At 30.7% G+C, this 121,896-nt stretch overlaps 10 protein-coding genes across 26 annotated transcripts in view; 6 read left to right on the top strand and 4 right to left on the bottom strand.

Annotated features, from left to right (window-relative positions):
* Window positions 1–1,690: 1,690 nt before the first annotated feature.
* LOC137823753 (uncharacterized) lies at window positions 1,691–5,737 on the top strand. 2 transcript variants are annotated; one of them, XM_068629014.2, is made up of 9 exons: window positions 1,691–1,919; window positions 2,089–2,169; window positions 3,216–3,305; window positions 3,554–3,720; window positions 4,587–4,656; window positions 4,838–4,917; window positions 5,038–5,100; window positions 5,232–5,308; window positions 5,436–5,737. In XM_068629014.2, exons 1-9 carry the CDS (start codon window positions 1,842–1,844, stop codon window positions 5,534–5,536), a joined length of 807 nt encoding a protein of 268 aa, XP_068485115.1. In that variant the 5' UTR covers window positions 1,691–1,841; the 3' UTR covers window positions 5,537–5,737. The 2 variants fall into 2 exon arrangements, with proteins under 2 accessions (XP_068485115.1, XP_090149830.1); XM_090293704.1 differs by having other exon boundaries at window positions 1,788–1,919; window positions 3,202–3,305.
* Window positions 5,738–6,441: 704 nt separating this feature from the next.
* LOC137823752 (uncharacterized) lies at window positions 6,442–9,859 on the top strand. 4 transcript variants are annotated; one of them, XM_068629012.2, is made up of 9 exons: window positions 6,442–6,695; window positions 6,828–6,908; window positions 7,805–7,894; window positions 8,230–8,396; window positions 8,584–8,653; window positions 9,007–9,086; window positions 9,221–9,283; window positions 9,364–9,440; window positions 9,565–9,859. In XM_068629012.2, exons 1-9 carry the CDS (start codon window positions 6,618–6,620, stop codon window positions 9,663–9,665), a joined length of 807 nt encoding a protein of 268 aa, XP_068485113.1. In that variant the 5' UTR covers window positions 6,442–6,617; the 3' UTR covers window positions 9,666–9,859. The 4 variants fall into 4 exon arrangements, with proteins under 4 accessions (XP_068485113.1, XP_068485112.1, XP_090149829.1 ...); XM_090293703.1 differs by having other exon boundaries at window positions 6,595–6,695; window positions 8,218–8,396; XM_068629011.2 differs by having other exon boundaries at window positions 6,493–6,695; window positions 9,364–9,795.
* A 176-nt stretch (window positions 9,860–10,035) lies between these two features.
* LOC137823754 (LDL receptor wingless signaling/trafficking chaperone) lies at window positions 10,036–12,464 on the bottom strand. The gene is made up of 3 exons (XM_068629015.1): window positions 12,171–12,464; window positions 10,662–10,790; window positions 10,036–10,391 (listed from the first exon to the last, which is right to left on the bottom strand). The coding sequence occupies exons 1-3, from the start codon at window positions 12,462–12,464 to the stop codon at window positions 10,212–10,214; spliced, it is 603 nt and encodes a 200-aa protein (XP_068485116.1). The 3' UTR covers window positions 10,036–10,211.
* On the top strand, window positions 12,398–17,212 carry LOC137823755 (putative disease resistance protein At5g63020). The gene is made up of 2 exons (XM_090293700.1): window positions 12,398–12,536; window positions 13,527–17,212. Exon 2 carries the CDS (start codon window positions 14,314–14,316, stop codon window positions 17,002–17,004), a length of 2,691 nt encoding a protein of 896 aa, XP_090149826.1. The 5' UTR covers window positions 12,398–12,536; window positions 13,527–14,313; the 3' UTR covers window positions 17,005–17,212.
* Window positions 17,213–17,674: 462 nt separating this feature from the next.
* LOC137823750 (Small GTP-binding protein) lies at window positions 17,675–23,021 on the top strand. Of its 6 annotated transcripts, none has more exons than XR_016514700.1 (12): window positions 17,675–18,130; window positions 18,668–19,418; window positions 19,742–19,898; window positions 20,002–20,056; window positions 20,162–20,229; window positions 20,301–20,401; window positions 20,489–20,560; window positions 20,747–20,860; window positions 21,188–21,328; window positions 21,416–21,475; window positions 21,890–22,093; window positions 22,635–23,021. XR_016514700.1 is itself a non-coding variant. In XM_068629007.2 (12 exons), the coding sequence occupies exons 2-11, from the start codon at window positions 18,713–18,715 to the stop codon at window positions 22,053–22,055; spliced, it is 1,644 nt and encodes a 547-aa protein (XP_068485108.1). In that variant the 5' UTR covers window positions 17,675–18,130; window positions 18,648–18,712; the 3' UTR covers window positions 22,056–22,093; window positions 22,635–23,021. The 6 variants fall into 6 exon arrangements, 3 of the variants coding, with proteins under 3 accessions (XP_068485108.1, XP_068485107.1, XP_068485110.1); XR_016514701.1 differs by having other exon boundaries at window positions 18,648–19,418; XM_068629007.2 differs by having other exon boundaries at window positions 18,648–19,418; window positions 20,301–20,405.
* Window positions 23,022–27,129: 4,108 nt separating this feature from the next.
* On the top strand, window positions 27,130–30,891 carry CYSC1 (cysteine synthase C1). The gene is made up of 10 exons (XM_068629010.2): window positions 27,130–27,707; window positions 28,419–28,528; window positions 28,658–28,715; window positions 28,801–29,064; window positions 29,244–29,381; window positions 29,477–29,528; window positions 29,868–29,947; window positions 30,023–30,082; window positions 30,261–30,341; window positions 30,533–30,891. Exons 1-10 carry the CDS (start codon window positions 27,507–27,509, stop codon window positions 30,629–30,631), a joined length of 1,143 nt encoding a protein of 380 aa, XP_068485111.1. The 5' UTR covers window positions 27,130–27,506; the 3' UTR covers window positions 30,632–30,891.
* Window positions 30,892–47,525: 16,634 nt separating this feature from the next.
* LOC137826870 (chromatin remodeling ATPase BRAHMA) lies at window positions 47,526–60,054 on the top strand. The gene is made up of 15 exons (XM_068633020.2): window positions 47,526–48,021; window positions 48,110–48,303; window positions 50,436–51,737; window positions 51,881–53,200; window positions 53,390–53,502; window positions 53,732–53,819; window positions 53,908–53,994; window positions 54,192–54,284; window positions 54,372–54,455; window positions 54,531–54,734; window positions 55,849–56,091; window positions 56,168–57,694; window positions 57,793–58,332; window positions 58,664–58,915; window positions 59,145–60,054. The coding sequence occupies exons 2-15, from the start codon at window positions 48,133–48,135 to the stop codon at window positions 59,742–59,744; spliced, it is 6,624 nt and encodes a 2,207-aa protein (XP_068489121.2). The 5' UTR covers window positions 47,526–48,021; window positions 48,110–48,132; the 3' UTR covers window positions 59,745–60,054.
* Window positions 60,055–63,875: 3,821 nt separating this feature from the next.
* On the bottom strand, window positions 63,876–66,705 carry LOC137825646 (ubiquitin-conjugating enzyme E2-23 kDa). Its single transcript, XM_068631370.1, has 6 exons — window positions 66,501–66,705; window positions 66,312–66,391; window positions 65,664–65,778; window positions 65,497–65,549; window positions 65,254–65,382; window positions 63,876–64,312 (listed from the first exon to the last, which is right to left on the bottom strand). The coding sequence occupies exons 1-6, from the start codon at window positions 66,542–66,544 to the stop codon at window positions 64,182–64,184; spliced, it is 552 nt and encodes a 183-aa protein (XP_068487471.1). The 5' UTR covers window positions 66,545–66,705; the 3' UTR covers window positions 63,876–64,181.
* A 24,908-nt stretch (window positions 66,706–91,613) lies between these two features.
* LOC137825731 (AT-rich interactive domain-containing protein 1) lies at window positions 91,614–96,452 on the bottom strand. 8 transcript variants are annotated; one of them, XM_068631483.2, is made up of 4 exons: window positions 96,193–96,452; window positions 94,796–95,528; window positions 94,365–94,693; window positions 91,614–93,075 (listed from the first exon to the last, which is right to left on the bottom strand). In XM_068631483.2, the coding sequence occupies exons 2-4, from the start codon at window positions 95,451–95,453 to the stop codon at window positions 92,188–92,190; spliced, it is 1,875 nt and encodes a 624-aa protein (XP_068487584.1). In that variant the 5' UTR covers window positions 95,454–95,528; window positions 96,193–96,452; the 3' UTR covers window positions 91,614–92,187. The 8 variants fall into 8 exon arrangements, with proteins under 8 accessions (XP_068487584.1, XP_068487583.1, XP_068487582.1 ...); XM_068631482.2 differs by lacking the exon at window positions 96,193–96,452 and adding an exon at window positions 95,772–96,167; XM_068631481.2 differs by lacking the exon at window positions 96,193–96,452 and adding an exon at window positions 95,772–96,025 and having other exon boundaries at window positions 94,796–95,466.
* A 23,615-nt stretch (window positions 96,453–120,067) lies between these two features.
* LOC137827016 (protein DETOXIFICATION 35) overlaps window positions 120,068–121,896 on the bottom strand; it is a 7,229-nt gene continuing 5,400 nt past the window's right edge. The window contains exons 6-9 of the mRNA XM_068633206.2: window positions 121,838–121,896; window positions 120,430–120,516; window positions 120,244–120,305; window positions 120,068–120,146 (exon numbers count right to left, since the gene is read on the bottom strand). The exon at window positions 121,838–121,896 is cut by the window's right edge and continues 60 nt beyond it. Coding sequence (XP_068489307.2) covers window positions 120,131–120,146; window positions 120,244–120,305; window positions 120,430–120,516; window positions 121,838–121,896 — 224 coding nt within the window. The 3' untranslated portion in view covers window positions 120,068–120,130. The remainder of the gene's footprint in view (window positions 120,147–120,243; window positions 120,306–120,429; window positions 120,517–121,837) is intronic.

Raw genomic sequence — 121,896 nt, 5'->3', positions numbered from 1 at the left:
ATAATCTAAAATATTTTCATTCAAATTCAATCTATTTTCTTTAATTCGAACACCTTTACCACTTTCTCAAATCTTATTCCTAATTCAAAGAGATGAGGCCAGAGATTTAAAGAGAGAAAATTTTAATTGTAATGAAAAAAAAAACTCCTCATAGACCTAACCATTGAATGTCACATTTATCTTATTAAATAATTTAATAAAAATATGTTTATCATTAGAACAAATTTTGGCTAGAAAATATTTTATCCTTAAATAATTGTTAAATATCAAACTCATTATGTTATTATATTCTTATTCGATGGTAAAAATATTAAATATAGATATTTACAATGGATCCAATCTGCGAAAACGTAACAGAAAATTGATTATTCATAATAATAATAATAGTTTTTAATTTTCTCCATATAATTATTTGTTTCAAATTTTGATTTAAAAGTAATAATCAAATTAAATAGTTTATATTATTTAAATATAAAAATATATATTTTAGTTAACTAATAAATAAATAATATATTCGTATACCTAAATATAATTCCTGAATTTTGTTTTACTGATTGTAGTGATATATTTATGTTTATGAAACTATGATAGCTAATTTGTATGTAAGAGATTATTTAATTCACTTATGAATATAAAAAAGTTAAAATTGTGAATACAGCACTAGTTATAAAAAATTACTGTAACTATCTTTATTTCAGATTTTTTATTACAATTTTTTTAACAATTTTATAATAATTACTAAAAAAATATTTTTATATAATAAAATTGTAAAACCAATTAAAGCCAAAACCCTAATGTGGATTTATTTTAAGTCAAATTTTATATTAATTGAAATTAAATAAATTAAGTCGTATTTTAATTTTATTATTAGTTTGGATGAATTTGTAATAAAATAAAAGAATTAGATAAAATAAAAACACTCATACTTTTTCTTAAAATTCATATATATATATATGAACACGTGAATTTAGTTTTCTATAAAAGTAAAAGTATGCAAAATAATGTTATATTTTCGTACTTTCTTTTTTCATAATCTCTTGACACTTATAAAATTAATATTGTTGTTAAAAAACGTCGAGAACTCTTATTCAACCTGATAACACAATCTTCACAAGTTGACCTATCTGATGGTTCTTTCGGTCTCTCCTCTCTCGGTTGGGTTCTTCAAGTTGGGTTTTCGGCTTTTCCTCTCACAAATGGGTGTGTACCTACAAGGCGCTCTGATGCCAAAGTTAGAAATAGTTTTACATTCATAAGATCAAATTCACTCTTATTTACCTCTTGGGTTGATCCTCTATTCATAGGGTTTTCTTATTGGGCTTATACCTTGTTTGAGTCTTTTTTTTTCTGCACTCCATTATTATTTTAAACACACCCATTGATTTGGACTTTTATCGATTTGTGTCTTGCTACAACGATTATACATATATGTTTATTTTATCCTCTATATAAATAGTTCTCGGCATAACCTTTCGATATATACTCTCGATTATACCTCTCGGTCTTGGTAGTACAAATATTAAATAAAAATGTAATTATAGAAAAAAATATAAAAGTATATTTAACCATTTGGTGTAGCATAATGAAAAGTTTAAAATAATTCAAAATATTATGGCCCTAACACAATTAGATTTGAGTTTTGGATTTTGTACTTAACAAGTCCTAATAATTAAACCCGAGAGGTGTTTAAAAACGGTTCGGTTCGGTTTATTGAACCGGGTCATGCCCTACGTACGTGGACACGTGTTTCGATTTCCAACAAAGGAGGAATAAGGGACTGTTTGGATGGAAACGAAATATACGCAACATTTTGCAGTGAAACTGAACAGGGGAAGAGTGAAATGGGGGAACTTTACGCGTTGGACTTCGACGGAGTTATCTGTGATAGCTGCGGCGAAAGCTCTGTCTCTGCTGTCAAGGTTGGTTCCTCTCTTCATTCCACCCAAAACAATTTTTGTTTTTTATTTGAAAATCTTTTTAATTTTCAACGTTTTCTTAGTTTTTTCTTTCAATTGCTTTTTCCTCTGTGAATTCATGAGAATGCTAGTCCAACTCATCATAATTTATTCTGTGTTTGGAAATTTGCAGGCAGCCAAAGTGAGATGGCCTGGTTTGTTTGATGGGGTGGATTCGGTCACAGAAGATTGGATTGTTGACCAGATGCACACAGTATAATAAGTTCATTTCACTTAGTTTCACTTGTTATTGATTTCATGCAACTCTTCTTTGGTTTGGCTATGTTGGTGGTTTTGTAATTTGATTGGAAAGAATAGTAATCAGTGGAGGTATGACAGGAAGGGAGCAAAAAAAAGACTTAAATTTGCATGTAGCTTGACTTTGCTAATGAATTTTGGGGGAATTTGATTTTTGGATTTTTACTTTAGAGGTTTTTTATTTTGAATGAAGTGTCAAATATCTGTCATGTTCTAATTATGTAATTAATAAACTTCTCTTATAAGTTAAAATTAGGCTATGTATATCTTAGAAAGTAGAATTAGCAAGTATCACGATAGAGTTAACAAACATAACTTGGATAAACTTTGATACTATCCTAAAAAGTATATTTAAGTCTAATTTAAGCTTATAAAACCAACTTGAAAGGGAGTTTTGAATTCACTTATACATTATAATTTGGTCATTTTTCTAATCAAGTTAAAATTTGTAAGGTATGGGAGAAGGTTACTGTATGCAATCTTATCCTTGCTTATGCAAAGACTGATTCAAACTCAATCCCATGACCAACCCGTTATCAGACACAACTTTATAGACTACAGAATATGTTTCCATGTTTATGTAATAAGGCAGTTTGGAGTACTGGAAATATATTTTACAGTCAATAAACACGCACAGGGCACTTGACAAAAAGACCAGGAATCCAATATAGTTTGACAAGTGAATGTATATGTAAAGTAGACTTTTCCATTTTTATTTTTCTGTCCTATATATAGAGGGAATAAGAGGGAAAACCATTTTGTTTGTTTTCTTTTTATCGATTGATTACTATTGTTTCCTAATTTAGCTATCCTTTTTTGAGTGCAATAGATTATATTTGCTTCAATCATCGATTTCCATTGCAGATCATTAAACTATTTGATGTCCTGAATATCTTTTTATGTAACTTTTATGAGTTTTTTCAATTTGGACTATTTTTGTATGGAAGCATGTTGGACTTGTTTTCAGTTTAAAGATGAAATTCCGTAGTTTTTTTGTGTCAGGTGCGACCAGTGGTGGAAACTGGATATGAAAATCTTTTACTCGTGAGACTGTTGCTTGAGAGCAGAATACCTTCCATCCGGAAGTCTTCGGTGGGTAAAAATGCTTATTATTTTGATTTTTCTCATTAGTTATTTATTATTAGCAATCGAAAACCATGTCACTGAGATTATTCATCGGCCAACTCAGTGGATATTCCCTACGAATGATGTGATATAAAAAAAAAACCATGTCACTGGAACTAGGTTTATAATTTACGATGATGCCAGTGGGCTTGAATCTGCATTTGCTTTCAAATGAACTCTGGACCTGTTAACTGATGCCATTGTTCTTGTGCAAGGTTGCTGAGGGGCTCACGGTTGAGGCTATACTGGAGAAATGGTTCAAGTTGAAGCCTATTATTATGGAAGAGTGGGGTGAGAATAGGGATGCTCTGATAGATCTTTTTGGAAAGGTCAGAGATGAATGGTTGGAGCAAGATTTTGCTGCTTGGATTGGTGCAAACAGGTAACCAAATAAAAATCCTGACAGGGGATTAACTTCTTCTGATAGTTATATTTATACCATATGCATGGTAAGAAAACTAAAGCATTAGGAAGCGATAGCTGAAGCACGAGACCATTAACATTCAGTTTTTATGAAGGGAAATGCGGTAAACAATACACTCTCCAGCTTATTTTTTCAAGCACACTCTTGCTGTTGGCTTATATTTTTTCAAGCACACTAATATTTTACTGTGATTTCCAACATAATTTAATTAATAGTAAAGAGCGCATTGAATAAAGTTAGAGTGTGTGTTGCTAACGCTCCACTTCAATAAATTGCCAGTGTAATAATATTTAACATGCTATCCTTAGACAACTATTTGACTGACCTGAAAATGGATTGTCATTGACAGAATGTTGGAGAAGTAGGACATATGTGTCATTTTTTATTAACAATTTTTCAACAATTTCTGTTCAAGGAAATCCCTTTTTAGATAATACTCCTGAGGGAATCAGTTTGTGCAGGCTTTGAATTCAGGTTATCCTTTGATTAGACAATGTTGTTGCATTAATGGGATATTGGTGTGTTCCTGTTGATTGAATATTTTCTTCTAACTAATAATTTTATGCAGTAATATATATATATATATATATATATATATATATTCTGTTCAAGGAAATCCCTTTATAGATAATACTCCTGAGGGAATCAGTTTGTGCAGGCTTTGAATTCAGGTTATCCTTTAGACAATGTTGTTGCATTAATGGGATATTGGTGTGTTCCTGTTGATTGAATATTTTCTTCTAACTAATATTCTGTTCAAGGACATCTTTGCACATGTCATGAATGGTATTTCCTATTATTAATTGACAATGCTTTGTCTTTAGAATATATCCTGGTGTTTCTGATGCCTTAAAATTTGCAAGCTCGAGAGTGTACATTGTCACCACAAAACAGGTAACCTTTTTTTCCCTTTGACCAAGCAAGGGAATAATAATCCTAACAAATAACAATAGACTATTTTACTTTCAATATTAACCAAAATAAGAGGGGACAAAGATAACGGGTCATTGTCCCAATACCATGAAATCGCATCATAGATTCATATTAAGTTCTACACTTATTTCTCTAATTTCAGAGCCGTTTTGCTGATGCTTTACTCCGAGAGCTTGCCGGAGTGAGCATACCACCAGAAAGAATATATGGCCTTGGAACCGGGTTAGTATATTTTACCAAAGTAATGCTGTAAAATATTTATATTTAACTTGTCTCTCTTTTTTACTTGCTATATTTTGATGACCTGTTTTTTTACTGGATTATCTTTGACATCACTTACAGTCCTAAGGTAGAAGTTCTGAAGCAGCTTCAAAAAAAGCCAGAGCACCAAGGACTGACACTACAGTAAGATATTGTGCTTTGGCTGCAATGCAAATAATGGCATTTTTGGTTATGGCTATTATTATGTATAGAACTTTGTCTTACTTCTAAAGATGGTTCAAAAGAATTAACTCCAGTTAATCTGAACAACCCAGCTTTGTTGAAGACCGGCTAGCTACCTTAAAAAATGTCATCAAAGAGCCTGAGTTAGACAAATGGAAGTTGTATCTAGGTAGTTCTCTCCACCTGTTCATGATTTCTGCACCATCCCTCATCATGTCTCAGTTCCCATGTTGTGCATTATTGCTTTTCCCCCCGAAATGTTTAGTGTACTTGATAAACTTGATTGTTTGGATCAGGGAATTGGGGTTACAACACCCAAAAAGAAAGAGAGGATGCCGCAGCTATCCCCAGAATTCATGTTCTTGAGCTCTCTGACTTCAGCAAGAAGTTGAAATAGGGGTTTTCATTGAATTATCAGCTGTCAATAATTGAAGCAGATACAACTCATTTATTTATAAACAATAAAAAATTTCTACTGAACACAATTATCAACTCATTTATATTACCTAGTGAATCTCGAGCAATTATGCATTATCATATCACTATTGAGGAGAGATAAAAGTCAAATTTATAAAAGGTTACCGAGCTCGTTAATCAAGAGCAAGAGGTTTTGTTCAAAGTTTGACACATAAATTTTTTAATTTATGTGTTCTACTTTAAGTATGGAGTGAGTTTATTACTGTTTAATGCAATAATACGTGAATAAATTAGGGAGATATTTCTAGCATCCATGTTGCATATTTCATTATTCAGAAGTGGGGCTTTTCCTTATCTGATGGTGTAATTTTAACCACAAACGTGTCCCTCTTGTAGTGTTCTAGATGCTTTTTTTCAGATTACGAAGTGCGGTTTTGTGTGTGTTGCAACAGTTGAGCATTACTTTCAAAAAAATATCCGTGACAGTGTTCCATATGTTCATCTGAAACTTATTCAAATGCCAACAAGTACATCTTTCAATAATGGTTTTTCTTTTAGGCAATTAACATATCAACGAATATTTTTCCTTATAAAAATAAACTTTCATTGAACATTCATATGATCCACTGTAATTTTAACACAGCCAACACAAACCACATAATCATACCACGTTTCAATAATTTTATCTTGTCTCATACCAAATGACTTCAACCTCATATTTTTTAACAAGCAACTAAGCAAGTCAAATAGGCACCACGCACACATTAAAACAATTCAAACTTCATACAAATTGACTACTTGGTTCATATGGAAAAAAAAATCTTGGACCTGTTATAAAGAATAATCTATCTGTTTAAATATGAAGATAACAAGACTAACATTCTTAATAGATAAATAGAAAATAGAGGGGGAAAAAATGGTAGATTGGCACGTGTCCTGATTTCAGTGATAGTTGTTACCATAGAATTCAATCCTGTTTGGATGGCGGGTAATTGCATACCATGCAGTATAATATAATAATCTTCCGATAAGTTTAGCAATGTTGAAAGGAAGACAGGGAAATGGGTCATCTCTATGCTTTGGACTTTGATGGAGTTATATGTGATAGTTGTGGGGAGACAGCAATCTCTGCTCTCAAGGTTCATTCTCTCTCACCATCTATCTCAAATGGAAGAAGAAAACAACACAAAATAATTAAAGTTTCTGATGATCACGTATAGTCTACTGATGGTTTTGGTTTCAAAACTAAGCTGTGATTTGGTAATTTGTAGGCTGCCAAGTTGAGATGGCCTTCCTTGTTTGATGGTGTGGATTCAGCCATAGAAGATTGGATTGTTGATCAGATGATTACAGTAAATAATTTATGGCTGGCTTTGTTTTGTGCTGTTAGTTATTCTTTTTTTTTTTTAATTTTGAGAATGTTAGGATAAAGAACGTAATTAAGTACTTGATCATAATATCTTGTAATATGATAGTTTCTTCATAAGTTTGACTGTAAACATTTTCTGAAATAAGTTGAAAGGAACTAGTAGAAAGGTCTCTTTAAGTTCAGATACACTTTTCCAAACACACATTTTGATTATATAGGCACAGAAGACTAGTATGAAAAGGAAAACAAGAAACAAGAGGAAAACTATTAACATTCATGATAATGTTTATGCTTGAATTTGTCTTCTGAGGTATTTAGTTCAATTTATGCATAGATGTTCCAATAAAGTACTATCCATTTGTTAACTCCTACTTGGATGATTTAATGATGTTAACTCCAAACATGAAAAATGAAAATTCTAATCAAAAGATAGAAAATCTCATTACCTTGAGGACTAGTTGCAGACGTGAAATAGGATTTGGCTCCTTTTCATTATAATTAAAAAGATTGCGGAGCATTTGTTTTTCCTTGGTGATTAAGTACATTTGCATGTAGTTTCTCTTTGCTATTATTGTGGCTAATGTTCATTTCAGTTTTTGTTAGCAGTGAATTCTTTTCAATGATTACGTATTGGCACGACTACATACCATTTTAATATTTTTAGTTTTGTGCCTATCACTTGTTTTTAAGATAAGGATTATATTTGCCTCAATCTAAAGATTTGGATTTCAGTAATAAATAAATATTAATGTTTGTTAATGTATGAACTTGCATAATTGCATTTTCAAGACAACTACTGTGTATGAAATTCTAGTTTGTTTGTCTTTCTTTCTACATATGAGATGTTAAATATGGAATGAAAGTTTTTCATGACACCAGGTACGTCCAGTTGTTGAAACTGGATATGAAACTCTTCTACTTGTAAGGTTGTTGCTTGAGACTAGGGTTCCTTCCATCAGGAAGTCTTCGGTTAGTATATAAAGCCTACGATTTTATTTATGTTATTATTCCTTTAGCTTTGATTTTTGAGTTAAATTGATAGTGTAAAAAGTTTTGGTAATTAGCCAATCAGAAATAATGATAAATGTGGCTAAATAGTTTTTGTAAAAATCAGTAAATTTATCATGTAATAATTTTTTTTATTGAATAACAGTGTAATCTTTTTATATAATCAGTGTATAAACTATTTTCTCTTTACTTTTATCAAGTATTAACATGTGGAAGTCATATTATCAGATTCTAAGGAACTTCTGTCATTGTCTATGATGATTCCATTTTGACTGATGTCATAGTTCTTCTGAAAGGTTTCAGAGGGGCTTGCAGTTGAGGATATACTGGAGAATTGGTTCAAATTGAAGCCTATTATTATGGAAGAATGGAATGAGAATAGAGAAGATCTGATAGACCTTTTTGGGAAGGTCAGAGATGAATGGTTGGAGAGGGATTTCACTGGTTGGATTGGAGCAAACAGGTAGTCCAATTAAATGTCAAGAAATAGGATAACTTTTTTTAGTACTTACACCTTATGAGATGAATCAAGAGAAACTTAAAAGTAAAAAATGAGTTAGTGATAGCATTGAGTATAGATGTTCCAATTTTAGATTTCTGCAAGATGTGCTGAACTCTTCCTTGCTAATTTGTGGATGATTTACCTCTAGACTCTATCCTGGTGTTGCTGATGCATTAAGATTTGCAAGCTCAAAAGTGTACATTGTCACTACTAAACAGGTCCGATCTTTCTCTCTGCTTCTAGCTCGAAGACAAGAACCCTAACATTACACAGTTTCACTTTCAATACTATGGAAAATGGATGTGAGGGAAGAAAAATAAGGATTTGTTAGATTTGAGATGATTTTTTGCGTTTTCATTTCCTATTTTTATAAAAATTATAACATTGTCACCTTATTTTCACTTAGTTTCCTGATTCCAAGAAATTGTAAAAAGAATATTAAAACGACATCTCTCAAATTGATAGGCCCCTTAGTCATCGTTGTGAATCACCTGATTTATTACAATTTTATAATGCCATGCCTTGATCACTCATTCTCTACTTACTTCTCCTACCCCTGCTCTGGTTTCAGGGTCGCTTTGCTGATGCTTTACTTAGAGAGCTTGCTGGAGTCACTATACCACCAGAACGATTATATGGTTTAGGAACTGGGTTAGTATTTCATTTTGATATATTTGGTCCAATTGAGGCACTGTGTGGTGCATTATATCAATACTTCGTTATGTTTCTTTTCTATGAATTGCTTCATTCCATTGACAAATTTGTTTCTCCTAAACTAACTACAGTCCCAAGGTAAAAGTGTTAAAGAAGCTTCAGAATTTGCCAGAACACAAAGGATTGACACTACAGTTAAGATTTTGTGCTTCCAGGGGTTATTTTATTTATTAGTATGGTTCAGGGGAAATTAACTGAAGTTAATTTTAAACAGCTTTGTGGAAGATAGGCTTGCAACCCTTAAGAATGTCATCAAAGAACCCGAGTTGGATAACTGGAATTTGTATCTAGGTAGATCTCTTCCTCCATCCAATTGTAATTTATGCAATCTTTTTGTTTCTTTCAGTTTCTATGTTTTGCGTTATTTGTATTTCCTAGAGTTGTATATTTGCTATGTTTGAACTGTTTGGATTAGTGAATTGGGGGTTCAACACTCAAAAAGAGAGAGAAGAAGCAGCAGCCAACCCAAGGATTCAAGTTCTTGAGCTGTTTGACTTCAGTAGCAAGCTGATATAGTAATCTGTCTTCGTTATATTGTCAAACAGTGGATTAAATATTTACTGCCATCTCATTCATTTATGAGCAACGATAAATTGCTGTACTTGAAGAAGCACTGAGATATATATTTTTAAATAGTTTCCTGTTATTAAACTGCATTACTCGTTTCCTGCAAGAGAGTTTGGAAATAAAGATGTACAAATTCTTGGTAATGTCCAACCTTTCTTGTAAGTGGTTAGAAGTGCTAGGACTAGTGACTTTTAGGTCACAAGGCAACAACTAATCAGTGCCAAGACTTGCCTTAGCAATATATAAAATATTACAATTATTTCAATTTCTTTATCCTAAATTTCTACCATTAAAAAGTTGTTCTAATAGTCTTGCTAAATGCAGGAAAGGTGATTATTACTTCACTAGCATTGAGAAGCAGTTTATCACAGTAACTAAAAGAGAAGGAAGAAAAAGTTGTAAGGACTACAAAATTAAAAAGAATCATAAATGTTTGAAAATGAGTGACACAATTGCTTTATCTCAACTTCTAGAGAATTATGTCTATACCGATTGTTACAACTCCGTTTTATCATTTCGATCAATTTCCTCTGTATGAGTATTATCTGCTTTGGTTTTCTCACTGTTGAGCTTCTCAATAACTTCATCTAGAGGTGGATCTCCAGGTCTTCTAAAAAATTGATCCCCCATTTTAATCTCATAAGCCTCTGGTTGGTCTAAGACATATTCCTTCAACTGACAGCATGATACGAGTATGAGATCAAATCAACAGAAAGCATCATAGTAAAGAGAGAATCCAAAACTAGTTTTTCAATACAACAAGAGAGAAACAAAAGGTAAAGTTCATTGGTTGAATTTTAGCATAATTTACTTTTAAGTTGAAAAGGGAGGTTAAGAATATAACAGCAGATTGTGGGTTGTTAAAATTAAAAAGCCAGGTTGATTCTTCTATTTTTCATTCTTTATATTTAAAAGAAATTCAAACAGAAAAGTAAAGAGCAACACCTCCTCCAAGTCTTTGATGCTTTCCAAGTTGAACATGAGTGTATTCGGATCAACACCCATAAACCTTACTCCAACAGCTCCAGTTCTCAGAACATATGTCCATTTCATGGCAAATTCAGCTACCATGTCCTAAAAAAATCATGGCAAATGGTTATGGCAATAATATTCACACAAAAGTTCAAAGTAGATACCTCAATGCATCATCAAAGAAAATATTGAACATCAAGTCCAGATCAAAATCTAAAGACCCTCTCAGGCTGTTCTTTATATTGATCGAGCAGCACTTAAAGAGAGCCATGTTGACAATCTAACATCATATCATAAAACAAAGTTCCATTTACATACACAGTCAATGTAAAACATTTTCCCATAAACTTTCATCAAGTTTTTTTGACCACTTTATCACATCTAAACTATACATCAATATGATGTGATGATAAAATAAATTCCTATTGGATGTCTGTGTAAACTATTTTACTCTGATAGTATACATAAAGTAAATCCCCGCAAATAAACCATGGACAATAAGTAGAAACTATATCCGAAAAGTCCAATTTATTCACGCTCTCAAACTCTCAAAATGTGCAACGCCAGCCTAAACTTCAGAGTTCTATAATGGGATATTTCCAGGTAACATTCCCAAGTTCAATCAATTTTTCAAAAGTAAACCCCAATCCACAGTGACAATCCAAAATCCAACAAGCACAGACCAAAACCACATTTTAGTTGACATATACCAACAACAAAAGCCTTATCCCAAATTCATAACTGCGTGAATAGCAAGAAACCATTGGATTTGGTTAAAGACCAAATTCTAAGAGATATTATTTACACATAGTCTGTTGTGGGTGATCCGTGATTGGGATTTTGAAAGTTCTACTTTGAGCAGTTGACTACCTTGGATCTATCACACCCTCCTCCTTTACCGAACTTAAATTCCAGCTCAACTAAACTCTCACCAAAAACTCATTGACCACCATATTGATATTCATCACAACCAAAAACCACCACTTAAATTCAAACTCGAGCTCATCTTTCTTTCATTATACCTGTTTGGAAAAGTTTAATTATTCTATTATTGGTTGCAGAAACTCCCTATTTTAGTCTTTATACATAAAATCATTTTCTTTAATTCCCTACTCGTATTATTTTAGTCTCTTTTATTCCCTAGATATATCATTTTCATTTTTTTAGTCCCTAGGGATTAAAAATGTTATAAGTAGGAATTAAAAGAGAGTGTTTTTAAGTAAATGGATACACAACTATAGAGGCCTAAAATGGAAGATTTTTTAAAATATAGAAACTAAAAAAAAAGTAGATTTTTTTAAAAAAGACGAACTGGGCATGAGAAAAATCACTACTTCATCTCAACCCCATTATGCCACAATAAAAGGGTATCAGCAAAATCACAAAAGATCACAAATTTAACCAAAATTCGAAAACAAACAGCCACACTATCAAATGGGCACACACTAATCATAACAGAAAAAGCGTCAACAACGTTCTCACCGGAGTCCGGCGAACCCCAAACCGGAGCTTGACGAATCCGATGACTGGTCCCGTATGGCGCTTCATCATCTCCTCCTGCATCTGCGAGGGATCCATCTTGGTGATATCGGAGGGGGGAAAAGAGGGTTCGGGTTTCTTGCCCCATTCCTTCCACGCATCGTCCTCCTCGTTGTCGAACACGTCGTCCAAGTCATCGGTGATGTGGACCTTGCGCTTTCCGGCGAGGACAAAATGGGAAATTGAGGACGCAAGGAGGAGAAAGAGAAGGAGAGTGGGAAGGGGTTTGAAGGTCATGAGGAAGATGATGAAAGTGATCTCACTGTGAAAAGATTGGAAGGAAGCTTATTGGAGAAGAGTATGATGCGAGTGAGTGTTGTGTGAAATATTGTGAATCAAATGTGTTAGGATTTGAGTTGGTGATTTTGCAGCTTACTCTTTGCATGCTAATTGCCATATTTCATGATTTGGGAAAGAAGAATGAATAAATTTGCTATTAAATAATAGATTAGATTAATATAAATTAGAAAAACTATTTTTGTCATTGTATTTTTTAACCTTTTATATATTTAAGTATATAGTCAAAAATATTGAATTTCAATATTTTCTTAGAAAAATCTCTCTCTTTAACTTAGAATAATTATGTTAAGTGAAATTGTTTTTATTTGGTATGGAATTGAAAGTGTTTTTAACTATTATTTTCCATCAAAAGTGTGAACTAGATGAGGTACCAACAATGGCCAAGAGAGGTCTTTAAAGGTAGTATAGAAATGTCTCCATGAATAAGAAAGTTAAAAGACAAAATTAATTTTCATATTTCAAAAATTATTGTGTTAAAACAAAAATGTATGTACATAAAAGTTTCTAGTTTATTATTTAAAAAATGTTAGTTTTAATATTTAAAAATATTATCCATTTATGTGTTAAAATTAGAATTTATATACATATAAACTCCTTTTTATATTTTACTATGGATGCACAAAATGTTAATCTCCATAACTGTTGAAGTGGAGGTGAATCTTGAGGATACTATAGTGTTGCTGGGACAAGCAGATATCACAAACAAACACCAATGCTGATAATACCACATTCTCCAATCACTGACACTTTAATCTTGACCATTAAATAGACAGAGTTTTGGTACATTATACAATGTCTCCTTTGGGTAAACATAGGTATTTCCAACAGATAATTGAAGACCAATGTCTCAAAATACTGGAATTTATTCAGAAAGGTTGATATCTTTTAACAAATATTTTTCTGTACAACTTGAAAATCAAATCTCTGATATTTAAAGGTAAAATTATCTGTCAATCATGCTACACTGTATTTATTATACAATGTCTCTTCATGCTACAGGGGTTTTAAAGACAACAAATAGATGGAATGGAAGTGAAGATGTAGTTGCAGCATGCTCTAGGCTTGCAGGAGTGTTGTGTTAGCTGCATTTCATCTTAAGATGATATCTGCATGAGTGACAATTTATTATAGAAGAGAAAGTGTACTGGTGTAAAGGTATTTATATTGCTATTTAATTATTAATTTAAAATCATATTTTTGAATAATTTCTAATTAATTCAAATAAATGTTTTATTTCTCACTCCTCACACTTAAAAACTAGAAGCAAATCTGTGCGATGATTCTCTTGGTATCATGACATTATAGGTGGGAGAAACGATGAGAGTGAGGTGGCTTTATCAAGAGTTTTTTACTTCTTAAGCTATACTCATTGATAATAACAAGCACTAGAATTTGGTTGATGTGAACTATAACTTAAAGAGCTAATGAACTTCACGTACCGTTGAACCGTACCAAGCATGACAAAAATCAGGCGTCAGGGTATAACATAGCTTCTAGGAGAGATCGTCAAGTTAGGCTCTGGCCCCCTTTTTGAACCTATGAAAAAACATGACCAGGATTCCAAGAAATCCTAGACCACAACGATGGAGCACACTACAATGACATAGCGTTCTTCTATTGGTAACATGCCACAGGGTTGTTGTTGGCAGCATAGTTTTAGTTCGGATTGCATAGTATAAAGACCAAACAGGAGCAACCTGAACTACTTGTTCCACTTGTTTTGGTTTCACAAACAACTCTCTTTGTGTTCTTAGTCACTTTTCTTTTTCTTGAGTTCAATCTATCCATGCTGGATTTCGTAGGCCCAGTTCTGGACATCATAATTCGGTTGTGGGACTGTTGTGCCTTCGTCCGTGAGTATGAAGAGAACCTTTCTTGTTTGAGGGACATGGCATCTGATCTTCAGGGCCTTTGGGTTGATGTCACTGTGAAGGTTCAACTGGCTGAGGCACAACACTTGAGGCGTCTGAATGAGGTGAATGATTGGTTGGGTAAAGTTGAAGCCATGCAAAGAGAAGTCCAAGCTATTCAGCAGAGAGTTGCTCATGTTCAAGAAACACGTAGCAGATGCTTGGCAAATTTTCCAACAAGCTGCAGGATGGGAAGGATTGTAACTCAAAAAATAGGTGAGATTCGTAAACTTATTGATAAAGGGCACTTTGATGTAGTGGCTCAGGAAATGCCATATGCTTTGGTAGATGAAATCCCTCTAGAGGTCACAATTGGTCTAGAATCAACCTTTGATGAACTTGGTAAATGTTTTGATGATAATAATATGGGAATTATTGGCTTGTTTGGTATGGGGGGTGTAGGAAAGACAACTCTGCTAAAAAAGTTCAACAATGAGTTCCTTCCCCAAAAATTTTATGATGCAGTCATTTGGGTTGTGGTGTCTAAAGAAGCAGATGTAGGAAGTGTTCAACAAAGCATTGGTGACAAATTAAATGTTCCTGTTGGTAAATGGGGTGGTAAGACTATTAATGACAGAGCTATTGTTTTATACAACTTTTTGAAGAGGAAGAAGTTTGTGTTGATGCTAGATGATTTATGGGAGCGTATGGATCTTCTGAAGTTGGGGATTCCTATCCCTGATATGGAAAACGGATCTAAAGTGATATTCACAACAAGGTCCATGGAGGTTTGCAGGAACATGGAAGCCAACAGATGCATCAAAGTAGAGTGTTTGGCACAAGAGGAAGCATTTGAATTGTTCAGAGAGAAAGTGGGTGAAGAAACTCTCAACTCTCATCCTGAAATATTTCCTCTGGCTCAAATTTTGGCCAAGGAGTGTCAGGGGCTTCCTCTAGCGCTCATCACTGTCGGAAGATCTATGGCTCGAAAGACTCACCCTGAATGGAAACGAGCAGCACGAACCTTGAAGATTTATCCATCAAGATTTTCAGGTATGGTTGACTATGTCTATTGTTTGCTTGAGTTTAGCTATGACAGTTTACCAAGTGCCACACACAAGTCTTGTTTCTTGTACTGTTGCATCTTCCCTGAGGACTATGACATTAGAAAAGATGAACTAATTCAACTGTGGATTGGGGAAGGTCTTTTATCTGAATTTGGTGATGATGTCTATGAAGCGCGCATTCAAGGAGAAGAAATCATCGCAAGCTTGAAGTTTGCTTGTTTGTTGGAGGACAGTGAGAGAGAAAATAGGATTAAGATGCATGATGTGATCAGGGACATGGCTTTGTGGCTAGCCTGTGATCATGGATCCAACACCAGATTTTTGGTGAGAGATGGCGCAAGCAGCGGTTCACTTGAAACATATAATCAGGCAAAGTGGAAAGAAGTAGAGAAAGTATCAATGTGGAGGAACAGCTGTCAGAAACTCTCAGGAAAACCAGATTGCTCAAGTCTCTTGACTATGCTCGTTAGAAATACCGAGATCACCAACTTCCCAGATGAGATCTTTCTGACTGCAAACCATCTTAGAGTGTTAGACTTGTCAGGCAATAAAAGAGTAAGAGAATTACCTTCCAGTATTGGGGAGTTAGTTGAATTGCAGCATTTGGATCTATCAGGTACTGATATAGAAAAATTGCCAAGGGAGCTCCAGAACTTGAAAAAATTGAGATGCCTGCTGCTGAATTATATTTGCAATAGGCTTGTCTTCCCAAGGAGTTTGATATCAAGTTTGGTGTCATTGCAAGTGTTTAGCAAATTACCATGGGAAGATCAGTTTATTCTTCCTGATTTAGGGGAACCTGAGGAAACTGTCTTGTTGAAAGAACTGGAATGTTTGGAATACCTTCAAGACATAAGCATTGCTCTCTTTTGCTTTTCATCCATGCAGGTATTACTCGAATCTCCCAAATTGCAAAGATGCATTAGACATCTGAGAATAATTTCTCCTTTCAATTCAACACCACAAGTTATATTATTCTCATTTTTGACAAAAATGCAACATCTAGAGGTATTGTCCATGTCAATTTCTTCATCTTCAAGTTTAGACCATGTCAGGAAAAAGGAGTCTCCATCACAGGGTTCTATGATTGAGTCCATTCCTTTAAGTTCTAAGCTTACTGAGCATTGTTACCTTGTTGGCCTTCGTGAGTTATCCCTTGAAGGGTGTGGCATGTTCAACTTGAATTGGCTCACTCGTGCTCCAAGCCTTCAACTCCTTAGAATATACAATTGTCCCTCCTTGGAAGAAGTCATAGGTGAAGAATTTGGACATGCAGAAAATGTTTTTTCAAGTCTTGAAGTTATTGATCTAGATTCTTTGCCAAAGTTAAGGAGCATATGCTCACAGATTTTACAATTTCCTTGTCTTAAGGAGATCTGTGTAGCAAATTGTCCAAAGCTGATAAAGCTCCCTTTTGATTCCAATAGTGCAAGGAACAGTCTGAAGCACATAAATGGAGAGAAAAGGTGGTGGCGTAAATTGCAGTGGGAAGATGAAGCCACAAGGGATCACTTTGGTTCAAAATATGTAGCATTGCGTAAAATTCGCCAAATAAGTTGAATCTTGTGTGCCATTGATCACCAACTCAATAAAGCTCTGTATCTCCAACTCTTGAACGTTTGGTTTGATTGTACTTGTTTGTGAGAGTGATATTATTCTGAAAATGATAAACTATTGTTCAAGTTGTATGCATCTTCTTGTCATCAATCTTCTGTGTGCAATTTTTCTGACAGTGATATCAAATCAATAATGAAGCATAACAAAGTTGTGAAAATCATTGATGTTCTGAATCTCAATCTTTTCGTCAAAGTTTTGAAAATGACACCACTTTTGTTTGAAAAGCTTCAGAACAAAGCTAGTCAAAATTTAGTGTATATAAATAAAATGACCTAATATATTAACAAATAATTAAACTAAGTAAAAAGTGGTAGTTGAATGTAAAAACTACATTAAAAAGAATAGCAGTGTGAAGAGAAATTAGAGGAAGAAATATAAACTTATTTTTAAAATAAGTATTTTTGAAATAACTAATTTTTAGTATATCAAATTTAAAAGAGGTGTTATGTTATTGAAGTAAGTAAATTTTAAAAATAATTTATTTCAGATTTCTAATTTTATCAAAATAAATAGAAAACGTTTATTTTTATAACAAATAAATTAAATAAACCTATAAAAAGTAAAAGTTAACTTACTTTAAAATATATAAGCAATCTCCCTAGACCATTTTCTCACGAGAGCCCAGCCCAATACCTCTGGATCAAACGACGCCGTTTTCAATCAAAAGAAGCACATCTCTGTTCTCATTTCTCCTTCTGGTTAGCGCAGCTTCACACAAGACCCTGAAATGGGTTATCTGAGCAAAGCTTCCAAAACCCTAAGGCAATCGAATTACTTATCGTTGTTATGCAGTTTCAATTTCAATTTCAACCCATTAACCAACAGAATAACCCATGAACGCTTTTCTATGAGGCGTGAACTGTTCTGTTCACAGTCACGCCAATACAGCACCACCACGAGGGAGAAAAGCAACATAGATTTGAGCCAATACCCTCCAGATCTCATTAGAAACTTCTCAATCATTGCGCATGTGGATCATGGCAAGTCCACCCTCGCTGATCGGCTTTTAGAACTCACTGGAACCATTAAGAAAGGCCATGGCCAGCCCCAGTATCTTGATAAATTGCAGGTACTGTTTCTTGCTGGAAATTTTCAATTTTTTCATCTGGGTATGATTTGTTGCACTGTTAGGTAAAATGGGTATCGTCCAAAATTTAAAAATTGTTGGGTTAACTATTTGAAGTGGAATGAGACAATGGGTTGGTTGAAAAGATGGAAAAAATAATATATTCAATGTCATTGTAAACTGTCATTACTCACAAACTACCGTGAATAACCACAAGCCACGGCCTTCTTGGTGAAACTATAAAGTTTATACTGACTGTGTGCTTGTTGATTGAACGAAAATAATTAATTTGAATACACTGATGTTGTAAATAAAATGATTTTACGGCCTCATTACATAGTTGATTTCTGAGTAGGGAAAAATTGTTGACTTTTGTAATAATTTCTCTAAACTTATACATATGGTGATGTCTGATTGGTTGATAATGTAAAACATTTTTTACTAAACAATTTATAGAAATTAAAATTTTAGTGGGATGTGTTGTATTTCTTATTTTGTTTTGTCATGTGTGTTTTGTTAGTGAAGTTTAACATGTCTTAGGTGGAGAGAGAAAGAGGAATCACGGTTAAAGCCCAGACAGCAACAATGTTCTATAAGCACAGTGTAAATGGTGATGATTGCAGTGATGGAAAGGAGTCACCTAATTTTTTGCTGAATCTTATTGATACTCCTGGACATGTTGATTTTAGTTATGAAGTGTCCAGATCATTGGCAGCTTGTCAAGGTGTGCTTTTGGTTGTTGATGCTGCTCAGGGAGTCCAAGCACAAACTGTTGCTAACTTTTACCTTGCCTTTGAGTCTAACCTAACAATTGTGCCTGTAATAAACAAGATTGATCAGCCAACTGCTGATCCCGATCGTGTTAAAGCCCAATTGAAATCAATGTTTGATCTTGATCCAAATGATGCACTGCTAACATCTGCTAAAACTGGAGTGGGTCTTGAGCAAATCCTTCCGGCAGTCATAGAGCGTATACCTGCCCCTCCTGGGAGGAGTGAATCTCCTCTTCGCATGCTTTTACTTGATTCATATTATGATGAATACAGAGGGGTAATATGTCATGTCGCTGTTGTTGATGGTGTCCTGAGCAAGGGGGATAAGATTTCGTCTTCAGCTACTGGTCAGTCGTATGAAGCTTTAGATATAGGCATCATGCATCCTGAACTTACGCCTACTGGTATCTTGCTTACTGGACAAGTTGGTTATGTTGTAAGTGGCATGCGATCAACTAAAGAGGCCCGTGTTGGTGATACAATTTACCGTACTCGGACTGTCGTAAAGCCTCTTCCAGGTATAGTCAGACAACATAGATCCATGCATGTAGACTATTCATACTGCTCTTTGCTGCACAGAATCTTTTAATTCATGTATGCTGCCACATTCACACTTGCTGCACTTGTAGGTACTAAATGGACTTGCTGAAAATAAAATGACATTTCATTGCTTGACCATTATTATTTTTCCTGTAAAAATAATACCTAAATGATCATGTGGTATTGTATTTTTTTCTTTCTCCATCTGTATGAGAATGTTATTGTTTTATTTTAGTATTATGGGTGCATTTCTTGGTCCTAAGTGTGTTGTTTTTGAGTTATTTGATAATTTAAACTGTAGGATTCAAGCCAGCAAAACATATGGTGTTCTCTGGTCTTTATCCAGCAGATGGATCTGATTTTGAAGCTTTAAATCACGCAATAGAGAGGTTGACATGCAATGATGCCAGTGTCTCTATTGCTAAAGAAACTAGCACGGCTCTAGGTCTGGGGTTCAGGTCTGGTATCTATTACTAAAAGAAAGAAATGAGATTGGTTCCGGAAAAAATGAAACATTAGCTTCATCTGGAATAATTTATGTTTCCAATTATGTTTGCTCAGGTGTGGGTTTTTAGGCCTCCTGCACATGGATGTTTTTCATCAACGACTTGAACAGGTATCTGAAGTGAATGTGATTTTTCATGGAATGGACAGAACTTAAGTTTTTTACCCGTCTTCAAGCATGGTATGTTGGTGATCGATATTATGTTTCTGTAAACAGGAGTATGGAGCTCATATTATCTCAACTGTTCCTACTGTGCCTTACATATTTGAGTTTTCTGATGGAAGGTAGATAACAGACTTGCATTTATCAGGCTAATTCTGCTATGGTTTGCTAAGACTCTAGTTGTGCTTTTCAGCAAGTTAGAAGTTCAGAATCCTGCTTCATTACCCTCTAATCCCAAGCAAAAAGTGACAGCCTGTTGGGAACCAACAGTAATGGCTACTATAATCATTCCTAGTGAGTAAGCTCTTTACAACCCTGGGTATAATTTATTTACTGCACCAGAGCCTGATGCTTGCTATCTTAATTTATTGGTGATTTAAGGTATGTGGGACCTGTTATTACCCTTGTCTCTGAGCGTCGAGGTCAGCAGTTGGAGTATTCATTCATTGACAGGTAAAATTAGGAGAGTTTCCATTCCATTACTATATTCAATTATCCATCAAATGAAAAGTGTCTTGATTTTTTGGGATATTATGCTCATAATTCATGATCATCCACAAAAATTGACAAATTTTGCTACATTGGTTCATCAATTTATCTGTGGTTGAAGCAATAAATGTTTAACTTTCTCTTCTGCAGTCAACGGGTATTCATGAAGTACCGCCTGCCTCTGAGAGAAATTGTTATTGACTTTTACAATGAATTGAAGAGTATAACATCAGGCTATGCATCATTTGATTACGAGGATTCAGAGTATGTACCCTGCTCCCTCTCTCACCCTATAATTTTCTGCATGATTATTGTTGTGCACCCACTTTTATTTACCTAGGTGCATTAATGACATGTAGTGTTTGGAACAATTATGTGGTACATGTAAATGTAGATTTGTACAAAAATGGTGTGATACCTGATGGATATACTGTACCATGTGCATACTCATATAATTATGTTTGATAAATAATTTGTGGTTTATTTTGTACTTATTGGCTGTCATGTCATCAAGTTGGATAGGGAAATAACTTCATACTTTGGATTGGCTTACTTACTACCTTATAATGCATTCAATGGGTGTAATTACAGTTATCAACAAGCTGATCTGGTAAAACTTGATATTCTCTTGAATGCACAACCAGTTGATGCAATGGCAACCATAGTTCATAACACGAAAGCATATCGTGTTGGGCGGGAATTGACAGAGAAATTGAAAACTGTCATAGACAGGTCTTTTTCTTTAATTAACGATTGTGTATTTTTCATGCTGCTTCTTTAGTTTGCAATCACCCCAAAATAGCTCTTAATTTTGATCAGGCAAATGTTCGAGATAACCATACAAGCTGCCATTGGGTCAAAAATCATAGCAAGGGAGACGTAAGCTTCTTTCTTAAAGTATCATTTTGGGATGGTTGGTTTAAAACCTTTAGCTCCTGATATGAAAATAATAATCTTGATTAGTATTTGTTGTGTCTTATGTGAAAAGATGTTTAGGCAGTAAGCAATAATTATGGAATTACTTTTTTTTTATATAGAAAAGAAACAATGCATTGGTATTAAAGGAAAAACAAATCTATATTGTAGGGATTTCTTACAAACAAATCTATATTTATTATTCAATCAATCTATATTTGTTGAACAGTAAATGTGCAATATTTACATCCATATTTCAACATCTTCCAAAAGTTTTTTTATAGGTGGATTTTAGACCCTCTTGAGAGAAACAAAGGGCAATAAATTAAGCACCCTGATCATCTGTTGTCAAGCTTAAACTCTACATATTGATTGTAGGATTTCTGCAATGAGGAAAAATGTTCTTGCCAAGTGTTATGGTGGTGATATTACACGAAAAAGGAAGCTATTGGAGAAGCAAAAAGAAGGAAAGAAGAGAATGAAGCGTATTGGTTCTGTTGATATACCACAGGAAGCATTTCACCAACTATTGAAGGTTTCTTAGCAGACTATTTTTGAAGATATTTGTAGTATGACACAATGGTAAGGACTTGTTTGTTTCCCTTTTACTTTTCAATAATATTAAGGTGCATCAAAGAATTGCACACAGAATAACATGTCCAACCTTAGATTTAGATGAGGTCTAACCTGAATAAAGTAGAAGAAAACAATTAAATTACTTAAATTATAGGTGGACCTTTTAGTCTTATTTCCCTAAAGAGAATATTTAATGTGTCTTCTTTTGTGGTTGTACATTAAATTGAGAAATTATACATCTATTTGGATGACAGTTGCATCATGATTTGGTATCATTGGTCATCTAGCTTTCTGGTAAATCCAAATTGTCTTTGTTCACGTGGCTTATTATTTGTTTGAATTTTTTTCTTTGCACTCTACCCATAATTTAAAATCATAATGAGTTTCACCTGCCTAATCAATTAGCTCATACGTATCATCATGCACTAAAACATGCATTTGTCTGCTCAATTTCCTACATGTCCATAAAACATTCTTAGATTTATAATTTAATGTACCAAAATCTTCTGTTATTGATGATTTGAATTATTGCTTCTCTGAATCTCAGACTAGTCGTGGGAGTTTTGAAAACGAGATCTGCCATATAACGAGCTGTTCAAAGTGCTTCAGAATGCAGCTGAAAAGAACTCAGCCACTGCTGGTTGATCATTGCTTGCCAGGGACTCCTATATATTGAATTCTTTTTTTCATGGATCAACACTCAGCAGTCCTGTTGGCAGCATAAATTGATCTAATAAAATAAACCTTAGAATCATTTTGTAGCAGAAATTTTCAACTATAGATGTACCATCTTCTTGATACAGCTTACAATCATCTTGTGCTTTTAGTGATTTGATTTGTTTTTCATTTGAGAAGGTAATGTACATTGAACCATGAATTGCACTTGCTCAGATCTCCCATCTGGCATAAATAAAGGCAATTTGAGGATTTAGAATAGATTTTCTCTTAATGTATTTCCGGAATACATTTTCTTTTATTTGAAAAATGGATTAATCACGGTTATAACCATAGTTATGTTTATACAGCCAAAACAAACACCATGGAATTAATTGTTTCCATTTAAATTTACAGATAGAAAAAAGGTAACTTTTTATGATAATTCATCGACTTCATTTTATATTCTAAACTCTTAAAAAGTGATCAAACTTTTGTATATAATATTATATATTTGTGTATTTTTGTGGGTAGATATATAGTTATGTACAGAGTATAATATAAAGTAAATTGTACTAATATAATTAGTTGTTTTTTTACTCACTAAAAAACATTGTATTGACACTTGTATACTATTAATTTAAGAACTATGTCTGAAAATGTTAAATGTTAAAGACAAAGTAAAATGACATAAGAGACAAATAATTAACAGATACTTACAGACAAATGAAAGTGTCCAATCCCACAGATTCCTCTTAAATTAATTAAAGAAACAAAAAACTAAATAACAATGAGATAAGAGACAACTACATTTTTGTCATCCATTTCTTACTTCTTTGTTTTTGTCACCTAATGAGGTCTTTTAACACTACATTATATTCTAATATCATTCTTTCATTAGGGTTCAATTACATTCCAACAAATTCATAATAAAATATAGCTTTACTTAGCCATCTGATATATCATATCAAAAAATTTGAATTCATAAAACTTATCATTGCCGAATTAGGGTACAAACTTTTAAATTTGTGATAACTCAACCTTAACTAAACCAGTTTTTTATAAATGTTTTATTTTTCTAAAAAAAAAATACAATTTGTAGTTACAATTTTAATTACAAATTAAATAGATTTAAAATATCCTCCTTAGACCTGAAAAAAAAATGAAGATTAGAGAAAAAAAAAACTTTGTAAACGGTATTAGAGAAAGAAAAAACACTTTGTAAAAGGTGGTTGGATCCTCTGCCAGAAAACATAGTATAATAATTTGTAAAGTGTTGAAGATGCAGGACCACAGAATGCACAGGGAAGAAGAAATGGTGAATGGATGAAAAGAGAAATGTGGAGATGATGATGATGTGCAATATTAGGTCATATTTCTTAATTTGACTCTACCTCCAAACCAATGGTCACGTACATTCAACCACATATTAGGTTTAAAGGCTAAATAATATTAGCCACACTTTTCTTTGGGGTGGAAAATCAAATTATGAAGAAAATATAAATATATCTATTTTTCTTTTATTTCCAACTTTATACTTTTTAACCTATTATAAAATATATTAGAATGTATATTCATCTTTCTTTTATTTCTTAATTAAGTTTTAAATTTATTGTAAATTTGATTTTTTTTAATTGAGTTTTTATTAATTTTTTTGTGTATTGAGTATTCGTTATTTTTATATTTTTCAATTAAGTTTCTACCATTTAATTTATTTGTTATCAATGTGATGTTATTTACTTGTTGTCTTCGCGTGTTGAAAAATTTGATGATTTATACTTATAAAATAATATTATCGTTAATGTAAAATATAACTGTTTTTTATTATTTTTATTAAAAATGTATTGGATAATCATGTACGTCAAAGGTAGTGTCAAAAGAGTGTGACAATCAATAAATGACATTGTTATATTACATATTTTCAATAGCAATAAATTATTTATTATTTTATATTAACAATAATATTATTTTATGTTAATCATAAAATCTTATATCTTTTAACACGTGAAGGAAGATATGTAAGTAAGATGATGGATAATATCATTATAATGTCACTTAATTAATAGAGAAATTAAATGATAAACACTTAATTAAAAAATATTTTTTTAAATATTCAATAGAACAACAAAATTTATTATCAATTTAACTCTAAATATTTGATTAAAGACAAAAAAAACTTATATATTTTTTTATATTTGTGGCGGATAAAAATAACATTATTAATTAGTGAAATTGCTAATTTACGTAAGAAAAAAAATCTTAAACTACAATTATTTTAGAAGGAATTTGTAATATTAAGATGGAAAAAAAATTGTTAGCAACATATTCTTTAATATATTGTTTCTAACTTACATTCTATTATTAGTTAGGACTTATTATAAATCACACAAATAGTAATAGGTTATTAAACAAGATAGCAAGCATAAAAGTTTATAAATTTTAATACTTTTTCTCTTAATAACTTCTAAGAACATGTAAAGTAGGTTGGACTTTTATGCATTAAAGGAACTTAGATGAAAGAATCACAAATAGATATTTTAAAAGAAAATGACAGAAACATTAATGTAATATTTTCCACTCTATGATGTTCCAATGCCGTATCTAACTATAATAAGTTACTAAAAAAATTATAACATTTTTTTCTTGTCCAAAATACTATTTTAAGTGGAAGTTTTGAAGCATATAACTATACAAATAAGATTTTATCTCACTCTTCACAACACCACACATATTCTACAAACTTTTCAAACTATATTTATATTATCTTTAAAGATAATCGTAGTTATACATAAATTTCAGACAACAAAATATGTAATTTTGAGAGAAATAACAAAAAATAAGGGTTGTAAAAAAGGGGCAAATAATAAAAATAGAAAAGTAACTTACAAAACCTTATAAAATATTATAAGTATATTTTCTTTTTTTAATATGTAAATTAATATGCTCGATCTGGCTATTATAAAATAATTAAAATTTAGCTGAACAATGTAATAGAATTAAGGTCAACATTGAAATCGTTTTAATAAGGCTTAATCTGATTATTAATTTTAATTATCAAGAATTGTCATAACTGTACTTAGTCAAAAATAGTAAAATACATAGTTTTCCAAAAATATAAAAGTTGGAAAATTCTGCTTCTTATATTTGTTTTTAATCTTAAAAAAATAACATACCTACCAAACAAGAATTGTTAGAAATAGTTTTAATCCAAATTTTTTTCTTATGAAAACATTACGTGAATAAAGTGGGAAATTAATTTTCTCGAAATAAAATAAAATCTTACAATACAAAATTTACTAGAAAGAAATATTTTATCACTTTTATTAAACGTGTAATATTTTTTTATTAAAACAAGTCATTACTTTTATATTTCTAAATAAATTTAAATATTCTTAACTATATTTGTAGGACTCAAACATTAATTCAGTCATATAATTAATGAGCATGAAAAAAACTCATCTTAAACTTTACTTAAGGGTATTAGTTAATCAATTATACCAGAGACAAATATTAGTTGAAAAAGTTTATCTCTCATATTTAATTTACTTTCTTTTTAATCTGTTCTTTTAATTCCCTTTATTTATTACTGTATCTCTCTAATTCCATGTCTAGATCTCTTTTTTCTTGCATTTCATTATCTTTGTAATAGTTGAAATTTAGGAGAAGTTGAATTTAATATTTGTAATTTAAATAATATAATTTAATGTTTAAGGTGGTAAATATGTATTGTCAAAGTTTGAAACAAAAAAATGTATTTTAAAGATAAAAACAATCACTAACCGACATTTTTTGAAAAAAAAAACTAAAACAATCATTTTATTACAATTAAAACCATCATTTGACAATAACATTATAACAATATAAATTGATAATTGATAAATTAAAATAAATTATGATCTACTTCTTTGGTTAAATATAGTTGTTAATATATTATTACAAATCAATTAAAAAAATAAGAAAAAAATTGAAAACACTGCTAACCATTTTACTTTACTTACAAGCAAAAATATTAATCACACACTAAGTTATCTTTATATATAAATACTAGATACATCAATGACTATAAAGTCTCTATAATTTTTGTGTGTATACTTATTAATGCACTCTAACTAAAAATAAGTGTGAATTTATATCATTGAAGTGAATTTTCATAAAAAAGAATATTTGCCACTTATAACAAAAATTATCTATATATACACTTTTTATGTAACAAAAATGAGATAAAAAAAAAGCACTAGAATGTAAAACATAAATAACATAAACTGAATGTAAAAAAGTTTTGGAAGGTGTTTTTGATTTTATATTATTTTACTTCAAAAGGCTGAAACAGATCCCAAAAAGATTCCTTTCATACAATATTTATATTAATTAATCATTAGCAGCACAGTAGAGTGCATGTACTGAACTTAGCCATCATTCATTTCCTCACATGAGTCAAATTTGGCAGTTAAACCCAAATTGAACTCTTCCCAACAAAATACTCTTTCCCTTCCTTTTAAGATTTTTTTTTTTCAGTTTATATTAAAATTAATTATTGCTTTTGTCAAAGTTATAATTTTTTTTTATAAAAAATGAATTTTTTTTAAAAGGGTCTCATGCTGGTGTTCTAAACTTATATTTTTGAAATTAGTTATTGTTTGTATGTATAAAATAACCTTAAATTACAGTGTTGGAACTATTAGGAGTCTCCGAAGTTGTGAGCACAGAGAGACCATTTATAAATTGTGCTGAGGCTTGAGGATCTTCACCCTCAACTCAACTCAAAATGGCTTCTTCCTCTCTCATGAGCATCATCCTCAAGCAAAGGTCTTCTTCACATGCTGCTGTTGCTGCATGCTACCACCCCATCATGGGTAGGTTCTTCTCCACAACAGCAACCATAGTTGATTCTCCTTCTCTTGCTCAGAGAATCAGAGAGTTGCCTAAGGACCTCCCTGGAACCAATATCAAAAAGCATGTGTCTCAGGTAGTATTCTCTCTCTCTCTCTATCTCAGTTTTCATTGTGAGCTTGTATTAGTAGACAGGACAACTTGTGAACCAGAAACTGTTTGGTGTCTAACTCAGTCACCGTAGCTCTGCTCCAATGGTTATACTTGTACTTGCTTTGTTGTGGTTGTGTGTTTCTGTTCAATCCTGTCATGCCACGTGTATCACAATTTTGATTTTCCCGTCTTATCCAGTTTATTCATTTCATCATATACCAAGAGTGGTAGGAACTTTTGAATCGGATTTTTAAGGTTTTTTTCCAGTGGGGTTGGGTTGGAAAGCTTCCTGGACTTCCTGGTATGGATCTTGGGATAATTGCAGCTGGAAAATTGTGATTTTTGTCATCAAACTTATTTCTTCTGTTTTGAGCTTTGTTGAAGCCATTTTGTTATCAAGTTAGTATGATACTAATAGAATTGTAGATACTTTTAGGGCTTAAGTTTAGGGGAGGGTTTGATTTCCAACAGGCACATAATGTTGAGAAAACTATATCTGAGTTTTCACTAAAATTTTCTACCACTTGACTAAAATTTATATTTTTTTTCCTTTTTTCCCAGGCACACCAAAAATGAAATAAAACTTGAGGAAGAAACCATTTTACAGAATAACAGACATTTCTAATTTTGTTTTATTTTCTCCCCATTTTTTTTATTGGAGGATAGCTGAAGTAGAAATTTTTCATTTTTGTAGCTGATTGGGAGGACTCCACTGGTTTATCTTAACAAAGTCACTGAAGGATGTGGAGCATATGTTGCTGTCAAGCAAGAGATGATGCAACCTACTGCCAGCATCAAAGACAGGTCAATTCCTTTCTATATATTTATCTCTTTTTTTTTTACTTTGAATTTGATCAGATTGCATATTATTCTTACTGGTAATCAAAATTCCAATTGATACAGAACTACTGCAATTTTCTTTTGATTTTACAGACCAGCATTTGCAATGATCACAGATGCTGAGAAAAAGAATCTGATAAGTCCTGGAAAGGTTAGCTGATTTGATATATGACAGCAATTTTGCTCAGTTATCATTCACATATAGATGGTCATAATAACATTAATTGATGTTGTAGACAACTCTGATTGAGCCTACATCAGGAAATATGGGTATCAGCATGGCATTTATGGCTGCCATGAAGGGATACAAGATGGTTTTGACCATGCCCTCTTACACAAGCTTGGAAAGAAGGGTGACCATGAGAGCATTTGGAGCTGAATTAATCCTCACTGATCCAACCAAAGGAATGGGAGGAACAGTAAAGAAGGCGTATGAACTTTTGGAAAACACACCAAATGCTTTCATGCTGCAACAATTTTCAAACCCTGCAAATACTCAGGTTAGCTGAGCAACCTAAATTACTATTTATGTTTGAAATCATTTACTAAGAAAAAAATTCTGAAGAACTATGTTTTTCAAGGCTTGGTTGTGCTAAAGTTTAATATTAGATATAGTTTCGAAATCCTTGGCTCTTACAATGGTGAATTTATTTATATATTGACTCCAAATGCGATGCAGGTGCATTTTGAAACAACAGGTCCTGAAATATGGGAGGATACAAATGGAGAAGTTGACATATTTGTTATGGGAATAGGTAGTGGAGGCACAGTCTCTGGGGTTGGACAGTATCTTAAGTCCAAAAATCCTAATGTTAAGGTGATGTTCTTCAGATCACCAATTCAAATTACAAACAAACAGTGTTCTGTTAGATACACACTTATTAAACCCCTTGAACTTCTTTTGATTATTAGATATATGGAGTGGAGCCAAGTGAAAGCAATGTTCTGAATGGTGGTAAACCTGGTAAGGATCAGGGCCTTTTTTCCTTTGAATTTGAATATTCTTTTACTTTTTGTATGATACTTTTGTACATTGTTTATTCTTGAATGTTATGTTTCAGCCTTCCAAGCAACCTTAGGTAAAAGGTAAAATTGAAAAGGATGGGCCTACAAGCCTCTAAAATGTTTGCATTTAACAGTCATTTCTGGCATTGGTGAAGTGAATAAATAATATAAATGTTAAAGAAGCTTAAAATTTGGATCTAAAGTAACAAAAGTAATCACTATGGCCTTTCTGTGGTATTTGGAAGCTTGCTCTTCTATTTACAGATTGCAAACTCTGCTGTTGTCACTTTTTTTCTAGGTCCTCATCATATAACTGGCAATGGGGTTGGATTCAAACCAGACATATTGGACATGGATATAATGGAAAAAGTTCTTGAAGTAAGTAAGAATTTCACTTCCTTCTACATAGAGATTTAGTGGGGAAGTTTTACATTTTTATTTTTCTCCCATCAGGTTAGCAGTGAAGATGCAGTTAACATGGCTAGGGTGTTGGCCTTGAAGGAAGGACTCATGGTAATCTTCAAAGACAATTTTGTAAACAGTGAATATATGATCAACTTCAAGCTTCATTCATTTAACAATGGATTCCACTCTAAGACACATGATTCATTCGTAACTGACAAATAGTATCTATAAATTGCTAATGAATTTCTGAATTTGAAACTATGTTTTTCTTTGTAACTTTTTCCAGGTAGGGATATCATCTGGGGCTAACACAGTTGCAGCACTCAGATTGGCTCAGCTGCCTGAAAACAAAGGCAAACTTATTGTGGTAAGAACAGTTTCCTTAACACAACATCAAGCTAAAGGTTTAGTCTAATGTGCTCATGATTTGCACAATTTTTCTTTTCTTCAATTCATCACATGATTCTAGAAAAAATGCTTAGCACTAAAACTTTAGTCAGCAAACTTCTATGTCTATGATGCTGATTCTGTGATAACCATTGATGGCTTGAATCTCAGACTGTGCATCCCAGCTTTGGTGAACGATACCTGTCATCTGTACTGTTCCAAGAACTTCGTCAAGAAGCAGAAAACATGCAGCCAGTAGCAGTTGATTAGTGGCATGCATGAGCACTGATCCAAAGCTTTGATGAGGAGTCACATTACATGGATCAACCTAGTTGTTACAATCCTGTTGTAGCAAAATTTGTTAACACCATCCACAATTCTGCCACTGCAGAAATTGTCAGCAAAAGCTGTGTTGATTGGGAAAAGGTTTTGATACAGCTTAAAATAATTTTATCTTAATGTTTTGTATTTTGTTGGCTTCATTTTTAGTTGGAAAAAGTATAAAGTAACGGAAGAGTCCTTCAATCAAATGCTGTTTTGTTAAGTTTCCTTTTAAAACAAGAACAATCAAAGTTGTTGGCAATACCAAATTTGTATCTTTGCAAAAAGTAAAATTAGGTGCAAAGAGTTTTAGTTAATGCAGAATAACAATAATTAGTAATTCCTATTTTTAAAAAAAAAAGATATTAGTTACTATAGGATGTTAAAACTATTAAATTTAAAAGTTAGGGATTCAAACTAGATGAAACAATAAATTAGGAATTGAAAATAAAACGGCAAAAACTAAGATAAAAGAAATATGTTGCAAATAAGATTTGAGAAGTATATATATTGGTGAATTCTTGATAAAAAAAATATAATGGAGAACTCTAATATAGAAATATTCTCATTTTCATTGGAAATTTTTTTCTTAATTCTTAAATATTTTAATACAAGTTTAGTATTTGTATTATTTTTAAGTAAATAAAAAAATAAAATTAATATATAAAAAAATAAAGTTGATGGTTAAGTAAATATTTTCTAAACTTATGAGTTAAATTCTTAACCAAGACTTTTTCTTCTTCTGAGAATCATATTTAAAATTCACAAATTTAGGAGTAATAAAAAATTGTTTAAGCCTTAATTTGTTTTATTGGGTGGTAGAATATGGGGATAAAAGCATTTTTCATTCAATTTTAATACTAAGATAATACTTAGTTGAGTAAAATAAACAGTAGAAAAAATGTTCTTAGTGCATGAACATGAGGATTGCGATTGTGTGGAAAAACGGGGAAGCAACATGTCGTTTCAAGCATATTTTTATCTTTAAGACTTTGTGATTATTTTAAATAAATAAAAAACAAATTATGGATGTTTTGTCATATTAGTTATTATTATTATCATCATTATTATTTTCATGAATAAAAGATGTTACTTGTTATAATCTTTTAAGTTTAATTATTAAAAAAGAAGTCAGCCCAAGTACCCTTTTCACTTAGCTTAGATTGCTTAGTCATGCATCTTCATATGTCCTTATCTCATCCCATAAGTTTTTTTAAAATATTTTTTTTATATATTTTAAATTATACAAGTCTTTTTTTCAATTTGTAATTAACTTTCAAATTATCTAATTTGAAATTTTCGTTGTGATTAGTCGGGTGAAAGTAATTTTTATACATTAGACTAACTTTTAGATTATGTAATCCATAAACCTTTTTTTTTTTTATGTGTGATTAGCTTTCAGATTACATAATTCAGAAGTCTTTTCTGGATATGAGATTAGCTTTCAGATTATATAATTTGAAAGTCTTTTTTTCAATTCATGATTAACTTCTGAATTAGATAATCTGAAAGTCTTTTGTAGATAAGATAATAGCTTTAAGATTATGTAATCCATAACATATTTGTATTACATAATCCATAGGCTTATCTCAAATCCAAAAAGACTTCTAGATCCAAAAAATCCTCTAAATTATGTATGTAGGTGACATAAAAAGGATAAAAATGTATTTTCACATTTATTTAGTATAGTGATGACATAAGAAAGTATGGAGGTGCAGGAAGAAGGAGTCTTGAACTTAACTATGAGCCCAGCCCAATTTAAATGTCCATAAAACCCATGAACTCAACTTCAAATATCCATAAAAAAAAATGTATGACTCGCTGAGTAACTCAATAACTGATGACACTGACAATTGATTTTTGTAAAAAAGAACACAAATAAATAAAACAGAAATAGGCTAATTAAGATATAAAGAAATTAATCATCTCAGAAGCACAAAAAAGTAAAGAGAAATTATTGGACATAAGTTTTGTTTGTTCAGTCTACCCTTTGTTCTTAGTTTTTGTTTAGAATTGTTTAATCTATAATAATTAATTATGAAATTAAATATTGTAACTGATCTTTAGTTTATACACTTTCTTACTCTCTTTCTTTACCTTTTTTATCCTTGCATCTATTGATCAACTTGTTAGTTTCTATTATTTAAAAAACTATTTATAAAGATCAATTTTTTTATTGTATAATTATAAAAATAAATATTTTATAACTATATATATTTTATTATAATTTTAATTTTAATGGAAAATTATAAATATGTTTATTATATAATTATAACATTATAAAAAATTTATTTTAGTATTTATTTTTGTGTACACAATTTTTATAAGTTTAACGTAAATTTTAGTAATATTTTTTAATTATTTTTTTATAATCATTAATTTTATTATAATAATTATTTTTTAATTATATTTTCTATTTTTTATTATCATGCATTTTTCTCGTTTAAATATGTTTTGAGAGGATAAGTGGGTGGGCAATGTTCCTTTAATGCAAAAATTCCCTAGGCTATTCTCGATCTCCTTAGATATTGGTCGCACTCTGTCACAAGTTGTGGTTTGGAGCAATAATAGATGGTTGTGGAAGTTGAGTTGGAGAAGGGATCTCTTTGTGTGGGAATCTAGTCTGACTGAACTTTTATCGCAGGTGTTGGTTAACAAGAAGTTATCAAGAGAGGGTGAAGGTACGACCGATAAATGACTTTGGAGGGATGTAGAATCTACGAACTTCTTTGGGAAGGGAGCTTAAAATATTCTTTTGGGGGAGAAGTTTGTAGTGTATGGGAACTTATTCGCGGAGTTCTGGACATTAAAGACCTTACCCTTGACACAATTTACGACTTAGAGGGTGTTATCTAATGCGATTGCCACTAAGGACAATCTCTTGAGACGTGGTATTTCTATGGTGTGTGATAGGTGTCCTATATGTGGTGTGGAAGAAGAAATAGTAAGGCATCTCTTTTTTGAGTGTAGGGTCTCTTGGAGAATTTGGGGACTGTGTCTCAAGTGGTTGGGGATTTCTTTGGTTTTATATTGTGATGCACAAATGCACTCTATGATGTTTAAACTTATAGGTTTGAAACATGCTATTGTTAGGTACTGGGGGAATTTGGGTAGGTATTATAGGAGAAATTTGGAATCATGGGAATAGGGTTGTTTTTAAGAATGGGCGAGTACATCTAGTTGAGGTTTTTACTGTGGTATAAAAGAAGACTTGGTCTTGGGTTACGGTAAAAGAAAAATTGGTTGATTTCTCTTACTCAGACTAGTGTTTGGAACTTCTACGTTGTATGAGTTATTTGAGAGATTAATGTTTAGTGATTCATGTTTAACATTTTGTCCATATTTGAAAGTTGTGGTGTGTTTTGTGCAGGTTTTCATGACTTCTGTTTCTTCCTAACAGGGTTGGATTGATGTTTTTTTATCTTAGGTTACGGTAAAGGAAAGTTTGAATGATTTATCTTACCCGGATTGGTTTGGAATATTTATGTTGTATGAGTTTTGAGAGATTAATGTTTGGTGATTCATGTTTAACGATTTGTCCAGAATTGGAAGTCGTGGTGTGCTTTGTGCAGGTTTTTTTGGTTTTTGTATCCTCCTCACAGGGTCGGTTTCTTGGTTTTGGCATTTGGATGTTTGACATATTTTTGTTTGTTGGCAAAGATCTTGTTTAGTTGTTGGATTGTTGTATCCTGTTTCGAGAATGGATTCCTTTGGAGGGTTGATGTAATTATATTTGTTGGACTCTTGTATCTTTATCTGGTATGTTAATATGGTTGATGTGTTGTAATGTTTGTTGTTGAGTGTTAGCAAACTTGATTTGAGATTTTTGTTTAAGGCTTGAGACACCCCTAAAGTGTCTCATTTTATTTTATATTCTTTGTTTATGATTTTTTTTCCAAATAATATGTTTTCACTACTACCCTCTTTTTTCTTGCTTATTGGTATAAAATAAATAACTTTCTAAGTTAACAAAAAATGTTTTATGAACTTAAAGGGTGCTTTGGGATTAACTCTTCCCCCTTTATAATTAGCTCCTAAACTTAATTAGATTTTTAAAGAATGATAGAGTTTTCCAATGTCTTTTTCTTGTTTAAGTAAATCTTAGAGGCTAATTTTTTATTAAAAAAATAATTCTATTAATTTGGATTTTGACGATATAAACTTCTAAGTTACTCATGAGTTATTTCATTACTTATTTTGATAAAAATAACTTATTTAAATAAAGAAATATTTATTTCTTATTTATTTAATAAATTAAAAATATATATCTCCTTTAAAAAGTTATATTATTATTTTCAACATTCATTACAATAATTATTATTATGGGTCTAACTAGCATATAATTGGGTGGAATTTTTTTCTTCTTATTTACCAACCCAACCCGATATTACTATAATTAATTGAGTTGATTGGGTTAGAGTAATTTAAAAATATATTTATTAAGGAAAAAATGAAACAAATATTTCCAGTATATATATGGGTCTAACTAGCATATAATTGGGTGGAATTTTTTTCTTCTTATTTACCAACCCAACCCGATATTACTATAATTAATTGAGTTGATTGGGTTAGAGTAATTTAAAAATATATTTATTAAGGAAAAAATGAAACAAATATTTCCAGTATATATATGTTATATGAAATGATTTTGGATTAAATTAATTAATTGATGGGAAAAACGCACGCGGAAGCAACACACACAATCACGAATCAACTGCAGAAAAATAAACTACACAAGATTTAACGTGGTTCGGTTGCCAACTGCAACCTACATCCACACGGACAACTATTAGGTTTACATTATATCCTGTTGCACACCAATTACAAGTATAATGATCTCTTTAAATAGAGATAAATAGAGATAATAAAGGGACACAATGATTAAGCCCACTCACTAAAACATGGTGTCTACTCAGCCCAACCCAATTGATCCTGGCTTCATACCCAACAATCTCCCACTTGAAGTCACGGAACAATGTTCACCTGCGCTTCAACTGTGTACATGGTGTCTTGTCAGCCCAACCCAATTGGTCTTGACTTCATACCCAACAATCTCCCACTTGAAGTCACGAAACAACAATGTTCACCTGCACTTCAAACTGTGTACATGTACTTCTGTAATCTGTCGACGAAACTCAATGTTCCAACCCTAGTTGCCATCAACCTTCTTAATCATTTTGAAGACTTCGTTAAAACTCCCCTTAGTTTCAACACGTCAGTCACTGACTCGTTCTCTGTTCCTACCGACTCCCACTTACAGGAACTGCCGGATCCTGGAACAACATGAGAACAAACACTCTCCATATTCAATAAGAATTTTTCTGAAGAAGTTTCAACCGCTGGAATATTGGTTCTCCCAACCCACTGTTGTCTAAGAACCTTAGCTGAAGCACAACCCGTGCTCCCACTGCCACAAGTACCTCTGACTGGTCTACTTGAACCTTTCCATGCTCGTTCATCCTGAATCTGACATGTGGCTCTAGGTTTCTCTCTTGTAAAGACAACCCTCTTCTGCCCACGAGATTCTGTGAACCGGACTTTGTTTATCTTTTGAACTGGGATGGTCACTCCCTCAGACACGGTAATTCGACCATATACAACGAACCTCTCTTTCTTTCGCAGGCCATGACAAGATTTCCCTTGACGACCTTCCACTGCTGATTTCCGAACTTCACCTTATGTCTCTGTTCGTCCAACTGCCTAACAGAAATCAAACTTTTCCTCAAGCTTGGAACAACTCTGACGTCCTTCAAAGTCCAAAAACCAACTGGTGTCTTCAACACTATGTCACCCATGCCCGCGTAACATCAAGAGTTCTATTGTCCGCTAGTCTTACCTTTCCAAAGTCTCCAATAACTAGATTCTGCAATGCTTCAGAATCCATGACCCAGGAATCCACACTGCTACCCGCGCAACAGACTAAAAGGTCCTCGTCCGCGAAGTCTTCTGCAATGTTGACTTATTTATCATTAGGGCATTGATTCCTGAAATGCCCCACCTCCTTCAGTTCCAACATGTTACACTTGAGCAATCCCGAGTCTTTGACTGACTCCTTCTTTTGTTCTTGCTCCCACTATCTCTGATATTTCTCTCCTATGATGACATATAGTGATTCACTAGATAATTCCCCAGAACTCCTTCTTTGGACATCCTCGCCAAGAATGAGATCACGAATCTTCTCAAAAGTGAATCAATCAGATCCCGCTGAACTGGTAACTGCTGTAACCGTTCCGGACCAACTGTCAAGCAAAGACAATAGCAATAGTAAAGCTTGAACTTCATCATCGAACTTAATGCTCACTGACGTAAGTCTGGCTAAGATCGAATATTGATGTGCTTAGTAACTAAACTCGCAAATCCTCAATTTGCACTTTCCACCAACTGAAATTTGTACCATCGAATTTTCAATTCGAAACTTCCCTTCTTCTGCCATCTCAAATGACTAGACGAGATACTCGGTACAACTAATTTCACATCTTGGCAATCCCTTCTTTTTTTTTAAAATCAAGATCACAAAAAATTGCACCACCCAAAATCACTCACCAACAGACCTGGTCGCAGTCCCCACTGCACTGGCGCTCCGCACCACCACCGTCGCTAGTCACCGCTGTTGTGAAGCAGATATGGGAAACCCTAAGCCTTAGGATGCTGCTGCAGCCCCTGCAAAACCCTAGCTTTGGGATGTTGCTGCCGCCTCTACGAAACCCTAACTTTGGGACACTGTTGCCACCTCTGCGAAACCCTAACTCTGGGATGCTACTGCAACCGCAATTTTCACATCTCGTCGATTAATTTCTGCTGATCGGATCTCTAGTGTGTAAACGAACCAAGGCTCTTGATACCACTTGATGGGAAAAACGCACGTGGAAGCAACACACACAATCACAAATCAACTGCAGAAAAATAAACAACACAAGATTTAACGTGGTTCGGTTGCCAACTGCAACCTACATCCACACGGGCAACTATTAGGTTTACATTATATCCTGTTGCACACCAATTACAAGTACAATGATCTCTTTAAATAGAGATAAATAGAGATAGGCAATTTCTTCCTGCACCCAATCCATTCTGATTGGCACTCGACGAACATTCTAAAATTCAATTGTACCCTTGTCATGTTTATTTTGAAAAAATTTGTAGGGTGCGCTGATGCCCTCATACCTTCGCGCAACAATGGAGGACCTTCGCGCTCTTGGCTTCATCTTTGTTCAAGGGGTCCTTCTACTCAACACTACGCTGCCGGAGAAATGTCAACCAAGATGCGAGGATGCGAACGCTCGTGCGAGAGATGGTGTTGGGTGCGAGAATGACAGAAACGAACTTGGGTGTGTGATTGGGTGCAGAAATCACTAAACCCTAATTTCATTTTCATTTTCATTAAGGGTAATTCGGTACTTTCACAAATGCAATTGGGTGCGGGTCCAATTTGATTGGGTGTAGGGAGAATCAGCCATAGAGATAATAAAGGGACACAATGATTAAGCCCACTCACTAAAACATGGTGTCTACTCAGCCCAACCCAATTGATCATGGCTTCATACCCAACATTAATATGTTAATATTATTTATATGGAATCAACCTTTAATTTAAAGATGAAATTTAAGGTAAAATTATATCATTATAAGTTATTAAACAATGTAAAAGTAAGGATAATTTTTTATCAATGTAAGTTAAATTATATAAGTTATGTTTAAGTATCACACTTGCTTTGATGTAGTTTAGTCAAAATTTAAATGAAAAAATATATATACTTGTAACTGATGAAATATGAATGCAACTTATTTTTGTTAAATGCTATCTCTTTGGAATATTGATTTTAAAAAAATTAGAATGTATTTTTTGTTTGTTTAAACACCTAACAATATTAAAAATGTGTTTTTATATGATTTTTAAGAGAAAAAATATTCTTTTAATTTTTTTAATCATTGCATTAAAAGGTGTTTGTTAACAAGATTTTGTTTTTGAACTGAAGTTCTTACACGGTTGAATAATGAGTGAGAGAAAGTGGTTGATAAGGGCCAAGACATCTTAGTACTTACCAAATCAAACTCAGCTTCTTTCTGTTTTTTGAATTCCAAATTGTGCTTTCAACATTTAATGCTATCTTATATGTTGTCACCTAAGTATAGGTTAGCTACTTTCACTTAAATCAAATTCATAACCATTAATAAATTCAAAATGATGAAATAAAAATTAATTTTATAGAAAAATAATAATAATTAATTGCTCTAGTGATTAAATTATATACTATTTTAAAAGTTAAAAAAAAAAATCAATTTCTATTATTTTTAAATAGTTTCTAAATTGGTATCTAATTAGCTACTAAGATTTTAACTACCAATTATTTAGATTCTAAATTTGATAGCAAAAACTTTTGTAGCTAATTAGATATAATTTATAAACTTTTTAATATTAATAAAAACTAATTTGGAAACCAAAATTTTTTTTAGTCTTTAAAATATTTCTAATTTAGTCATCGTAGCAATTATTTATTTTTGTCTCTAAAATTAATTTTTATTTCATGATTTTTTTTAATGTTATAACCAATTAGTTATTAAGAAATACACATTACTAAAATATGTATATATAAAATTGACTATAAAGTGAGATCTACATAATATAATAATTAATCTCTAATAAATTTTTATTAAAATATATTTTAAATAATTTTAATATCATATTTAAAAATAAACTTTGACTTGAATTTAAATTTATAAAATTAATTTATAAAACAAAGTCTATATATATTATATAATATTTTTATTTTTATTTAATATGATAAAATAAGATTTATATTCAATTGTATACTATATACTATATAATATTCTTTTCTCTGTAAAATTTTCAAGACATACTCATCAAATCAGCATTTATTTTCGATATGCTAAATTTTCCCTTAATCTTTAACATGTTAAAACATGTTACTCTTTGATTATAATATAAAATTGTGTAATTTATGAGTGGCATTGAATTAAAGCACATGGCACTCACAATGTAGCTAAACTCTAGCTTTTCCTTTTCTTACTTAACATTTTGCTTCAAAATCAATCATTTGATCATCTCATCATTGCTTCACTTTTCTTGCATTGTACTTCTTCCCACTTTAAATTATGTTGCCAATGTTAAAATTTATTGGGTTAAGAAGTAACTTTATCCCACAAACTCATTTCTATAATCATTCATATATTTTAAACTATATGAGATTTTTAACACTTTTCTTATATTAAAGACTATACATTTTTAATATGACACTATATTCATGTGTAGTCAAATAGCAACCCATATAAACAATATACTAAGCAACAAAATTCATTTAGATGAACATTTCAAAACTTTTGTGAAGAATTTTATTGAAGGTGAATAGTGTTTAGCAAAACTTAATAATATTAATTTTTTAAAAATTAAAAAAAAAAGATTTTGTATCTTGTTGGAATGAGAAGTGCAGCAGGGTACCCTACATGATGAGGCTCTTAAGCCCTTAAAAGAGACAGGGTCCAGAAGAGGGACCTTGCTACTTCCATTTGAAGCAGCACTGATTGTTTAATAATTTTTAAGTCCTTTTTATGCCACCTTCTAGGTTACAACTTACTCCAAATTATATATATATATATATATATATATATATATATATATGCTGAAGGTTCATATAAGATGACATAATTTTGTATCTCTTATCTTCCTTCTATATTACACTAATCCTCTTAAATATGTGTGGAACATTCATTATATTTTTCTATAAAATATATTGTTGTAAATATTAAAAAACAGAAGTAATTTATGTAATTTTACAAAATTTCAACTTGATTAGAGTAATTTATTGTAGGTTGAATATTAAATATTAAATGTGTTAGATTGGTCTAAAGTATTTTATTGCCTAAAATTAACTGAGATAGAGTAACTAATATTGTATGAAAAAATTTAAAAAATCTTTAAAAAACACATATTAGTTAACTTTACATTAAATATCGACTAATAGATTAGTATGACTCAATTGATTAACTTTACGTGAGATGTTGTAATTTGTGTTAAAGATTTAATAATTTAGAAAGTTATTCAATAAATCTTTTATAATAGTTGGTCAAATTCACACAAAAAAAAATAATTAAAATAAGTTTGACTTATTAAAGAACTACCTCAATTTCTCAATTTTTACCAGATCTACTACTGGATTAATATCATATGTTCAATAAATATATTTTTGGCATTTAAAATCCATGTTTAAAGAGTTTGACATACAATTAATTCTCTCTTATAATAAGACTATCTTAAGATAGTTTTCTTAGAATAAGACTATCTTAAGATATTTCTTTATGTTACTCATAAATATGAAGAATGAATAAATCAATATGTATGTCATCTATAAATATTACTAGAAACTGATTCAAGAATGGACAAAAAAAAAATCATACTCATACATACAATAAAAAAAATAATTTCAATGAATTCATAATGAATGTACCTAAATAATAAAGTTGTCTTCTAAACATCTTTGACTTTAATAATAATGTGATGGTAACTTCACTTCAAGTCAATTTTAGAAAGGACAATTGCAACATGTAATTGATCCATCACATCATCATTCCTTAAGAGATTGTGCTTATTCTTGATAACAAACTTGCTCAATTGTGTATAATTAATACACAAACAAGATAAGATACATTTTTCTTAAATTAAAAAAATAATAGCATAGGAAGATACACTAGATTAAATGAATTGTTTTGCCAAAAAACCGGCAAGCAACATAAAACATCATGTTCGTTGTTGTTTATCTTTTAAGAATTGTTAGGTTGAAACTAGTTATATTCCTAAACTCCTTGACTACAACATGGTGCGGTCATATTCTAAAATAGATAATTTATAGAATGATAAATGAAGAGAATTAGAGAGATGGGAAGAGAAAAGGAAAAAATATATATACCGTTGAAATGTTTGGTATTTGGTGTGTTCTTTTTACATTGTTAAGAATCGTGTTTTAACACAATAATAGATAATTATACATTTTACATATAATCTAGGAGTATATAAAATATTGTTTTGAATTTTTTTTAAAAACTATCTATATGCATAATTTTAAACATCCCAACAAACACAAGGATACTGTGATACTGTGGTAATTAGAAAAAAAAAATTATAATTGTATAAAAAGAGATAAGAGATGACAAAATAGGGAGACAATTGATTGCAAGGTAAATGAATCTAATTACATTATTATATATATATATATATATATAAAAGGTATATCAAATAAAAAAATATTTTATATAAAAGTAAGATTTTTTTCATGAAAATAAGGATTTATGCGTAGTTCTAAAGTCATTTTAAATTCAAACTCAGATACACAGTCAAATTGATTACATCAATATTAGATTAAATGAATACATTGCATAATATATGAAATGGAAAAAAAATTATATACAAGTAAGATTGTTTCATTATTAAACAAAATTTTATGCGTGTTTTTAAATTCATAAAATTAAGTGATCCATTTAAATGAATTTAAGTTCCAGAAGATACATGATTAAATTAATTAAATCAATATTAGTTTAGTATTACATACATATAAAAATAGACGTGTCAAATGAAAATATTTTGTATATAAAAGTGAAATTGTTTCATGAAAAAAAATATATGCGCGTTGTTAAAGCTATAAAGTTAAACGACCCCTTTAAATTTGGACCGTTAGATGTAACTTCTCTTTCATGAAAATACAGATTTATAAAGTGATAAAGTTAAGTGATGTGATCCCTTTAAATGAATTTAAATTCCCATTAAGATGCATGATCAAATTGATTAAATCAATATTTGGTAAATAAATTTAATAATATTACAAACATAAAAATAGGTTTATCAAATGAAATTATTCTTGTATATAAAAGTAAAACTATTTCATAAATAAAGATCTATGCATGTCGTTAAAATTAAATAATCCATTTAATTTTGAACAGTTATATGTAACTTTTCTTTAGTATTAAATATTTTATGACGTTACATTTATATGTATTTATGATTTTACACCTTGACTAAGGATTAGTAACATTTAATATATTATAATGTAAATAAAATTAATTTTTGTATTACTTCTGAATTGTATAAGAATAAAAAAAATTATTATTATTTTTATTTGTATATAATTTTTACTATAAATACTTATAAATTTTTAAAATATTGATCGCAAATATTATATTTTTTAAGATTAAATTATTGTTTGTGTAACGCGTAAAGAGTTCTTTCTCTCTCCATCTCTCTCTCAATTTCTTTTCTCTTCCTTCTTTCTTAATTTTCTCTCTCAATTTTTATCTATTTTAGGATCTAATAGCACGTTATAACTGAGTTAAGAAATATTTCTACCATTTATTGTTTTTTTTTATATAATTTAGTCATCAATCTTGGTGGAATCAGTTGAGAAGAGTAATCATCTCAATTTTTACTATTATATACTAAATTTCTGTTATGTTTGGATAACTTGCATTAAGTCCTTATACATTGAAGCTTATCCAAAAGAGATAAAATTCTAGACGTTCCTTATCAACTTAAAGCAAACAATTAAGGTAAGGAAAACTAACTTTAACTTTTAATAGTACCCTTGACTAGAAGATTTGAATATGGAGTGGATGTGGTCCCAATATTCAATTTATCTTGTAGGGATATTGTTTGTTTATATATTATGTTGTTTGTTTATATATTGTTTAAACTTGTAGAAATATTATATTTTGATAATTTAATATTTAAGTATTTTTTTGTATGTTAAATATAACTTTTAATATTGTGGGATACGTTTTGAATGATATTGTATGATGAAAATGGTATGAAATTGAAGTCATACATTTGGGATAATGTATGAACAGATGTTTGTTTGTGTATTAAGTATTGATGCCTATGTAGTAACATAGATCTTCGAGTTTCACTGATGATCTAAGTAACATAGACTAAGATAGAGAACTTCATGCACACCGTGACATATGAGATGCATGATTTGGGTTGTAATGAACTTACCCTGATACTTTCTCTAGGATTCACTGGTAATCTAAGTCTTGGGTATCAGATCAGGTGTTAGTCTTTGGTAGGACTTACTTGATACGAATTTTTTGGAAGACGTCAGTTATTATTTTGTTTGTTGAATATTATGGATGTGTAAATCCATGTGAGATCTATGTGATTGTTTTATGTTGGGATTTGAAGAAGATTGAATAATTCGGAAATTGATTAATGTAATTTGGTTTTCTCCATTGATTTAATTATGTATATTATAAAATTTTATTTTCATTAATTTACCCTTACTTTTCTTGTTATGAAGTGCGATGTCTGATGTCTGTATACACAAGCAAATGATATGTCAGAGATTTCGAAAGGATTTATAATATTTTTTTAACCTCATTTGTATATGTTTGTATTTCTATAAGTCATAATTTTGTAATAAAAATATTTTGAAAAGACCTAAATTTGTATAGAAACCCATAGAACTTGAATTATAATAGTTAGATTTTTTTTTAGTGTTAGAGTTTGTATTATATTAAACAATAAATTATATTTCAATTATTAAAAATTATAATTACAACATAATAAAGTAATATATAGTAAAAGTAAATTATAATTTCAATTTTTTTAAATACAAATATTTAAAAGTAAATTATTGAATGGAAAAATAATACTAGTTTTAAAAATAAAAATCACGATTGGTAGTGTATAAAAAATTTAAAGTAAATTATGAAAAAAGTATAAATAATTATGTTATAATAAATGATCTGATTGATTAGTTTAATGAAAAATATTATTTTTTATCCTAACTATCTTTTTTTTTTATTTGTAGCACTAAATTATTTATAGTTAATGATAAAATATTACAAAAAAATGACAAAAATCGGAAAAGAGTAATTTTTGTCAACTTCAAAATATATTTAAGTTTAATTTTTAATATTTATATGTGGTGAATTTAATTTGAAGATAAAGGAAACTCTTCATTTCTAAAAAAAATAAAAAATTCTCATTATTAGATTTCAGTCTTATCTATACCTATATATAAACAGAATTTTTCATATAATTGTTTTTTGGTTTACATAATATTTTTTCGATTCTACCCTTATTTAATATATCTCATTTTATTTGTATAATAGAGTATTTTTTTCATTTCATATAAATAACTTGAAAAATAAAATTATTTTTAAATTAATATTAATGTACAGTTTTTATACGTAAACTAACTATTCCACTATTTTCTTAATTTCTTATTTTAAGGCAATAACAAGAAGAAAAATAGAGCATACTCTCTCATGTTTACACACCAAATCTCACATATCAAATAAAATAACATTTATTTATAATCACTCTTTTCATTCAATTTCAAACAACTACATTATTTGGTAAAACCATTATTCTTTTGTATCTACCATCAAGTCAATCCTAAAACCTTAACGTGAACATCATCACACTCTCCGATCTTAAAATTATCAATGGAAGAAGAAAAAAAACAAAAAACTTGAAGAAGAGATACTCATAGAGAAGAAGAAAAAAGAGATTGTTTAATCAATTTATCATTATTCTTTGATATGCTATTTTTTGCTTTTCAATTTCGACTTATCCAGTATTATTTTTGTATTAAAGCTAAATTTCTATCATCGTAAAAATTATTAAAAGTAAAAAATACAAATACACAAACAACACCTGTTTTTGCTAGTATTTAATAAAATTATTGAGTTAACCATTTAAAGAAATTGACGCAATTTTCTTATGCATGCAATTTCTTAAAAGTAAAATCAATAGCAGTAAATGTTAAAATGAAGGGCTAATTAATTTTATAGTAAAATAAAGAATAATTGCTTTCAAAATCATTTAAGTTTTAATGTAATCATAAATGAACATGTGAAGTACAGATAAACATTCTATTATTAAATTATACATAACTTTGAATAAATAAGCCAACATGAATAAACGTTCAAATCTCTATTAAATATTCACATTTAACATTCCACAATGTTTTAAATAAAACTGTCTATTAAGGAATACGTGATATATAAAAAATATTATATTTGATGTTGTTGTGAATTTCAAAATTTTAAAGAAAATTATTTTAAAATAATATACGATATTAAATATGCGTACATGTTCTAACAAACATAATCAAAACGTGAATTGACCGATATAATTTTTTTTTTCTCTAATTGAAATATTGAATCCGAATTTATATATATATAAATATATATTCTTGAAATATGTTAGTATTTTTCTTTTTATTATACTGTTTTTTGGTTCTGATTTTTTATTTTCTTATTTTATCCTTATCGTTACATTTATCTGTTAAGTTGATATATTACCCTATGTGGAAGATTGATAGAACTTATTGAATGAATTGCTATTTTCTAGAGATGGAATAAAATGATTTTTGAGAATAAAAGGTAAGAATATTTTGCTACGAATCGAAGCAAAAATCAAAACATATATATCAAAAGTAAAAACATACTTAAATAAAAATATATTTTATATTATAATTTCCATTAGTTTTTTTATGCTATTATGAAATTCTATGTATTACATACACGAACACTAATACAACACAAAGATACATAAAATCTCTAAAATGTAGGACATGGGACACGAATTTATAAATTATATAATTATTAATTATGTAAATTGACAAAAAGATTTATGTGCACAAGTATGTTTTAGATTATTTTTTGGAACAAAAATATTTTTATCATGACTGATTCACAAGAATTTGTTTCTTATTTTTATAATCATAATAACAATTTATATAATAAAATTTGAATTTTGAAAAAATTAATGTATTTTTCTCTTTTAAAATTGTGTTAGAACCGTACTAGAATTGTCAGAAATCTAATAAATACTTTTTGAATTGGAAACTTCATGTATACATGTATACGTGTCTTACAAGTGTTATATGAGTGTCGATGTCCGATACACGCCATTTAAAAGAAGTGACCGAATTTCATAATATTGTACAAAATATCTATTAATATTTTTTATAATTAATTTTTTAATAAAATACCGAGTTATTTAAAAAATGCTATAGAGAGTAATGATAATGGGTATGTCTGTTATTGCTAAACAAACGATTATTAAAGATTGATTTAATTTTAAGTGTATTTTATACAAGTAGAAATTAATATGTACTTTTGAAATAAGTATATTTCAAAAAAAAAAAATATAAAGATGCCAACGAAGAAAGATAACTACGAGTTTTACTATTTATACTTATTTTCATTGATGTAAACAGTCATTAATAATGTTAAATGAAAATAAATTTGTTTTATCTTCATCCTAGTTATTTAATGAATATATTTATATTTATTAAATAATTTCATTAAAAATAGAAATTAAACATTAACATTACAAAAATAAACATTTTATTCGATGAATATAATAATTATAATGGTACCTAATTTAAAAAATCAAATACTACTTATATATACACATTTATTTATTTATTTATGTATTCCTATTAATATCAATTCCCAAAATACTTACAAGAGTTATTTACAATTTTTTTTTGTAATTGACTCATAGGAAATAGAAATGTGAAATTGAAAAGAATTCTCTAACACTCTTAAAAAAATTGAAGATAATTTTGTCTGAGAAAAATCATAAATACATTTTGATATTTAAAGAAAAAAAATTCTCTCTAGCATCTTATGTATCTTTTTTATGAGAAGGGATTTGTTTAAAAAATAAAAAAAACATTTCTTTTGAAATAAATTTACCTGCACATAATGAGAATAATTAATTATTATTAATTTTGTAAATAAAGTTGAAAAAGCAGAAAGAATAATTTGGTGGCATACGTTTGATTTATGGAAGATATAAAAAAAGAAATAAATATGAGAGGTTAGGAGTGAAGAGTATAGGTTTTGGATGTAATTGTGAAGAGAAAAGAGGGCAACGTGAATTGCAAGTTTCCGTAAATCTGTAACCGTAGGGGTTGGGGCATATAAATCGCACAGTGAGAAAGAAGAGAGGCAGAAAGAGAAAGGTTTGTCACCCACCTGAGGAAAAAAGAAATTAACATAAACACCATTTTTTTTTATAAAATGGAAAAGAAAAAGAAAGTTGGAAAAAAATAATTTTTTTCCTTAGGGTTTGACTGTGAATTGCGACATCGCGTGTGGCCCAAACAGTGGAATCACCGAATCCGTCAAGTTCGGTCCTCTGGAAGGAAAGATCTGTCCCCAATTGCCCGAAAGTTGCGGATTCTAGAGAGAGAAAGTGGGTGTCAGTAGCAGCAGCTAGAGAGAGAATATTAGATTTTTTTTGAACGTTGGGATCGGAGGGAAAAAATGTGGGTTTCTTCACATTTGGAGGGATTCTGAGGTTCTGCCATTTCTGGGTATCTTTCTTTTATTCAAAGTTTGAAGCTTTTATTATTTTTGTTGCTTGATCAGTGGGTGTGATCTGAATTTTGGTGACTTCTGTAGGTGGTGAATTCTGGGGTGGTTGCATGCAATCTGGCGGCGGCCCCGGTGGTGGGCCGGGCCGGAATCCGGCGGGACGGGCGGCATCGACGTCGTCAGCGGCTGCTTCGCCGTCTTCTTCGTCATCGGCTGCGTCGCACTTGGAGTCATTGCAGCAACAGCAACAGCAGCAGCAGCAGCACATAGGTTCTAGGCAGGTGCGGATTTTGATAGGTTTAGCTGAATTTCTGTGAAAATTTGGTTGAATTGTTTCTTTTTACTAGTGATGGGAAGTCTACTACCTGCTTGTACTGCTAATTCGGATTTTGGAACACATGCGAGTATGAAGAAATGGGCTGTGGTGGAATTTGCATTTAATGCACTTGGTGTTGGGGTTTAGTTAGTTGGTTGAGTTTGTGTTTTTTTTTCCTTTTTCTTCAAGGCGTTCAAGGAGCATCATATGGAAACTGATCGAATTATTGAATCTGGAAATTATTGGTACAGTTTTGTGCTGTTGGTGTTTGTCTATTCCAATCTAGCTTTCTTTTTATCCTATGCCTGCATGCACTCGTCTGTTGACTTTTAATTTTTTTGCTAATTGGTCTTTGGCTTTATTTTTTGTTTCATATGGTGATGTTGAATTATAGGAAACATTGACTATTCTGCATGTTTTTTTTTCTGCACTTTTCTAAGGTATTTCCTTTCAGAGGTTGATGGTGATTGATAATGAATCATCAGGGTAATAAAATTTGGGGTTTATATTATTGTTTTATGGACCCCTCTTTTGCCTTTCTAACTCTCTTTAGGTGCCGTTGTTGAAATTCACGCACGCTATTTACTACTTCGGATTATGAATTCTCCCCTTGTTATGTTCCTTGAGTAAACTGTACATGACAAAGATTACTTATGGATTTTAACTACACAAGGTACAGTTACAACTTGCTGAAAGGTATTTGTGATGATTGATATTGAAGCATAAGGATAATAGAACTCAGGGTTTATGTTCTGGTCTATGAACCCCTTCTTTTGAGTTTCCAACTCTCTTCAGTTGCTGTTATTGAAATTTGTGTTGATTTGCTCTTTTGGATTATGAATTCTCCGTTTGGTCTTTCTTTATGTGTTGAGTAAATGGTTTGAGTGTAAAGGCATTGTTTTTTTGTGGATTGTAACTTAGAAAGCTGCAGTTGCAACTTGCTAAAAGGTGTTATTTCGTCCACTTCTGCTTATCGTCAATTTGTATTAACTGTTTTTGCTGCCTGTCTGTTCTGTTACTTCTGTCTTTATACTGGCTGATCAATAATGGATTTTAACTACACAAGCTACATTGGCAACTTGCTAAAAGGTGTTGATGATGATTAATAATGAAGCATCAGGGCAATAAAACTTGGGGTTTATGTTCTGGCTAACGAACCCCTTTTGAATTTTTAATTATCTTCAGGTGCTATTGTTGAAATTTATGCATGTTGATATACTTACTTTGGATTATGAATTGTCCCTATAAGTCTTTCTTTATGTGTTGAGTAAATGATATGTTTAAAGACTGAAAAATATTGGATTGTAAATAAATAAGCTACAGTTGCAACTTGCTAAAAAAGTTTTGTTTCGTCATCTTCTACATATTGGATTAGGAATTCTCCCAGTCTCTTTATCTGCTGAGTAAATGCTATAAAGTGTAAAGAAACGTTTAATTGCAGATTGTAACTAAATAAGCTATAGTTGCAACTTGTAAAAGTGTTATTTCGTCAACTTCTGCTTATTGTCAATTTGTATTAACTGTTCTTACTGCCTCTCTGTTCTGTTACTTCTGTTTTTATTAGCAAAAGAGGAATGCTCAATGATTGGTATCGTTTGTATCTTGTTTACTTATAATTTTCTATTAAATGCAGTCTTAATGGAAAAATCATTGATGCATTGTCTTCTTTCTCAAAATGGCATGGTCATTAATACATGACTGATTTTCTTTATGATTTATGGTAATGGTACTTCAGAATATGCCATAATTTACAACTATGGTCTCGTTTTTTATTTCATGGTTGTTACTTCAGTATATAGGTCAAAGTTGTTTTTGCTGTATTTCATGTTAATAGTAGCCTGCATAAATCTCCATGAAATTTCTGTCATAACTTTTTAGATATGAATCAGAAGTGGGGCCTTGGGAACTGATTCATCATATGTTCTACTGTGAAAAGTGTGTGTACCTGCATGCGTGTGTCTTGATATCTATGAATTTCGGATTGTGATCTTACAAGTTCTAATGATATTATGAGAATTATGCCTTTTTTGGGTAACCTTTAAACTTATCATTTGTCTTATAGAATAATGACCTTTACTCAACCGTGTACATGTGCAGTCATTTCAACAGCAGCTGCTTAGAAAACCTGAAGGGAGTGAGGCATTTTTGGCATATCAAGCAGGTCTTCAAGGAGCATTTGGGAGTAACAATTTCCCATCTAGTTCCATGCAACTGCCTCAACAGTCTCGAAAATTTGTTGATCTAGCTCAGCATGGATCCAACCAGGGTCAAGGTGTTGAACAACAAATGCTAAATCCTGCACAAGCAGCATACTTCCAATATGCTCTGCAGGCTTCACAACAAAAGCCTGCTTTGGCAATGCAGTCACTGCAGCAACCGAAAATGGGAATTCTGGGCCCTTCCTCTGTAAAGGATCAGGATATGCGAATGGGAAATTTGAAAATGCAGGATCTTATGTCCATGCAGGCAGTAAATCAAGCCCAAGCATCATCGTCCAGAAATTCATCTGACCATTTTAATCATGGGGAAAAGCGTGTAGAGCAAGGGCAGCAGCTAGCACCTGCCAGGAAGAGTGAAGGAAATCCTTCAAGTCAGGGATCAGCTGTTGGAAACATAGTACCTGGAAATATTATAAGCCCCGTGCAAGCTCTGGCAAATCAGCAGAGCATCTCAAACACTATGAATAACCAGATTGCAATGTCTGCTCAATTGCGGGCTATGCAGGCATGGGCACATGAACAAAATATTGATATGTCACATCCTGCAAATGCTCAGTTAATGGCTCAGCTTATTCCATTGATGCAATCAAGGATGGTTCAACAACCAAAGGCAAATGATACTAACTCAGGTGCACAGTCATCACCTGTCCCTGTTTCAAACCAGCAGGTTATTTCTCCAGCAATGGCAAGTGAGAGTTCAGCACGTGCTAATTCATCTGGTGATGTGTCTGCACAGTCAGGTTCTGTGAAAGCCAGGCAGATGGCTCCACCCAACCATTTTAGCCCACCAATCAGTGCTGGTATAGCCGGTACCTCTAGTGACATGGCAGTACAGCAATTCAGTCTTCATAGCAGAGACACTCAAGGATCTTTGAAGCAGTCAGTTCTAATCGGAAATGGAATACATCCACAGAAGACCTCTGCAAACATGAACATAGGTGCAGATCATCCTCTGAATGCAAAAGCTTCATCATCTTGTCCAGAACCGGCAAAAATGCAGTACATCAGGCAATTAAACCAATCTGCTTCTCAGGCTGGAGGTCTGACAAATGAAGGTGGATCAGGAAATTGCACCAAATCTCAAGCGGGGCCATCTCAGACACCTCAAAAAAGAAATGGTTTCACCAAACAACAGCTTCACGTTCTTAAGGCACAAATACTAGCATTTCGGCGTCTAAAGGTTTAATATATTCTTTCCTTCATTCTGTCTGCGGCCTGCTTTATGTTTTTTTGTGCTATTTATGCACACCTAGTGAAATGAAAATCTACTGCATAATATTTAATGGAGATTGTGCTCACTGATTTTTTTTCCTGTGTTGATAGAAAGGAGAAGGTGCACTTCCACAGGAACTTCTTCGGTCCATCAATCCACCTCCTCTTGATTTGCAAGTGCAGCAGCCAATTCATTCTGGAGGAGCACAAAATCAAGAGAGATCTGCTGGACATATTGTGGCTGAACAGCCAAGGCAGAATGAGGCCAATGCCAAAGATTCACAGCATATCCCATCCATTAGCGGAAAGAGCTCTTCAAAGAAGGAAGGCTTTATTAGAGATGAGAGCAATGCTGTAACAGCAGTTCATGTGCAGGCCCCATCTCCCATGATAAAGGAATCTGCTGGAAAGGAAGAGCAGCAGTCTGTTGTGTGCTCTGCTAAGTCAGATCAGGAAAATGAACATGGAATGAACAGAACTTCTGGTAGAAATGAGTTAGTATTAGACAAGGGAAAAGGTGTTGCTGTTCCCCAGTCTTCTGTAACTGAGACAGTGCAACTTAATAAATCCACTCAGGCGAGCACTGTTGCCCAGCCAAAGGATACGCTTTCCACCAGAAAATACCATGGACCCCTATTTGATTTTCCTTTCTTCACCAGGAAACATGATTCCTTTGGGTCGTCAATGTTGCTCAACAACAACAACAATTTGTCATTGGCATATGATGTAAAAGAACTTCTGTTTGAGGAAGGCATGGAGGTCCTTAGCAAGAGAAAGACAGAGAATTTGAGGAAGATTGAAGGTTTACTAGCAGTAAACTTAGAGAGGAAAAGAATTAGGCCAGATCTTGTTTTAAAGTTGCAAATTGAAGGAAAAAAACTTCGCCTTTTAGATCTTCAGTCACGTTTAAGGGATGAGATTGATCAACAGCAACAAGAGATAATGGCAATGCCAGATAGGCCATATCGAAAGTTTGTTAGGCTGTGTGAACGTCAGCGTATGGAACTTGCTAGACAAGTGCAGGCATCTCAGAGAGCTTTAAGGGAGAAACAACTGAAATCTATATTTCAATGGCGCAAGAAGCTTCTTGAAACACACTGGGCCATTCGTGATGCCCGTACTGCTCGCAACAGAGGGGTGGCCAAATATCATGAAAGGATGTTGAGAGAGTTCTCAAAACGTAAGGATGAGGACAGAAATAAAAGGATGGAAGCCTTAAAAAATAATGATGTTGACAGATATAGGGAGATGTTGCTGGAGCAGCAGACTAGCATTCAAGGTGATGCTGCGGAGAGATATGCTGTCCTCTCAACTTTCTTAACCCAGACTGAAGAGTATCTCCATAAATTAGGAAGTAAGATAACCACTACTAAGAATCAACAGGAAGTGGAGGAGGCTGCCAAAGCTGCTGCAGGTGCAGCACGATTGCAGGCATGGTTCATCAATCTCCTCATTAAAATAAAATAAAATCTAGTGGCCTGGAAGAAAATCTTTATTTTTGTGTGCGTATTTTTTAGTTTGTACAATTCATTTGTGGTATCTATTTTTTCATGTTTTCTAATGTACTTTTTAAATTGTTTGAAGTCATGACTGATCCCATTATATGTTTTATGGCTAAAGGGTCTTTCTGAAGAAGAAGTCAGAGCGGCAGCAGCTTGTGCTGGAGAGGAAGTCATGATTAGAAATCGTTTTATGGAGATGAATGCCCCTAAAGACAGTTCATCTGTCAACAAGTGAGTGTCACTCCTTTTTTTGTGTATTTTGAGTTTTGTGCTTTTGGAATAATGAAACTTGAGGTCAGGTTTACTTTTACAGGTAGATGTTGGCTCAAAATGTGCCAAGTGCCTAATTCTAATATTTATCATAATTGTAACGCTTTGATATTGTTTATCTAAGTATTTATTGGTTATATAATAAATACATCTGATTCCTGATGCTTACTATTTTTTTGTCACGTATCAGGTATTACAGCCTTGCTCATGCAGTGAGTGAGAAGGTTGTACGTCAACCATCAATGTTACGGGCCGGAACACTTAGAGACTATCAACTGGTAGGTTGCTGAGTTTCTTGAAATTGTCTATAATAGCTTGTTGTCTTTTGGAGTAAGCTTTTTAAGGATTTGACATGTTATTTTGAAGGTTGGTTTGCAATGGATGCTTTCCTTGTATAACAACAAATTAAATGGGATTTTGGCAGATGAGATGGGTCTTGGAAAAACTGTACAGGTTAGTATTATGATTTTCTGTGTTATCTAAAACCTGAAAAAAATATATGATGTTCTTTCAAGCTGAGGGATTTTACAATTCATATTCAAGTTTGCATTAAGTTGATGTAAAAGATTACTCCTTTTATTTCCATGATATTTGCTCTGATGGTTCTATTATATGAACCTCTTGAAAACAAATATTTTTTCTGTGTCCAGGTTATGGCATTAATAGCCTATTTGATGGAGTTTAAAGGAAACTATGGCCCACATCTTATAATAGTCCCAAATGCTGTTATGGTTAACTGGAAGGTGATCTTTCAATTCTTTCATTTTGGTGATATTTTTTTTGTTATTAAGTGTCTCTTTTAATCGAAAAAACTTTTGTTCACTGTGCAGAGTGAGTTGTATACTTGGTTACCATCTGTGTCATGCATTTTTTATGCTGGAGGGAAGGATTACCGGTCAAAATTATATTCACAGGTAAGTGTGCCAGAGATTATTAATTTATGAGTAATTTAATGTTCAATTCTGAGTTTCTTTTTGTTTTATTTGCAGGAGATTATGGCTATGAAATTTAATGTCCTGGTGACTACTTACGAGTTCATCATGTATGATCGGTCAAGGCTTTCAAAAATTGATTGGAAGTATATAATAATCGATGAAGCACAGAGAATGAAGGATAGAGAATCAGTTCTAGCTCGTGATCTTGATAGATATCGTTGTCAAAGACGCCTGCTTTTGACAGGAACACCTTTACAGGTCTATTTTGCTTTGATACAAGTGCATTGTTGCTGTAGTTTTCCTGTGTACTCATAATGTCTTTTATGACCCAATTCAAAAATCTTCACGATTCTTGAAGTTTGCACATTCCTATTTTCTTGCACAAGCTTGTTCTGTCCTTGGTAACGACTGGGAATGCTAAAAACATTCATGTGCCTTCAACTAATAGTTTTAGCTTTATGAAGTCTCTTTCCTTGAAACATGCATTATATCCTTTATGACCAATTGGTCATAAGTTCAGTCTTCGGTACCTCCATTCTTCTAAATAAAATAAAATTTCAGCACAAGTTACAGTTGGCATTTAAATTGTCTATGCTTTATTCTTAAGGTCCTTTTTGTGAGGTGAGGAGTGTTAAAGATAATAAAATTATTAATATGCTTTTACCTATTAGTTTAAGCTTTTAGGAGTAGTGTTTGACAGTAGCCAAATTTTATCTGTTCTTTTAACAATTTAAAATATTTGTGATGGCAAAGGCACTTATAAGCTGGTGCTTGGTGAATACTGCTGAGCCATTTAGCTTGCCTCTGCCATGAATGAAGAGTTGTTTACACATCTTAACCTTTGTTTATACAATTTTGAGATATTTTATCTGTTATCTATTTATATGAGTGGCTTTAATTGGTAAATTCCTTTTCAAGAGGAGTCAAAAATACCTGATGAGGCTAGATTCAGATCTAACAGGTCAAATCCTTGTCTTGTCATACCTTTCTGATGGGTGATACTAAGCTGGGGTTTGGGTCTAATATTTCATTATCTATAGATAATTTCCTTTACTGTAATAAACTACTATTATAAATACTATTAAGACCTTTTTTTTATCGAAGCTTGAATGTTGTTAATTTGATTGCAGCCCAAAATCTTGCAGCTCATTATTCTAGCAGTGTTCATTTTGTTGTTGCTGGAATGTAGTCAAAGTCCTCTTACTAATAATTCATGTCTTGCTTCAGTAAATACCTGTTATTATATTGACTCGTGTTCTATATGTTAGCTTCATTTAGATGTCTTTAATGATCATCAATCAATTGATAAATCATTTAGATGCATGGTGCATTACAAATCTTGATAAAAAAAATTATGTAAATTTCTCTGCAGAATGATTTGAAAGAACTGTGGTCGCTTTTAAATTTACTTCTTCCAGAGGTTTTTGACAACAAGAAAGCCTTTAATGATTGGTTCTCAAAGCCATTTCAAAAGGAAGTTTCCACTCAAAATACAGAAGATGATTGGCTTGAGACTGAAAAAAAAGTTATCATCATCCATCGACTTCACCAAATTCTCGAGCCTTTCATGCTCAGGCGTCGTGTTGAAGAGGTTGAGGGTTCACTACCGCCAAAGGTTTGATTCCAACTCTTCCTTGACCTTTTACTCTTTTATTTGGTCTTACAATCCTAATATCTGTACTGCATTGTAGGTCTCTATAGTCTTACGATGTAAGATGTCAGCTTTGCAGAGTGCCATATATGATTGGGTCAAATCAACCGGTACCCTTCGACTTGATCCCGAAGGTGAGGAATCTAAGATTCAAAAGAATCCGCTTTACCAGGCAAAAGAGTACAAGACTTTAAATAACAGATGCATGGAGTTGCGGAAAACTTGCAATCATCCATGTCTTAATTACCCATTAGTTAATGAATTATCTACAAATTTAATTGTAAAATCTTGTGGGAAATTGTGGGTCCTGGATAGGATCCTTATAAAGCTTCAAAGAACTGGTCATCGAGTTTTGCTGTTTAGTACCATGACAAAACTTCTAGATATCTTAGAAGATTACTTGAATCTGCGAAGATTTGTGTACAGAAGAATTGACGGGACTACTAATTTGGATGACCGTGAATCAGCAATAATGGACTTTAATAGCCCTGATTCAGACTCTTTCATCTTCTTGCTTAGCATTCGAGCTGCTGGGAGAGGCCTTAACCTTCAGTCTGCTGACACAGTTGTCATTTATGATCCTGATCCAAATCCGAAAAATGAGGAGCAGGCTGTGGCAAGAGCTCATCGTATTGGGCAGAAAAGAGAAGTCAAAGTTATCTACTTGGAGGCTGTTGTTGACAAAATCTCTAGCCATCAGAAGGAGGATGAACTGAGAAGTGGAGGCACTGTCGATATGGAGGATGAATTTGTGGGTAAGGATCGCTATATAGGATCTGTTGAGAGCCTCATAAGGAACAATATTCAACAATATAAGATAGATATGGCCGATGAGGTTATCAATGCTGGACGTTTTGATCAAAGGACAACACATGAAGAGAGGCGTTTGACTTTAGAGACATTGTTACATGATGAAGAAAGGTATCAAGAAAATGTCCATAATGTTCCTTCTCTTCAGGAGTTAAATCGCTTGATTGCTAGGAGTGATGAGGAAGTGGAGTTGTTTGATCAAATGGATGAAGAACTGGATTGGCCCGAGGAGATAATGCAACATGATGAGGTGCCTCAGTGGCTTCGAGCCAATACAAGAGAAGTGAATGCTGCTATTGCTTCTTTATCGAAAAAACCATCAAAGAACATGTTGGGTGGTAATATTGGCATGGATAGTGAGGTGGGTTCTGAAAGGAGAAGGGGACGGCCCAAGGGAAAAAAACATCCTAATTATAAAGAGTTGGAAGATGAAAATGGAGAATATTCTGAAGCAAGCTCTGAAGAGAGAAATGAATATTCTGCACAAGAAGAAGGGGAAATTGGAGAGTTTGAAGATGATGTTTATAGTGGGGCTGATGGGCATCAACCAGAAGAGGATGGTTTAACTTCTGATGCTGGATATGAAATTGCTCGTTCAAATGCTAGACATAATCATGTGGCTGAAGAAGCTGGTTCCTCAGGATCGTCTTCCGACTGTCAAAGATTGGTGCAAACTGTTTCACCTTCAGTTTCTGCTCAGAAATTTGCTTCCCTCTCCGCATTGGATGCCAGGCCAAGCTCCATTTCAAAAATAATGGTACTTGGACTTTCGTTTTTTGATTATTTTATTATTTTGTTTGGGGTTTCTTTGTCCTGTTTCATTTTGATTAAATATCTTGGGGACACTTTTGCAAGGGAGACGACTTGGAGGAAGGGGAAATTGCAGTATCAGGTGATTCTCACATGGATCATCAACAGTCAGGCAGTTGGATTCATGATCGTGATGAGGGGGAAGATGAACAAGTTTTGCAGAAACCCAAGATCAAGCGGAAGCGTAGTCTTCGTGTTCGTCCCCGTCATACTATGGAAAGGCCTGAGGACAAGTCTGGCAGTGAGATGGTATCTCTTCAACGGGGAGAATCATCCCTTTTGGCAGACTATAAATATCAAATGCAAACAAGGACTGATACGGAAACAAAATCACTTGGAGACAACAATGCCAGCAAGCATGATAAGAATGCAACATCATTAAAAAATAAGCAAAAATTACCTTCAAGAAAAGTAGGTAATACATCCAAATTGCAGGGGTCACCTAAGTCTAATCGTTTGAATTGCACGTCTGCTCCTTCAGATGATGGTGGTGAACACCCTAGAGAGATTTGGGAGGGGAAGCCTCTCAATTCAAATGGATCTTCAGCTCATGGAACTAAGACGACTGAAATAATCCTAAGAGGAGTATGTGTCATTATGTAATTAATGTTGTCGTATTTTCTGTTATGATTGTTTTTTTTTTCATACCTCACTCATGGACTGCATGCAGGAACCATTAGTAATCCCAACCTTAATTATGACAAAAGATTAATATTAATATCAATATAATACAATAGGATCTTGAAGGTTTTTCACTTGCTGCACTTCTGAAAATATTACTTTGTTCTGTTTTTCCCTTAAACTTTCTGTTGGCTATTTGAACTTAATCTCAACTCGTTAAATAAACCATGTTGGAGATGTTTCCTGTAGATTTCTAATGTAAGTACATGACCTCACACAACTTGTTCACATGCAGTGCAAAAATGTAATTAGCAAGCTCCAAAGGAAAATAGACAAGGAAGGCCATCAGATTGTACCTTTGCTGACAGATTTGTGGAAGAGGATTGAGAATTCTGGGTATGCAGGTGGATCTGGGAACAGTCTGTTGGATTTACGGAAGATTGACCAGCGGATTGATAGAATGGATTATACTGGAGTAATGGAGCTCGTGTTTGATGTACAGTTCATGTTAAGGGGTTCAATGCATTTCTATGGATATTCATTTGAGGTGAGATTTCTTATCCGTGTTATTGTACAAAGTGAAGGAAACAAAACCTGACTAACAGTATTTGGAAAATTTATGTGTCCAAAGACAATTTGGCAGATATTTAGGCATATATAGCAGGTCTGATTTTCTGTCAACACTTCAAAGGACCTAAAATTGACAGAGACTAGGATTGTTCATGTGATCTCCATTTTTGTAACTGTTAAAAGTTCTGAATGATCATTATTTACAGGTGAGATCTGAAGCAAGGAAGGTTCATGATCTATTCTTTGACATCCTGAAAATCGCATTCCCGGATACAGATTTTGGAGAAGCAAGAAGTGCACTTTCTTTCACCAGCCAAATTCCGGCTGGTACCGCCGCATCCCCAAGGCAAGTGACAGTTGGCTCCAGCAAAAGGCACAGAGCGACCAACGATGTGGAAACCGATCCAATCCCTTCACAGAAGCCGCCATCTGCTTCTAATGGCGAAAGCACCAGGTTCAAAGGTCATTTGAAGGAGTCCAAGACTGGAAGTGGTGGCAGCAGTGCGCGTGAGCAACCTCAGCAGGATAATCCTCCAATGCTTACTCATCCAGGTCAGTTGGTTGTGTGCAAGAAGAAAAGAAATGACAGGGAAAAGTCATTGGGGAAGGGCAGGAGTGGATCAGCATGTCCTGTTTCTCCACCTGGTGCTATAAAAAGTCCAGGGTCAGGTTCAACTCCAAAGGATGGTAGATGGGGTAGTCAGCCATCTCAACATTCAAATGGGTCTGGTGGGTCAGTTGGTTGGGCAAATCCTGTAAAGCGTTTGAGAACAGATTCTGGGAAGAGGAGACCAAGCCATATGTAGATTTTTCATGGAGACAAAGGATGGTATATAACTGAAATATTTATCATTGGTACTAGTTTTTCAGGAAGAGCTTTAGTTGCCTTGCCTTGCCTTTCATAGGCTTTAGCCCATACTCTGTTAATATAGAGTTAGTTCTTCAATTGTATTCTATAGCTACCTCAATCAATGGGTTAAATTACAATGGTCAACAGTTTTTTTTTCTTTGGATAGCTGCATCTTGCAGGTGATACTTCTCTTTAGATAGCTCATGAATGTCTTGTATAGTAACTTCTTGGTTCATAGTATGCCATACAAGGATTAATCTCTACAAGCTACACTTACTCTTCCTAATGATTTATCTATATCAAATGCATAAACTATCAAGTTAGATTGGAACCAATAGTAATCAGGTTAATGATGTCTAGGGGGGTCTGGTTTGGAAAAATAATTTATATCTTATCCTATTTTTTATAGTTATAAACACATGGAAGGAAGTATGGAAGAACTTCTTTATGTTTGTATCAGTACAGGGAAATTTTGTTGGTGGTTTTGTGAGTAAGCAGAAGTTTGATTTGTTTTTATTAACTCATACTATACTATGATTACTTTCGATTGTAAATCCAAACTTTATGTTATTTTAGGGTGTTATTTTAGGGTTTTGTAAAAAAATAAATAAAAGATGAAGATAGGAAGATACTGAAAATTCAACATTAATTAATTTAAAGATTAAAGGACGAATTCAGAAACATATATATAAATTATTCAGCCCTAGCTTGTTATTTTTCATTAAAGATCGATGGACTAATCCCTATAATTCAACCTTCATTATTGTTCCTAATTGATTAGTATGGACAAATTACATTTTGAAATGAAATTGAATCAAATTAATTGTAGAAAAATAAAGAAAAGTAGGATAAAATATTGTCTAAAAGAAAAAAGTTATAAAGGTAACTTTAAAAGTATTTATTTTAAAAATCAACAAATTTATCATAGCTATCATTTATAATTGAATGATAATGTAAAAATACTTTAAATTGTAAATGCATATAATCTTTACTTAAACTAAAAGTATAATTTTCTTTCATAAGTTAAAATTATTTTTAAACCATTTAATTTTTTTTTACTTAAATAAGGTTTTTAATAGTTTGTTGGTTTGGGTAAGTAGGTTTAATACAATATTAGTTTTTAGTACAATAAAAAAAACTTTAATCTTGCTAATTTTATTTAAAAGGTAAATAAGCAAGCACATGATTTTTGTAATTGTCATATTTATTTATTAAAAAGAAATCAGTGTTAATATTAATTAATTTTGAATGGAATCTTTTACCCTCTATTTTTTGTCTTATAAATTTAAAATTCTTAGTTACTCATTCAATATTACTTTTCTTTTAATAAAATATAATGTTAATTATTAAAGAGGAAATTATATACCTTATATACTTCAATAAATCTTCTTCAAGGCAACCTAACTAATTGGTAGTGTTGCCATGCTAATACAAGATTCTAGTGACTTTTACTATATTAAGCAATTTCTACAAACCCACGTTACAATGAAATTTATCTCAAACAACAAACATAATATATTAAAATAGAGCAAATTTTCTCCCATTACTTATGCTTTGTTTTTGAGCTAAGAAATTTATTCTAAGCTTGTTACCACAATTATTACAATAGTAAAGAATCCTTTATAGAAGTGGATAATGAATAATTTAGAAATAAAACAGCATGAATCGTTGTCATTTGATGACAAGAAATATTTTTTTATGAATTTTTTAATATTTTCTTATAAGATTTATATGTATTGCACGTCTATCTAAAGCAAACCATGCTTGATTGTGAAGATAAATGGGAATATTCTGTATAGCTTTTTAACTTTAACACGTTTGTCAAACACACTTAGTCAAGGGACTCACAATTTCACTTAACTTCTTTATTTTATTTCTATATGGTTACTGGTTTCGAAAGTTAACCAAATTTAGTTAGAAGAGTTGTAAGAAAATAAAATTCTGGATTCCATTTTTAAGATGGTTTAACCTTTCAAATGAGATAAAAAAGAAAGAGTTAAATATGTTTGTAATTTCTGTAAGTAAAACTGAATTTTATCTTTTGACCAAATTGTAGAGTAATTGCTTTTTTGTGTTTTTAAAAGTTTTGAAAAAAAATCTTTGTCAACAGACAAAATTAGCTTGTTTGCTATGTGACAAATGAAGTTTCAGGTATTTGATTTTAACTATTTATCTAGTTAGCATGAAATTTTCCATCAATGAGAATTTGACTTTGACTATTTTTCCATACTACATCAAATTTCAAGAATTTAATACATATCTATCCAACTCTATTTTTTTTACATTTTTTTATATTTTTTTTAAAAATATATTATAATTAATATTTTTCTTTATATTTAAATTAGATTTATCAATTTTGAAAGTATAGATAATTTTTTATTTTTTAAATGTACTTTTTCTAAAAAGATATTATGTCTCAATCCAAATTTTATTTTCTTTAAATTTGGGAATGCACTAAATGAAACAAATCTTCATATTATAAAAAGATTTTACCATAAAAGCTTCTAGAAGAAATAAAATACAATTCAATAAACTTATTTATAAATTAAATTAATTTATGCACAAGTTTAAAATATTTTTTTTAATTATATAAAATAATTTATATAAATTAGTTTATATATAATATTTATTATAATAAATCTTGTAATATAAACAAAAATATTAATTATAATCTATTTTTAAATATTTTAATCATTTTTTATAAAAAAATTTATTCTATGTGAAAAAATTAGAGCTAAATATAAAATAAAAATATAATTATAACATATTTCTTTTATATAATTTAAAAAAAAAATTAAATATGTTTTTAGTCCGTACTGAAATAAAGAAATAGTCAAACCCATATCTCCTTCGCTGACATAGAACTCCACTTGCTTAAGAGGATTTCAAGACTTTTCAAAAGTATAAAAAAATAATCAGTATACAATTTCATTTCAGCTATGGATAAAATCAAAATAAATAAAAAAATCAATTGAAGTTTTATATAAAAAAAAATGAACAGTCTAAAATTAAAAATTATTATTTTTAACTCCTATTAAATAAGTAAATTTTGATTATAATTCTTATAAGATTTCTTATGAACCTAAAAGGTAAAACAATGTCTAAATTGGACAAAATTTAGGTGTAGTACCAATATTTATAATAAAATATTTCATTTATTATTGAAAGGAAACTATAAATACATGTTTCAATAAACTTACAATTCCTCTCTTGAAAAATGAAATTTGTTTTTTTTTTTATATATTAGAATCAATTTACAATAAGGTAAACATAAATATTTAAAAGATTGTATAAGAAACTGTGCAAATTAATTTTTATATAAATTAATTTTAACTTATATAGAAACTATTTTTTTATATTTTATTTTTTCTTTCTTAAAAATGAGAAAAGAACAAACATTTTAAATTACTTAAAAAATGTTATATCATTCTTTTATAATAAATATGTTTTTTTTCTATAAAAACTTATTTATTTCCAACTTCCTATCATATGTGCAGATAACACAACAATATCATTAATAAATATTTTTACTCTTATGAATTTTACTAATTATTGATCTGAAGAGAATGTTTAAGAAGTTAATAAATAGAATTTCATTAAAAATAGATTAACAACATTAAATGTAATTCTGTCTCACTATTTTTGTTAAGAATTAAATGATAGAAAAATCATCTGCTAAAAACAATGTTGTCAACAACCTGAAACTCTTTTCTTGAGAGTCAATGTTCTTCCCAAATCTCAAGTCTCAAAGTCTCATATTAGCTGTTATTTTCCTTGAAATGAGAATATATTCTACAAATCTCAAAAGTCTCACATAGAAAACTTCACTAAATAACAATATTATACAAAAAAAAATGTACTTCAATACATGCTCAGACTTCAAATGTGTGGGAATGCCACATTGTTAAATAATTTTTATATACTTATTACAATTTTTTTATTAAAGTTTAAATATATATATATATATATAATTATTGACTTTGAACCAGTTTTAGAATTTCATTGGCCGAGATGAGTTTTGAAAACATTAGCTACTTGTTATTAGGTTAATTCCATGTTGCACTAACTAGTGAGGAAGAGTGGTAAATAGAGAACAAGATTCACATAATTTATTAGAAGAAACATAAACCAAATACAAAGAGTTTGATGTATGTGCTACATTCTTAATTAAATTATCATGGCTAAACAGCACAATCACTTGAAAGTGCCCTAAACATGAAATAAAATTGCATCAGGAAATCAATAGTACTTTATTTACAGCGACAGGAAACTAGAAGGAAGGAGACTTTTCCCCCTTATCCATAACAAGTTCACATGTGGTGAGGTGAATTAACAGAAATAGAACATCATGTACAGATAAAATACAAAGTTAAGAACAGGAAATGCAAGCAAGTTAGGGATCTGCTTTACCAACAACCTGTTCATCACTAGAATCATATTCATCTTCACTCATCTCCTCATCACTGGATTTCTCTTCAGTGACTTCTCCTATGTCTTCAGGTTTAGCATATTTCTCGCAGTACTCTGACATTGAAGTCAAAAACACATCAGTAGTCATGTGTGAATTGAATAAAAATGAGAAAACTTGATCGTTTCCAGAAAAAAATAATCAGAGATTGGTTCTCAGAAGGATTCAAAGCTAGATTAATTGTTTTGGAAGTGACACAGTCTAACAAGTTAGATAATCACAGCTATACTTTTGGATGTCTAATGGTATGCAGAATAAAATGAAATGTGATAAAGTTACCACTTCATTGTCCTTACATACTGGAAAGCATGAAATAGAAATTATATGTTTGGTTCCATCCTTATTTAACAATTCAAACAAAAACCTAGTATAAATATAATTCTATTTCATTACACCCTACTTCATCCTTTTCTTTACATCCAAACATAGCCAAAAGGATGGTGTAGTCTGAACTCTAGAGTAGAAACATTCCATTAAAATCTGGTTTTGTTTTGTAATTTCAAATTTATTAAAACTGTAATCTGAGCATATACCACTGCCCTTCATTCACAAATATTTTGCCAGAGATAAAAATTCTCACCATCCCATACTTTTAACACCAATACAACTGTTAATAAACCAAGTTTCCTCGAATTTCTATAACGCAATCCATTAAATGATTATAGGACTCTCCATCCTTTCTCGTTTTTATCCCTCATTTTTATGTTAAGGATTTGATGGTATGATAGAAGGCAGTAACATGATATTGGTGACAGCTGTCAACAAATCAGTTCTGTTAATGGATCAGACCTTGCAATGTTAGAAATTTATGATGCAGTTAATAGAAGAGCAACAATTTGTTTTAATAATATTCATAAGATAATTGAATGAAGTTAAGAATTATTAAAAAAATGAAGTTCTAACTGTTTGTGAGTGTACATATATGCACATCCAAATGAGTGCATATAAACTAATGCAAGAAATGCCTAGTTAGAAAATGAGCAGAGAGGATGGATACCTTTAACCCTTAGCTCATAAGCAGATCGGTCACGCATCATTAAAGCTGCAGCTTCTCCATTCAAGGGATCTGATGGATTGGGATACAGCAGAAGTTGTGGTAGAAAAACCTCAAACACATTAACAAGATCTGGAAGGAAGAAAGTAGTTTTGTTTGACATACAAAAACAAACAAAAAATGTCAAAAATATTAAACTTTGAACAGTCCACAAATTTTCTCAGAAAATTTATTGAATTTCATTACCAAACATAGGACTCCAGGTTTGATTGATAACATCCAGACAAACTGATCCTGACCTGAAATTATTGTCATCGAAGATTATCAGATCAGACACTCTGAAGCACAATTATTTTTGTAGCAAATACATATTAAGTCACTCAAATCTCAGAACATTACTACTATGTGCCTACATCTCATCAACATTAGGGTGATAGATCTTGTTGACGAAGCCAATGGAAGGAGATTTATAAGGATAAGCATCAGGCAACTCAACTCTCACTTTCCACACACCACCAAGATAAGGACCTGCAAAAAACCATCAAACAGATAAGAAGACTAAAGAAAAAGGAAGCTACATGATACAGAAACATTGATAAGGATCTCAAACCAGGAAAAAACAACAATCAAAGGTGAAATTAATAACTATGGTGCTAAAGCTGATACAGGTAAAAAACAACAAAATATAGCTGGCACCAATCCTTTTCTGGCTAGACGTCAGTTCCATATTCATACTAACAACACCACAACAAGCAAAAGGGAAATCAATAAGAAAGTACAAAAATCATTTGCAAAACTAAAGAATCAATAAGAAAATATTGCTGTCCCAAAATCTATTAACAGAATCCACAGAAAACACACAGCAATTAACACAACAAACAGAAGGGGTAAAAAAAGGCATCAATATAATCTTGTAGCTACACAAATCTAAAGCTACCGAGGTCAAACAGCTATCTCCAGGAAGAACACAGCAACGAAAAGGGAAAAAACCCACAAAAGCAAAGCATCTAACTTGATGAGAAGAAGCAAGAGAGAAAGAAGAGGGAGGAAAGGGAACTCACTGTCTTTGGGTCCATGGAATTGCACATAAAATTCTTGCATTCCATCATTAATCATCTCCACCTTGTAATCACTCATCATCCTAAGGAAAAGAAAAGATAAAGTAGACCCAGAATCAGAAAGAGAAGGGGAAAAGAGAGCATTAGAAAAATATTGAAACTTTGATGGAATTGAGGAAAAAAAGGATTAACAGTTTCATCAAGTCCATCTCTCTGCGCTTGCTTGGGGAAGACATGGTTTTGTGTGTGTTGGTTGGTCCTTGCTTTGCCTTTTTCCTTCTCCTCTTTAGCCTTTTCCTTTGGCAAGTGGAGAGAGAGAGAGAAAGACAGAGAGAGAGAGAGAAGTTGAGATTGGAGACTCTGCTGAAAACAAGTAAAATTTGGTTCAGACAGCAATCAGCACAACTAGCAGATAATAATAATAATAATAATAATAATAATAATAATAATAATAATAATAATAATAATAATAATAATAATAATAATAAAACCTCTATTATAGATACTATTAATTATTTTCCTCAACAAGTTTATACTATACTTAAAAATATAAAGACAATAATAATGATGCTGACGATAAATTCTCGTAATTTATTTTTAAATTTATGAATTTTAGTTTAAAAATCTGATCTTGTACACTATTTTAATTTTTCTTTTCTTAATATCAAATAATAATATATAACAGAATACCAATGGGATGTTTTAGTTTACTTTCAGAATATCACATTCATATTGACTGTTATTATAGTTTTAAGTCATTTTGTTATATACACTAATTGTTAAGAATGAAAAATGGAAAATACATTAAATTAGAAAATAGGAAGCAGAATTTTAAGACAATAGATTAATAAAAAATTAAATTAAGACAAGTAACGAAGATGAGGATAGGTGTTTCTAGCACATTTCTGCACTGCATGAAACAATCATATTTTTTTTTTATAAATTTTTTCATATTAAACATTATTGAAACTTGACTTTAACATTTAGTTAGGTTGATATTTTAAACAATAACAATTGTCTGTTAAAAAATATTATTAAAAAAAGTAAAAAGAAAAAAACAATCATATTTTGAAGCTCTTAATTTTGATGTGTTTGAGTTGTGATAAAATATTCATTTCTTAACCTATTTTATATTTTCTTTAATGAATGATAATCTTAGTTTTTATTTCTATGTAATTATATAAAAAAATATTAAAATAAGCTTAATTATTTTTATACTTTATGTATAGAGATATTTTAAAGTGAAAAAAAATAAAAATATTTTTAAAATATTAATATAAATAAATAATTTTTTATTGAAATATTATCTTCTTCTCCATATCCTTATTTTTTTTAAACCAAAATGTGGAATAATTTTTTTTATTGTTATTAACATTAATTAACTTAATTATTGGCAATGTTGTATTATAATAACTATAACTATCATTATTTTTTATTTATTGTTAATTTTATTATTATTTGTCAAAGTTTTAAATTGTGAATACATCATTATCTTAGATTTGTCGTCACAAGTTATTTAGGGATAACAATCTGAACTAATTCATCTTCTATTTAGTTTGGGAAATATGAATTAGGTTGGTCTGTCTCGCATAAAAAAATGTGAGTTGATTTTATTATCCCGTCTCACATAAAAGTTGGTTTGTGGGCTAGTTCAGATAAGAAATGTTATTTTAATTAATAAAAAATAAATTTTTAAATATAAATTTTGAATAAATTTATTTTTATTTATTAAATTACTTATTTTTCTTATTTAATGAATTATGTAAATGGTCTCACATGATTATTCTCACGACACATGCATAATAAAATATGGGTGAAAAGAAATTATTATGATGTTCTACTTTTCAATAAAATTTAGATGGTAATCGTACTAATAAATTAGCTAATAAAATATTTCATTAAATATATACATTTTTAAGACAATATATTAAACACATGGTTATTATTCTAATTGAAAAATAATATATATAATATATATAATACTATATTTAAATTTTATTATAAAAATAATTTAAGTCCAACTATACATATTGGATGAGTATTGAAACTTAAATAATATATGCATTTTAGAAAAACAAAAAAATATTATTAAATATAACAAACCATCAAGCATTATCGAATTTTGTAATGGTGTTATGAATTAGGGATTAAGAGGAGTTTCTTTTTTCACTTCTATGCATTTTTTCTTGTACCCCTACTTAAAAAATACTCAAATTATTATTTGACATTTTTCATTGAACGTTTTTTCTTTAATTCTAAAATGTAGAATCCAGAGACTTCTCAAGTTATAGAATCTAGAAGTTAAAATTTGTGTTTCAAATTATACAATATGAATTACACTATATTCTGGATTGCACAATCCATAATACAAATTTTGTTTTCCAAATTGTAGAATACGGAATGAATAATTTTGGAATTTTTTTAAAGTATAAGGGTGCATGAAGAAATTATAGGGGTACAAGAAGAAATTTTTAGAGTTTTAAGATATGCAAGTTATGCGGGTCGACTCGCCTCGTATTTGACTCGCATGAATTGTGAATTATGTAGAATAAGCCTAACTTGACCAACATATTAAAATAGACCATCCACCCAATGATTTTTCTTATCGAATCACAAATTGATCTCCACAACCTGGTCCAAATTACCATCCCTACCATTATTACAAATACTTAAGCCTTAAGGTCCAATCATTTCATCTTCATCTAAAAGTAATAAATGTTTGAACTTAGGCACTCTAATATTTAGGGACCTACCATTGAATCCTTCTGTGACTACAAATGTTTTATTTCTTTCATCAATGATCTTTCTTGGTGTTACTTAGGCGTATTTATCAAAATCTAAAGGTGTGATTGAAAATGTTTTTTTATAAGGATTTTCACATGCTTGTTCAGAATAATTTTTCTAGCAAAACATCCTATGTTCTAATAATGACACATAATACATGTCTAAATAAGATTTTCTTTTTTGTCTCGTAAAGTAAAGTTACTTTATGTAGTAGTTTTAGAGAAGTTATATGAAATAGCTTCCATAAATTAGCTCAGGCATAAGCTATTTTGAAGCTAGGAGAAGTTAATTTAAACTTATGGAGAAGCTATTTTTTTTTCTATCCTAAATGAGCTTATGAAAAAAATTGTCCAAACAAGTCAAAGTGCAACTTCTTGTGATTTTTATTTAGAGGAATTATTACCAATTATAAACCTCCATCAAAACTACAAGATTCTTTTATTTACTGAGTGTGTCATCCAATCTCTAAGTATATCACATATAATCAATTCTCGCAAAAGGCTATGCATAAATAACTTTAAGTACTCCTCAAAAATTATATTTTAACTATTGTTAAAATTCATAATAGAAAAAAGTTGTTGGAAATTATTTAGTGTCTAAAAAAAAATGTAAATGACATAATTCATATATAAAGCTTATCTTATAGTCTATCACACAAATACTTAGAGAGGATAATAAACAGACTTTTAAAATGAACATTGTACATTTTTTTTTTCTGCTTCACTGAATGGAAGTTTAGACTTTTATTTAGTTTAACAACTATACAAATAAATTTATGGATTGTAAATACATTATTTAGTCTTGTTTTCTCATCTTAGATCTTGATCTCTTAAACTACTTTCTTTGAATTGAAATAATAACTTATAATAAAAATTGATTTTGTAACCAATGAAATAATATTCTTAATTTACTTGGAATCCATTCCAAGTCAACTTTTACTCCATTAGATACTAAGTTGAAACTTGAGAAAACAAATGTACATCACAAGCAACTATCAACAATTGATGAGTAAGCTCATTTATATTACTATTACTTGATCTGACATAACTTATGTTGGTAGTTCTGCACCTACAACTTTTCATTTGAACACACTCAAATGATTTATAAAGACTCTATTGAGTGTGAGATTGTTCTAACGAAGAATGACCACACTCAAGTAAATTGTATAGTTCTCCATTAATTTTGATTTTCCTAATAGTATTCTTAAGAGAATTTTTGTTACAACCAAACAATCATGCAAATTATAGTCAATCCTATATTTCACGAGTGAATGAAACATATCAAGATTGATTGTCACTTCATCTGCTAGCAAGTTAAAAATTAAATGATTGAAAGTGGTTATATTTAAAATCATGATCAACTAGATGATCAACTAGATTATGTATTTATTATAGTGATGCTTAATATACAATTTTATTATTTAGTGTACAAATTTGGATAAATGATTCATCTAGATAAAAATCCTAAAATATTGAAGGAAAATATAATTTTTATTTTATTTATTATATCAAATAGTACCATAAAATAAATATTATTTATTTTTTTATAGGTAGGAAAGTAGGATAATTTTTTATTTATTATTGAATGAAGTAATGTCAAACTATAAATTTAGTCTTCAAGTTTAAATATATTCATTATAATAAATAGTTTTTATTTCATTGTAGCAACTAGAGATCTTCAATCAATACAAACAATAAGGTTGTAAGTTGTATATTTATACGACATAAAAAATAATATATAATTCTTATTTATTGATTTATATTTATAGGTCACATCATGTTTGGATACGTAATAAACTATATTAAAAAAAATATCATATTATATTCGCTCAGAGTTCTAATAATATTAGTCGTTAACCTTGATTATAAATAATGTTATACCAAAATTTCCATACTTTGAACGATAGATAATCCATAACAAAATCATAATTAAAAAGAAAAAAATCTTAAATCTTTTCTGTCTTTTTCTTATGCATTTCTATGTCACTCTTTTACATGACTTTCAGGTCTCAAATAATACCATATTGTGATTAAAAAAGAGGTTTTGGTAGGATTTTTTTATTGTTCTTTTATCAAAATTAGTATTTCATTTTTTTGATTTACAAAATTAAAATTCTACTGAAAATTGGTTAACACATTTAATAAGAGTAAAATTCATTTTTATTTAAAAAGTAACATTAAAAAACACTACATATGGAACACCCAAAAATACATCTAATTAGTATAATATAAGTTATATAGATTTCTATTCAAGCATAGAGTATTTCAAAAGGTTCTTAATACATGATTAGAACTTGAAAATAAAAAAATTTACAATTCATAACTTAAAATGAGATTCTAAAGCCTTCGAGATTCTCTTGCACCTCTATGATCATTTGCTTGTGTATATACTACAGTCGTGACAGTTCAAAAACAACAAGAAAAGCAAGGGTAAGCTAGTGAAAATAAAATTTTATAATATACACAATTAAATCAAAAAAGAAAAATTACATGAATCAATTTTCGAATTATTCAATCTTCTTCAAATCCCAACATAAAACAGTCACATAGATCTCACATTGATCTACACATCTAGGATATTCAACAAACAAAAACGCCTTCCGAAAGACCCGTATTAAGTAAGTCCTACCAGATCCAAAGATTACCAGCGAATCCAAGATAAAGGATCAAGGTAAGTTCAATACAACTCAAGTCGTGCATCTCATACGTCACGGTGTACATGAACTCCCCCATCAGCTTCTCCCCACCTGATATCTTAGTCTATGTGACCTAGATCATCAGTGAAGCTCAGGGACCTCTGTTACCACATAAGCATTAATACTTAATACACAACAAACATCAGTTCATATATTATTCCAAATGTATGAATTCAATTCCATACCATTTTTATCAGACAATATCATTCAAAAGGCGATCCACAACTTTCAAGAATGTGTATATGTATGCTACAAGGTTAACTTAATTTTATGTATATATCGTCAGAGTATATCCATATTTTAACAAATGTAATAGATAGGAAGACAACACAGTATTATATTATCTGATAGACAAAAAACTTACGTCTTATATATTATTAAACATTAAACAAATATTATAATCTTCCTTACCAAATATGACTTTAGTTGAGTAGTTAATAGTAAATGTTACACTCATCCCTTACCATTTATACAATTAAAACTGTTTTGTTGCATTTTATATTCCATATTACTAAATTTAAATTACTACTTCTATAGTTAGTTCGATTACTTCTGTGGTCACGAATTTATTGTTATGCTTAGGTTAGTCGTGTTTTCTTTTTTTTCCTTAGAAACATTAATGTATCCGAGATGTAAAAATGTATTGTTTTTTTAAGAAAGTTTTTGGTGTAAGGTTAGATGTCAATGAACTTTTGATTCAATTATTGAGTCATAAGTTAGGAATTTATGATGTGATGTTGATGTTAGAGGTTAACTGTTCTATAAACCTACGTTTCTTTAGCTCTCTTTTATCTTTGCAACTGTCACTAATGATGATGAATACGATAGACTATTATAGTTTTCAACATCTAAGATTCAAGAATTAAACTAATTAAGAAAAACAAAGAGGAATGAAGATTGTAAGCAAGTCCAATATTGATACCTTCATTCATCCCTTTGAGGTTTATCATCTTCAAAATGTTTGGTACACCTAATACGTATTTTATTTATTATTCCATCATGAAATAAGATTAAAAAAAAAACTAAATGATTAATATATATATATATATGTATATTAAATAACACTTCATAATTAGTTTTCCTAATCATTTTTTATTTGATTGATTGATTATACATAAAGCATTTTTTTATCTAACTAATTTGAAATAAGTATTAATCTTGTATGGAATTGATAGTCTTAAATTCACTTGTAAATAACAAAAATATGTTTGGGAACAAAAATCCGACTAAGTTTGAGGAGTCAAGTTTTTTGTGAGAAGATTAATCATCAGTAAAGCCAAAAAGTATCTCATGTAGTTTAAAAAAACTTTCACATACAAAATAAATTAAATATTTTTTTTAAATATTAATATTTTAAATAATATATATTATTAATAAAAAATTATAAACTAATTTCTAAATTGATATCTAATTAACTAACAAAATTTTAATTATCAATTATTTTAATAAATTATAAAATTTGTGTTGGTTAATCTTATTTATACTTTTAAGGAAACTATAACTTTAAAAAGAAGCAACTTAGAATACTAAGAGAGCTCCTAAATGGTATCAAGAATCAAAACTTATCCATCCCACACTTCAAAAGATCAAAAATTCAAATTCGTAACTAAATGCTTGGCCTCATTCAACAAAATAATATTTTTTTTTTATCTAAGTGAAGTTTATCAATATAGATAAAAATAATTTAAAATTACACAAATTGGTAACTCGTGTTTTGGAAAAACGAATTCAAAAGAAAAAAAAGTCACGTTCTCCAAACAAGATTTTAAGTAATAAAAAAAATCATACTTTGAAACAATGAATTTTAATATTTTACATAATACGCGACTTTAATTTTTATTATTTTTTAATGCGAGACTTTTTTAATTATTTTCTTTAAAGAAGTCATATCTCAAATGTACAACTTTTTGTTTTCTTATTTTTTCATTTTTTTATACAAACATGTTTGTTTTATTTTAAATTGTTTTTTAATATTTTGATTCATGGATTTTTTTAATCTTTTTTAATTTTTTATGCAAAACATGTTTTCTTTATTTTGAGATATTTTAAAAAAATTGATTAATGAATTAAAAATAATTTTTATTTATTTTTACTTTTCAAAATTATTAAAATTATATATGTGAATTTTATTCATATTATTAATATCATTAGTACTATTAATATTACTAATACTATTTATATTATTATTAATAATATTATTATTATTATTCATATTATTAATATAATATTATTTATATTAATAATTTTATAATATTAATAATATGTATACCTATTACTTATGATGATTATTATTATTTATGAATATCAATTATGATTTTATAATTATTCATGTTATAATAATAGTTTTAATATTATGTATATAATTATTATGATAATAATTGGTAGTTAATAAAGATACGTGGGTAATAGTTGATAGGTAATAGAGATCCGTAGGAAATAGTTGGTAGATAATGCTGAATTTGCCTACAAATTTAAATTTGTGGATAATATCTGTAGGTAATATTGAATTTACCTATGGATTCAAATCCGTGGGTAATATTTATAGGTAATGCAAAATTGATCTATGGATTTAGATCTAGGATAAAAATTTGTAATAATACTAATTTTTTTGTAGTGATAATACTTTATTGTGGATTAATGCAGTGGGTAATAGTTAATAAGTAATAGAGATCAGTGGGTAATAATTGATAGATAATGCTGAATTTACCTACAGATTCAAGTTTGTTGGTAATATTTTAGACTAATAAAAAAATCATACTTTGAAACAATGAATTTTAATATTTTACATAATACACGACTTTAATTTTTATTATTTTTGAATGCGAGAATTTTAATTATTTTATTTATAGAAGTCATATCTCAAATGTTTTCTTCATTTTTTCATTTTTTTTTCAATTTTTATACAAATATGTTTGTTTTTTTTTTAATATTTTGATTAATGGATTTTTTAATCTTTTTATTTTTTTTAAATTTTTATGCAAACATGTTTTCTTTATTTTGAGATATTTTTTAATAATTTGATTAATGAATATTTTTTATTTATTTTTACTTTTCAAAATTATTAAAATTATATATGTGAATTTTATTTATATTATTAATATCATTAATACTATTAATATTACTAATACTATTTATATTATTAATAATATTATTATTAATATTATTCATATTATTAATATAATATTATTTATATTAGTATTATTAATTTTATAATATGTATACCTATTAATTATGAATATTAGTTTTGATTTTATAATTATTCGTATTATAATAATAATTTTAATATTAGGTATATAATTATTATGATAATAGTTGATAGTTAATAGAGATGCGTGGATAATAATGGGTAGGTAATAGAGATCCGTGAGAAATAGTTGGTAAATAATGTTGAATTTGCTTACGGATTTAAATTTGTAGATAATATTCGTATGCAATGTTGAATTTACCTACAAATTCAAATTTGTGGGTAATATCCGTAGGTAATACAAAATTTACTTATGAATTCTGATTTGTGGATAAAAATTTGTAGATAATACTATTTTTTTTTTGTAGTGGCAGTACTTTATTGTGGATTAATGCAATGGGTAATAGTTGATAGTGATGAGCATATTGATGACTTTTTACGGCAAGTGCACCGCGTTTGTCAAAAGTAATAATTGTCCCTAAGGACGGATATCGATCCCACAAGGAACAGTGAATTATCGAGTACAATAATCGCTAAATATAAAAACATAACAACAATTAAAAGAGTTTTGAATTAATTGCGGTGACACTGATCAATAAGAAAACACACAAAGAATTAGTTGTTTCAATTGGAAAAATAAGAATTAGTTTCATATTTCACTCTCAAGTATTTTGATTAGCATGTCAATATTAAGTTCTTTAATTGAAATTGATGCCCGTATAAAAATCATTTATATCGATTCCTCGCATATAAAATCCTTAAGAATGTTCCCTAACTATCGATCCCTCGCATAATTATAAGAACAACTTAAAACGAAGCTCAGACGTTTAATAACAATTAACATTTCAAGTCTATTCCTAACACTCAAATATGTTAAGTATTGTTGTTTAGGTCCGAACCCTAAAAATACCTCCCGGTCAGATTTAAGATTCTCAATTTGTCACGGAAAATTAAAAGTAAAACAACAATACCAATAATCAATCAAGAACTGAATATTAATATATAAAATATCACCTCAATACATAAGAGTTTGAGCAGATTACTCCCAATCTCAAAGGGTAGAATTAGCCACGCATACTTCTATCACCTTCCATTCTCCCAATTGGGTTACAATTCACTCTATGGTGTTTTCCTCTCAATCTGGCACCTAAGGTTGAGCCTCTAGCCCTCTATTTATCCTAGTTTTCTAGGGTTATGTTGTTTATTGTGTCACGCTAATGAGCTAAATGATAAAGCATAAAAAAGGCCCAATCTTTTTTTGCATCTTTTTCCATTCTGGGACCTTCTATCTTTATCTTTTTAGCTCAAATCATTCATCTTTAATCCAAATCTCTAATCTTCCTTAGAAATCTGCAATTAACACCAAATTTGGGAATAAAATACTCTTATTCAAATAAAGATCATAAAAAATGTAAGAAGGTATAAATTCATAAATTAGGGATTATTTTATATGTAAATTAGCAATAAATCCTCATAAGTGCCTATATTTTAATATGAAATATTACTGAAATTAGACACTTATCACATATATTTATTCACACTCATTAGCCTTATTCATAAATTATTGGACTATAATAATAAATAAATCCATTGTTTTAATTAATATTCTTATAATTGGGTTTATTTAGGCCTTAACTATTATTATTGTTAATTTTGTGTTTTTAGAGTAAATTATCCGGAGGAAACATCTACATTTGTGAATGGGCCAAATATGCAAAAGTCCAAGTTGCTTCTTGAACCAAAACAGGAAACAAATTCTGAGGAGAAGAAAGAGAAAATAAAATCTACAATATCTCAGAAATAGAATTGGAAGCAAATCTTCTGCAAAATACAAGAATTCTGGAAAGATAGAAACTTGGAAACGGTTAACAAAATATAAACTACAATATTTTCTCAAGATCCTTGGAGCAGAAAAGCCTATAAAAGGACACAAGCATCAAGGAGAAAAGAGGGAGCTTTATAGGGTTTTCTTAGTTTATTTTCTTCTTAGTAATTCTTTTGTTTTGCCTCCGCATGGAAGGCTAAACCTTTTTGGTTGACTCCTTTGTAATTTCACATTGAGTTCTGAGGTTTTGTTCAATAAAAGTTTCGATTTTTAATTCTCTATAGCAGTTGTTTTTATTGTCTAATATCCTGGAAAACTAGTTTTTGTGAAAGGTTGTACTTGAACGCATGATTGAGAGTCTTCCTTATCTTAAACTTTGGTTTCTTAGTTAGTTCGCATTTGTTCTAATTAATCTCTTGTGCGCATGATTCAAGAGAGCGAAGATAAGCATTCCCATGGAGTATACGCATGGAACAAAGTGGGTGTTGATTAAACTAGTAGACGCATGTTTTACTAGTGAGTTTCAGTTGAATCAGATCGGCGCATGTTCAATCTGGTTTAACTTTGTTGGAGGATTGAGAAAAGATTAATCTTTAGAGAACCTGTGAAGAATTCAATGGTGGAAGAACTTGGGATCAACCATTTTTTATTTGTTATTTCAATCTCTTTTATATTTTCTGCACAACTATCTCAAACCCCCTTTTTATCTTTATTGTTATTGCTAACTTTTATTGCTTGCAGATATATTTTAAACCTTGGTTAACTGAATCACTATTGGATTCGTTGGGAGACGACTTGGGGTCATCTGACCAGAATTATACTAGCATCTCTCTAGTGTTAGACAAGTCTACGCTAGAATCAAATTAATTTGACTGCAAAACGACAACTATCAATAGATAATAAAGATATGTGGGTAATAGTTGATAGATAATGCTGAATTTACCTACAGATTCAAATTTGTGGGTAATATTCGTTGGTAATGTTGAATTTACCTACAGATTCAAATTCATGGATAATATACGTAGGTAATGCGAAATGTTTCTACGAATTCAGATCCGTAGATAAAAATTCATAGATAATACTGATTTATTTTATAGTGACAATACTTTATTGTTGTGGATTAATGCAAATGGAATGTCTCTTGATGGGGGATTCAAATTACTAGGGTTATCTAGGATAGAATGTCTTAGCTCAAACGTAGAACTTAGAGAATGTCAATATACAATTCTTCACATAAACAAATAAAAAATATATTCACCTTCATGTGAGGCAAAACTACTTTTATCATTACATTACCACATTTGGTTGAGAATTAAATAATAGGAATAGAAAAATAATCTCTTTAGAATAAGCACACCTGTATATAACAATATTGAGTTTAAATAAGAATACACACTAAATATTAATGTAGTTTGATATTTCAAGATTCACATTCATAATACTCAACAAAAATATTATTACTTAATTTTTTAGACAAAAATTATAAATCTATTTCTTTAATTTTTTTGAATAAAAATTGTAAATATACTCATGTAATTTTTCTGACAAAAACTACAAACTCTTTTATGACACACAACTACTCAAGTTCTCTATATGCTTAAGAAGTTTATTGATTTGTGATAATAACTTTCATCTGAACTCTTTATTTTTATAGTAGTTTTTTACTTTTCCATTCTTCTTATTGGTCTCTCCTCATCATTGGTTTTAACCACCTTGCACCTCAAAATCATTGTCGACAACTTTTATGTCATCAAAATCGGCAACTTGTCGCTCCAAAGGCACAATACACCACGTTAACTCTCTACTCATGTCAAATTGTCCTTCTTCCTCCTCCCTTGATTAGAACCTCAACTTTGATGTCACTATTGAAAAGCAAAAGTACACCCATAGGTAGGAATGCCAAAGCGGGGCGGGCCGTGTGGGCCAACCCGCAGTCTGCTAAGAAAAACACGGGGTAGACTGTCTATTTCAACTGGCTAGCCCGCTTAGGCCTGTCCCGCATAACCTGCGTGAGCCAAGTGCAGGGCAGGGCTAGCTGGCCTGCATGACCCGCATAACATAAAAACCTAAAAATTTCTTTCTGCACCCCCATATTTTCTTCATGTAGCCTTATATTTCATATTCTGGAATTTTTACTCACATTTTATTATGCATGTGTTGTTAGACAATTTATCTAATATATCTAAATAAAAAATAAATTAAATTTATTCAAAATTTGTATTTAAAAATTTATTTTTTATTATTTTTTAAAAAAAATTCTTATACAGGTCAACCATTATACTGGGCAAGCTTGTAAAATTAGCTCGCATATTCTATCCAGTACAGGCCAACCCGACCTGTATTTTGCGGGCCAAATGCAGGACGGACCAATGTGAAGCACTTCAGCTCGCATTACCATCCCTACCCACATATAAGAGCATAAAATTTAAATAAAAATACACAATAAATATAAGGTGGTTTGACACCTCAAGGCCTACATCCATGAATACTTAACAAAAATATTATTACTCAACATATAATTTTTCTGATAGGAAAAACTAAAAACATTCTCATACAATTTTTCTTACAAAAATTGCAAACTCTTTCATGACAAGACTACCTAAGTCCCTCACACACCCAAGAGACTTATTCAGTTGTGGGAACAAATTTCATAACAATACTTTACATTTTTATAGTAGTTTCGTACTTTTTTATTCTTTATATTAATCAATGTGGGACTTGAATACTCACTGAATCGTTTGGCACCTCAGATAGTCAGAACTAAGGATTTACTATCCCTCCAACATTCGGGCCTAATAACTCGGCCTATCGACCAAACAATGCAAACAATCTACTCAATAATCTTGACTACACATAGTAAGTATTCATGGGTCAACATTATGACAAGATCCTAATTAAAAACCTTAATCAGAATCAAATCGCTAAGCAAGACATAATCATGGATTAATGAGGAGGTTGGGCCTTAACAAGCTCCCAAATAACAAGATCATAGCCAAACAATATAAATAGGTGACTTGGGGACTGGTAAAGATTAAATTTGATAGAATTTTTAACTCATTATTACTTCCTACTTCCTTAAGCGTTAGAGTCTCTTTGCAAATACTCTCTCTATTCACTATTTGACAGAGAGATCAAGACATTTGAGAACCCAAAAAAACCAAGAGATAAAGAGAACAAAAATGATTATGTTGAATAAACAACGAAGGAACATCGTTAATTGTATTTGAGCTCACTTAGATCCTCTAAAAATACCCACTAGCACTGACGTCATCCTCAAAAGACCCTTTATCCATCTCAAATAATCAAATTGATCTCTTACACCAATATATAAATATTATCAATGTTAATATAAAATAAATATATATCATTCATACTTTTTACAACATCTTTGGATAGTTGAATTTAGAAGATCTCAAATCTTGATCTATTAAAAGCAAATTAAAGTCATCACTTCTTAAACATTTGTTTTCTTTCATACGTCAATTAGAACACAATATTTGGTACGAACAACAAATGCACAAAAACATGTGTAGTTACATTCTTAATTATAATACACTATTCAAAGCATCTTAATTCATATAATTGGTGAAAATTTTGCATGTAGTCTTTCTCTCCCTCTCAACTTTATTGTTTTATGAGATGAACCTACGACAATAAATATTCCTTGTCTATTATAGGCATCCATGTGAATATGTGTTGAATTCATGATTAAGAAGCTAAGTTAGGGCAAGTTGATAAATTGAGTGATACCCATTAGAAGCATGTTGGAGTGTGGGGCTAAAATTTTCATTTCTTAGATGGCAATATTTAGCTTGAGTGGGTGAAGCACATTTGTTGAGTATTCATGGTGCTTCTTTTCCAACTCATTCAAATTGATGCTGCCCTTTAGATTAAAAAAAAAGTTCAATCAAAATTCTATTTTCTACTCCATCAATCAAAATCTACGAGCTAGCAAACAATGTTTGACATTTCATGGAATAAGCTCACGTAATGTTATTTGTTTTTTGTTTAACATTATTCTTTGATATCCTTTAATTTCCTTGTCTTCAATGGAGGATCCATGCACAAGATTTTAAATTTCACATCACAATTATTGTCCTTTAAAATATAATTTCACATGACAATATTAAACAGATTTTTTTTTACATCGTTTAGTAAGCTTTTACATCAAATCAAAATTATATTTTAAAAAAAAATTATCTGATAAAGGGAGAGTTTTATTTTTTAGTTTTTCCCTATTATTTTAAGTAATACTCATCAAACTTCTTTGATCAAGTAAAAAAAAATTCAAATTATAATTAAAATAATAATTTGTTAATTAAATTATTTTTCAAATATTTTTAAATTAAAATTTATGAGGTGTATATTTTTTTATATATTTTAATCCTTGTTTTATTATCAGGAAAATAGCCTTTCCATAATTTCAATTTTTTTTACTATTTGAAGTATAATTACAAAATACTCACACAATAGTAAAGACACTTATTAGTTACTTGTAATTTCTGTTAGATAAATTATTCTCCATTGCCTAACAAGTGTTCTTAGGTAGTTATGTTTCTTAACGATGTAGACAAGGATTGAATTTTTTATGATGAGTATACAGAAAATTTTAATAAAAAAGTTACTTCATCGTGATCACATATATGTTTGGTAGAAGATTTTTTTATATCCAATATTATAATTTTTAAGAATGATTAAAATTTCTTTGAATGTTTGTTATTCCTAGGAATAATTATATAATGTTTCAAAAAAAAATAAAAAAATAATGTAATAGTTTTATTAAAACTTTTAGTTTTTTCGTGTTAAATGATCTAACAAGAATAGGGTGATGGAATTAGTATAGTAATTTTTTTTTTAAACTTTGAAAAAGTTAAATTTAAGGGAATAACAATTTTGTGAAAAACTTAGATAATTTTTTTATTGAAAAAAATTATTTCTAAAAAAAATAAATTAAGCAAAGAAAACAAACATTGTCGAGTTAAGATTTTAAAAAAACTAACACTTTTCTTTATACCAGTCACTAAGTGTAAACCAAAAATAAAAATCTTCGACAAATTATTTTTTTTATAGTTAAAATTTTTATTACTAAATTTACTTATTTATATATCTAAATTTTATTTGTCTCCGTCTCGTGTATTTTTTATAGAACATGAAAAAGTTATTTTAGTAACATATTTTTCAATCCTATAGAAGTTCTTAAGATTGTAGATGACTTATTGATAAATATACCGGTTTATTGCAAATAATAAATGGACAAAAATAAAAATACCTAATTCACATAGTTTTACTGTATAATTATTTAATATAAAGAAAACTATAATATTTAGAATTTAAAATTTAAAAACAATTTCATAAAATAAAAAGAATTTAAATATAGATAAAGATATAATATGTAAGATATATAATATTTATTAATGTTCTTGAACTCAAGTCATTTCAGTGACCAAGAAAACATTAACCACTAGACCAAACAAGTTCTTTGGTTATATTATCATTTTTATTATACTTATTAATAATAATAATAATAATAATAAAAATTATATTCATATTATTTATATTATTAATATTATATTAATATTATTCATATTATTAATATTATATTAATATTATTCATATTATTAATATTATATTAATATTATTCATATTATTAATATTATATTCATATTATTAATATAGTTAATATTTTTAATATTGTTAATATTTTTAATATTTTTAAGATTGTTAATAATAATAAGTATAATAAAAATCATAATAATACTAAAGAATTTGCTTGGTGTAATGGTGTAATGTTGATTTTAGATACGGATTTTGATCCGTATGTAATAATTCATATATAATTCGCGTTTTTCTTATAGTGGTGGTGATATGTTAACACAAGTAAAAAAACCTATACTTCAAACTAATAAAATAATATTTTAATTATATTTAATTTATTTTTTATTTTTAAATATTATAATATGATTATAATATGGTGTCAAATGTATTCACTATAAGAAAATTGTAAGGCCAAAATTTGTCAATAAGTTCTATCAATAATATGTATTTTCCAATGAATTTTTAACAAGATAAATCCATCGACAATTTCGTTGTTGGTAAAAAAAATACCAAATACATGTATACAACATTATTAAGAGGATATTTTTTAAATATAAATTTATATTACAATAAATATATGTTTCGAAATTTATATTATATTTAAAATTTGTGGTAATTAAGCAATAAACACTTAATTATATAAAGAACTTTGATACATTAAAGTATTAATGTGAGGATTATTGGATCATCAATTAATTAGTTGGTTAATCATTCATAAAGTTAAGTCCATGACTTTTATTAAAATATATTTATCAAAAAATTGGGAAGAGGTGTGTGCATAAAGTTAGGGTAGGTAGAAGTTGGGTTGTGGGTGCGAGAATAAAAATTGGGTTGTGATAGAAATTAATATTCTATATGACATTTTATTATAATAAGAAATAGTCCTTTTGTAAAAAATAGTTAAGTTTGTCAAATAAAATTTAGATTTGTGATGGATAAAAAATAAGGCTTTTTGCTACACCCAATCAAAACTAATACTACATAAAAATTTGAAATTCTAGAATTGTTCTACATTCTGGGTTTGAAAAATCATAATTAAAAAATACATTCTAAAAAAAATATCTAAAATAATTTTTTCAAAAATTCATTTAAAAAAATAAAATCTGGAATACAAATAATACATTTCAAAAAATGGATTCCAAAAAACAAAAATTCAGAAACACTGGAAAGATTATATCAAAAAGTTGTTCTTAGAAAACAAAATTCAGAAAAGTGTTCTGAAAACGCAAATCTAAAAATGTATTTTAGAAATATCAAATTTGGAACACATTTTTAAGTGCACCCCACTCCTATTTAGAAATACCAAAGAGGATATTTTTATCATTTTGTGTAGGATGTATGTTCAAATTTTGTTGGATGCAGAAAGCAAAAGCCGAAAAACAGAGGAAAGAAGCATCCATGGAATATTATTTCTAAAAGTAAACGCAACACAAATTAAGACAAAATCATATTCAAGTCAGACATTAGTAAGTTTCATAGGCTTCCTCCATAACATGTATAACTCCATGAAACTCAACAACCATAACAATCTTAACTTCAAGAAATGCATAGAAAGCACCAATAAACTTCTCCATACTCTTACGGAAAATACCTCTACAAGTAGCAAGACCAGGATACCTCATAACAACCCCATCAATGTTAATTTTAACCCAACATGGTGAAGGAAACTCCCATATAACATAAAGAGGACGAAAAACTTTACCGCCACGAGTATTAATACCAAAAAACTTAATCATGTTAAAATCCAACATATCATTCTTCATTGAAACTTTAGACAAATTTCCCATTAGACAACTTAAATCTTTAATTACCGAAATAGCCATAGAAACCTCAATCTTATCCTAAAATCTAGCACAATTCCCCATATGTCATATCATCCAAATAGAAAAAGTTATCATAGCAAGCTTAGTCAATTTAACCAAAGAACTACCATCACTCTTAATAAAAGAAAGAAGATCATTCTTATTAGAGAAATGAGAAGTAAGAAAAATATGTCGAACCTAACTCCAGATATGCAAAGCATTAGAACATTCAAAACATAAATGTTGACTAGATTCCTCATGCAAACATTTATTATGAATATGTTGATCGGTAGGAAGCCGCACATGAAAAACTTTCCAGAGTACTAGAGTTTTGAAAGGCACAATAAATGAAGACCAAATGAATTTACCCTGACAATAAGGAACTCTTGGTTCCAAGAAAAAAGTCCTAGCCGATTTAAGAGTCAAACAACCAGACTCATCCAGAATCCAATTAAGAATATCCTGTTCATCCCTAACCATGACTTGATTAAAAAAATTAGGCATTTGCTGTAAAGATAAGAGAATATTTCAATAACAACTTGTCCAAAACTAAGAAACTGTATACAGAATGCTAGTATCATCAAATAACACTGCAATATTTGCTAAAGAAGTAGTAGAACATCATTTATTATTTCATAAATTGATAAAAGAACATGTACCAACAGTCCAAGAAGTATAATCAAGTATAGTAGAATAGGTCAAAGAGATCCTATAAACCATTCTAAACTTGTATTTTGATTTAAGAACCCCGACTTTCAAGAGAAAAGACCAAGGTATGTTGCTATAAACAAAGTTTCAAGAGAGCTTAAGAAGATATGCATTATTTTCATGACGAAGATTAATAATTTTCAAACCTCCATTCTCAAGAGAAGAACAAATTGTATCACAATTCACGATGACTATGCATTTTTTCATAATATCACTAGTCCAAATAAAATTTCGACACCACTACTTAACTTGGTTAAGAAGTGAAATAGGCCATTTATACATATTAAAGCTATTATAAGCTAGAAATCCAGTAATCACTGTATTGACCAAATGAATTTGATGCATCATGCTAAGAGATTTACCTTTCCAATATGTTAGCTTTAATTTGACTTTATCTGTCAAAGGTTGAAGAAATCGATACTTTGGAGCACTAACAAAGATTGACACTCTTAAATAATTGAAAGACAAACAATCATGACTACAAGAAAATCTACGATGAATTTTGATGACAAATCTAGCAAAATTATCCATAGAAATAAGTTTATATTCTTTATTACTTAAAAATTTATATTTTTCAATTAACTTTGTATTGTTTAATGTTTTCATTATTCGGGTAAAATGGTTGTTATATTGTCCAATCATTTTACTTACTTATCTCCATATATTAAAAAATGTGAAATTTTATGATTAATATTTAGTGATATTGTCGTTAATATAAATAGAAGTAAATTTTATTACATTAATTGAAAACATGTTGAAAAAATGTTGTCATGCCACGTTAGGAAACTAAGGGACTATTGTCGTTATTATTGATATACGTGACAATAATAATCCTTTGTTTTCCAACAAGTTTTCAATGAAAACCATAAAAATAAATTTTCATTTTACATCAACCGTAATAACATTTTATATAAACCATAAAACCTCATATTTCTAAACATATAGATAAGTAAGCAAGATGATAGGACAAGATAACAACCATGTTACCTAATTAACGGAAGAAAAAATCAAATGACAAAAACTCAATTGAAAAATATAATTAAGTACTTAACAAATCAACTCTTTTTCAAATAATAACTCAACTGAAAATACCTAAATTTATGAAGGACAAATTTGATTAAACTAATTTATAATAAAATAAAAATATATTTAAATGGTTTAATACTGCTTTTAGTCCCAATATAAGTTGAAAAAATCAATTTGGTATCTCAATTTTTATTTTGTTCAATATAGTCCAGAGTTTGTTTAAAATGTTTGATCATTTTTGTTAACATCATTAATTAAGCACGTATGTGAGCCTTTTTCTTGAACATTAAGAAGAGAACGAATTTGGATTTTCATTGAGGAGTGTTTGAAAGACTTGGAGGGTGATTTTTTTCATAGTGGGAGAAATTTAGATTGTGGTGTTGTTGATGTTGATTTGTGTAAAATATTCTTATTTGAGGTTTTGGTTGTTTGTATGTAGTTAACTAAAATTCGAGTTAATTTTTTATTCAATGTAGCAATATAAGTTGTATGTCAATGTAAATTTTATATAAGCATTTAAAGTTATTAAGAAATAATTTTATACAGGTATAGTGAACTTTTATATAAGTATTTAAACTCCAACTTTGTAAATGTATTACTTTAGATGTTTTTTTAAACAATAGGGTGTGATCAACCTCATAAATTCCTAAGATTATTAAATATGACCTATGTAAACAACTTCAATACAACATCCATCCATTATAGTTGTAAAATGATAAAAAATAGTACTGAAACATTTATGAACAACATTGATGAACAATGGAGCAAACCCCTCAACCCAACAGAAAAGAAGAACGAAATCAAAATAATGAAAGGAAATAACCTAGACAACTACATAAAAAGGACAAATCTAAACTCACCGAGTCTACCACTTATAGTTCCTCAAAATCTAATTATGTGTTCAACTCTATCTACTAAGTTATCACCCACTTAGCAAAATTTAACAATTGAATTGAGTCATTTTAAACAAATTTAAGGCCATATTGAACAAAATAAAAAAGTAAGGTAGCAAATTATTTTTTGACAAATTATATTAGAAAAAAAAGTGGTATTAAATATATTTAAATAGATATAACAATTTAATTATGTTAAAACATCTCGGAAACAAATATCACTACAAGAAATTCATTAAATAGAAATCAATTTTAGAACAAAAAATAATTAGTTACTATATTAACTAAATCAAATATTATTTTAAAGACTAAAAAAAATAGTAATATTTAAAATAATTTTTATTATTAATAAAATTTATAATTTAAAATTTAAATTAATTGGTAACTAAATCTTAGTACGTAATTAGATATAAATTTAAAAATTATTTTATAACTTAATTAATAATAATAACTGTTTTAAAAACTAATATTTTTTTAGTCTATAAAATAATATCTAGCTTAATCAATATAATAATAATTTTTGTTAATATTAATTTTTATTTAATAATTTTCGTGTAGTATAATGTCGTGAATAATGTACTCATATAAAAGATATATAAATATAATAAATATGTCATTTATTAATACATTGTCTTGGATTATAATTCCATAATAATAATAAAATATTATAAATAGTATAATAATTAAAATAAACTATATAAAATAAAGTTATCTAAATAATAATAAAGTAAATTTATTTTATGTGATTTTTTCAATATATCATTCATTAATAAAATTATGTCTCACTAGTAAATGAGGAGGGAAAGTGTAATAAAACTAATGTATTATACAGAAATGAGTGAAAACGAAACTTCATAAATATTTTAAAGAATATATATAGTTAAGTTGGGGGTATCCCTTTGAACTGGCAGAAGAGTGAAAGATGAAAAACTGGGTGGATCCGTGATAACGAAGGCAATCGGAGCTTGTAGGCCACTGTGCCTATGCGACGTTCGACACGATAGGGATCAGAGTAACGTGGGGATAGCTTGGGTGAAAGGCGATGCTCAACAAAGTGTTGTCAGTGAGGTTGAAGACAAAGCCACACCCAATCTCCGACGGCGAAGGAGCAGTTGGTGCGGTGGTTGTCTGCTTAGGCTCGCATGCGTTGGCAGTTGCGGAGGAGGTTATGCTTCAAGTGGTGAATGACAAGGGTGTGCTCTTGTAAGAGTTTTGAGACCATGGTGCTCGTTCGTGGTGTGTGGAGCATGTCTATGGTGGTGGACAGTGTGGTCTTTCATACAAGGCGTGGAAGGGAGAGGTTCCAATGGAGGAGTCGTATGATGTGTTGTACCATAACTCTCCGAGATAGCAAAATTTATACCATGAGTGAGGGTGGTTACTGGCGAAACACCAAAGGTCTGTTGGTCTGGTGTTTGAATGGTTTGGGATAATAGTGTGTTCAACTTCTTCTGATTTATGTAAATTTTGAAATGGGTTCCTAACAAGTACTGATGCCATTTTTGTATGACTTCTGTGATTGCATACATCTTCCTTACATACACTAAGGCCACATTGAGGCAGGGACACATTTTTTTGCTGAAAAGGGCGATGGGTGATTGGCCTGGCTAAGCACTACTCCTACAACGACTGAAGATGCATCAATGTTAATGACAAATGGTTGGGTGAAATTTGGAAGACGTAGATTAGGAACCTTTGTTATTTCTGCTTTCAATGTTGTAAATGCATGTTATGTTGTATATGGCCATATAAATCTTTGATAATGTAATAAATCGGTGAAAGGAGCGACGAGAGTGGCATAACTACGAACAAATTTTTTGTAGTATTCGGTGAGGTCGAGGAACGCTCTTAAAGCTATGAAGGGACGTGGCTGAGACCATTCTTTGATTGATTTTATCTTTTCTGGGTTAGGGGCCACTCCAACTGGGGAAATGATGTGGCCCAAGGAACTTACTTTTGTGGTAGTAAAACTATAGTTAGAAAGCTTAGCAAAAAGTAATATGGTTTCTAACAAGTTCAAAATAAGGTCTAAATGGGTTAGATGGTCCTGAATTGTGGGGCTGTAAATAAGAATGTCATAAAAAAAAAAAACTAAAACAAATAGTCTGCGATAGGATCGTAGAAGATCATTCATGGTTGCTTGAAATGTTAAGGGAGCATTAGTCAAACCAAAAGGCATGACTAGAAATTCATAATGGTCATCGGTAGTTCTGAAGGCTATTTTGTGAGTATCATATGGGTTCAACCTAATCTAGAGATACCCTGAGTACAAGTCAATCTTAGTAAAAATTGTAACTAACCCAAATTCATCAATAGTGGGTATGGGGAAGTGGTGACATATGGAGACTGCATTGAGTGTTATGTAATCTACACATAAACACCAAGTTCCATCTTTCTTTTTTATCATAAGTATTGGGGTAGAAAAGAGGCTGGTATTGGGTTTGATGAACCCTTCTCTCAACATCTCTTCACTGAAGTGTGTGATGGTACTTTTTTAAGAACAAAGATAACGGTAGGGGCGTACATTAATAGGGGCAGTGTTGGGTAAGAGGGGAATGTGGTGATCATAGGGTCTTTGTGAGGGTAAACCTTGGGGTGTTTTAAAGGTGGATTGATGTTGGCATAGGATAACTTAAATGGGCGGGGGTAATTGGTATAGTGGGGATGATGGTGTTTACAAGTTGTCTTCCACATATATGGGAGTTAGGGAAGGTGTATCAACTGATAATAAATGTAGTGAAGCTATGGTGTTGGTGGAAATGTTATGACAAACCTGGAGGTAAGTATCTTGAGTTGAGGTAGGAGGAGTTGTAGCAGTGAGGGTGATTTGTTTGTTGAGTGAGTGAAGGCAATGTTGGGGATAACAAAATCTGCTTGAATGGGGCCTAATGTGCACAACCACTCAATTCCCAAAACGATGCTCGTTCCTTCTATAGGTAAGAGATAGAAGTGAATAGTTAAAACTGAGGGATGTAGAGATATCTATACTAAAGGAGAAATGTCTTGACATTTTATAAAGGCATCATTACTAACCATGACTCTAAAAGGTGGGTCGGGTTGAATCAGGAGGTGTAGGTGTTTGGCAATGCGAGGTTGTAGGATGTTGTGGAAGTTGCCTTAATCCATAAGACATGTTATTGGCAAATTATGGAAAAGGCCTTGAAATTTTAAAGTTTTGGGAGAAAAGTTTCATGTAAGGGTGTGGGGAGATAAATGGAAATGGACCATATCTACATTGTAAGTGGGATCAGTAAGGTCTTCGAGAACTAGCAAAAGTGGTTATGTGTCATCTAAAAGTAGCAGAAACTGTGAGGTGGAGCATTTGTGACCTGGGATAAATTTCTCATCACAATTATAGCATAGACCGAGATCGCGACACTTTAACATTTGTGTAGGGATGATGCATTTTATTGGGAGGTTAGAGGTTGGGGACAAAGTGGGCTGGGAACGAGTAGTGGGTGTATGGGTGGGGTTAAAAACATTGGTGTAGGAAGGTGGACAAGTTGTTTTAGGCTTGGAATCTTTGATTTTGTCTTCAATGAGTTTAGCTAAGCCAATAGCCGGGGAAATGGAATAGGGGTTCAAGATGGTAAGTCATCTGCGAATCTCCAGGATAAGATCGAATATGAAACAATTGAGAATGGTTTCTGATGTCAAGCCATGTACACAATTGTATAATTTCTCAAATCTGGTTTGGTAGTCAGTGATTGTGGTTTGTTGGTGAAGCTTGAATAATTCAACTTAGTGGTCTGTGTATGAAAAGGAGACAAAACGTAATTCTAAGGAACATGTAAAGGAAGGTCAATCGATAATGAAATGATTGTGATGCATCCATTTAAACCAGCTAAGTGTTTCTCCTTTCACGTGAAAAGGAACCATAGATAATATGTTTTATGGAGAAATATGGTAAAAGTCAAAATATTGTTTTGCTTGAAATAACCAATCTAGTGGTTCTAGTCCTTGAGAAAAAGTGAGTTGTAGTTTGGGTGGTCTGAGTGATGGGAGAGAGGGTGTTAAATTGTGGGGTTGCTCATGTGAACTAGTAAATGGTGAAGATTGAGAAGGTAGAGTAGAAACCTAGTCTTGTAACATAACAAGGGAGGACTTGTAACATAGCAAGGGAGGACTAGAAGAGGTCATTGCGTGCCTCCAGATTGATCTAGCGAGCTTCACTAGCCTCCATTTGAGACTGAATGGTTGTGAGGCAAGCTTGAATGGTCTAAAGAAGGTCTTCAAGGCCTTTGGATTGAGGTTTGGGAGGCAAGGAGCAAGACAATGAGAACACCAATGAGAGAAGAGGGGTGAGCTATAATAGCTACTGCAACTAATGAGTACTCAAGATTTTTTAATAATTAGGGTAAACAAAGATTGAGCTAACAGAGGCTCTTTCACTACCCCTATTATATTATGTAATCATCCATCCATATTTGTTGTCTCTTGGGCCTCAGTGTAACATTGGGCCCTTCTCTAACAATATGAGAGCACATGAAAATTCACAAGTGTTCATGGAAAGTTAATACACGAATCAATACAAATGTTAGTGCCTTCCATGCTCCAAAAGCATAAAAGAGCCAACAAGGTCTTGGTAAGTAAGTGTACAAACAATATATTTTAGCAAAGCCTGGATAGAACAAAGGACTAATTAACAATAAAAAATGATAAATTAATATAGTTCCAAAAATGGTTGTTATTCTCCCATTAGTATTAAGTGGCCTAATATTTAATATAAACCTTTATTTGGTATATCACTGAAGGCAATCACCAATTTTAAATAAAAAGTAATACTATAAACATTAAGAATCTGCACATAGATTGTGTATAAAAAAATGTAACATTTAAAGTTGCATATAATTAAGCCAAAACAACATATATCACTGCTACAAACATTCGGAGAGAAATTTGCATGGATGAAAGGCAGAAATTCAAATAACACTTTGCAGTATTTCTTCATAAAACTCTACAATAAAATGTTGCCCTTTATATTCATGATGCTGTTGTTTGAACTTTAGAGTAACCCTTGTCAAAAACTGGTGAAAATAAAATGAGCAAAGAGTACCTGTGGCCGCAACATATTACTGCCAACAGATAGAAGACATGTCTCAAAAATGGAGGCATGTAAAACTAAAAGCAACTCCAACTGTCAGATTTTCATAGTTGTTGGCAAGGCTTCAAAAAAACATCTTTCATCTCCTAAATTCATCCTACACAAAAAAACCAATCTTTTAGGTTCCATTTTTCACTTCCAAAATGGATTGCGGTTCAAAATTCTAAGGAGAGAAAGATCCCTTGATACTGAAAATTGTGAACAAAGAAGCACAAAATTGTCAAGTTCACATTCTCGAGAAAGATCGAGATGTGAGTGACCATTCACTTGCTATTTTCCCTTTTGCCTGTGGATTTTTTGGGTGATAACAAGGTGAGGCTGCGTGATTTTGGTGTATGATGTCCAAACACTTTCCTCAATGGTGTGAATTCTGATTCATCATCATCACTATCAATGTTATCTGGAGTATGCCTATTCTGATATGCTCTCTGCTGCAGAAGAAAGACATTGAAATAGTAGCTGACCAAATCTTCTCTGCTCTTCTTAGGAAATGTTTTAAAGAGATGATCCCAAAAACATTTATCAAGTGAAGCAGGGTTTGATTTCACCACATCCTTGAACTTCTTCTCATCTTGATCTGTCCAAGAACTCCTGACATCTTCACCTACCTTGTCTAAATTCCATTGGAAAAAAGCCTCACCCAGTTCCATTTTAACTTTAGACCTTTTCTCAGCAACGTGAAACCGGACACACTCAACAGAACCTTGAACTGGGCACCCACATGAATCTTGCCTTCCTTTTCCAATCGGGTCCCTTTCAACAATACACCATTTGGATTTTACAACTTTTGGAGGCCATATTTCTGTCCCCAACCACTTAGAATCACTCTCACAAGTCATGCCAGTCCATTTTGGCACTTCAGCTTGATGATTTGGCCCCACCGGGATGTGCACTCGAGCACATTTATCAAGACTCGAGAGTGCAGAACAAGATTCAAGTAACTTTTTGTCCACCCGATCTTCAGCTCGAGCACTCCGGGTTCTCTCCAAACCTCCACGTGTTCTTCTTCTTGTTCTAGACGAAGAAGAGGAGACAACTCCATCAGATGTAGATTTCCCCAATGAAGACCTCTCATCACATTTCAACCTCTGTCTAAAATTGTACAATGCCCCAACGCGATCATCATACATGAAAGGATGCATTTTCTGACTCTACAAAATGGCATAACATTTTGGTTTTAATTTGACACCACAGTTATGTTTTCAATTTTCAATAGATACATGGACACCTAACGCATCGCCACACTCTAAAACATTTCATGTCCAAAATATAGGACACAACACACAGCCACACACAAGAGAGAAAGAAGCTTAAATGAAACTAAATTTAAGCAGCATAACAAAATACTTAAATTGATAATCAATATTCGTATAATCTTGAAATAAACACAATGATTTAAAGGATGATTTTGCAGACAATTCACACAATCCTAAACTAATGTAACATTATGGCAGCAAAAAATTTACATTGAAAATAAATAATTTCTCACACTAAACTATAAAAATTAAAAGTTGAATTAAGTAATAAGACATCTGCAATAATAAATTCTTTCAATAGCAAAGATTTAACAAGAATTTAAAGATTGAATTGTTTTGAGATAAATTTAAAAATTGAAGAATTAGAATTAGTAAGATACTAATGAATTCGCACCATAAATAAGATATTGACAAATCTAGTATAATTTGTAATAAGAAAAAAATAGAAATTTTAAATTTTCTGCAATAACTTGTTCTTCTTAATACATTGGCCAAGAAAATTATGAGACTTCAATTTTGATGAAACATAAGTGGCCACTACTAGACTGACCATAAATCTATAAGCAATAAAAACATAGAAATGAAGTTGTAAAAAAAATATGGATGGTGAAATTAATAGAAAAAGAACACAACAAATTAGATTAAAAAATTAGCAGAATGTGAAGTACAGAAATGGGTGGGGGAAGCCTAAAGAAAAATGAATGAATGGAAGACAGGATAAAACACAGTCCTATAGTGAGTGAAGGAATAATCGGCAAATAGAGGCAAACTTTTGAAGTATATTTTACCCCAAACAATGGCGTTCCATAAGTATAGGTTTCTGTTCAGAAGCCTATATTAGGGTTGTGTCTATAAAGTAATTATGAACAAATACAAAATACATTAGTAAATTTAGGGAAAACAATTTAGAAGCACACCATCCATGACTTCCACATAAAAATATAATAATTATAATGCCAATAGCGAAAATATTGATAATAGTTACCAAACAAAAAAATGCATAAAGGCATCTATTTAATTAGATAATTGGGGAAGTAAATTTATCCAAAAATTATAAAAGATTTATTTCCATGATATATGGTCTCAACTCAACCCAAAACAATGACATAGAACCCTATACTATAGTTCATAATTCATTAATGATCTGCATGACAAACAAAGAGAACATGGTATTTTCATATTACCTGCCAACTAAGTTGTTCACTGTCTGTCTCGAAATCTTTCTTCAGAAAGACTGCTTCTCGAAACAACAAAGCCTGCTTCCAGATCTCCTGACTACTGCATGACTTCCACTTAGACTTCTCAGGAATCAAACCAATTGCAGGATCACAAGGATTTTTAGCAATGCTGTTAATCCAAATTAGCATTTCTGACATAGATTCTCTCTTCCTCTTGTGACCAAATTTCTCTTTGTCAACACTAGATGGATCCAATATCAAGACTTCATCACTACCGTCATCGTTATCTTTATTGCTGATCTTGCTTTCATTTGACAATCTAAGCATGTCACTTTCTGCATCGGATGCATCCACAGTTAATAATTTGCTCTCATCAAACTCTTCTAGTATATCCATTTCAGTATTAAATCCGCAAAATTTTACTATAATAGGCTCACCCGTCTCATGGTCCTCCAGCATGTCCAAATCAACAAGTCGAAGTGCTGACCTCCTAACTTTCTTGGCCGCATTGGAATCTGGATTCACCCCGTTCACCCTATTCGTACCGCACAACTTCCTCTCCTCTAGATAGTCACGTACATTATCAAATTCATCCCCGATAGAACCTGATTTTTTGTCTTTCATACTATTACTACCACATGACTTACTCCCACCTAGATACTCATATGCACTCTCGTGTTCAACCCCATTGGACACTGGTTTCACACACTTGACTCTATTACTACCACTGAACTTCCTCCCATCCGGACAGCCACACTCCCTCCTCTCATGTTCATCTCCCGCCTCCTCCCCGCCAGAACCGTTCAACACGGATTCAGTGTGTGCCTTCATCAAATGCTTGTGAAACTTAACTCTATCACCCTCTAAACCACATTCAGCAAACTTGCCACCAGCAACATTCTTCAAACATTTATCTAGAGTACTCAAGTGTTTGCTGTAAACAAGTTCCACAGAGGAACCAACCTTCACACCCAACCCATATTCTTCCCCCACCACATCCCACAACCTATTCTTACAGACAGCATCATAACCACCTTTCTTCTTTACCACCATGAAAAGTTTATACAAATCCAGAGGCTCCCCGTTACCCATCATTCGAGACACGGATCTGTTTCAGAAACAACCCACAAAGGAATTGATCAAAACAGCATGCACCCGTATCAGATAAACCTACAAACACACTTGCATTATCAGCTTCAACTTCAAACTAATTAAGGGGATTTAGCCAGATCAATGACAACCCCATCAACAACCCACAAATGGTTATCACATTAAAATTATAAAAACAAAATAATGATCATGTAAAGGTTCCATTTTTATTCCTCCACCGCCCACAAAAGAACGAAAAAAAAATATAAAGAAGGGGAAACCTAGGTATACAAGCATTCAAGGTTGAGAACTGAAAAAGGGTACCGATTGAGAATCATGGGTCATGGCTTTTGAAGAAAGGAAACTATATGCTTTCTCTATCTACATCGTAAGAGAAAAGGGGTTGAGGAAGGAACAGAAAATTTTTCGGAGTCCCGCGCTTTGTTTATGTGTCTAAAAGTCCAAAAAAATTGCAGATAGTGTATTTTGGAAGAATGAAGGAGGGGCAAAAGTTCAAGTTTTGAACAGATGCAGACCCTATTCCTCAAAATCCAGAAGGGTTTTTGAAAATCTGAAAATGAAAATAGCTTCGGAAAATTAAAATAAGAAAAAGGGTTTTCGGAAATTTAGGGGCAAAAAATATTTGTCAAACAGAGGATTCTTAATTTTTGATTGGAAGTAAAAATAGATAAAAATAAATAAGGAGTTTTCATTGAAAGTGAAAAAGAAAGAAAGATAGACATACCAGTGTCACTAAAGAAAAACTTGAGAGAATGCTTCCACAACCAACCTAATGTGACCTCACTTGTGGTTTAGCACCACCAACTTGTCCCTTAATTTGCCAAATCCCAATACTATTCTATTTTCTTTTCTTTTCTCTAAATCTCTTTTTCAATCTTTCTCCTTTTTTTTAAAAAAAAAAAAGGTGAAAGAAGAATAGAGAGGGAGAAGAAAGAGGAATTTGAAGAGTTTCACTTTTTGTAAGAATGAAGGTTTTTTTTATGGAGAAGTATAATGTAAAACCACCCTTTTATATATTTTTCATTTGGTGTTGTTTCATTAACCATGGTTACTATTTAACTTAGGTTAGGTTGAGTTCAATTTTGAATAGGTGCATAGTGGATTGTTTTTAGGGATTTAAAAAAGAAATGGTAGAATGGATAAATGAATAATCAAAGTTTATCATCAACACAAATTGGGTGTTATTCAAAAGTGGTTGACTATTTTTATTTTTTATTAAGAAAATATAAATACTAATAATCAACTTTGATTTACATCTATACTTATATATAAAGGAATTCTCTAGTATAACAGTTTTTTTTTTACACAATTTTTGTCTGATTCTACCCTTATTTAATATATCTCATTTTATTAATACAATGAAGTATTTTATCACTTTATATGAATTATTTAAAAAAAAAATTAAATTAATATTAATGTACAGTTTTTATATGACTTCTCCACCATTCTCTTAATTTCTTATTTTAATGCAACAATAGGAAGAAAGAAATAACATATTCTCACACATTCCTACACCAAATCTCACATATTAAATAAAATAACCTCGATTTTCAATAACTCTCTGCACTCCATTTTTTTTTTTTGCTTTTCAATTTCGACTCATCCAAAATTATTTTTATATGTATGTTAAATTTCTATTATCGTGAAAATTGAGTAAAAGAGGAAAATGCGGAGGCGCAATACGCATGTGTTTCCGCTAGTATAAAACAGTTGTGTGGTACTTTTTTAAGGAAAAAAAATCAAATTTATAAAAATTAATCTGGCATTAAAAAAACATACAAAATTCATTAAATTATTTTTAAAATTTTGATAAATAGTAAATGTTAAACTCATCAAATAATCCTATATTATCTCTACTCTTTTCATTTAAAGGATATATAGATATTCATTAATGATATTTAGTAATTTTTTCATAAATAATTTTATTCTAATTAATGTTTTTATTAAACCAATATAACAACTTTAAACTTATTTTGGAATTCAATGATGAGAAAATATTAACTTATAACTCACTTGCAAAAAAATAACATAAAGTTATAATAAATTCCATATTTTTTTTTTATAAAATTTTTTTCATGTTAGACATCATTATGTTACTTGACATCTTAGCTAGACTCACACCTCAACTAACAACAATCATTTGTCATCACATGAAAAAAAATATTATTAAAATATATATATATATATATATATATGTGTGTGTGGGGGGGGAGACTAGACCAAAACTCATATGTTAACAAAAACGATACATAGTAGACTATACCTATTAATAAAGAATTATAAGAACAAACTTGATGGAAGCCTATTATACCAATGAAAGGATTCTCTATGAATAAATCTTAAATTAACCAACTTATCAGCACACGTATTCCCATATGATATTTTCTTATTTTTACATTAATTGTTGTATACAAAGTTTAAATCTTATAAAGCTATAAAGTTGTTTTAAATTCTTCCCATATAAAGTTATTAAAGTTCAAGCCACAAAATTTTAATCACAAATTTCCATTAAAAAATTCATATCATAACATTCTTATACAAATTATAAGAATTAATCAAATAATTGACAAATTTAAAAGGGTGTATGGTAAAACGAATAGGTGAATTACTAACTTATTTAATTAGTTTACAAACTAGTTTGAGTAATAAAAAATATTTATTAATTATCTAATTCATAATTTATTTTAGGAGCTTTTAACTTGTAACCATAAGTTACTCATAATAATTTCAATTTCTCTCTTGTAACTCATTTAATCTTCTTTCAATATTATCTCTTATATTACAATATATCTCATTATCCTTAAATTCTTTTTATCCAATATTACATATTTCAATCTCACAAACAATAAATAATTATTACACCATTTTTAATATTTTTTGGTGGTTTTTTAAAAAATTTAACATTACATATTAAATGAATAAATTTTTCATTATATGATAGCATGTGGAAATTACATAAAAAAAATTGTAAAAATAAATAAATTCAATGTAACGATAATTTTTATTATGAGAAATAAAAAAATTATTATTTTTAAATAAATAAAAATTAAATTTGATTAATACACATTAGATCAACTCATTTAAATCATTGACTTGTCCAAATAAAAAAAGTATATATAACTTTTAAAAAATAAACAAAAGTACTAAAATTTTTAGTAAGAATTTATATATTTTATAAAGTCTAAATTTATAATCATATAATAATATATTTTTCTTAAAAACACAAATGTCATTTATATAATTTATTAACTACTTTATAGGCTAGTATAGCTAACACTTCTAATCCAATAATCTAGTTTATTAAATAGAAACTATATTATTAGTTAGTTTTGCCAAATATATCTTGAATTGATATAGAAATTGGTAAACTTATGTAGATATATTCTTTATGTTATACTTAAAACTTTTAAGCTAGTTTATCATGTAAAAGCTATATTATTACCTAGTTCGCCCAATAGATCTTGAACTGATGTAGAAATTGGTAATTGTTAGCAAAAAAAAAAAAAAAAAATTATTTGTATGACTTCTTTATAAATATTTATAAGAAGAAAAAATAATATTTTTTATAAGTTAAAAGTTAGTTTATATGTAAATTAATTTGTAAAAAATTATGAAAATAATTTTCTCAAAATTTTGTTTTTAAATTGTATATAACTAATTTTAGTTCATGTAGAGTTTTATTTTTTTTTTCTACTTATTTTTCTCTTTTACTATGGCCTGGTTGATCCATGAAAACTTTTAAGTTATATTATTAGATTATAAGAATGTCATAGTTTAAAAAATAACAAAGTTTAAAACAATCTAACTTAATCATATTGTAATTTTGAGTAAAATTTTCTTTTTCTTTATCTCTAGTTTCTTCATCTTCTATGATTTGCATATATTAATTTGATTACATATGTATGTGAGATATAAGTTGAATAGATTAATATCTATTAATTTAAGTTTATGAAATCAAGTTAGGACTTCTTTAAAAAAAATATTTACCAAATACTAATTAATAAGATCACATGAGCTTTTGAGTAAGTAAATTAATAAATTAAAGTTAATGTATCAAACATAACTACAAAATTTAAAAAGTCAAAAAGATAATTTTATAAGAATAACCTTTTAAAACTCTCATTTCAATACATAAAAAATAAATATTTCTAAAAAACATGTTGGGTCTAGCATTTATGAATATTTCAGAAGTTATAAATAATCAAAATGATAATTATTAATATATATAGTTAAGTTAATATAAACTATTAAATTAAATAATTAATTTTAAATTAAAAGTCATAATTGATTTTAAAAGTATAATTTTTTTATTTAAAAACGAACTCAAACACATAATCTATTTTTGACTTTATTCAATTTATTTGCCACTTGTTATATACCCAAAGCAAAACATTTATTATTTTAACAATACTTTCATTTATTTTAAAAATTAAAATCATTAATTATGGTTATAGTTCAAAATTCATTCAAACTATCAATTATTTATTAATTATTTATTAAATATTTATTAATTATTTATTAATGATTTATTAATGATTTATTAATTATTTGTTAATTTTGATAGTTTTGACTTACTTTAAAATATTTGTTATTTTAAAAAGCATTCATTATTTTAATAACACTGGTTTATTTTAAAAAATATAAATATTGAAAGAATTCAAAATACATTCTCAATAATTTATTTAAAACAAAAATAAATTTAGGAAATTATATTTGTCATTCTAGTACTTGCTAGGACTAATGTTCCTTGGATGCTTTATAATATGTAGAACACTTTGTCTTGACTAATGTGGAAAAATCAGGTGTAGGGTTTCTCACATTTTCGTGAAAGGAATGCATGTGTTGATAAACTCATAGAAAATATTTTCATTGCTTCCATCCAATCTTTTCTTAGAGTTTTTTATTAATAGGTATAAATTACATATGTACCGTTTTTGTTAATATATGAGTTTCGGTCTAGTCTCCTATTTTATTGTATTTCCTTTCTTTTTTTAATAATTGGTGGTAAATGATTGTTGTTACTTGAGGTGTCAGCCTAACTGAGATGTCAAGTTTCATAGTGATGTCTAACACGGAAGCTTTTATAAAAAAAAGTTAATAAATCTTTTAAAGAAAAATAAAGTATTGTTTCTATTGGAGAAAATAAAGAAGATTTCACACATGTAAATGTATATAGAGTACTTAAAAAAATTTAAATAGAAATCAATTTTAGAGACAAAAAAATAATTAGTTGTTATATTGATTACTACAAAAATTATTAGTATCTAAATTAGTTTCTATTATTGATAAATAATTTATAAATTGATATTTAATTAGCTACCAAAGTTTTAATTACTAAATTTTTAAATTCTTGATTGAGAATATTGATTAAACTCATATTTTGAATCTCATTAACCTACTTCTCTTGCTTTGATGATATCTTGAACTGTATGTGACCGTTTACAATTATTATAATGATTTTGGAAAGTTAGGAATCCAAACTCGATAAAGGAATAAAATACTTTCAAGATTGAAAAGATAAGTTGATGTATACAGTTGACCATTTGGTTGTTCAATGTCCATTGGGTTGTCTGCTTTTGATTCTTCTTCTATGGACTAATGTTAGCAAATGCTGATGCTTGTGGGCAAGATTAATCAAAGTTCAATTCATTTATCTAAAGCAAAATTGGAAAAAAAAATATTCAAAAGATAAGTGGAAATAAAAAAGAAAAAAATCTACAAAATCTTAGAAAAATATCTGGAGAATAAAATATACAAAAATCCATTAAAAATGAAAAAAAATTTGAAGGATAAAATTTACAAAATCTCAAAAGAAAACTCTACAAAATTAGAGAAAAAGAATTGGATAATAAAATTTACAAAATCACATAATGCCCAATCTACGAAATCGAAGAAGAAAAATCTGAAATAGATATGAATTCGAAATTTGTGGAAAAGAGAAAGCCTTTTAGAAGACACTCCACATTAAGGGAGGCTTGAGACCTAATTGAGTTATTTTTCTCAGTCTTCTATTTTATTTTTTGTAATCCTTTTCGTTTTGGATTCGCATGAAAGGTTAAACCTTTTGGAAGGTATGGTAATACACGACAGTTTGTCCCGCATTTGGCTCGTTTTGCGTAGAAAATGTAGGTTGATTTTATTGGCACGCCCCAGATAAGAAATATTTGTTTAAAATTAATGAAAATAAACTTTAAATATAAATTTGAATAAATTTATTTTTTGTTTATTAAGTTATTTTTTTTCTTATTTCGATGAATTATGCAAATTGTTTTATAATGACACATGCATAATAAAATATGAGTAAAAATATTATAATGTTGTTTTGGTTTTAAATGAAATTTGAATTTCAGTCGTACTAATAAATTGACTAATAAAATATTTTAATAAATATATACATTTTTTTAAGGTATTATTCTAATTTGAAAATTAATATAAAATAATATATATATATATATATATATATAATACTATATAAATAACTAAGGTCTGACTACTACATTTAGCTTTTGAGGAGTATTGAAACTTAAACAACTTATGCATTTCAGAAAGACAAAAAAACACTATTAAATATTAAAAAACCATTATTGAATTTCATGAAGATGTTATGAATTAGAGATTGATGGTATTTTCTTATTGCACGTCCATGCCTTGCTTCTTGCACCCCATACTTAAAAAAATACTCAAAATACTCTTTGACATTTTTCATTGAATATATTTTCTTTAATTTTAGAATGTGTAATTTAGAGACTTCCCAAATTATAGAATCCAGAAGTTAAAATTTGTGTTTTAAATTATACAATATTTCAAATTGTACAATTTAGAATACAAATTTGTATTCCACATTATAGACTTTGGAATGGATAATTTAAGAATTTTTAAAAATATGAAGTTGCAAAAGAAATTATGGAGGTGTAGAAAGAAATTTTTAATATATGCGGGCCTTCTACCCTACGTTTTTTCTTAGCGGGCCACAGGCCGACCCTCACGTCTGTCCCTCTTTGTCATCCATACATTTTAGAGTGACTCTCTTGTAATTTCACATTGCATTTTGAGATTTTGTGTAATTTAGTTTTGTTCTTCGATCTTTGTAACAAACTATGTAGATCATAATTTACATACTAAAAAGTTAATGGTATCTAAATTGGTTTCTATTATTAATAAAAAAATTATAAAATGATTTATAAATTGATATATAAATTAACTCCCAAGGTTTTAGTTACTAATATTTTTTATTTTAAATTAGTCTCTAAAATACTAATCGTGACTAATTTAGAATATAAAGTAGTTAATAGATAAAATCTTGATAGCTAATGATTAGCTAACAATTTAGAAATTACTTTATCATTTTTTATTAATAATAACAACTACATTAGATACCAATAATTTTTTTATTTTATAAAATTATTTTTAATTTAGTCAATGGAATAACTAATTATTTTGGTCTCTAGTATTACTTTCTATTTCATGATTTTTTTTAATGAGATGAGAAACTTAATAAATAGATTGACATTTGTTTGATTAATTTGCAAATTGATGGATATTTGTTTGGTTAATTCGCTTCTATTTGTAAATTGGATGTATATATTTTAACTCAATAATAAATGAACTCAGTAATCAATCTGCTTTTTAATTTTCTTTAATCTCGTTCTTTTAATTTTATTATTTTAAATAACAAGAATCCCTCTTTTATTTACCATGTTTTCTAATTAATACTTTATACAGACTATATTTGTTTATTTTTATGCAATACTTAAATCGTCTACATTCAAACTTTTTACTTAATAGAAAACGAAAATGATCAAATTTGACGTTATTGTTGAGGTGTTTAATTAAATTTTAATTTCTATTTTTTTATTAGTATGTTATTTTATGTTTTGTCAATTTTCAATTCTTTTATTTGTGTCAATTTCTAGTTCTGTTTTGTTAATTTTCTATTATTGTCAATTGTTAATGTTCATTCTTATTTTCTTTTGAATAGAAAAAATAATAATTCCTATTTTAGTTTGAATTATGTTTTTAATTCTATAATTTGATAAAAAAAATAAAAAACTTGAACTTGATTTTTTTTAATATTTATCATATTTAATCTTATTTTGATTTATCATATTTTATCTTCTTTTAATCTATTTTATTTTGTTTATGTTACTAATGATTTTTTTTTTATTTTGGTGTTTTTGTTTTCAATTTTGCTGTTTGTGTTTTTATTTTCTTGTTTTATTTTTTTTTATTTTTTAATTACTGATTTTATTTTTATTTTTGTTTTTAATTACTGATTCTATTTTTATTTTTGTTTTTAATTACTGATTCTATTTTTTTATTGTTTCTATTTTTGCTTTTTGCTTTTTCTATTTTTATTTTGATTTTTTGTTTCTATTTTTAGTTTTGCTGTTTCTGTTTTTATTTTTAACTTTTCTATTTCTGTTTTGAATTTTTGTTATTTCTATTTCTCCTTTTAATTTTTTGTTTATGATTTTGTTTTTATTTTTTATTTTTTTATATTTTAATTCTGTTGCTATTTTTAACTTTGCAAACATAAAAAATAAAAATGCATTGCTTCTTTACTAAGTGATTATTAGGATTGTGTTTGCGGTTTTTTTTTTTTATAGTTTTCAGTTGTGGATATGAATTTAGCTTCTTTTATTAATCAACTTTGTATGCAAGTTATTCTTCACTTCAACATGATCAAGAATATAATTAGAGTAAAAATATATAATTAAAATAATACTTATATTTTATCATTAAAGTGAAAAAATATATATAAATAGAAAAATTAATTATTCAAGTTTTATTTTAATATAACCATAATCTCTTTAAAAAATATTCTCCTTTCTTTTTGTATATTTTTTGTAAGATTTCGACCATCTTTTCATCAAAATGACGATCAGAGGCCAACACTAGGTTCCTTAGAGCGAGTAGAGTAATATTGCCCATCAGAATTTTGGTTAAAGTAAGTTCATGTTTGCTTCCTTTTTTCTTTGAGTTAGTTTTGAGTTGTATTATTATATAGGTAAATGTGTTTGCATGTGGTAACTGGGACTTCAAGATGAGTTTGTGTTAGTTCAGAGTCATAGTGATATGTTTAATCATTGATCATGAATCTATGGTGCATGTTATGTTATCCCTATTTTCTTTAGGAGTTGGAGCTTTTTGTGAGTACACCTACTTCTAATCAAGTAAGGGAAACTAGTTTTACTTTTTAATAGAATCATATGATAGAAGATATGGATGTGAAGGTGACGTTGTCACAAGCTTCAATTGTTGTTGAAGGGTTTGTTGTTGAGTAAATTAGAGTGTTTTATTTAGATTGAATGTGAAAGTATAGAGATAGTAAATTACATAGATTATGTGAGTTACATGTTAATTTTAATGAGATGAAATTTTTGAATATGTTTGAGTTGTAATATGAATCAATTGAAGTGTAATGATTGCTGGATGCTTGAGTTTGAAATTGAATTTTAATGAATCCGATTTAGAATTAAAAATATACTAATATATAGGTTGACATAAATTAATTAATATAAAACAATTAATTATGTGTTTATGTGACTTTCTTTGGTATTTTTTTATTGTTTAAAAATCTAAACTTTAGGGTGATTGAATGATGTACTTATGTGTGTTTTGAAAAATGAATTATATGAGAATACGATGAAGACATAATATTTTTATGAAATACCACATTTGAGATTTTTAGGATGTGCACTAACTAGAAATTCGTCTAAAAGGAGGTATTTTGACTCTAATTATATATTAGAATCTTATAGATGAGGATATTTCAGGTGGTAAGAGTCGAAGGAGGTTCATGCAGTTTAAAAAATATTCTAATCTAGCAGGTCATATGAATTAACCTTGTTGATTTGATATTCATATTATTATACGCATAGTTGTGTGGATTTCACAGTGGAGTAGTATAACAGGTGTAAGTCTCCGAGTCTAAGTCAATATTGCATGTGTGTTGATGAGTGAATTTTAAACATTAGAAATTTATTATGAATTATTTATAGATATTTCACAGCTTTTTTAAAATTTAATATATGGAAAGTGTACCTGTATAGGCAAAGAGGGTTTAGATAGTACCTAAGACTGGTTGTACAACTGTTGACGTGTCAGTGATCCTCTGGTTTTTTCTTCGAGTTTCCTTCCACAAATGTTGATGCTCGGTCGGGTTGACTTGAAAAAGGTACTTCGATGATCAAGTTAGTGCTCTGTGTAAAGAGTGTATATTGGTAATTGATTAAAGCGTACCTTACACCTTTGCAGAAGGTTTATTTATATTGTTGGTTATAGACCCTTGTTGCGATGGGTCAGATATTATTTATTCACTGATGTACATCGTGATCCTTATTAATAGGGAGGTATGTTGGAATATCTTCATTATCAGATAGTCGGTTTTGACTATTACGCAATGATTCTAAAAATACATGCACATTCTCCGTGCTATTATCACCAAGGCCAAGACAACCTTCTCAATCATCTGGTATCAGACCTCGACGTCGTGTAGGGATGACAATGCGGGATGGGTTGGCTCGCAACCCACAACCAAAAAGCGTGGGGCGTGCTCACTAATTTAGCTCATTGACCCTCAGACTTACCCCGCATAATCCGCAGCCCGCTCGGGTTAGTAGCTGGGCGGGGCGGGTTGCCCCGCTGGCTCGCATAAATTAAAAAAAAATATTTTTTTTAAAAAGATAATCATACTCCATTCACCCATTATTGTAGTGTGAAATTTATTTTATTTTATTTTAAAACATTGAACTTAATATACTAAAAAAGAATGTTTTACTTTAATGATTTAAAAGAGTTAGTTTTTTTATTAGCAATAAAAAAAACCACTTTAGGGGGTGATCCAACCCATGTACAAAATCGCACAAAAACGAACAACCCTTTCTCCCATAAGTTTGCTACTAACTTCCTACTAGAACAAATACAGTTTGACCAACCTAAATAAATCACTTCTGTTTAATAAAATACATACAAACTAGGGGATCCAGACACCAGCCAGTCAGACAAGGAAAAAAAAGCATAAGGAACTTTAGAGGTTACCCAAGCCTTTAGTTGAGCCATGGAATTAGTATGAAGAGTGACAATAGATTTAGTTCTAAGTAAAGTCTTATATTTAAAATTTGTAAATAAAAAATAATATAAAGAAGAGATTTCAATAGGATAGTTAAAAAATTAGTCATCTTTATTAAAATATTTTGTAGCAAAACTTTGATAAGATATTTTATACATTTACATACATACATAGGAAAAATAAATGCAAAACAAAACTTTAATTATTTTTAATCAATCATTTTAACAATCCTCATACTTAAATTTATATTTTTTTATTTTAATTGAATGAATTGAAACAGTGATACAATTTTAATTTTTCAGTAGTAGGAATAAGTTTTTTTTATAACTAATGAAATTTTAATTTTTGAAAAAAAAATTATTTTTCTTATGCGGGTTGGCACGCAGGCCCGTGGGTTACCTCTTATGCGGGGCAGGTCAGTGAAATCAGCCTGCACTCCTTGCATAGCCAACCCGACCCGCATTTTGCGGGCCAACTCGTTTTTCCACCCCTACCGTGTAGTACGCCGATTGATAAAGTAAATTGGTCGCTTCTCTTTTTCAACCTCTTGAACCAATGCTGCATTGATCGCATCCTCTGAGACAACGAGATAAACAGTTATAGGCTTTGTGGCGTTCGACTTTTGAATAACCGGGGGAGACGCCGACAAATCTTTCAATTGGAGGAAAATCCTTTCGCACTCGTTCGTCCATTGGAACTTAGCTGCCTTGCGTAGTAATTGCACAATGTCGTCCACATAGACTTCAACGTTCCGACTGAGCATCCCCTTGAAAATGTAGTCCATCAGTGGTTGATAGGTGGCACCTGCATTTTTAAGGCCAAATGACATGACTTCATAACAAAAGTTGTTACAGTCAGTCATGAACGTTGTCTTTTCTTTGTCTCTCGGGTGCATCTGAACTTGGTTATATCCAGAATATCCATCTAAAAAACTTAAAATGGTCTGGTCGACCGCTCCATCGATGAGACGGTCAATGCTCGGTAGAGGATAAGAATCTTTGGGAAAGTCTTTATTGAGGTCGGTATAGTTAGTGCACATCCTCTACTTGCCATTTGACTTTTGACTATGACCACGTTGGCCAACCATGTAGTGTGCTTTTTTCATGAAGTCAACTTTCACCAACTTTTCGGCCTTTTGTTGTGCGGTAACACGATTTTCTTCGCCCATCTTTCGTTTTATCTGGTCTACTGGTTTGGCTTCTTTGTAAATGGAGAGACGATGTGTAATAACATCCTAGTTTACCCTAGGCATATCAACAATTGTCCAAGCAAACAAATCAACATTATAAAACAAATTTTGACTTACCAACTTGTCGTTCGGTTTGAGGGAAGTTCCCATGTGCTTTGTATGCTCATCGTCTCGAAGGGGTTAAGGACGAAGGTCCTCGCCTGAATCAATATGGGCTTCGTCGAGCCGAGGATTGAGATCGACAAGGGCGGCCATATGCTTTTTTGTCCTTTTGTCTTGGGATCGTTCCCTAGTTGTTTCCCTGCACCTTGGAGAGCGTTCCCTCCTTCCCGTATACCGTCCGCGTGGTGAGGTATTGTATAACAGACTGGTTGGTTCAACCTTCAAACTCGTGACATAACATTCACGAGCCATCTTTTGATTGACATGAACCATTACAATGTCACCGGTTGCTGATGGAAACTTCATCACAAGGTGGGGAGTGGACAGTATTGCCTACAGGCGATTTATGGGCGACCGTCCAAGCAATATATTATAAGAGATATTTGCATTTACCATAAAATACCTAATTTTTATTGTCTTGCAAAGATACCCCTCTTCCCCGAACGTCATCTATAGATCAATGAATCCTCTTGTGTCCACCCGCTTCCCGGAAAATCCAACAATATGTTCGTCATAGGGTTGGATTTCTAATTCTGGAATTCTTTTTTTCTTGAAAGTCTTCAAGTGTAGAATATAGACCAAGCTTCCCTGATCCACCAAAACCTTGGCGATGACGAATTTATTTATTTCCACGGTGATGACCATGGGATCGTCCTAGGCTGGATCAGTGGCAATGAAGTCGTCATCTGCGAAGGTGATTGGCGGCATCCTCGGTCGATTCTTAGTGGTTACCAAGTGGACTAACTGAATTTCCCGAAGGTGCATTTTGCGGGTGAAACTGGAACATCCACTTCCATCGAAGCCTCCAACAATAGTATTCACTTGCTCCGTGGTGTATATGGGGCCTCGGTTCTCAAGGGAAGGGCTTCTACGAATTCGTCCCTCCCTCTGACCAACGTTTTCGAGTGGGAGTGGTCCGACTATCGTGTTGATGACCTCCCGGACGCCGTGTCTCGATCGATCGTTCCTCCGAGGACTTTTGCTTCGTGGCCGAGTCCTATATACAGGGTCTCACTCCTTCTCTTCTTGGTCGGACGTTGGTCATCGTCAAAACGACGTGATCCTTCTCGCCCACGTCGTGCGTACTATTTTTTTCGATCCCTTGGAGGATATCTTTCCCTCTAGGGGGATCAATATGAGTTGGCGTTTGTCTGGACAAACTTGAGCAAATGATCAACTTGGATATGTTCCTCTATTCTATCCGTCAACGCTTGACACCTCTCGGTCGCATGAAAGTTGCGATGGTATTGATAGTGCTTAGACATATCAACATTTCTCATACTTTGTGACTACTTTAGGGTTGGGATTAGTTCAGCTTGTAGTGTCTCGTCCAGAATTTTACCTCTTGCAGCATTTAATGGGGTGTAACTAAGAAACCGGGGTCCTGGATTTTCTCTGGACTTGTCTGATCGACCAGAGGTAGGTCAATTTCCTTTGTCCTTCTCCTTCCCTTTCTCTCCTCCATTCTCGGATCGAACGCTTATGTGAAAATCGGTTAATTCCTCTATCTGCATGAACTTGGTTGCTCGGTTCCTCTATTCATTAACATTTTTGGCTTGTCTCTTAATCAAACTTTCGGTAAGCCGACTAGGCTGGATTGCCATGACCAAGTGATGCATTGCTATCTCTGGCATGAGATTTCGGATGCCCATACAAACTCTATTGAATCTCTCCATGAATGTCCGCAAGGATTCCCCCTTTTCTTACTTTATGTTAAGGAATGCCATGGACGACATATGGTGTGATCAGCTCATCATGTATTGAGTGGTAAATTTAGCCGCCAATGGTTTGAAACTATCCACGAAATTAGGTGGGAGTCGGGTGAACCAATTGAGTGCCCCTTCTTGGAGAGAGGTGGGAAAACCTTGCACCACAAGACTTTGTTTATCATGTAGAGGTTCATCTGTGTCTTGAAAACATTCAGGTTCTCGTCCGAATCTGTGGAACCGTCATAGAGATTGATAGTTAGTCCCTTCCATTTGGAGGGGAGTTGTGATGCCATTATTTCATCCGTAAAAGGATGTCCTTTCAGATTCTCATCATCATCGGCTGAGTGGGATTGCTCGGTTTGCCTGGAGCTCTGATGAGTCTGCCTTCAAGATTGCCTTTTTTTTGCATCTCCTCCACTTGTGCCTGGAGTGTTTGGATTAGTGTGATCTGTTCCTCTGCGACTCGATCATGGTTGACAATGTTCCTTATTGACACCATTGTTGCTAGTTTGTTATTGATGCTGAAATTGACTACTATCTCGGTCCCATGGTGGGCGCCAATTGTACCTGTATAGACAAAGAGGGCCTAGATAGTACCTGAGACTGGTTGTACAATTGTTGACATGTTGTTGATCTTCTGGTTCTTTCCTTCGAGTCTCCTTCCATAAATGCTGATACTCGGTTGGGATTGACCTGAAAAACGTACTCCGACGATCAAGTCAATGTTTTGTGTAAAGAGTGTATATTGGTAATTGATTAGAGCGTACCTTACACCTCTGCAGAGGATTTATTTATAGTGTTGGTCATGAGACCTTGTTGCGATGAGCCAGATATTAGTTATTCTTTGATGTATATTGTGATCCCTGATTAATAGGGAGGTATATTGGTATATAGGTATGTTGGAATATTTGAAGAATATTTATATCATCTTTCAGTTAATTAGTGTTTAGCTGATTTGTCGAAGATATTTTTTGCATATTTCGGGATATGAATGTGACTCATGAATTGCTATTATAACTGTCATTACTGTCATTTACTGTGTGACTTGAGGTGTTATTTGATTCGGTCGGTCGATCACCAAGTCCGATATTGACTCGTCCAGTACTGACTAATACATAAAGTAATCAGTTACATGCATCTGAAAGTTAATGTTATATTGAAGGTTTTTAAACATTAGTTTCCTCTATTTTTTTTTTGTTGTGTTTATTTTAAAATAATTATTTGTTATACCGGAAAATTGATATTATACGTAACTCCATATTAAATGATAAAAATATATTTTTTTACCTTATTTTTAATATATGTATATATTTTAAATTCCTTATAAAAAGGATATATTTTTGTAATACTTTATGAATATTGTACATACATATCTATATTTTTAATTAATATTATTTAGATATAATTACCATGTTACAGCCAAACAATTCCATCCAACAATCTAGCAAATAAAACTTCAGGATTCTTTGCAACATTCTTAATCAAAGAATTCAACTGCGAACAACCGTGCTTAAAAAAAAGAAATAGTTTTCCGAACAGAAAAAGTAAAGAAAAAAAACCCAGCAACAACCATGTTTTTACCCTGCAACAACACAACTAGGGAAATAAAAAGCAAAACAAATACAAAAAAAACTATAACAGGAGCATGCAACCTGTCAATGAAGCACTATGCGTTAATCATACTAAATCTAATACCAATTGCATAAAATTATGCAAGATGAGTAAGATGCAAAATCATAACCATAAGGGTATCTAAAGCCATTTGCACTCAGACTTATGAAGTTCCTTATAATCAGCTGGTGCTGGAACAGCAGGGGAGCATGCATAAGGAATAAAGTTATATTCTAGTCAGTGCAAGAAATTAGATGATGCAGATTTTGTTGCATAAATCTTCTAAGAGAGTGTAGGGGAGGCTTTGTTAACAGGAGAGAGAATGAGTGGAGGCATAGAGAGATAAAAGAGTAAAATATTCATATATTCACTTAAGCGTAAACTGATACAACGTTATGAAATATATAGGCAAAGATATACTTGAAGACTAACTGAACCTAACTTAAGTAATCTGCTTAACATCCCCCGTAAACTTATGATGAGTTTTTCCAAAACCATAAGTTTAGGACGTACTGAAGTAAAACTGGGACCAGAAATAGGCTTTGTAAACACATCAGCTAGTTGAAAATGAGCAGGTAGATGAATGAGAGAGTCATGCTTCCGCTGTACATGGTCACGAACAAAGTGAATGTCTATTTCAAAATGCTTGGACCTCGAGTGCATGACAAGTTTAACTGAAAGTAGAACTGCTCCAAGGTTATCAGAGTAAATTTTAGGCATGGTACAGGAGATATGGAGTTCAGATAATAAAGATTGAAGCCAAATAATATCAACCAGGACAGCCGTAATTCCGCGATACTCTGCTTCAGTGCTGCTTTGGGAAACAATTTTTTGTTTATGAGAAGACCATGAGACAAGATTAGAGCCAAAATACATGCAATATCCTGTTGTAGACTTTCTGTCATCTATATCACTAGCCCAATCTGAGTCACAGAAGCCCTGGATTGTATTATTGGTGTTGTGTTTGATAAGAAGCCCATGATCTAATGTGCCTTTGAGATACCTAGGATCCATTTAACTGCCTTCCAATGATGCTCTTGAGGACTGTGCATGAATTGAGAGACTTTATTCACAAAAAAGGTGAGTTCCGGACGAGTGATGAGCACATATTGAAGAGCACCCACTGTGGATCTGAATAAAGAGGGATCAGAAAAGGTTGTAGAAGCATTTTGTGGAAGCTTTAAGTTGGTAATCATAGGTGTAGGTTGTGGATGGGACTCAAGCATTTGCGTTCGTTGAAGAAGACTTTGAACATAGTGACGCTGTGATAAGTGCAAAGATCCATCTTGGAGAGTGGAGACATCAATACCAAGGAAGTGATGTAGAGGGCCCAAGTCCTTTAGAGCAAAAACAGATTTGAGAGTGGAAATAAGAGCAATAATATCAGTAGGTACAAATCCAGTAATAATGATATCATCTACATAGATGAGAACAAACAAAGAAGAAGAATGAGTAAACCTAACAAACAATGATGGATCACTAGTAGTGGAATTAAAGCCAAGACTTTGAAGAGTGATACTTAACTTTTTATACCATGAACGAGGTGCTTGTTTGAGACCGTAAATAACTTTGTTAAGCTTACACACTAGCTGTGAATTGTTAGAGATAAAGCCTGGTGGTTGTTGCATGTAGACATCCTCATGCAGATCACCATTTAAAAAGGCATTATTAATGTCGATTTGATGAATGTTCCAATGAGCAGACACTGCATGAGCAAGCACCACTTTGATAGTAGTATGTTTGATTACAGGACTAAAAGTCTCTGAATAATCAAAACCTTTAGTTTGACTATATCCCTTGGCCACAAGACGTGCTTTGTGTCGCTAAAACGTGCCATTTGCATTATACTTATTCTTGAAGATCCATTTACAACCAACAATGTTTGCTCCTGATGGTAGAGGAGTCAAAGTCCAGGTTCTATTTTCAATCAGAGCACGATATTCATCTTGCATGGCTTGATTCCGTTGAGGAGATTGGAGTGCAGCTTTGAATTGACAAGTTCAGAAGGCACAGATACAAGAGATGCAGTATATATTTTGGGCTTGGAAATACCAGACTTATCCCGAGTAGTCATAGAATGAACATTTTGATTAGATAAAGGAACCAAACAATCAGTAGTGGTGACAGCAGGTGACAATGTGTGATTGTGTAAAGGTGATGTGGGCAGAGTAATGGAATCAGAAATAGGAATGGAAAAGGGAGAGGAAGAGATCACAGTTAAAACAGAGTAATTTGAGACACAGGGGCAGCATCAGGGTTAGGTAAAAAACCATATTTTGAAATAGAATATGGAAAAATATCTTCATTAAAAACTACATGCTTAGAGATATATATTCTACCATTAGGTGAACGACAGATGTAGCCTTTATTACATTGACTATAGCCAAGAAATAAACAACAAGTAGACCTGAAATTTAATTTGTTAAGATTGTAGGGACGAAGGAGAGGATGACAGACACAACTAAAACTTTTAAAAATAGTATAATCAGGTTTCTTGTGAAAAAGAAGTTCATGAGGAGTCTTACCCTGTATGACAGAAGATGGAAGAACATTGATAATCTGAATAGCAGTGAGAAAAGCTTCACCCCAAAAATTCATAGGAAGAGAAGCCGCAGAGAGCATAAACAACACCATTTTGCTCGTGTGTATGTGGACAAGTGAAGCGGTGTTGTATACCAGATTCATTAATAAAAGATTTAAAACAGTTAAATTCTTTTGCATTATCAGTCTGAATAGTTTTAATTGTAAGACCAGTTTGATTTTCAGCCAATAATTTGAAGGTTTTGAAGGCAACAAGCGCTTGTGATTTAGAGTGTAACAAATAGAACCAAGTGAATTTGGAATAAGCATCTAAAAACAAAATATAATATTTTTCACCATTTGTAGCATGCATAGAAGTAGGACCCCATATATCAATGTATATCAATTGTAAAGGAAGAGTATAAACAGTTGTAGAAGAGGAAAAAGGAAGTTTATGAGCTTTCCCTTGAACACACGCATCACAGAAACCAGATTTAGAAGTACAAGCAATATTACATTGATTTAAAATGTTCTTGACTACATTAAAATTGCAATGACCAAGTATGTTGTGCCACAACTGTAGAGCAGGTTTTTCAGATTTAAAGGATGTGTAATTAGCAGAGTAAGAAGTGGATCTTAGAGCAGGAAAAACGTATAGACCATCTTTAGTGATGCCTTGAAACAAAATTTGCTTGGTTACCTGATGTTTAACATAACAAGAATCAGAGTAGAACTCAAAGAAAACATTATTATCTTTGGCAAATTTGGAAACGCTTAACAAGTTTTTATTGAGAGTAGGAACATGTAAAAGGTTTTGTAAAGAAAGAACATTGTTAGTAACTGGAGAAACACACGATGCAGAACCAATATGAGAGATACACATACCTGCACCATTACCAAGTTTAACATTTGCAGAGCCTTGATATTCTTGATTATCAGTAAACAAAGTTGAGTCATGTGTCATATGGTGAGAAGCCCCACTGTCCGGATACCATAGCGGGTCTTCGATAGTGGAAGGTGTGCCAAAAATCGATGGTTCACCATCATCAAGAGATAGAGTAGAAAACTGGGATGTGTTGGCAGTGACCTTGGAAGAAGATGACTTACCAGTCCAATGCCAACATTGAAGCGCATTATGACCAATTTTTTAACACAATTGACAGCGAACCCGATTAGGTTTCCAGGATCCAGAAGGAGAGGGGGTCCAAGAATCACGGTGAAAAGGGCGAGGTCCATTAGATCGAGAATACCTGCTTGAGGGTTTATGCGGAAAACGACCACCACAGGAGTATTGATTGAACGATGGACGAAAGGATGGGTTTTGATGATACTGAGAATGAACAGAAGTAGCATTAACTTGAAAAGAGGAGTGATCAAGCTTATACCTCTGAAACCGTTCTTCTTGAACAATTAAGATGGATTCAATCTCATTGATTGAGTAAGGATTTGTGTGTGATGTAACAACAACAATAAATGCATTGTATTCTTCTGGTAACCCTTCAAGAATACTTTCAATGTGATCTTCAGTAGTAATTGGGGAGCCGATTGCAGCAAGCATGTTGACAGCCTTTTTAATGTCATGAAGGTAAACAAAAATCGTTTTGTCATTCTTAGGAGTCTTGAGCAACAACTTCATCTTCTGAATTTGAGCACGCGTATGAGAGGCAAACTGTTCTTGAAGACATTTCCAGATTTGCGCCGAAGAATCCAAGCCCACGACTTTTGTAAGAATCAGTGTAGTCATTGAAGCAAGAAGTCAGGCGATGATAAGCTGATCTTGTTGTTGATATTGAAGAACTTCCTCTGATGGGGGAGAAGGAGAAGATGAAGGGGACGAAGAAGGAACCTGATTTCCTTAAAGAAACTTCAAGAGTTTGAGACCACGTATAGTGGCAAGAACTTGAAGACGCCAGAGAACAAAATTGTCTTCATCAAGTTTGAGGTTTATGGGAGTGGTGAATTGCTGAACAGAGGCCATCGGAGAAGAAGATGAAAGGAAAACAGAAGAGGAAGAAGAGGAGGTTGGGGATGAAGACATGTGTCAAAAAAATAGGCTCATGATACCATGTTAACATGAGAGAGAATGAGTGGAGGCATAGAGAGATAAAAGAGTAAAATATTCATATATTCACTTAAGCGTAAACTGATACAGCGTTATGAAATATATAGGCAAAGATACACTTGAAGACTAACTGAACCTAACTTAAGTAATCTGCTTAACAGGCTTTAGTATGCTAAAGAAGCTAGGACTTTGCCGATGCAGTAATCCTTAGTTTTTACTAGTTTTTAAATTTGAATCAATCATGTCATCAACCTTTGTTTTCACATGTTAAAAACCTTTTTTTTTTTGCACATGACAAGTTTTATATAAAAATATTTGCCAAAAGATTTGTTAGATTAAAGATAGAAAATTACTCATTTACTTCAATTGCTAATTTAATCCACTAAAAAAAAAACAAAAACAGTATTATTTTTATCTACGATCTAAATTCGTAAGTAAATTCAGCATTACTTACAGATATTACTCATGAATCTGAATCTATAGGTAAATTTAGCATTACTTACAGATTATTTACCCACGGATTTTTATTCGTAGGTAAATTTTACATTATCCACACTTTTTACCCACGAATCTATATTAAAAAATAATTTAATAATATTATTAAAATAAATATTTTTATCAACAATATTAATAATATAAATAGTTTTAAAAATATAAATAATATTAATCATAATAATTATATACATAATATCAAAAATATTATTATAATATAAATAATTATAAAATGATAACTAATATTCATAAATAATAATAATCCTAACTAATAGATATACATACTTTTAACATTATAAAATTAATAATATTAATATAATAATATTAATAATATGAATAATAATAATATTATTAATAATATAATATTATGAGTAATATTAATACTATTTATAATATTAATAATAGTAATTGTAACGGTTTCAATGTTCCGTGTTAGGCTGTCTTATGGGTGTGGCTAATCAAAGTAACTGTAACTGTTCCGAGTTAGGTCGTCTTTTGGGTGCGGCTAATTAAAGTAACTGTAACTATTTTGAATTAGGTCGTCGTATGGGTGCGGCTAATCGGAGTAACTGTTCCGAGTTAGGCCGACTTATGGGATGCGACTAATTGGAGTAACTGTATCTCTTTTTCTTTTTCTTCCTTTTTGTCATAGAGTTAAAATCGAAATATACGTTAGGAATAATATTGTTTACTGGAACAATGATTGTATACCATGAACTAGTACACCAGGTAAGTCCCCCAAAAAGAGAGGTTGGTCACCAATGGATGTGCTTAAATACTAAGTTTTTTCTTGTCAAAACTTTCCTAAACATGTACTTTTACACTACTACGCTCTATATCCAGTACAGTAATAATTTCTCTCATGTGAGAGATCATGATATTGATGATGATGAAGCGACATCTCATTTTTTACTAGAACAACGATTGTAAACCGTGAACTAGTACACCAGGTAAGTTCCTAAAAAAGATAGGTGGGCCCTCCATGGACGCGCTTAAATACCATAACTTTCCTAGACATGTATTTTTACAGTACTACGCTCTATACCCAATAACAAAAATAATTTCTCTCATGTGAGAGATCATGATATTAATATCACAACAAATTTAAATGATAATAAACATTTGTGTTATCTTCATAATAACATGATAACAAATTTAAATATATTTGTGATTTTCATAATAATATCATAACAAATTTTAAATTTCATAGCAGATTTAAATGATAATAATCATTTATATTATATTCAGAATAATGTCACAACAGATTTAAATGATAATTAATCATTTATGTTATCTTCAGAATAACATGATAACAAATTTACATATATATGTTATTTTCATAATAATAAAAAATTTAAATAATAACAATTATATCTTTTATCTTCAAAACAATATCACAACAATCTTAAAAGATAATAATAATTTATGTTATCTTCAGAATAACATGATAATAAATTTAAATATATCTTTTATTTTCATAATAATATGATAACAGATTTAAATAATAACAATTATATCTTTTATCTTTAGAATAATATCAAAACTGACTTAAAAGATAATAATCATTTATGTTATTCATAATAACATGATAAAAGATTTAAATATATTTGTGATTTTCCTAATAACATGATAACAAATTTAAATATATATGTGATTTTCATAATAATATGATAACATATTTTAATAATAACAATTATATCTTTTATCTTCAGAATAATATCACAACTGACTTAAAATATAATAATAATAATTTATTTTATCTTCAAAATAACATGATAACAAATTTAAATATATATATATATGATTTTCATAATAATATGATAACATATTTAAAATATTACAACAGATTTATATGATAATAATCATTTATGTTATCTTCATAATAATATGATGACAAATTTAAATACATATGTGATTTTTAGAATAATTTGATAACAAATTTAAAATATCATAACAAAGTTAAATGATAATAATCATTTATGTCACGGGTAGTTAGCAAGATCATTTTTACTTGCCCTAGTAGACGTCAAATGTTATTGTCAGCTGACTTGGATTGGATCTTGGTGGTGGACTCTGGGCTGACTTTTCTTTTTTGTCGTTGTTGCTTTGGATGCTAATAATTCACAGTGAGGGGAGCTCCACCGATTGACAAGACTCCAACGCTCAAGTTAGAGAGAGCATATAACTATGAGTATCTTAATATAGAGTATCTGTACAGGTGTAGTATCACCAGATTAAAACTTACATTTGTTTAGGGTCTTGGGAGACCCTTTTATAGCATTCGTAGATCTCCCTTCAGGAGTTAATAACATAAAGATATTTTGTTAATATATCCCATTTATATTAGGGGTGGAGGTAGAACATTATCTCTAACTGTTTATGTTCATCAAATCTCAGAGTAAATATATGTGTCTTAGCTAATTCAGTTGTTGTTTTTATTTTAGCTATCTTATTAAAATACATTGTCAATTGTTTGGGCCGACCACTTGACGTGTCACTGGGTCCATCACCGTTTTGGGCCGAGCTAAGCATTCAACTTTTATAAGTTAGGTGGATCAGGATGGTGCGCTTAAGTGCTCGGGTCAGATCCTGAACACGTCTGAAGAGTATAAGTATTAATAATAGTAGTAATAATAATATTAATAATATTAATATTTTTGTTAATAAAAATATTAATAATATTAATACTATTTATAATACTTAATAATATTAATAACATTTAATAGTATTAATAATATTTAATAATATTATTATAGTAGTTAATAATGTGATTAATTTGAATAATGAAATGAATGATATTAAATATATAAATAATATTGATGTTATTAATTATATTAATATTAATAATCATACTAATAAGTATAATAATAATCATAACATGATAATAAAACTTGATTAAAATTTCTTTAGTCATTTAAGGCTTATTTCAAACATTAATAATAATTGTATTAGCATATATATAATAATAGTTAATGTCAATAAAAAAACCTAAAACTGGAAAAAAAATATTTATAAATAATAATAATTAAAAACATTAAAAAAAATAATAAAAAATTTAAAAATAAAATATGTTGAATATGAATTATCTATGGATTTACTGTGAGTTCTTGTAAACTATAATTCCGGGTTTGAAATTATAAATATTGTCTGACCGATTGTTCCAAAAACTGTCGATTTTCTGGAAAATTTTGCAATAAATTACTTGAATGGTCTAAACCTGTTCTTGAATTCTGAATAAGAATTAAAAGAAAAATATACATGCAATCTATTTCAGGAGATTCAGTTACACAATTCTTAAACTCAGAAACTCAATCTTTTCACATGCCTGGGTTTCTAACGAGTTTTCATTTTCAAGATCTCAATTAAAACTTTGTTAGCAAACTGAATAGAAGACAATGCAGTGTTTGCATCTCTTACAAGAAAGGATTTAACAGGATTAAGTAAAATGACCTAATTATAATTTACTCTAGATATTTAAATAATTATATATTCACAATAAATAACTAATTAATAATTCAGTGAAAAGATAAAGTTCTAAACTGAAAAAAAAAATAAAAAATAGAAGATGCAAAAGTGTATATTTTATCCATTTTCTAGTGCATTGCAAATTAAAGGTTTCCACATTTATTTATTTATATTATCGACACACAAGTGTTCTGAAACAAACCTATATTTACAAATACAAATACTGTACCTTATCACACAAGAAAATCACCAAAAATATTGAACAAAATCTGCAGGTGATTAAATTTCTTGAGCATGTTGATCAGTGACTGTAAATGAAAAAGCTTGATGAAGAGAGGGAAAGTGTATTTAACAGTCCTGTGTTTGAGAGAGATTAGTTCTTCACTTCGGAGAAACCCTAGATTGAAAAAAAACAAAGAAAAGCATAAGAAACTTGTGCAGTAGCTACACATGCAAACATCTTAATGAGAAAAGGGTTTGGATTTAATTTTTACGCGGTATTAATATCCATTTCTTGTCCGGTCCATTGCCGCATTCGTTCTGATGCTTGCTCAACCTGAAATTTGAGCTTAATTAGGAGTGAAAAGAAGAAGATTATAGCAACATGTGATTGTGTTTAGTGAATTGGTTAAGTTATGAATATCAGTTTGATGGTTGCCCAGAAAAGCAGTGATTCTGACCTCCTTGTTCCAGTTGGTTTTGTAGACAATGATCAGCAAGATGAGCGTTTGCAACGCTGTCCCACATATCATTCCAATCCAAATACCCTGCAACAACACTTTCCATGTCAATTTATTTTCCTGTCAACTTAGTTTAATGGACAAAAACCAATCAGTCAGAAATTGTATGAATTTTGAACCCACATACATTAATTATTGATAACAAAAATGGTATTAAAAAAAAGTGAACTTTAAGTTTAATTATATTTTATAAAATCGATTTATAAAATGAGATTTTTACCCACTTATATACTATGAAATGTTCTTGTTTTTATCTCTAATCAAATCGATGTAAGATCTCCAACACACCCTCTCACACTTGGGAGAAGGATCAGGTAAGTAAGCTTTTTGAGAAGATTTCTAGTAAGAGGCTCGAGTTGGAGACTATGGACAGGTGAGTTTGGAAGGATAGTCAAGTGGACTTACGGTTTATTAAGGGGAGGGTGAGTCGAGGAAAATATGCGGTGTACAATTTTTTCTAGAAGATTAATGCTCTTCCTTCGGCTCATGTCACAGTTTGGAGGGTGGTTGAAAACAAGATTGCTTCTAAGGTAAATCTGGAGAGATGAGGGGTTGGGGTCAAGAGCAACCTTTGTTGTTTGTGCAGGGTGTCAGAGGAGTCAACAAGTCATTTGTTCTTCGGATGCAGAGTTGTTTAGCTAGAGTAGAATCTCTATGATTGATTAAGAGCGAGTTCGGTTGATCCTCGGGTTCTTAGATCACACTTCGAGTGGTTCAAAATTCTTGATGCGTCTACTTTAGTTAATTTGATTATGGGTAATGTTTAGATTGCATTGGTTAGTGAGATTTAGAGACACATGAATAACTGTTTAAAGGAGGAGTGGTTGATCATTGTGAAGTTTTTTCTCTGACACAAGTTAAGGTTTGGTCTTGTATCTCTTCACAGACACAATCAATGAGTTTCTCATTTTCTAACTGGTGTCTAGAACCCTTGATATGTATGCATTCAATTTAAAGTTACTATTAAGACGGTGGGGTTGGTCTTGATCTTACTGTTGTATTTAGTTGGTAGTGTCGGGGTAGACAATAGACAAATCTTTTGAGATTTTGTTTGAGTATGGGGTGCTTTTGTCTATCTTGTTCTATATGAGGGTTGGACCACCCCTTTAGAGTCGGTTTAATTTATTTGTTTATTGCTAATAAAAAAAAATCCTCTAACGTTGATACTGATCCAATAGTGGATGGTCTGATAACAATCTCTCATTGGGTTATAAATGACTCTAATACCATATTAAGAAGTGAATTTAAGTCTAATTCAATCTTATAAAACAGGCTTAGAAAATGAGATTCAATTACTTATATAATATGAAAAAACTTTATCTCTAGTCAACATGAGTGTATAGTTTACCTCTACTCTATAACCCAACTTGTAACCAAAAAAGAAGCCAAGAGGGAGTCCCAGGATAT

The sequence above is a fragment of the Phaseolus vulgaris genome, chromosome 8, assembly GCF_051622355.1.
Source record: "Phaseolus vulgaris cultivar YP4 chromosome 8, ASM5162235v1, whole genome shotgun sequence".
Lineage (NCBI taxonomy): Eukaryota > Viridiplantae > Streptophyta > Magnoliopsida > Fabales > Fabaceae > Phaseolus > Phaseolus vulgaris.
This window is presented reverse-complemented; position numbering and strand designations above follow the sequence as displayed.

What these genes read in the sequence shown, in the direction of transcription:
- LOC137823753 (XM_068629014.2), top strand. Translation starts at nt 1,842, where the DNA reads ATGGGGGAACTTTACGCGTTGGACTTCGACGGAGTTATCTGTGATAGC. An exon ending in CTTCCATCCGGAAGTCTTCG is followed by an intron (nt 3,306 to 3,553) that starts GTGGGTAAAAAT and finishes TTCTTGTGCAAG; the next exon opens with GTTGCTGAGGGGCTCACGGT. An exon ending in ACATTGTCACCACAAAACAG is followed by an intron (nt 4,657 to 4,837) that starts GTAACCTTTTTT and finishes CTCTAATTTCAG; the next exon opens with AGCCGTTTTGCTGATGCTTT.
- LOC137823752 (XM_068629011.2), top strand. Translation starts at nt 6,618, where the DNA reads ATGGGTCATCTCTATGCTTTGGACTTTGATGGAGTTATATGTGATAGT. An exon ending in TTATATGGTTTAGGAACTGG is followed by an intron (nt 9,087 to 9,220) that starts GTTAGTATTTCA and finishes AACTAACTACAG; the next exon opens with TCCCAAGGTAAAAGTGTTAA. An exon ending in CACAAAGGATTGACACTACA is followed by an intron (nt 9,284 to 9,363) that starts GTTAAGATTTTG and finishes AATTTTAAACAG; the next exon opens with CTTTGTGGAAGATAGGCTTG.
- LOC137823754 (XM_068629015.1), bottom strand. Translation starts at nt 12,464, where the DNA reads ATGACCTTCAAACCCCTTCCCACTCTCCTTCTCTTTCTCCTCCTTGCG. An exon ending in TTGGGGTTCGCCGGACTCCG is followed by an intron (nt 10,791 to 12,170) that starts GTGAGAACGTTG and finishes TGATTTTTTTAG; the next exon opens with GACATGGTAGCTGAATTTGC. An exon ending in GCATCAAAGACTTGGAGGAG is followed by an intron (nt 10,392 to 10,661) that starts GTGTTGCTCTTT and finishes TCATGCTGTCAG; the next exon opens with TTGAAGGAATATGTCTTAGA.
- LOC137823755 (XM_090293700.1), top strand. Translation starts at nt 14,314, where the DNA reads ATGCTGGATTTCGTAGGCCCAGTTCTGGACATCATAATTCGGTTGTGG.
- LOC137823750 (XM_068629006.2), top strand. Translation starts at nt 17,789, where the DNA reads ATGGGTTATCTGAGCAAAGCTTCCAAAACCCTAAGGCAATCGAATTAC. An exon ending in TTCATCAACGACTTGAACAG is followed by an intron (nt 20,057 to 20,161) that starts GTATCTGAAGTG and finishes TTCTGTAAACAG; the next exon opens with GAGTATGGAGCTCATATTAT. An exon ending in TTGAAAACTGTCATAGACAG is followed by an intron (nt 21,329 to 21,415) that starts GTCTTTTTCTTT and finishes AATTTTGATCAG; the next exon opens with GCAAATGTTCGAGATAACCA.
- CYSC1 (XM_068629010.2), top strand. Translation starts at nt 27,507, where the DNA reads ATGGCTTCTTCCTCTCTCATGAGCATCATCCTCAAGCAAAGGTCTTCT. An exon ending in TCAAAAAGCATGTGTCTCAG is followed by an intron (nt 27,708 to 28,418) that starts GTAGTATTCTCT and finishes TCATTTTTGTAG; the next exon opens with CTGATTGGGAGGACTCCACT. An exon ending in CAAACCCTGCAAATACTCAG is followed by an intron (nt 29,065 to 29,243) that starts GTTAGCTGAGCA and finishes AATGCGATGCAG; the next exon opens with GTGCATTTTGAAACAACAGG.
- LOC137826870 (XM_068633020.2), top strand. Translation starts at nt 48,133, where the DNA reads ATGCAATCTGGCGGCGGCCCCGGTGGTGGGCCGGGCCGGAATCCGGCG. An exon ending in CACTTAGAGACTATCAACTG is followed by an intron (nt 53,820 to 53,907) that starts GTAGGTTGCTGA and finishes GTTATTTTGAAG; the next exon opens with GTTGGTTTGCAATGGATGCT. An exon ending in GTCTTGGAAAAACTGTACAG is followed by an intron (nt 53,995 to 54,191) that starts GTTAGTATTATG and finishes TTCTGTGTCCAG; the next exon opens with GTTATGGCATTAATAGCCTA.
- LOC137825646 (XM_068631370.1), bottom strand. Translation starts at nt 66,544, where the DNA reads ATGTCTTCCCCAAGCAAGCGCAGAGAGATGGACTTGATGAAACT. An exon ending in CACCCTAATGTTGATGAGAT is followed by an intron (nt 65,550 to 65,663) that starts GTAGGCACATAG and finishes CAATAATTTCAG; the next exon opens with GTCAGGATCAGTTTGTCTGG. An exon ending in TTATGAGCTAAGGGTTAAAG is followed by an intron (nt 64,313 to 65,253) that starts GTATCCATCCTC and finishes CTTCAATGTCAG; the next exon opens with AGTACTGCGAGAAATATGCT.
- LOC137825731 (XM_068631475.2), bottom strand. An exon ending in GTGAACAACTTAGTTGGCAG is followed by an intron (nt 93,076 to 94,364) that starts GTAATATGAAAA and finishes GCCATTTTGTAG; the next exon opens with AGTCAGAAAATGCATCCTTT.